General features: G+C 39.6%; 1 long non-coding RNA gene across 1 annotated transcript; it reads right to left on the bottom strand.

Annotated features, from left to right (window-relative positions):
• Positions 1-65147: 65147 nt before the first annotated feature.
• Positions 65148-110950, bottom strand: LOC122220225. Its single transcript, XR_006202739.1, has 6 exons — positions 110838-110950; positions 106229-106337; positions 104498-104688; positions 68447-68637; positions 66940-67118; positions 65148-66048 (listed from the first exon to the last, which is right to left on the bottom strand). It is a non-coding gene; the product is annotated as an uncharacterized LOC122220225 (long non-coding RNA).
• Positions 110951-129621: the final 18671 nt, after the last annotated feature.

The following is a 129621-nucleotide window of genomic DNA, read 5'->3' as shown; positions in this document are numbered from 1 at the left end:
ACCACCTATTTTAGGAAAATAGCTATCTGCCCAGTTAGATACCAGTTAGATCCACAGTTCACGTCCTCATAGCCAGGGGCGTGGTTCACTTGGACCAGTGCTTCCCTAAATTTTCTATTCAAGGGTATCCCACCAATTGACAGAAGTCAATGCTATGGGGAAAGGAGTAGTTCGATGGTGTAGGGGAGAGGTTACTTTGAAAAAATTATCTTTTCTCATAATATGAAAGTGAAGGAAAGAAAAGAGAGAGCTATAGAGCCCAGAACATATGGTAACTCACTGCTGTAGGAATTACAGCTTTCAAGATGAGTTAGTCTGTTTCCAGAAGATAGAAAGAAGGCATGGCAGAGAGGAGAGGGAGACAGACTTCCTGGCAAGGACCGCTCTGATGGCATCTCCCAGGGAGGAAGGGCAGAGTGAAATCAAGACCGTCAGAGCCCGTCAAGTTTTCTAGCACGCTGCATGGACACAATGGCTTCCGGTTTGTAGAGGGTGATAATAGCAATGCCCAATAACTGTCAAACCCTCTAGATTTTGTATGAGCTTTCACAGCATTATTTAGATGCCCAATACAAGATAAATTATAAATTAGGAGCTATTTGTTTCCATCTTATTGATGAAAATCCTGAGGCAGAAAAGGAATTAGTAACTTGCTGACAGTCACACGGCTAGTATGTGACAAAACTGTGTCTCAAACTCATCTCTTTGATTCCACATCCTCTGTACTTTTCATAGGACCACAGTTGCTGCAGCAATCCATTTTATGGTCTATTCTAGGGAGTAGCGTTGACTTATAAAGGATTCCAGTGGAATTGTGAATCTAGCATCTCAGACAAGGGGAGGAGGCTGACATTAGATAAAATTTCCAGTCTTCTAATGGTTTTAAAGTGCCATCCTCATTCTAGCCCCCTAAAAGACACACTCGTGGAGACAAGCTACTCACAGCCCTAAAACCATGTAGCTGCCAAACAAAAGCACTGAAGGATGGGATATTGAGGTAGTGTGCATCAAGATATGGAGACAAGATGTGTGTATGTTTGCGTGTGTGTGTGTGTGTGTGTGTGTGTGTGTGAGAGAGAGAGAGAGAGAGAGAGAGAGAGAGAGAGACAGGCTGAGGAGAAATGGTAGGGACAGTGCAATTTAGGTGTTTCCTGCTTCCCCGTTCCTCTGATGTGTTCAAAGAAGACACAGGAATAAAAAAAAAGAGACACAGGAATAGTTCATTTTGACATTTAAATTTTTCCTCATGACAAAGAAAACTTCTCTGAATTCATATGTTTGAGTTTTAGTAAAGCCTCGTCTCCTGTCCTTCCACAACTTTTCTCGTAATCAGAGACAAAGTGGAGTGGTGAATCCTAGCTGACCACATGCTGATTTCCTTATTTCAGTGTACTCATCTTTTCTGTGCTGGAGGCAGATGCCCAGAGAGCTTAGCTGAGGTCGTACACAGCAGCTCGCAGTCCGGGAAAGGAGGGTGACTGAGGCGCCGCGGCACGCGTCAGCTGACTTGTAAAATTTCCTGACAGCACACTTATTGCATGTTGTAAAACCCTCGGACATGTACTTGGGGAAAGCTCTTACGGCCACAGCAACACTCCATGTGCCCAAAAGTTCTTTCCAGCCAAGTCAGTGGCATCCGTGGTAAAGTGAATTTGCTTCTCAGGGAAACTTGAAGTAAATGCCCATAAAATCCAATGCACATTAAGGAACCACATTTCTTTTTTTATTATTACAAATTTTTTTTAAATGTTTTATTTGTTCTTGGGAGAGAGACAGAGTGCAAGCAGTGGAGAGCAAAGAGAGAGAGGGAGACACAGAATCTGAAGCAGGCTCTCGGCTCTGAGCTGTCAACACAGAGACTGATGCGGGGCTCGAACCCACAAACTATGAGATCATGACCTGAGCCAAAGTCGGATGCTTAACCAACTGAGCTACCCAGGCGCCCCTAAAGGACCACATTTCTTAAAAAATAGTTAATGTTGATACCAGTGGCATTGTTCACTGTTGTCAAAATTACCTCCCCAAGGGCTCCCTATAAGTGATTTTTCTAGCAACAGGAGTTGGTTTGGATTTTCTTTTATTATGATACTTAGAGGAATGATCTGTATATGCTGCTTCATTTACTTACTTTTCATTTGTGCTTCAAACCAGCACACTCCTATTTTTCACCTCTCCCCCCTCCCACTCCACTGAATTGGCTTCTCCAAGATCACCAGGAACCTTCCCTTGCTGATGACAGTGTCCTTTCCTTCCTTCACCTTTTAAGCTTTCTTCTCCCCCTTGGCATTGCAAGCCCTACATTCTTCTTCGATCTTCTCGGCGTGCTTCCCTGACTACTCCTCATTCTCCAAGTTTGTAATTCAATGATGCTTTACCTTCAGGTTCAGGTTCATGGACCCTTGAGAACCTGATGGAGTTATGGACCCTTTTCTCACATGAATGCACATGTTCCAACACGCACAAAAACTTGACTGCAATGAGATACCACCCACACCTAACAGATAGCAACAACAATACCAAGTGCTGGAGAGAATGCAGAGGAATAGAATTCTCATTCACTGCAGATGGGAAACAGTTTGACAGTTTCTCGTAAAGTTAAATATACATCTGCCATACTACCCAGTAATCGCACTCTTTACTATTTACCCAAGAGAAATGAAAATTTATGTTTTCCACAAAAATCTTCATGCAGATGTTTACAATGGCTTTTTTTTCATAATCAACAAAAACTGGAAATGACCCAAGTGTACATAACCCAACTGGTGAATGGATAAACAAACTGTAGAATATCCACACAATGGAATACTGCTTATCAATAAAAAATAACTATCGATACTCATAATTTGGATGAATCTCAAGTATGTTATGCATAATAGAAGTCGAACTCAAATGGCTACATGAATCTGTCTATAACTCATTCTGGAAAAGCAAACATATAGAATTAGAAAACTGGTTGTTGTCCAGGAGTGTGGGTGTGGGGAGACATTAACTACGTCAAAAGTCATAGGACTATATATACCAAGAAGGGTCAATTTTACTCCATAAATTGATACTTCAATAAACCTGATCTTGAAAAAAGACCAACCACTCTTCCTTAAACGGTTTAACTTTGTAATAGCTGTGTCTGCAACTGAACTCGTTATCTCTTCAATCCATACCTCATTAACATGGCACAAGTTTGGGTTACATATTTCCTTTGCTCAAAAACCTGCCAACTTTCTCACATCCTATGGAATAAAGGGTGGCCTTAGCCTGATGTGTAAGTCTCCTAGTGATTGAGTTCAAACACCTTTTCAAGTCACATCTCCCACCACATCTTCCCACACACACTACCTCCAGAAACATTATCGATATACTAGCAGAGCCCTGCAGTGACCACAGTGCTTATACTCTCCTGGCTTGTGTGGAGCCTCTTCCTAGAATATTCTTCCTTCAAAATTATTGGGCTAGTGACAAAATTTCTATTCTTTGAGAGGTGGTCCAAATATCACAATCTCCAGTGAACCCACCCCCAGCCGTGCCTCTCAGAACTAATTACTCTCTTCTTTGGTATGCCTTTGGCGCACATGGTGGGGGGGGGGGGGTGCGTACATGAGTATGTATGTGTATATGTGTGTGTGCACATATTTTAATAGACTCAGTTACCAGGTTGAAGTTATGTATGAAATTGCTTGACCTTACTAGAGAGTCCATCTCTTCAGGATAGGAATTGTGTCTTACTCATTTTTGTAGATCCCACAGCTTACTAGGAAGGGCTTCTTCCAGGGAAGATAGTAAATATTTGCTAAACTAAATTTAATATGGGCCATCTTCTAAAATTAAAAGAAATTAAATTCCACAAATTACAAGAAAGCTTAAATTAAGGTCCATATATCCTGTAAACAAGTCTTGTGTTCTGTGCCTGCTATGCAGACTGCTCCAAGTTTTAATCCAAAAGATAAAGAAAATCCTTGTCCCAAGATGTCTCCCCTAATAGCCTTCAACTGCACCACATATAATCAAAGGAGCAATATCTGACATAGAAGAAAGACCTCTGGGGGCGCCTGGGTGGCTCAGTTGGCTAAGCATCCGACTTCGGCTCAGGTCATGATCTCATAGTTTGTGGGTTTGAGCCCCACGTCTGGCTCTGTGCTGACAGCTCAGAGCCTGGAGCCTGCTTCATATTCTGTGTCTCCCTCTCTCTCTGCCCCTCCCCCACTCATGCTCTGTGTCTCTGTCTCTCAAGAATAAATAAATATTTAAAAAAAAATTTTTTTAAAGAAAAGAAAAGAAAAAGAAGAAAGACCTCCAGGAGCGCCTGGGTGGCTCAGTTGGTTAAGCAATCCAACTTCAGCTCAGGTCATGATCTCACAGTTTGTGGGTTCGAGACCAGAATTGGGCTCTGCACTGACAGCTGAGAGTCTAGAGCTTACTTCAGATTCTCTGTTTCCCTCTCTCTCTCTCTCTGCCCCTCCCCCACTCACATTCTATCTTAACATAAATAAATAAACATTAAAAAAAAAACAAGAAGAAAGCCTCTGGTACACATGACACTTGGGACTGGCCTTCTTCAATAACCAAAGTAAGGCTATTAGACCTCTTGGATTTAAATCACATTTAGGTTCCTGTATAAGGGTCACTTTGTTAAAGTATATTTGCTGTGATTCATTACTAAAGGTTTCTCTGTTCATTTCAAATAAGGACAAGAGATTAGTTCCCTGGTATAAGTTCTCTGAATGTTAAATAGAAAAAAATAAAACCTCACTAGCGGTTCAAGCCTGTAGTCAATCAACAGGAATCCATTGGAATTATCTATGAAATTAGCATTGTTCAAGACAGTCTAGAGGGTATGGACATTAAGATATGCTCTTCATTTCCAAGGGGAAATGAAAAGTCCGGACTCAAGAGAAGGGAGCAAAGCTAGTGTGTGAAAGATCAGACACTACCATCCTCATGGTTAGGGATGATGAAGTACAACTCCGTCAAGAGAAGAGAGAGCTCTCTACCGGCCACTGTCATGTGTGAGCTTTTCTAGAGCAAGGCCCACACATCTTGTTTGAGAAAAGGGGTTCAATGAAACAGAGCTGGGGTATTAGTTTCCTAGGGCTCTGTAATAAATTACCATAAACGGCCAGAGGCAGAGGCAGGGGGTGGCTTAAAGCAACAGAACTTTCTCTCACAGTTCTAGAGGCAAGAAGTCTGTAATCATAGTGTCTGCCAGGCTGCGTTCCATGCCAAGGCTCTAGAAGAGATTCTACCCCATGTGTCTTTAGCTTCTGATGGCCCAAGGCTTGTGGCCACATCATTCCAACCTCTGCCTCTAAGGTTATATTGCCTCTTCCTCTTCTCTGCGTATCTGTCTTCTAAGGATACATACGATTGCATTTAGGGCCTACCTAGATAATCCCACATAGCTCCTCCTCTCAAGATCCTTAACTTAATCACATCTCTTGCCATATGAAATAATATTCACCCTTTGGCCTTAGAAAGTAATATTCAAAGGTTCCAGAGATTAGGAATAGATGTGCCATTTGCAGGGCCACTGCTTAACCCACTACAGCCAGCTACATAATTTGCAGTGCCCAGAGCAAAATGCAAGTGCCAGGCCCATATTGGAAAACCATGCCTTTGAAAGTACTAACAAGCTTTTTTCTTTGGTGGTCTCCTTGTCTTGACTTGTCATGGCTTTCCGTTTGCTATTTAATATCATTTTAAGAAAATTTAAATTATTTGCATGAATTTTATCGATCATCTTTGTTCTGTGCAGTGATCTTTAAATGCAGATATAATGGTGTTTAGCTCATATGCAGAATACACAATTTGTATTTCGCAACTAATACATGCATATGTATTTCATTCTTACCAGAACATCGGAACTCTGCACAAAACTACATCAACCGTTTTTATTACACTTCTTGACACACACACTTTCTACCAACCCTGTCTCTGTCTCACTGATGATTAAGGAAGGACTGAAAGGAAAAGGAACTCTGGTTGGCCGCATCTTTCTCTTTCCTTCTGTATCATCCTTTTCAGCCTAAGTGGTTGGCTAATACAGGGAAGTAATATATGTGAGAAAGGATATGATTAGGCCACTTTGGAATTTGTGTTTCTTAGAGTGTCACTGCCTTGTTTCCCATTTGAAGCAAATTCAGGTTTAGATTGAAAGCATGGTTTCTCAAGGCTGTGAGAACCCTTATTTACTCAGTCATAGGCATAGCACAGTTACCTTGTACTCACTTTGAGTCTTGCTGAATGCCCAGGCATTGTGGGTCCACTGGAATTCTGTGCTCATAGGGCATCCTGAATGCTGGATGTGAGTGGGTGGCAAGATAGAGCAGACATGCAGAGTTCATGTATCTCTGCTCAAGTTCATATTCCATTGTCCCATTTGACTTCGGCTTCCAAAACACAAGTTCAGAGATAAAATCACAAAGAATTTCAAGATGACATCAGAGCATTAAATCAAGGGCCCCTCTGAGCATGGGACCCTGTGCCACTATAGAGATTGCATGAGACAGACCTTCAGTAAAGGGCCCTGTGACAGCTTTTCAAAGTATAATAAATGGTAAGGGCCATTTGTGAAGTGTGATCCATTGGTTGTGAAATCACTGTAGCCATGCGTCACAGCCAGCTTGAATATACACACCATTTAAAAATAATAGTGATTTATATATAATAAGGATAAGCATTATTTTATAAAACTTGTAACTCAGATATGAATGTCTAAATCTGTTTCTTTCTGTGGGTCACTGAAACCACAGTTCTAAGGGCTAGCCCATGGATTCTGGAGTCAGATACTGAGATTTTAATCCTATTTCCGTCTATTACTCTCAATGACCTTAAAGGGCAGCACTCAAATTTTTTGAGCTCAAGTTTCTTCCTATACAGGAGGTTCAAATAGGATAAGTGAAAGTGGTGATAAACAGTTATAATGAAGTTAAGCCTAAATTGATGCTTTACTCATAATTTCATACAAATGAATGAGTAAAATTGGTGCCTGAAGATTCCCAATCCTACCATCAAATATAGAACAAACTTTAAAAAAAATTTAAATGTATTATTTCCTGATTTGCTCAAGTGCTTTGAGAGATATAAAGTCTTTCTTTTCAAGTAAATACAGTTGTTTACCTTGCATAGGTGGTTCACATACAAACCTTACAAGGGTAGATTTTAACTTAATACCTATATGTGATAGCAAACCCCATTCACAAATATCTGCATATCCACACCATCCATCATGTTTTATTGGGAGAATGGATTTGCATAGTGTTATGCAGATCAGCTTCTCTAAGAACATATGTCTTTATCTAGAGTTCCCTACGTTTACATAGTAATCAATGTGAAGTTAATGGACCTAACTACTTTCTTCAAATTGCTGGAGGATCATTTCCTGAATATTCTATGTTAAAAAAAATGGAGTATACCATTTGAGATTGAAAAAAAAAGAAATACTGAGCCATTAGTAACCTCCCACAGCCTGGAATTAGAGAAAATGTTGCCACAAGGATTTATAAAACATTCCTTCGGGAACTTTCATCATTGTGGCTGCGATCTAGCCAATGATCCTCAACATGGAAAATGGTGTGATGGCGCCATGCCATTTTGAGAAGTCACCTCTATTTGGAGGAGGAAGGCCACTGATTGTGGTTTTATCTCATTCACATAACGTAACATATTTGGTTCCAGCTCCATAAAGGAAGATACTTGAGAGAGGCATATTTTAGGCTCTTTTTACTCTTCTTAAAATGATTGCTTTTTTTTTTTAGATGTTTTTATATAACAAAGCATCTAGGCTTGATGCCAACAATAGTGTAATAAATCTAATGTTATTTTTCAAACATGAGTCCTTTTGCTCTTAAAAATTGTATGAGTTTTCCTTTTTATGCCCACTTATTTTATATTCTTTTCACAAAAGAACAGAGATCTAATAGCTACCCCATTCATCAGGCAAGACATGGTTTCACTGATCACCACAAGGTTTGTGGTTTTAAGTACAGATCATTGACAAAAGGAAACCTCCGCCTCTGGGTAGGATGACGACTGAAATGTGGGTGGATGTGCAGCAAACAGCTCCATTATCGTCCCCCAAAATGTATGGACTCAGGAAACAGATTTCAAACATCCCTACACCAGGTTGCAGATTTTATGAGTGAAGAGAAAGTGGGATTCCCTGAAAACGCAAAGTAACTCAGACATGTCTTTGGCTGCCAGAACATACTTCAGACAAAAGGGTTAAAGGCAGCAAGAAAGCAGGCAATGGAGTTCCCAGAGAACCAGATGCCGTGATGAAAATGCGTCTTGTGTAGATTTTACTCCAGACATCAATGTGCTCACTGAACCTTTGGGAGGTGAGAGCAAAAATAAGAATTAATAATTTCCAGATTCAGGGCTTCAGGGCACACCCTGGTCCACTGGCAATTAGTCAGTCTTTATTTTCTCTTCCTGTTCTGTATCTGTGCTAAATTGTGTTTGTAAGATTTGTTTAAAGCAGCTGTTGTGCTTTCCCATCATTCTTCTGAGATCGGCAACCTCTCTGTGGTGGTAAATTGAGCATTCCTGCTGAGTTGGGGCTGAATCCGGGGATAATGATTTGAATAGTGCCGGTTGAATTGAGAGTCAACACTATAGAAAACAAACACCATGCCTAATGATTCCTAGTAAATACACAGAGCAAAAATTGGCCAAGAGCTCTCAATTAATTCATAATAATACTTTTAAAAGAGCAATACAACCCTAAGAGTTACTGGGAATTCAATGTGCAATGTGGTTCTGATAGATCAATCTAGAGATGAAAAATTTGTTTTCAGTTATTAGTATTTTTATTGTTTTAGTTAGCAGCACGCTCATCAGAAAACATTTTAAGGTGCTTCTGTTTATCATCTTCAGGAGTAAGCAACAGACCACAAATCTTTGTGCTTATGTTTTTAAAAAAATCTTTTTATGTTATTTATTTTGGAGAGAGAGGGAGGGAGAGAGAGAGAGAGACAGAGACAGAGACAGAGTATGAGCAGGAGAGGGGCAGACAGAGAGGAAGACACAGAATCCAAAGCAGTCTCCAGGCTCCGAGCTGTCAGCACAGAGCCTAGTGCAGGGCTTGAACTCATGGACCACGAGATCATGACCTGAGCCAAAGTCGGATGCTTAACCGTCAGAGCCCAGACACCCTTGTGTTTGTGTTTTAAAGGAGGGGAGGTCTGTGTTGTCTCACCATTGTTCAAAATGTTAAGAAAATAAAAAATCAGTAAACAAAAAAAATACTCAACAGCAATGTTCTGTTGGGCTAGCATCACGTTCTTAAATGAATTTGAATACTTTTAGGCAGACCACGTATCGCCCCTGTTTGCCAAAAGCCCACCAATCCTTACTATTTTTTTTATTTCATATTTTCTCTTACCCTTCTAGCCAATAAATGCATCTGAGTTTACCTCTCCCCAGACCATCCTGAGACTTCATAGTAAATACAGAATCTGTATCATTCCTATAAACTAGTGAGCATGCTGGTGATTCACTGAGTACAGGCTGCATAGTGTAACAGGCAGAAGATACATGCAATGAGACTGATGCATGGGAGATTTTTAGAATAGGGAAAAATCATAGATGCTACACAGGAGAAACAAACACCTGCATAAAAATGAAGCAGAAAATTATTCTAGATGTCTAGGAGCTGGGTCTGAAGTAAGATATGAATAAAAGTTACACACCAGAGATGAATAGGAATATCTTTTAAAAACCTTTCTTACCAGGGGGCACCTGGGTGGCTCAGTCGGTTGAGTGTCCAACTTCGGCTCGGGTCATGATCTCACAATTCATGAGTTCGAGCCCCGCGTCAGGCTCTTGTGCTGACAGCTGGGAGCCTGGAGCCCGCTTCAGATTCTGTGTCTCCCTCTCTCTGCTCCTTTCCCGCTCATGCTCTGTCCCTCTCTGTCTCTCAAAAAATGAATAAACATTAAAAAAAATTTTTTTAAAAAAACCTTTCTTATCAGGCATGCACCTGGCAAGATGGTGTATACCTGGTGAGTACTCAATAACATGCTTGTTAAATAAGCATTTTCTTTTTTTAAGTAAACATTTAAAATATGGTTCTTTTTTTAATGTTTATTTTTGGGAGAGATAGAGACAGAGTGCAAGTGGTACCCCTAAAATAGGATTCTTTAAGAAATTGTAGATTGGGGTGCCTGGGTGGCTCAGTCGGTTAAGCGTCCGGCTTCGGCTCAGGTCATGATCTCACGGTTTGTGAGTTTGAGACCCATGTGGGGCTCTGTGCTGACAGCCGGGAGCCTGGAGCCTGCTTCGGATTCTGTGTCTCCCTCTCTCTCTGCCCCTCCTCCACTCACACTCTGTCTCTATCTCTCAAAAATGAATAAATGTTAAAAAAATTTTTAAAGAAATTGTAGATCACTTAACTATTGTGTGTTTCTAATTTGAAAAAATTTCAGATGAATAATTTAGGATAAGTGGTGTTGGATGTGTTTAGTTTGAAGACATTCAAACGCACTTGTTCCACACTGAGAAGCAGATGCCTGAAATTTTTAAATATTCTATACCAAATTATTTTCATTTTCATTGAAAATTATAAACAAGGGTAGAAGAGAGCTATCAATGTAATAATGAAAAAGAACAATTAACACTGTACTGGTTTCTCTAAAGGGGTTACATTTTCATGTTGGGGAGGCAATGGTGTTTAGACCAGTTCTATTACTAACGAAGGAAGGAGATTCAGCGGTATTAGGGATTTTTCAGAAAGCCCTAAAACCATTTTTATTTTCCTTCAAGTTTTGTTTTTTGAAACTTCAAGTTTCCAAAACATTTTCCCCTTAACTTAAGCCTTTGTTTTTCAAAGGAAATTTAATTTAAAAAACATGGGGTTTTTTTCTAAGTTTAAACTTGTATAATTCAAATAAAGACAGATTTTTGCTTGAAATTAATTCTTGTTTGCTTCTGTAACTATGAAGGAACTCAAATTCAAAAGGCGAAGCTAATGCGTTTTCAGAGGTGACTATAACATAGGCTAAAACATTTCAAATTCTGTTCTCACTCCAGATGTTAAAGCATTTCATTTATTTTTTACAAATGTACACAGGTCTTCCTTGACCTATAATAGGGTTATAGCTCAATAAACCCAATGGAAGTTGAAATATTGTAAGTCAAAAATGCATTGAATACACCTAGCCTACCAGGCTTAGCCTGGCCTACCTTAAACATACTCAGAACACTTACATTAGCCTACAATCCGATAAAGTCATCTAACACAAAGCCTATTTTGTAATAAATGTTGACTATCTCCTGTAATTTATTGACTACTGGACGGAAAGTGAGAAACACAATGGCTGTATGGGTACAAATGGTTTGAAGTGTATCAATTGTTTACCCTCGGGACAGGATGGCTGACCGTAGGCTGCAGCTGCCTCTGCCCAATATCATGAGAGAGGATCATGTTGCATATCACTAGCCAAGGAAAAGATCAAATTCAACACTCAAAGTATAGTTTCTACTGAATGTGTATCGCTTTTGCACCACTGTAAAGTTGAAAAATCCCAGGTTGAATTATCATGAGTCAGGGACCTTCTGTATTTAATTTCCAGGAAATGAGTAAAAAAAAAAAAATTACCAATAAGTATCAATCTGGAACAGATGTAATGAAAACCTAGTTCAGGGTGACTTTATGAAAGTGTAAGTTGGCAAAAATCTCTGCTAGTTTCTGGGGTTTCTCATTGTGGAAGGAGCAGAATTAGTCTAATGCTCCTATGTTGCAAACCTCTGCTAAGGTAAAAACACAAGACCAAGCAAGCCCTACATTTCTAAGAGATTGAGTATACATCCTATTACCTCTGTGTTATCTCCTGTTGTTTAACTATATATCATGGCTGTGATACAAATCAGGCAAGGTCATAGATCATAGAACTACTCTGAGGAAGTTTCCTTCTCAAAATTTGAGCCTTTTAAAGTTGTTTAGTATCTTCTCCTGTCCCTGCCTCGCCCTCAAAATCACTGCACACACACAATGTTTTTATCCATCCATTCACTATCTCATCTGACATTTGCTGGGCATCAAAAGTGTGCCTGCCACAGGTGCCTGGGTGACTCAATTGGTTGAGCATCTGACTCTTGGTTTCAGCTCAGGTCATGATCCCAGGGTAATAGGATTGAGCCCCATGTTGGACTCCATGCTGGAGCCCCATGATGGAGCCTGCTTGAGATTCTCTTTCTCTCTCTCTCTCCTTCTGCCCCTCTCCCCACTTGCACGCTCTCTCTCTCAAATAAAATAAACAAACAAACAAACAAATGAAAATGTGCCTGCCACGTGCCATCCTGGGCCCTGAGAATACTATAGTAAATGAGATCCCCTCTAATCTCCAGAAGGCTACAACATGATATGTGTTACCACAAGGGAGTCAATCATAGCTTTATTAGAACACAAAACTTAGCCTATCATTGGGTAGGCTTATCTTGGGTACATAGGCATCTTAGTGTTATTTCAAAAGCAAATGGGTCAGCGTTGGACTGGGGCTAATCAAGATGTCCCATGAGTTTGTCAGTGTGCAGATAGCGGGACAACTGACTGCGGGCTCTGCTGCTCTTCTGCAGCCCCATGAACAGAGACCCTCATTCCTGAGTGTGGCTTAGCTGAGCTCTGCTCATGTGCCCTGTTCAGGAGAGCACAGCCACGGAACATAGCTTCTTTACATCCACAGGTACAGGAAGATAAACAGAGTCATCTCAAGGACAAAATGCAGAACAGAAGTTGTTTGCCTTTGGCTTTTCCATCCTGCCATTTCTGTTCCTTTCTACTTTTTATCAGCATCAGATCCCCTGGCCCCTTTCGGACTCAGCGCATACCTTTTCCCCAACCCTCTCCTTATACCAAAAGAGGAAAGAATCCGCCTTTGCTACATGGTAGTTTGTAGGTTGCCACCTGTAGTGGGTAGTTTTCATTTTTGGTTGCCTAGCAACAAAACACTGTCCCGTGCTGGGAGAATACCCAGTTTCGTGAATCTTGGGGGAGGAGAGGGGAAGGAGAAGGAGCCGGAAGTTCCCCCTCCGGGGGAAGCCAAGGAGCTAGCACAAGGCAGTAATGCTGTGAAGCCTAGATGGCTTCATGGGTCTCTAGGGCCAGCAGAAGCAATATCACACATCCAGTGGCTAAGGTGCCAACGCCATGCCTACCCATGTGGTTGTCATGGTCTGAGGTGATTCTTGCATCATTATGGGTTGGATTTTGTGCATCCCTCTAAAATGCTGAACTCCTAACCCACAGTACCTGTGAATGGGTCCTTATATACAAACAGCATCTTCACAGATGATCAAGTTAAGATCACTAGGGCAGACCCTAATTTAATATGACCATGTCCTTTTAAAAAGAGGACATTTGGACACAGACACACATACAGGAAGAACACCACATGAAGTTGAAAGAAGAAATCAGGAGTGATGCATCTACAAACGAAGCAATGCCAGCAAACCACCAGAAGCTAGGAAAGAGAAGCATGGAACAGATTTTCCCTCTTGCCTTTCTAACAGCTTGACCTCAGACTTCTAGGCTCATGAACTTTGAGAGAATTTTCTTTCTGTAAATCCCCCAGTCTGTGGTACTTCATTGCAGCAGCCCTAGGGAGATGATGTATCCACTTTTACCCAACTTGGTTTTCCAGCCTTTCTGTTGGTTCATTGTATTTAAGGTTCTCCTAACCAATTCCTTTTTTTGAACTAGAGTTCGTTTCTTATTTGTACCTTCAGACCCTAACTGGTAATTCTTTCAGTATCCATTCTTCCTTTTTGCTTTCCCAGCTGCTCCAGTTGCCACCTGAGGATTCATGAGGTTCTGGGGAAACATGCATCACCCAGTAGCCAGGGTGGAGCATGTGACCTCTGCTTAGCCAATCAACAAAGTGACTGGTTTCTGAGTGGGCACGGCCCAGAGAATGATCTAATCATGGTGGAGTGCCAGACATTTTCTAGGAATGCTGAGGCGAAGATACTCTGTTTCCTGCTGTGCATAAATAAATATGTCCGTAGCCTAGCAATTCTGGCAAGGTTACCTCAGAGAAAAGCCAACTGTGGGAGGCAAGAAAGAAGGAAAGAAAGAAACCCCATTCTCTGGTGGTATCCTTGAGTCACCGGACCAGGCCACCTGAAGTGAGTTCTCCCTGGGGAAAGCCAATTAGTTCCCTTGATTATTTAAGCCAGTTTGAGACCAATTTTCTGGTATCTCCATCCGAAAGCATCTGTGCTGATACACCCCATTTATAGTTTACATAACATTCACAGAATTTTCATGTGCCTCTAAGTTATATACTATTTAAAATATGGTGTGTCTAATTTTGTAATGAAAACACTTTAAAAACACTGTCAGTCAGTCATGAACATGATGTTTTAAGTGAGCACAGGGGCTCTCATTTAATTCCTGACATGCTGGCATTGACCCGGAGGGAAATAATAGTAGGGCTGAAGGTGGTGGCAGCTCTCACTTCTCAAGTGCCCACTTTGTGGAGGCAATTTGAGGAAAGCTTCTGTGAGACAGAAACGTCACATCTGGGACTTGAGCAGTACACTGGAGTTCTCCAGGCCCTTTGGCTCTTTGGGACAGTAGGAGTGTCCAAAACCTGGACCAAACTCCCATCATCCTAACTTGTGTCCATACCTGCCTGTTCCCTGAGTCATGCAACACAGATACCAAAGGTCCCGTGATCATAGCCTTGCCCATGAACAGGAACGAAAGAAACAAATTGGGAACTCCAACTCTGCCCTGAGGGGGTTGGGGCTGACAGCCATTCCCTCTTCCCAGTATGGTTTATGGCGTACCCTGGCTACTCGTGTGTGCATGGAGCCAAGCTTCCCGCCATCTTCCAGCCCGGTCCCTTGGTTTGTGTGGGTGGATTCATATTCTGGGTCCTAATTTACGCTCTAGTCCTCTATTGTATTAAAAGATCTCTGAGGGGTGCCTGGGTGGCTCAGTCGGTTGAGCGTCCGACTTCGGCTCAGGTCGTGATCTCGCGGTCTGTGAGTTCGAGCCCCACGTCGGGCTCTGTGCTGACAGCTCAGAGCCTGGAGCCTGCTTCCGATTCTGTCTCTCTCTCTCTCTCTGCTCCTCCCTCCACTCACACTCTGTCTCTCTCTCCTTCAAAAATAAATAAACATTAAAAGATCTCCAAACCTTCAGGCAGTTGCTGTTCAGGGGCTCCCTCTTAGCACAGAAAGATCTGTCCCTGATGGGAAAGAAGCACAAACCCCACCTAGAGATACCTGCAGCCTTGCCCTTCCTAATTACTAACCTTGACTTTACTCATGGGTTCTAGCCTGCCTCCTGTCTGAGTTTAACCCGTAGCTGCTGAAGTAGGGTTTTACCGGCTACCCTTCTTAGAGGCTGGCCCCACTGCTGGCAGCACTTTCTCCCAGGACCCGCTGCCATCGCTGCGTTTAAGCCCTTCTCCAGCAAGAACTGCAGCAAGTTTCATAGCTGAAGGCATATGGATTATGACACTTCTTCCAACAAGCCTCTCGTAATTTTAGCTCTTCTTACATCAGATCCTGGGGTTCCAGAGTTCATTCCCTTGAATCCTGTCTATTTCTCTTTCCTTGCAGTGCAGTGTCACCACAACCTGGGTCTCCTGTTTCAGAGTAGCGAACACTCATTATCCAAATATTTACCTCTGAATTAAGATACAGGAGTCCTTGAGTACTTGGAACCAGAGAATAAACCAAGTGAAAAATGTGGCTGTGAATGAAACATGTGAATGGAATGCCTAGGGGAGCAACAGCAGAGGGATTTGAAACAAAGAGAACCCCGGATGTGTGAGGAGGATACTAGACTTACATGAGAATCACTTAGTGACCATTACATGTCAACAGTGCACAGTAGCAGGAAAGATCATTAGCAGAAATGCTTATTGTGGAGCCTAGGAACCAAAAAAGTAAAAGGAGAAAAGAGGATAATGATGCCATTTGCATGTTAATTATCCTCATTTATGTAAATCACTTTAAGGACATCATCAAATGTTTCTATATTACATATGTTTCATTATAATAGTTTAATATGATTTATAGCAATGATAGTATCAAATGCTTACAGATTTAAAAAATTAAAGGGACAATTGCTCAAGGTTATATATGATTCCACCGGCAAGGAATTACACTGAGTATTGCAGAGATAAGCAAGGATGTCTGCCCAGAGCTCAAAAGGTAAATGCACACGTGATAGTCATATAAGGCAGAATAGGTGTGTGTGTCTGAGAGTCCAAGGTGCTGGAGGTGACATCTAATTGAGTTGGAGAGGAATTGGCTTTTGAGATTAGATAGAATTTAGACAACAGAATCAGAAAAGGGAGATGGCGTCATGTGAGATGCACAGCCAGTGTGCTAGTATTTATGCTATTTTAGTTTGCCCTCGCTTTTTTCTCTGTCAGCCTGCTGTTAATCCATTTGGGAACAGAAGAGAAAAAGTTTAGTTAGAGCCCTCTCAACACAAGATTCAAGAACTCTGCAGACTAATACTTACCATGTTTGGCCAACTTTAAATGTGCTCTTTTCCCACACTAAATAAAATAACAGACAGAATAAAATAGATGTTTGTTGTCAACAGCACCCCATTTTCAGTGGATTCATTTTTATAAACAGTTATCTAGCTTGTTTTCTTCTCCTTGCATTTGGAGAACTAGAAGTCCATGCTTTTCCTCATTGACAGCATCCTGGGTGGGAAGTCATTCCAGATTTATTACAAAACGTAGTGACATTTCCCAGAAAGATGGAATCTATTTTGACCGTTCCGAGCATTGCCACCTTAACAGGATATCTCATTGCGTTTTTGCAATACCCATGTCTGGATCAGGGCTTGGAGTCTAGGGTCCCACACCAAGGAAAACTCGGAACTTTGCAGATTCTGGCTTTCTTTGTGCTGAATCAGGAAACAAAAATGTCACTTTTTGTAACTCTGGGTTTATCCTATTCTCTCCTAACCAGATGCACATACTTTGAAAAGATTCCCTTCTTTTTTATCAACCATAAATGTGAAAACAAAGGCTCACTTAAATGATATTATATGGAGAATATTGAGTCTATTATGGGCATCCCTTGATGTGGTACAACTTCCTGATGAATGGTCACTAAGAAACTGCAGAAGGAAAACTTATTTTATGATACTGGGAGAGTTTATTGTTGAAAATCTATTTGAATTAATGGATACTTCTAAACACAATGTCTGTGTTGTTGTAGGTAGAGTAATTCTTGAAAAGTATGTCTTTGCCTCTCAGACAGAGATCTACTTGGTTGTTCTTTGTTTCCCACAGAGATATTTGCCAAGTTTAATCATTATTAAACTCATCCCAGATTCGTTTAGTGGACTGCCTATGACCAAAAGTTTACTTTGAATTATTAAACTTTCAACTAGTTGTGTGTAAGAATTAAGTTTAGAATGACAAGAAATGGGGCAAGGGTAAGAAACAAACCTCTTTTGCCATTTCATGATGAAAAGTTGGCCTAGTGCAATTTTTGTGACCTTGTGTAACATTTTCTGTCATCTTTGGCAGCTTAACGTTGACTTTTGTAAGACAGCACATAAAACAAAAACTAAATATTTCAACATTCATTTAAAAATGTTTATTATGAGCCAACTGTGGATAAGTCTTGGTGCTGGAGATACAGCATCTAAAAGATAGGCATGGTCCCTCCCTCACAGAACTTTCAGAGAAAGGAGAAGATAGGCTAACAACTGAGCAGAAGCAATCAAGGGTGATGAGTTTTGTTCATTATCCATAAAATAAATTGAGAAGCGGTGTTAGTTACCAAACAAGGCAGAGGAATTTTAAGTATCTAATTCTCCTGGAAGAAAATCTACCCATAGACTTTTTATGTGACAATTTATAATTTGCCTATTCCTTAGTTTAATAGCAAGTGGCTAAGTTTTTATACTATGATAAGAATAGAAAAGAAAAATGTACTGAACAATTCATGATTACTGGTTAGGATCTTGTAAAAGAATTTATAGATGGTCCTCGGAGGAGACGATTTGAGTATGTCTGTTAGGAACTTGACATGGGAATAAATGAAAATTTAGTTTTTATCAGAAAAGCAAAGCTGTAACTATGTAATTTAATAAAACTAAGAGCAGAAGAGGAAACAGAGCATGTTTTAATCAATTTTGAAATAATTTCTACAAGCCAGTTGAAATTTAAAAGCTAGATTTCAGCTCCTGTATCTAGTTTTGTTTTATTCAGAACTGCTTGGAGCACTGGATGGGAGAGGTAAGACCAAGGCCTCCTCCTGAGCAGTGAACAGTTCCTTGTCAGGCAGGTAAAAGTTATCAGATAATCCACCCACCACTCTGAGAAGAAAAGTCACTCTATAGTCAGTAAAGAACATTTGTAAAACACAGCCCTTGAAAGAGCATGGCTGCTTCGTGATTAATACAAGTTGGCTGAGCAGAGTTTATGCAGAAGACAAACTGAAGAGATAGACAGGAGGGAGGTAACAAAGTACTAGAAAGTCAGGACAAAAAGGTTAGATTTTAACGCGAGTGAAATAAAGCTTTCAAGCCATGGGAAGGAAGCAGTGGAATAACATTGTTAGACGATTGGTTTTAGAAGAATCTTTCTAGTTGCATGGTAGAGAATTGGTCACAGAAAAGACTGGAATCAGAGTTACAAATAGGAGACCTTCTCAGTAAGTGAGAAATGGCCAAGTCCTGAACCTTGACGATGCAGAGAGGAAGGGATGGACTGGGTAATTGAACAGCAGTGAGGGTTGAGAGGATGCTTCCAGATTAAGTTGGATGATGGGGGCATGGAACTAGACAGAAATTGCAGGAAGAGAAGTAAGTTTTGGTAAAAGAGAGCTGGAATTTGAACATTTGCATGTAAGATGCCTGTGGGTAGAGAATTCTGGAAGCTGGAAACATTGGCCTGGAGCTTCAGAGAAAAGATCTAGACTTGAGATTAAAAAACATTGTGTGAGGGAAATCCCCCAGCAAGAGCAAGTGAGGAAAAAAGAGAGTCAGGGAAACAGCCTTGGTAAACACAGACATTTAAGGGCTGGGCAGACAAAGAGGAATTCTAATAGATGACAAGAAGTAGAGAAAACAAAAAACAGGCAGGATTGGGGTCATGGGATCTTAGGATGGAGTGAATTTCAAAAAGGAAAACACGGTTGATAGTGTCAGTTGCTGTAGAGAGTGAGTGAGGTGGGTCATTGGGTCCTTTGGTATGGACAGTTTCAGGAATCGGGTGGGGGCAGAAGTCAGCTTGCAGGTAGGGTGAGGAGTTCATTGGAGGTGAGGAAATGGAAACAAGAAGTGTAGCCTTGCATGAGGCTCTGCCTTTAGAAAAGGAGAGAGTGGTTAGGAAATCTACACACCTGTGTGTTTCTGTTTGGGGGTAAAGTAACACCCTCCCACACACACACACCCCAAAAGAAACACTGTCATTTGTTTTATTGCTGTAGCATGATTGTGACAGAATGATAGAGACATGTAAAATTCTAACAATAGACATCCTAAAATTTTCCATAGTTCTTTCCTTCCTTCCTTCCTTTCTTCCTTCTGTAACTCAAGAAAGAGAAAAATTATCTTTCGTGAGCAGGAAGAAATATAGTAATGCAAAGGAATTAGATATAAATGCAAAATTTTGGAAACAAATAACAAAAGCATCAGATAACAGAAACAATGCCAATTTGTAATCCCAAATCCACATACTTCTATTTGCTTCATTTTCAGATCTTATCTTTAAAATGGAGGCCTGCTTTTTTGAAAAACAAATAGAAACCTTTTACAGTTATGTTCTGAAGGAAATGTATAGAAGTTAAAGTGAATCAGAAGAATGAGTAGACATTCATTCTTATGTGAACAAAGGTCAAAATTGCTCTTTTAAAGCAGTAATTTTAAAGCTCAGTCGGTTGAGCTTCTGACTCTGGCTCAGGTCATGATCTCAAGGTCTGTGAGTTCAAGCTCCGTGTCAGGCTCTGTGCTGACAGCTCAGAGCCTGAAGCCTGCTTTGGATTCTGTGTCTTCTCTCTCTGCTCCACCCTCCTTGTGCTCTCTCTCTCTCTCTCAAAAAACAAACATTTAAAAAATTTAAAATAGTAATTGTATGTTGATTACCTCAGTAATAGAAGGAACTTTAGAATTCATTAACCCATTTTACAGATGAGAAAAATGAGGCCCAGCAAATCAAATGACTTATCAAATGATACGACCAGGATAAAAACTTCTATATCTTTTTTTTTAAATTTTTTTTTAACGTTTATTTATTTTTGAGACAGAGAGAGACAGAGCATGAACGGGGGAGGGGCAGAGAGAGAGGGAGACACAGAATCGGAAGCAGGCTCCAGGCTCTGAGCCATCAGCCCAGAGCCCGACGCGGGGCTCGAACTCACGGACCACGAGATCGTGACCTGAGCCGAAGTCGGCCGCCCAACCGACTGAGCCACCCAGGCGCCCCAAAACTTTTATGTCTTAATATCCATTCAACCACCAGCACCCCTGAGAGATTTCCTCTTCCTAAACCAATACGAGTTGCTACTGGTGATAAAAAGGAATATAATAATTCTGTCCACTTAACTCCCAGGGTTTCTTGCAATAATGAAAAGGGCATACAAAGTGCTTTGAGCTCTAGAAAAATAAACTGTACTCATTGAAGGCATTTGTCCTCTACTAATTCTGCAACTTTGTGTTTACATTTACCTCTTCATATTTTCTTGGTTCCTCTCTGTATTGTTATTCTACATCTACCATCTAGCTTCCAACGCTTCTGGTCCCTAATTTTATACACACACATGCACACCTTTGTCTCATAAGCCTAGTCTCCTTTTCATAAAGCTGTCTTCATTTCTGCCAGTTCTGTGTTTGGGTTCTACCTGGTCACCATGTGTCATGTGTGTCCATGCACACAGATGGTCTGAGCTTCTTTACTTAAGGATAGTCCCTGTCCCTAAGCCTTGTTCCCACAATTCGTACCAAGGCCAACCTCAAAGGACCACCATTTAAGGGTCCTCTGTGGATTAGAAACAGGAGGTTGTACCACATGTTTTCTACTGGTTCTGAGAGCTCCTTGCACATGACATTAGAACTGAAGATACTTAAGGGGGAAAAAAGGAGAGCAAAAAAAAAAAAAAAAAAAAAAAGAACACCCTTAAAGTTAGTCCTGCTGTTGACAGAAAGCAGAATTCGACTTTGGAAAATGTCCATTCCTTAATATCTCATATTGCTCTCATTTGTAGTGTGAAATGATGCAACTCACATTGTGCTTTGTCCAATAGTGTAATTAATCCCCATGAAAGAAAGAAATGAATCACTGCAGCAAGACTCTTGCCTCCCAAATGACTCTTTCTCAAATTAGAAATGAGTAATTATTATAAGGATAAATAACTATGAGTTTCTCAGAATAGATAAATTTTCTCAAGTTGTGAGACAGTGCTCACAGGATTCCCCTATCCCAAATCCTGGAAACGCTAAGCTTCTGACACCCCCATTCTTGCGTTCAGGAACTGAGACATTTAAATGGGCATCAGTGGAAAAATCCACATCGGCTCACAGGATATGAATACGGTTTCCTTGCTTCAAGTGGTATCTTAATGGGAATTGTGTTTTGCACTCCAATTAAAGAGGCCAAGCCCTGGAGAAAGGCTTTAACTTTCAATAGCTGTATATAAATAGAGTGGGGGAGTGAACAATCGCCTTCCCGCTTTCCCAGGCCAGCCCTCAGGGCCATCAGACCACAGAACCAATCACATGAGAAATGTCACTCGTGCATTACCATGGTGGTTTCCATCTTAAAGGCTGGTATTTACCATTCAGTCAAGAGCATAATGTAACCAAAAAAAAAAAAAAAAAGATTATTCGTGGTGATAAAGTTAGTCCAAGGCAAATCCCAACTTCTTTGGGAAAACACACTCTAGAGCAATTCAGGTGTCTTCAGGAGAAAAGACGTTTATCTTACCTCTTTGTTCTTAGAGGAGTTCGTTGTCTCACTTCCAAGCTTCAGGTCCAAGTTAGGCTAACATCAGTTAATAAGCAGGCTAATGTAGGGGCATCTGGCTCAGTTGGTTGAGCATCTAACTTCAGCTCAGGTCATGGTCTTACAATTCGTGACTTTGAGCCCTGTGTCGGGCTCTGTGCTAACAAACAGCTCAGAGCCTAGAGGTTGCTTCAGATTCTCTCTCTCTCTCTCTCTCTCTCTCTCTCTCTCTCACCTGCTCATGCTCTGTCTCTCTCTGTCTCTCAAAAATAAAAAAATGTTAAATTTCTTTTTTAAAAATAAGCAGGCTAATGTCAAACAAATTGCTACCCCATGCTCTGGCGGTGGTAAATGAGCATGGGTAGCGAATGTTGTCTGTCATGCACTGTTCACTCTACTCCAAGCTTGCTGAGTAGAAGCTGAGTTATGGTTTCTTGGCTGAGATCAGCTGTCTCCAGGAACTTGAGTAACTTATCTCTAACCCAGCATGTGTATGGAGAGTAGAAGGGCCAGAACATAGTCAAACACACGACTGTCTTCCTGATAACCTGCTCATCTTAAGACAACAGCAAAACTTTACTTGAAAATGGGCCAAAACTCTCCTTCAAGTAAAAGCATTAAAATTTAAAAATAACAACGTTAATACCATGGTAGGCCAGAGATGTTCTGTGGGTGGTGCCTTCCCGCTATCATCCTGACCTCAAAAGACTCCAGATAAACCACAAGCATTCCAATTTCTCTCAGAAGAACATTATGGATCCATCCTCCATGAATTTAGCTAATTATTTATGAAGTGATTTATATTTCAGTCTAAACTATCTTTTGAGGATAACAAGTATCTGTAGACTATTCACAGGGAGTCTGTTCTTGTTGGAGCTCAGTTTCTGTCTCTGGAGTTTTACGGGTTATTTCCCCCTCCTATTAAATCAGATTTTGAAAACAAATCTATGTCCTTCCCCCCTGCCCCTACAGTTTGGATGATTTCACAAATCCCTCCTCAACCTCTGCTTTTTCAGACTGAGAGTACTTTCTCATTTTGTTTTGTTTTTCAGCCATTTCACCAGGAATATCAAGTAAACTATAAATGTCCAACTTAGAAGTAGGCCACAGATCTTTTCTCCTCGTGTCTTGATAGATAATCCTTATGGTGAACATGGGGATAATATTCTAGAAAGAGATAAAAATAGACTGCACTGTTTCTCAGAGCATTTCCAGGGATCATGGCTTATTTGACTCGACCATACAGGGCAGATTCCTCCGTTTTACAAAAAGTTTCTCAGGTTACCAGCCTCCCTCTCCCCTCCCCGTTTTTGATGCAGGTAAAGAGAATCGTTATTGGGTTATTAGACCATGTCAGAACATTTACTCTTTACATACAATGACCTTTCATCCTAACTTCACCTCTGGGAAATGGCCATGATTATCTACATCCTACAAACAAGCAATAGAGGCTGAGAAAAACCTTAAGAATCATGCCAAAGGTCACAAAACTAGTAAGTGGCAGGACCAAGATTCAGACCCAGGACCATCTGGGTATCCAGTTAAGTAGCTGAATCATTTTCAGCCCTGTCATTGGGGGAGGGGAGAGGGGGAGGTTCGTATCCCTTCAAGTTGGCTGTCGTCTTTTAGGATATGGGTGCAGCCTTATATTCACGGTTCCTTTACACCAGCTTTGCATTTTAATTATCTTAGGCTGAAACTATAATCACAGAAACATATCTATTGCATCTGTCTCTGTAGCCTTTTCTTTGTCTGGAAGTCCTGTTTGGAACGGGATTATAGCGCATTCACCAGCATTGATCCCATATGAGTAAATGTGAATGCGGCACCAATGTTATTCATTAAAAACGTGGGATGCTACCAGTTTTCAATTTGAACGCTTGAAACTGTATATATGGCTATTTTCCACTTGTAAATTCAGTCTTTTATCCCTACGAAGCATTTGAAATGAGAGAAATAAAAATACTGTTGCTAAATATTTGGGGGATTATTTTGTAAGCCAGTGAAAACAGCATCTTTCATTTGCTTCACCAATGGTGGGAAGCTTTTCTTTTTTATTTTCCTGAATAGGTCCCCTGGGAATGAGTGCACATAACACAAAATAATATTCCTTTAATTAATTTTCCAAAAACACTATTATTTCCACATGGTGACATCCATCTCCCTTTTCCAAAATGCCCCAAAAAGCTCCCCAAACAGATTCAATACAACTCAAAAACATAAGGGATGGCTTATTTCGACTTCTGTACTAAAGGCTAAAGCAAGACAACTTTTTAAATGATGCACATGGCCAAAACTGTAGATTATTTTCTCCAAATTATAATATTTTAAAATTAAAATAAATTTCACCACTTTCTCGGGTCTTTGTGCAAGTGTGAACTCATTAGGACTCTTCATTGTCAGGGGGATTTGGGGTGCAATATGGCAGCTAGCTGCTGAGCAGAGCCAGGGGCTAAATCAGAATTTGGAATTATTAAACATTGCTGAAACATCTATGCTCTTCACTAGGCACAGTGTAAGGCAGTTTCACTTATACGTATTCATCTTATCTGACTAATTGCAATTAATCCTGGTCAAATAAGTTTAGGAAATAAGGTACATTTTTCCTTCTTTCCTCTTGACAACACACACAGGGGAATGCAATGCAATAAAATGGTCTCTATCTTTGACAATGGAACTGCTTATCCTATAACATCACATAAAGCTAGTATTCAGTGGAATACGCTTTGGAAACTATCAGTCACCAGAGGGAAGGGCTCAACATCTAACTCAGAAGGGCTTCAGGCTAAATTTTTGTCCTTCAGTTTTATAGGTGTCACTTGGACAAATCGTAAGACCTCACCTAGAAAATATGGGGTGGGAATAATCCTTGTTCTGTCTCAGGGAAATGGGGAGAAAGAAATGAAATCATGAGTGCGAAAGCATCTCTTCAACAGAAAACTTGCATGTAAGTTAGTTATTATTTTCATTATTAAAAAAAGAAATTATAAGAGAGAAAAATTGGGTGACTTTTTTGTTGTGGCACAGTGGGTTCACAAGTCAGGAGACGGGCTTCTCTCACATCAAATTTTACAATCTCTCTAAAGATCTCAATGTGACATTTGGACATGCTCTCTCTGTTCCTCATAATGTGTCTGAGATAGAACCTAAAGTTTTTGTTTTATACCTTAGTACATTTTTGAGCCAAGGTTCAGAACCACCAGAAACACAGGAGATAAAATACCCCTGTCCATTGGCTGAAATAAGAAAGAAGAAAACAAATTTGGGGATCACTGGTTAAAGCAAACAGGCTGGATTCCCAACAAGACAGATAAGATAACTAGTTACTGAACAGAAACTTTGATGTCTAGGGGGTTTCTGATATATATTATTTTGGTTATGTGGCATGCAGACTGAAGTCTGTATTTTAACTTATTTTGAAATGCACTGTTAAATGTGGCTTTCCTTTAATTTGTAATAATAAGTTATCCATGTTCCCAAAAAAGGAATGTATAGTAAATAAACTCATAACAACTTGGTCCCTTCCCTGGACCTCTGTCATTGTCAGTTTTCATTCTCTATTCTTTGAGTTTAAAAAATATTTTCCAGGTTAATATTTAATAATCCTTTATACTTAAGGCTTCATACGGATATGGTACCCTAAAAAGTCTTAAAATCATCCTTCTAATCAGATGTTATCATTTTAACTATGCTTCTCACACTGAGATCCAAAAAAGAGTGTTTAAGATATGTGCCTGAATCCTTAGTTGGTAATTAACAGGACAAATGGGCTAAAGCAAAATGATAATAAGTAATATGTTTTGAAGATATACTATGTGCAAAGGCCTGTTTATATTTTTGTTTTGTTTGTTTTGCCCTGCAAAATTGGTACTATTTTTCCTACTCTACAGATGAAGAAACTTGGGAATTAAGAAAAACTTGAACACCTTTTTAAAAAGTTCAAGCAGTTAAGGGCACCTGAGTGGCTCAGTTGGTGAGGCATCCAATTTTGTGTCAGGTCATGATCTCACAGTTTCAGAGTTCAAGCCCTGCATCAGGCTCTGTGCTGACAACCTGGAGCCTGCTTCAGATTCTCTCTCTCTCTCTCTCTCTCTCTCTCTGCCCCTCCCTTGATCATACTCTGTCTCTCTCTCTAAAAAATAAACATTAAAAAAAAAAAAAGTTCAAGCAGTTGAAGTTTGGAGCTGGGATTTTGAACCCAGAATGGTTTGCCTCTAAGACTGACCATTTTTCAGTGAGTAATACTGCCTCTCCATATCACATCAGGTGTAATTCTACCTCACGTCATAGCATATTTGCCTTTTACAGTTATGTTCACAAGCTTTGGTTATCAGAAAGTAAAATAGCAGAGTTTTCAGTATTCAGATTTGAACCTATCCCCCAGGAAATATTTTGCCCAGATTAGTGTCATCTAATTGGACACTTATGCTTTTTGTGACAAAATTCTTCTCACTTCATGGATTTAAAACAGCTATTCAAAGCACACCTTCCTATTAGGCACCCATGGCAAATCTATTCTTTTTTAAGGACATGAGCTCACACGATGACATATACTTTGGTATCAAAATACCTTAAAAAGTTTGTGGATAAGCCCTTGTTTTCCTTGCTGATTTTCCAAGCTTTTAACAAACAAGATCAGGGGCACCTGGGTAGCTCAGTCGGTTAAGCATCTGACTTCAGCTCAGGTCATGATCTCACAGCTCATGAGTTCAAGCCCCGCGGAGGGCTCTGTGCTGACGGCTCAGAGCCTGGAGCCTGCTTTGGGTTTGGATTTTGTGTCTCCCTCTCTCTCTGCCCCTCTCCCTCTCCCACTCAGGCTCTGTCTCTCTCTCCTTCAAAAATAAATAAACATTAAAAAAAAATTTTTAAAAAACAAGATCAAATGATTTTTGTTCTGACTTTTTTAGTATTCAAAGTCATTTTTAATGTTGTTAATTTTATTTAATAACAATGTAATTAATTAATTAATTTAATAATTACAATTAATTAATTTAATAATTTAATTTTATTTGATAATGTTATTAATTTTTTGTTCTGACTTTTCCAGTATTCAAAGTCATTTTTAATGTTATTAATCTGGAAAAATAACCTTAATGCAAATGATAACACCCAACTTTATGGTTGTCAGAATTCTTATATCTGTATGTTTTGAGGACCTACCCTGTGGCAGTCTTCCTCCGGTGCTAGAAAGTGATTAATAGTGGGAATCACTGTCTTCAGTAAATTTGCAGTCTAGAACCAAGGCAAGCAAATAAAATGTAACCAAAATACAGACAGAACAAGAATGTTAAGGTAAATAGAAGGTACAGGTAACCAAATTGGAGTTATTAAGAAAAGAGTTACCCAAGGGGCTGATATCTAAGCTGAATCTTGAAAGATGGGTACCTGTGGCTTAACATGAATCAAACATTGATGTGATCTATGTATGGCACATGGGATGAATGGAAAAAACTGCATTACGTGAGATCTATTTCTATCAAATGTAAATAATTTTATCAGTTGCAGGTTTGCGGGCAAACCTTCAATATTCCAGTAAGCCCTACCAGTCTTCAAAGCCTTTTCTAGATTAAAAAGGGAGAAAATTATAGATTTAATGAGGGCAGGGTGGGTCGTGGAGGTAGCTGAGTAGCCGACGGATTAGGATATTTTCCTGGAATCATATGTGGATCATCATATCTGACACATCAGCACACATACAACTTTGACCATTAAAGTAGCAGCACCATTCATGGATTCTGTCTGCTAGCCTTTTTGGATTGCAAGATTTTAAACTTCCATAATATTCTCCTCTCTCATGTAATTGCATGATATTGAATTTACCCGCTCATTTTTTTTTTATTGAGAACATGCCCTTGCATCCCATGTTTTATTTTTTTAAGAAAAAGTTTTTTCTGCATTGCACTGACATTTTAATAGAGAAGTTGCAGCAATAAAGTGTTCAAATGTGACAATATATGAATTCAAAAATCTTCAACTTTGTGTAACTGTGTAATCTTCTTCTCTTTCCCCTTTACTGCCCCAGTCTGCCAAAATTCGTTCAGAATAACATCAAATCATTAATGAACAATAATGTAATGTTATTTCTGTCACCATTTAATATTACCAAATGCAGAGATATTCAATCTTTTTATAGTTTCTTAAGAGAAAATATAACTTGATGGGAACAAATGTTGAGAATTTTTTTTCCCAAAGTGTGTTGCTACTAATATAATTTTTTTATTGGAGAGTACTTTTTGAGAGAGAGAGAGTGAGAGAGAGCACGAACACACACACACACATACATGTGATTTGGGAACAGGCAGAGGGAGAGGGAGAGAAAATCTTAAGCAGGCTCCACACTCCGCTCAGAGCTGGATATGGGGCTTGATCTCACAACCCTGGGATCATGACCTGAGATGAAAGTAAGAGTCAGACTTTCAACCAGCTGAGCCACCCAGGCACTCTGCCACTAATATTTTTTAAGTATTGACAAGAGTGTGAGTGTGCAGCTATTCAGAGAAGCCATTCAGGTAGGCTGCTGAAAGTCTCAGTCTCACTCAGTTGTCTGGTAGCCAAGTATTTCTTACTTGGAAACTCTTATGACAGTACATTCAAGTTGTGACATGGTTTATTTCCTTTCGTTTTAACTCTAGGTGAGTTTCCCAGGAAGAACTGACTTATAACGTATCTATAGCACCACTCCCTGCCCTTTGTGCAGACTGAGCTCAGTCATTGCAGTTCTTCAGAACAGCTCTTTGGGGTTGAATATTTTGAAGGAATGGAAATGATCTTATCCCTACTTTACTGTAGTCTGAAACAATATCTGGGCAATCACCTATGTCATTCTGGAGAGAACATCTTGCTATAGATACCACCTCAAAAAGGAATCTAAAGGGCCTTTAGACAGCCGTATTTCATTAGATTTAAACTCCTTGGGAAACTCTTCAAACCATTTTCACTAAAAGTCATAGCCGATGCGTCCAAGAAGAAAATTTTCCAAGACACTAAGATCTATAGTTAATTCATTTCATAATATTCTGTCACTCATTTGCTGAGAAATTATGTAGCACAATCAATTAAAATAGAAAAGCAGTCTTAGAGATTCAGAAATTAAAAATGTGAAAAGACTTGAATGCATAGATGATTTTGTATTAAACCTAGTACAAATGAGTAGCAAATCTATTGTTATGTTTGAATCTGTTGTTGGAGACCAATGACCAATGAGAATGAAGGTCATAAAAGATCAAGAATTGTTTTTTTTTAAAAAAAGAATTGTTAATAATTAGTATCCTGCTATAGATACATTATACAGGATAATAACTTCTTAATTTTAAGAAGATGCTTTGCCATGATTGCAACAATTAAGTATGAACATATTGAGCACATTTCTGCCAGGAGCTGCCAAAGAATGAAATTCACTCATACTTGTGAAATGTAAGCACATTATTGAAGATGGTAATGAATTTAACATTTCAGTTAAAACCAACAGATGATTGTAATGAAACAAGAAGTATAAGCATTATCCTAATAAGTGACTTTGCACGTTTCTCATCTGTAAAAGGCAGTTGCTGAAAATCAGTCTTTAGATAAGAAAATATGATAATGATGAAAAAAATAATACTTGCTGCTATTTTTATGCTTAATATCTTATATCATTTAATTCTCAGAGTAATTTTATATAGCTATATGAAGAAAGTATATGGCCATATCTTTAGCTACACTTATATATATACTAGAAACATATATATAATATAGTATATACTCATATATATATAATATTAGAAACAGTTTTATAATCACACAATGGTTGAGTGTGAGTCCACGAAGACATTTAATGGCATTATTGGTTTGGGTTATATTTGGGGTTCTGTTTTCTCCTCCTAATCTAATGTAGAAAAACTCTCTAAACTGTGCAAATTAATTCAAAAACAAATATCTGTGTGTTAAAAAGAGAAAATGTCAAGCTTGTTGTGGTAAAAAGTAAGCATAACTAGTTTTGACTCTATGAACATTTAAAATTAATCTATTTATTTTTAGCGTTTATTCATCTTTGAGAGACAGAGAGAGAGACAGAGCATGAGCAGGGAAGGGATAGTGAGAGGGAGACACAGAATCCGAAGCAGGCTCCAGGCTCTGAGCTGTCAGCACAGAGCCTGACGTGGGGCTTGAACTCACAAACTGAGAGATCATGACCTGAGCCGAAGTCGCACACTCAACTGACTGAGCCACCCAGGTGCCCCTAAAATTAATCTTATTTGTAGTAGCAAAGCTAAATGCAAAACATACATTGTTTTCTAGATCATAAGTATTTGCAAAGTTCCTCTAGCAACTCAGGGAAAAGGCACTGGCTTCAAGAAAAGTTAGGCATCTTAATCATTGTAATGGATAATATTTCCCATAATATATTCCATCTAAACTGTTTTCTCTACTAAATAATGGACAAAGGAAACTCACTCTGTTGAATAGAAACATAGAAAATACTGAGAGTAAGTGCTTTCTATTTGACCAGAAATATTTTATCCAATACACTGCTGTAATACTATAATCCAGATAACCTATATGAGTGAGCATTATGGAAACCAGAGAGTAGTCGACTTACTACCCTGGGGAAACCACAGATAACCATCATGGGGTTTTTATTGTTTGTTTGTTTCTCTTAAAAGCTAGTGTTGTATTGGCATACAAATCCTGTGGAAGCCAGTCAACAATGATTCATACAGTGAAATGTGACATTATCATATATATCCTGAAATTCCACCACTTCCATGAAATCCTTTATACTAACTACTTAGAAGAATTGACAGTACCCTTAGCTAAGTCAGCCTCGTCATTTCCTCTGAATTCACTTTCCCCCTTAATTTGTATGTTAGGACATACTTTCTTCCTGTTGCACAATGTTCGACTTATTAACTACACAGAGACAAGTGGACAGTCTGAGTAATTTTTATATCCTCTTAGTCTATAAGTTTGTGAGAAACACAGCCATGTCTGTTTATCTCCTGTTTTTGATTCAGCCTTGCCTTGCCCATGACATTCATATTTTGGGAATGATGAGGATGATGGTGAGTAAGATGACAGAAATGTCTTTGTCAAGAGGTGAAAAAAATAAGGCACATATACAAAGTCCTTTTGCTGAAAACCATAAGGTGTGGGCAAAACAGGCAAGTGGTTTTAGATACACTTGTGAAGGACTTTCTTTGACCTGCCTACTGATGATTTCTGTCTCTGAGAAGACCTGGAATGGAACTGTATCATCATTTCTTTAGATTCCACTTATTAGCTATATGACTTTGAGCAAGTTATTTAACCTTTATGAGACTCTAGATCCTCGTGTTAAATAATAACAATCTTTTAAGCATGATATGAGGCCAAGAACCATCAATCACTAGGCAGATAAATGAAATAATGTTTATAACAGTCTTGATCCTGGATCTGGCATATGGTTAAGCCTTCAATAAGTGATATCTATTGTATTGGGAATCAAGAAATCTACATTGAATGCCATGTAAGATTACATATGATTCAGGTAGGTTCTAGCAATATCTATCTTCAGTTTCATGTTTACCTTGTACCAAATGATGTATTATTATAGGTATTATTTCACTCTATACTACCACCCTATTGGGTATTTACTAAGTGGATTACTTAGTAAATGAAAAAGCTAATGAAGAGTAAAGACAAGTTAATGAAGGGTAGAGAAAAAGCTCAAATGCCGGGTTCTACCTCACCAGCCTCTGCTAACTTGACCCCAAAAGGCTTTCACATCTAACTCAAATCTAAAATCTTTCTTTTCCTAATAATAAATAAATTGGCATTAATTTTCTAACATTTTCTTACTCTTCAAAATCCTGCCAATAATTTGGTAAACAGGTAAACACAAATTTCCACTTTGAATTCTGACCAGGTGCATTTTAAAATATTTAATTAAAAGAATATCTGGAGATTTTTCAGAAGTAGGTTTTTTTTTTTAATTAAGGAACTATTTGCTTCCATTCTAGGAAAATTTTCTAACACTTAGAATCATGTCTGGCACATAACAGACATTCAATAAGTATTTGTTTTTGTTATTCCTTAGCATTCTGACCTGTATGTTCTCGTCTCTTCTTTTTTTTAATTGAAATATAATTGACATATATATTGCATTAATCTTAGGCATGCAACATAATGATTTGATAATATGTGTATATTGTGAAATGCTTACCACAAAAATTCTAGTTAACATCCATCACCACACATAGTTTACAATTTTTTTTCTTGTGACAAGAACTTTAATGTCTACTTTCAGCAACTTCCAACTATACAGTGTGGTATTATTTTTTTAAAGTTCATATTTATTTCTTTTGAGAGAGAGAGTGAAAGCATACATGTACATGTGCATGAGCCAGGAGGGGCAGAGAGACTGGGGGTGAGGGGAGAGAGAGAAAATCCCAAGCAAACTCCATACTGTCAGAGCAGAGCCTGACACGGGGCTCGAAATCATGAACCATGAGATCATGACCCGAGTCAAAATCAAGAGTTGGATGCTTAACCCACTGAGCCACCCTGGTGCCCCTATGATACGGTATTCTTAACTATAGTCACTACACTATACATTACACCCCCCAGGACTTGTTTATTTTATGACTGGAAGTTTGTACCTCTGACCACCTTCACCCATTTTGCCCAATCCCTTTCCCCTGCCTCTGCCAACCACCAATCTGTTCTCTGTAGCTTCTTTTCTACATAATCTCCCCAATTCATCCATCCTCATGACTTCCATACTAATATCATAAACTCTTTGGACCTCAGTTTGCTCTCCCATAAAATGGGGAAAATAATGTCCTCCATAAAAAAATTTTTATGGTGATTAAATGAGACAACAAAATGTTCAGCATGCCCAGAAAAATTAATGCTTAACATATGGTCATCAACTAATATTTGGAACTATTATTGTTAAATACCAATTATGTATCACTGACCTCTGTTATCTGTTCATACTATTCTCTACCTCCAAATACATCTAACTTCCTATGAAAAAGCTCTACTTGGATTTTCAACAGCCATCTATCTCAACCACAGAATGTGCAGAACACATCTCAACGTTACCACATGACCCCTCCCCTTTATCATCACTGTATTTTCTACTTCCATTAAATTCTACAGTTGCCCACGTCACAAATTTGGAAACCATTCTAGACATCCTTCTCCTTCCCATACTCTTGCATCGAGGGTATCACAGACCTGAAAATTCTACCTCTCACTCACTCTTAAATCTGTCTCCCCTTCCATGTATCCTCTCCATCTCCGTGCAGCGTTTTCTCTCAGGACTGTTACATGGTGTCTGAGCCTCTAATTGTTGGTTTGCAAACTGGCCCCTGTAGCTGGAGGACAAGGAGAGACCAAAGAAAGATGCAGACCACTTTGGACTGGGAGGTGGGGGGTTTAAAAGTTAAGGGAAGTTAGGAGGGTTGTCCTGGGTGGTTACAAGACAAATAGATTTCTGCACCCACCTGCCAGAATCTTAAAAGTTCATCTTAATAATCTTAAGTGGTTACAGTCATGTATACAGTCCGGATGATTTCAACAACACCTGACTCTGTCAAGGCTGCATCCTTGAAAATGGATGCCACCATGGGAATGGTGGGGAGAACATATATTCCAAGGACAAGGGAAGGGGTGAGGAGCCTCTGACTGCCCAGGTCCAGTCTGCAGGGCAACCGCTAGTCACGTCCTCCCCATGACCTCCTCCAACCTCAATTCAGGCTCTAGATTGCTTCCAAAGTGAGGCTGTTAAAATGCACATCTGAGCACATGACTCTCCTACTAGATGGGCTGAAGACCCAGTTCCTTACCCTGGAGCAGAAGGTCCTGGATTTGGTCTTTAACCTCCTCCCTTTACCCTGTGCTCCCCCCACGTCAGGCTTCATGTACCTCCCTAGTGCCTTGTGTTCTAAGCCTCCAAATCTTTGCCCAAGCTTTCTGCTTTTTCCACCGCCACACACATGTTCTTCGCGATTCAACACCTGTCACTTCTGTAGTGAACCTTTTCCCCACTCCAAGCCAAGCAGCACCTTTCCTAGTACTCACCTACTATCTGTACTAACAGGATGAGAGCCCCAAATTCTGCATCTGTTTTTCTGTCTCCCCTCCAAGTGATGAGTACCTTAAGGGCAGAGATTACTTTTTCCTTTGTATTAGTATCCAGGATATTCTCAGAAATACAACTTGTACTTTGTAAATTATTAAGACATAAATAAACAGATGCCTCTTTTAAATTTTCTGCTCTTAATCAAACTTCTTTTGACTGATGAAAATGATACAGAATTTGGAGTCTGAAGATCTGCCTTTAAGTCCCAACAGTGCTACCTATTAGTTGGAGACCTTGAACAAATTCACTAACCCCTTCAAATGTATTTCTTCATGGTAACATTCAGAGATGATCATGGATGTTAAATTTTTAAATAGTAAAGGACTTTGAAAATTTAACAAATGATAAGATACGCAGATTGTAGATAATGTAGCTCAAAATGAAATGATGTCATTGAGATCAAACTTTAGTAATTGAGGCTGTGCACTCTGTGTGTGTCTTTCAGGGGAAACATGTATCACAGCTACCTTTGTACAAACCTGGCTCTACTATGAGTTCTTATTAAGTGTGTGTGTTGCATAAGTCTAAATGCCGTGGGCTGTAATTTTCTCACCTTCAAAATGGAAATAGTGATAGAATTTCTTCATAAGATTATTGTGGAGATTAAATGCATTAAAGAAAAACATGGTAACTAGGGGATATGCTTTCATAACAAAAAAAGCCCTTGTTTCTCCTATGAACCAAAGAATAACTATTCTATTTAAAAATTTTAAGTTGTGGGAAATGAATGATCAAACATTACTAAGAGTAGAATCACTAAATGTGAGAACACACTGAAATTTTAGTGGGTACAATATCCAAGACCCCAAAAATACAAAGGTAGCAGTAACTATTAGGAGGGTAAATGGATAGGTGTACTTACAGTGACTAATAGATATTAATCAGCCATTTTACTTATATTAATTTTCCCATGTTTTTTCAAAGAATTTGATAATTCACTGGTAAACCTGACTAGTTCTCCTACCTAATTTTATCCAAAAATTTGCCACATTATGAACACACTGCTATTATAAACACACACATTATATCATACTCTAAAAATAGTACTCTTATGTTGCCACTTCCTTTAAATTTTTTTGGTTGTTTCCCACAGTGCACAAGGTATAAGCCAAACTTTTGATTTGACATTCAAGGGCCATCCCCTCCTACATTTTGTCTCCCCCAATCCAAATCTAATGCTCCTGATATAACTTCATGAATATGCCCTGCTTCCTAATCTGTTCGTGCAATCCCTCCCCACTAAACCTTTCCAGAATTCCTTCCTCTCCTACCTTTCCAAATCCTATCCATCCTTCTCTCACCCCAGTAGCCATTGGTAAGTTCTTCTGCTAAGCTACTCTATTGATAATGATGATGATAGTAATTCACACTGATAGAGAGCTTACTATGTGCCAGGTACCAAACTAAAAGATTTATATATGTTATTCCATTTTAGTCTTAGGATAAGACTAGTCTATGTCATAGACACTATTATTTACATCTGAATGAATCTAAGGCACAGAGATGTTCAGTAACTTGCCATAGTCACAGGTACAGTAGTAGGTGGTAGGGCTTGGATTTGAAGGAATGCCTGCCAACCTCCAAATTCCATGTTCTTAACTACTAGGCTGTGCTCTGGCATATTGTTCACATTGCTTGTCCTCTCTAGATCTGATGTTTGCCATATATAGATTTGTGTAATTAGTTAACTCTTCTGTGTATGTTCTCTCTCCCATTGAGATGTTATTTGCCATTTACCTCCCCAAATCTGTTCTCTGCTTTGCTCTGGGTCTTAAAAGACTAGCTGTTTGGGCTGCATTATCTCATTTCTTGCTTTCCACTTCCTAGTGGGTTGGGCCAAAGGAAAGCACCAGCAGTAGATCTGATGTTTGGGAATGAAGACATGAAGACACCCTCCTACTCCCATCACTGCTCCTTCCCTGCCTCCCCAAGTTTCTCTTAAAGCACAGCTCCTTTGGGAGGACTCCCACATCTCCAGGGCTCCCATGTTCTGGTAACACTGTTCTCCTTGTGCATTCAGACACAATGATGATAATACTCTCCTTCTGTTTCCAGTCCCTTGGCATTTTGCTATTCCTTGTTGGTTTCCTTAATCTTGATCATGCCACTGTAAATAATCCTTTCTTTAAACTAGCTTCAGGTAAATATTTTTTAAATATGTCATTAGATTTCTTATTGAGACCCTAATGAATCTACCACCACCTCCAGTTGTGAAGGAAAGTTTTAAATATAGGAGCTCTTCCATAACTATTGATCACCCCTCCTATTAGTGAAAGAATATGCATATGTTTGTGTAGATAATGTGAATTATCTTGTGAATGTGAATCCATATTGATGACTATCTTTCTTCTTCTGAGTTTGTCTTATGAATCATTATCAACTATGCCCAGAAATCTTAATAATTTGTAAGCTGCAAGTCGTCATAAAGGAGGAATGTGTAGAAAATCCTTCAGAAGTTTTAATTTGGCATCTTACAAATGTTTCCTAAAAACTCCCCCTTTTCCTTCCAGGTTACTTAATGATATGAGATGCTTCCTGAATAGACGATATATATATATTTTTTATACATGGACTATGCTGGCACTGAACAAGACAATATTTGCCATGGATCTCCCCCAGAATCAATGTGTGTATGATTTGGGGGCTGTGTGTCTGTTGTCAGGGGTGCTTTCCCTTGAGGTTATGACCCACCCTTCTCTGAAAAGTTGTTCTCAGGGCTGGTTATTGTTGAGCCTAGTCTTCCTGTCAGGCACAATGCTTCTTATGATGATCTAAGAAGCCTCTCCCCTTCCAACCCCAATTCCAGTGACATTCATGAACAGTCTGCTCAAACTAAGCTCAAGGTTTTTTCCATCAAAAAGATAACCTGAATCTGGAAAAATCAACAATGGCAGTAAGTGAATGCAATGTTTAGCTTTGGAATTAAGGAAGGATTTCCACTTGGCTGGTTTTCTATCATAAAAGCATTGATTACATTCTTGTATCTAGACAGGACTATTGCCATACAAAGAAAGTGAATCTGAAATAAAAAAACGTTTTCTGATATTTGTGGCAGTAAAACCTTACTTAAAAAAATACTATCTAGGATAGTAACTGGGGAAATATGGGCATTCTTCTGCACGTCTTTTTTATCAGACTGTGAAGACTATTACCCTTTTTTTTCACATTTGTTAGTACACCATGTTCCTTCTTTATTTCAAAATAATTTCACAATTTGTTCTCTTTCTTAAGTTTGCAAGTCTTACTGTAATTACTTAGAGAGGAAATCACCTTATTCATTAAACTGTAAAGCATATTGTCAGATGCACATCCAATAAGGCTTTCTGCACCCAGATAATATTTTCAGGCTGACAAGTGCTTAAGGGCCTCAGTCTGAGAACATGGACCTTTCCTACACTGGATAGGTCATTGTTAGTCACCTCAAGTTGGAGAAACTGACACTCATTTTATTTTGGGAACTACAGCATTTTCTGTCCATTTGGGCAACTCTGAGAAAAGATTCTACCATAGCAGTGACCCCAGTGAATCTTTCCCCCTTACAAGTCAACCATGAGTTTCACCCACATTTTCTCCACTTTTTAAATGCATTCTCTTTATTTTAACTAGCCCCTATCTGATGATTTCTCTTAATGTAAATCCCTAACCCAGTCCTCTTTCCTGAAATCTAGCCACTTACTATCTTCTACCCAAAAGACTCCCTGAGATGGAATTAATCTTGTCCTCAGTTGTGCTGTCCCACCTGTATGTCCTACCTTGGCTGGTGGCAATGCCAAACACCCAATACCTTAAGGCAGAAACCTAAGGGGCATCATAGATTCCTCTCACCTCATCCTATTTCTTCCCCCTACTCATCCCACTCAAAAAATCACCAAGCACTTCTGAGTGCACTTTTTTTTAACATCTTTAATATCCATTCTGTCCTCTTTTCTACTGCAACTGCCCTAGACTAGGGTCTTGTTGACTCTTGTAGTACTATTGTATGGTCTCTCTAACTATAATTTTTTCTCCTTCAGTTCAGCCTCAACAGAGCCATAAAAAATATTTCTAAAACGAAGTTTGACTATGTTTCTCCCTTGCTCAAAAATCTTCCCTAGCTGCCATCACTTCCAGGATAAAGGCAGGAAACGAAGGGAACAACACAAAAGTAGGAAGTCATAAAACCACATGGAATGTACGGGGGAACCATAAGCAGTGTGATAGTGCCTGGGCCCATGAGAATGAGATACAGGTTGGAAAATGTAGTCAGGATCCAGATCATCCACAGCAGGCCAGGTATCTGCTGCTGTTCCTTCTTCCTGGAATGCCTTGTCCTACTGCCTTACCTGGCAGTTCAGAGTAAATTCTGGAAAGCATTCTCTAACACCCCTACACAGAAGTTAATCATTCCTTCCTCAATGCTAATGCTATGTCTCATATCGTTGCTTTAGTTGTCCTAATCATACTTCAATATAATTACTTGTTTGCATATCTGTCTACCATTTAGACTATGACTCCTTTAGGACAAGAACTGTGTCTTATTCCTTCCTATATCCTCCGTATGACAAGCTTTCCAGAACATAATTTACCTTCAATAACTGATCTCTTTCCCTTTGGTTTCTTTTAATTTCATAAGAATATAGGCAAGAGATGATAAAATCTTAATGAAGAATCATGGTAGGAATGAAGAGGTAGCAATACATTTTTAGAACTGTTTAAGAAGTTCAATAGACTTAGTCATTAACCAAAAAGAGGTAAGAAATGATTGTTAGACTTCCTCCTAAAGGAAAAAAAGAAGAAGGAGCTAATCTTCCTTGTCTTCAGTTAGATGTAAGTTTCACTTATTGGGGATTTTAATTATTTTGTTCATTTATTCCTTATAGTGTGTGGTAAATCTAACATTAAGTTTGCAATGAATTAGATCAAATTTGTTATACGTATTTTTGACACATTATCAATGTTTTAGTATCATTTAAATTTTTTTGTTTTTATTTAAATTCCAGTTAGTTAACATACAATGTAATATCAGTTTCAGGTGTACAATTTAGTGATTGAACACTTCCATACATCACCCTGTGCTCATCACAGCAAGTGCACTTTTTAATCACCATCCCCCGCCCCGACTCTGGTAACCATCAGTTTGCTCTCTATAGTTAAGATTCTGCTTCTTGGTTTCTCTCTCTCTCTCTCTTTTTTCTCCCCTTGCTCATTTGTTTTGTTTCTTAAATTCCACATATGAGTGATATCGTATGGTATTTGTCTTTCTCTAAATGCCTTATTTCACTTAGCATAATACTCTCTAGCTCCATCCATATTGTGGCAAATGGTAAGATTGCATTCTTTTTTGTGTCTGAATAATATTCCATTGTGTGTGTGTGTGTGTGTGTGTGTGTGTGTGTGTGTGTGTGTGTGTGTATATACATACCACATCTTCTTTATCCATTCCTCAGTTGGTGGACACTTGGCTTGTTTCCATAATTTGACTATCGTTGATAATTCTGCCCTAAACGTTGGGGTGCATGTATCCCTTTGAATTAGTATTTTTGCATTTTTTTGGTAAACACCTAGTAGTACAATTGCTGCTTAGTATAATTTTTAGAGATAAGTTTTTTTAAAGGTGGCATTTAATATAGACTTTAGCAGAGTAGAGATGAAATTCAAGCAACAAAATCACAAGTCAGGAAAGGTAATTCTAATAGAGTGTGAGCCATATTTGGACAGGTTATATTAAAAAGTCAACAGAGATAACAATTATACATAGAGGAGAGAATATAGGTAAAGACAAGAATGCTCTTTAGATGAGTTAAAAACTTGACTGCAGGTGATCCCAGTGGTCAAGCTGGACACAGGTCACATGAATCAAGCATCAGGTGCCCCTGTGTAATGATAGTCCTTGGTCCAGAAAAAAAACCCACATCCCTTCCTGAAAGAGTGTGCTCCAAGTCATGGTGGGGCTGGTGGAGAGAAAGTCCTATATGAGGCAGAAGGCATGGTGCCAGGAGTAAGTTCTTATTGCAGGAGAAAGGCTGGATTTGACAACATCCACCAGGCCCCTCAGTATGGGTCTAAAAGTCTGACCTGCCTGAGTTCTTCTGTAAGCTATTCTTTCTGACTCAAGAATGAGAGCAATATGGAATATATGAGCTAACTTGCTAACATTTGTGCCTGGTTTCTTCTCCCGACTCAGCATACAACCAGAGTCCATGCCAGAAGGAAAACCCTTTCCCTCCCATCATATCCCTCTGCTGCTGGAAGTAATTTTTTGTACTCTTTTCGATCAAGTCATATCTTAATCAGCCCTCAGCCCTTGAGCCAATCATGGCTGCAAAACTGGTAGCCTCAATGAGTCAGCAAAATGGATCATTCATCAGGTCACACTCATCGGATCATGACTTGACACCTCTACGTCAGCATCTGTCTTTACACATTGGCTAGCCTTCCACCGCCTATTATGGGTGCATATTTGGGGGGTAAAGACCCATCTTTTCACTATCCACTTGGTTGTCCTTTACTTCCATACAAAATCATTGCCCTGAAACAGAGGTTAAAATGACCACCAGGGTATTCTTTAGACTGCCCTACTGTCTTAACCTTTACCCCAGGCCCATTCCCAAAGGAGATCTGCTCTCTTGACATTTAGATGCCAGGAATTTTTCACATAAGCAGCAGAAATGAGAAACATTATTTAGTTCTGGCTCTCTCCTCCCCCTGATAAACTTGTAGAATTATGTAAAAGGTTTATTGAAGCCAAGTCTCTAGACAAGGCACAGGAATCAAACAACTTATTACTTAATAGATGATCTAAGTGCTGCGTAAACCTTGCGTTAGAGTCATGTGCACTGAAGCAACAAAATTTGTGACAAAACCATTTTTTCCCTATATCTTTAGTTTTATCTTCCAATCTGTACTATACATGGAGAAGAAATGAGACTGACTAGATTTCAATGGAATTAGATGGGATTTTAACCAGTTTAAATAAAAGATTATGCAAATGGAGTAATGTCATATATTTAGATGTATTAAGAAAATGTAGCTCTGTAGTTTTGTCCACAGCTAATATAGTTTTATTCACAACTCCCACCTACTTTGTGTATAAAAATTAACTACATTTTCAATGTAATTTCATATTAGTATAATTTGCTAATTATTTAAAAATTGGATAGGGGCACCTGGGTGACTCACTCGGTTGAGCATCCAACTTCGACTCAGGTCATGATCTCATGGTTCATGAGTTCGAGCCCCGCGTCGGGCTTTGTGCTGCCAGCTCAGAGCCTGGAGTGTGCTTCAGATTCTGTGTCTCCCTCTCTCTCTGCCCCTCCCCCACTCATGCTCTGTCTCTCTCTCAAAAATAAAAGAAAATGAATACAAAAACATTTTTAAAAATTGGATAATAGTATCTGATTTGGGTAAAAATCCTTGAATCCTCAGAGAGACCACTGTCCCTTAATAAGGGGCCCAAGTGTATAGAAGGAGAGATGTGGCTTATGGGTCCTTGTGGGATTAGGGAGAAAGGACATCCTGGTCCCATGCTGGTCCTTTAGTGACTCCTGATAGTATTGGCTGTTTTTCAGAGCTGCCTATTCTCATCTGGAAGTATTTGTCCTGATGGCTTCCATGCTGGGGCAACTTGAGATCTGATGTTTGCAGCTTCCCATAGCCTGCTAGAATGCCCTGGCTGATTGTCCTCTACTTCTCCAAGACTTCCTCTAATGAGCCTGATGGCTCAGCAGTGCACCCCATAACCTTCTGGACTAAAGTTCCATCTTTCAGCTCAGCAATTCTCTATTCAATTGTATTCAGTCTGCTGATGAAGTGATCAACCAAAATTTATTTTCAAGTATTACCTTTTTAAATTTTTAGACATTCTACTGGTTTTTAATTTTTTTTATGTTTGTTCTCTATTCACATTTTACTCTTCTCTTTTATTTCTTCAACCATATCTAGTATAGTTTATATTCAGCATAAGACAAATCAAAGTTAAATCTTTCAGAGTCTGTTGCCAATATCTGCTCTTTGAAAAATTTTTATGCCGTTGTTTTAGTGTGTTTTGTGAATGTGAGTTGCTAACTTTCCCATAAGAATCCTTTGAGGCCTGCACTGAACTTCTGGTTCTCTAGAGTAGATTTGTGTCTCCTTCTGCCAATTACCTGGAAGTGCTACCCACTGGAAAGTATTTAAATTAAATTCTCAGCTTGAAAGCATGAATTCCAAGTTAATCTTTCCATAATATGATTATGGATTCTTACTAAGGGTATTTTTCCTCCCTTCCAGAGCCAGAGATTATACAAGCTATTTTGTACATCTCCTGTATGGTACAGTTCATTTCTTATTCACCCTTTTATAAGGGATGCAGCTGTTTGAAATACTTCCCATTTCATGCAAGGATTTCCTACCTTGGTGGAGCTGATGTTTATCTTTCATTCCCTGAACCCCAAGCGGTAGTCAGAGCAGAAGTTCTAAGTTTCCAGGTATAGACCAAAATCATGTCTGGAACCTGTTTTTAGCATTTGTTCATCTCCCAGAGTTCCAGGTTTCTCTTCTTTTATGTGCTTGGTGAATTTCTTGCTTTTGTGCCAGCTCAATGAAATACTTTTATTCTATCCAAGAATTTGTATTAATCTAGAATGTCATCTAGGGTATCTATTCCAGGATACTTTTGAAATAGCACCAGCCCTTTCTCTGCCATGAATAAGAATAAACATTTATATAATTACAATTTGGTATCCTAGGACTTTGGAACCAGACAAATTTAGGTTTGAATTCCAGTGCTTTGTCCTACTAGTATATAAACTTAGGCAGACTTCTTAGACTTTTAAAACTCTATTTCTTCATCTCTGAAATGGATACTACAATACGCTTAGCTCTCAGGTTAATATAGGGATTAAAGAGATCATATTTGTAAAGCACTTAGCAAACTGCCTAGAATCTGATGAGCAATTAATATTTATTTTGATTATTAATCTTATTTTATACATTTTGCCATGCACTTAAATTTTCCATGAAGTAATTTTTACTCAATTACTTAAACTAATATTTATCTAATGACTACCATCCTCCTAGATTTTAGAGTTAAAATAGCAAATGAAGACAAACTCCCTACCCTTTGCTATTTATATTCTAGTAAGAAAGGCAGAAATAAACCATTAAGTAAATAAATACAAATATATATATACATATATTTTAATATATATCAGATTCTGGTAAATGCCACAAAGAAAAATAAAGCAGGTTAGGAGATAGAAAATGAGGGGCGCCTGGGTGGCGCAGTCGGTTAAGCGTCCGACTTCAGCCAGGTCACGATCTCACGGTCCGTGAGTTCGAGCCCCGCGTCAGGCTCTGGGCTGATGGCTCGGAGCCTGGAGCCTGTTTCCGATTCTGTGTCTCCCTCTCTCTCTGCCCCTCCCCCGTTCATGCTCTGTCTCTCTCTGTCCCAAAAATAAATAAAAAAAAAACGTTGAAAAAAATAATAATAAAATAAGAAAATGATTGAATAGGATATAGATGCAGTGCTATTTTAAATAATGTAATCAGATAAAACCTTTCTAAAGAGGAAATCATTTGAATTAAATCCTAAATGAAATGAGCGAGCAAGCCATGTAGATGAGAATAGATGAGAAAAGCCTCCCAGGCAGAGAAGTACAAGTATGACCTTGAGTTAGAAACACACATGTCCCGGTGGGGACCACTGGGAAGGTATGGATGGTTGGAACAGAACATTAAGAACTGAGGTTAGAGAGATGGGTAGGAACCAAATCATATAGGCCTTTGTGAGTCATGATATGGACTTTGGATTCTATTCTGAGTATAATGGAAAGTGACTGGAGCATTTTGTAGAAGGGAATGATGTGGTCTGGCTCATATATTAATGAAACCGTTCTGGGTAACGTATTGGGTATAAGCGATGGAAGTAAGCAAGTCAGACTGATAGCCACTGGAGAAGCTTATTGCCAGCCCAGAGAGAGACAGTGGAGGTTTAGGAGAGGCAGTTGTAGAGGAGCTGAAAGGAAGCCATGATCTGAAAGTAGTGTTCACAAGATTTGGTGCTAGACCTGGATATAGAAATACATAAAGGAGTTCAGGATAATGACTATCTAACATTTGGGGCTGGGCAACCAGGGGTCAATGAGATGGGAAAGAGTGGGAGAGCATTGAACTCGTTAGGCAAGGAAATCAAGTTTGGTTTTGTACACATTTAAATTTGATATGTCTATTAGTGGAAATGTTGAATAGGAAATTGGATACTCATGAGTCTGGAGCTCTGAGGCCCTGCAGATAAAATCTGCATGAGCAGCATATGGATGGTTTTTAAAGCAGTGAGACAGGATGAGGTTACCTAATGCATGTGTGTCGATACAGAGGCAAACAGCTCTGAGCACGAAACCCTGGGATGCTCCAATATTTAGACACTTAGAAATTGAGAATGAGAGTTTGGTGGGGGTAGAGGAGGGTATGGACTTTAGGTTATCTGAGCAGGTAATAGAAGAAAATGATTTTTAACAGAGGGTTTGTGACTGCTTCAGTTTTGCTAAGAAATCAAGTAAGGTGACGGCTAAAATTTTGACTTGGCACTTCACAAGATGGAAGTTATTGGTAGGAATGAAAACATAATGGGAGTGATTCATAAAGAGACAGCTAATATTGAAACTGGGAAAGGTTTTTTGCCTTGTTTTGTTTTTTGAGAGAGAGTATGGTGAGGGGGGAGGAGCCGAGAAAGGGGGAGAGAGAGAGAGAGAGAGAGAGAGAGAGAGAGAGAGAATCCCAAGCAGGCTCCGCACTGCCAGAGCAGAGACCATCACAGGGCTCAGACTCACAGACCATGAGATCATGACCTGAGCCAAAATCAAGAGTCCAGTGCTTAAACTGACTAAGCCATCCAGGTGCCACTGGAAGAGTTTTATAATAAAGGGGAGCATGGTAATGGGGATGTAGATTCCAGGGGCATTTTTTACAAGATGGCAGAAATTGTACCATGTTTGTATGTTGATGGGCATGATCCCATAAAGGAGATATTAGTAACACAGGAGGAATGTGGGTGGAAATTTTAAGACAAAGGTTCCAAGTAGGACAAGTCAGATGGGATCCAGAGCACAAAGTGTTATAAAGCCTTAGAAAGTAGCAGAGACAGCTCATCCCTCCTTCACTTTTTTCTGAACTCTGCTCAGACCTAGAGGGAGGTGTCTTCTCTGAACACCTCCCCTAAAATTGTACCCTACCTCCTGACCACAGCTCTGACTTCAGTCTCCGGTGCTTCCCATCATAACACACTTTGCACCTAATATTATATTGAACATGTGTTTATTGATTTACTGTTTGTATTTTACCCAAGAATGTAATCACCAAAGGGAAGGGACTTTGTTTGCTATCCTTCGAATTTATAACATTGCTTTGAATATAATACCCATTTAATAAGCACTTGTGTATTAAATGAATGGAAGAGGAAGAACAATAGACAAATATGTGTACAAATGTAGGTAGGTTAGTAGATTTGGTGGAAGGAAGAATAATTATTTCTCTTCTCATTACTTCCATTTTCTCAGTGTAATCAGCGGCAGAGTCACCAGAATGGAAGGTGGGAAAAAGTAAGAAGTATTTGCCCCAGGAAATAGAATAAATGTAAAATGTAGTTGAATAACTGGAAGATGTCAAGAGTCTATAAGACCTGTGGTCAAACTGTCAAGTGAAATCACTTAATAAATTTGTGTGTTTTCTTTCAACCCAAACCTTCCAGTTAGGTGCACGCACAGAAAAAGTGAAGAACTGGGTTTAATCAGTGTTGTTTTTTTGCCATATGGGTATAACAGAGGGACAGAGGGTTGCATTCACTCTCAAGGGCTGCTGAGAAAAGTTAGCACCAACTTGGTGGCTTAAAACAACAAAAATATATTCTCTCACGGTTCACGAGGCCAAAAGTCTGAAATCAGGTTTCAGCAGGATTGGGTCCTTCCAAAGGCTCTAAGAAAAAAACAATCCCATACTTCTCTTCTAGCTTCTGGTGGTTTCCAGCAGTCCTTGGCATTCCTTGCCTTGTGGCACAATGTAATTCCATTCTCTACCTCCATCTTCTCTGTGCCTATGTCTCTATATGTGTTTCTCTTCTTATTACGAGGTACCAGTCATTAGATTTAAGGCCCACCCTAAACTGGTATGTCCTTATTTTAACTAATTACATCTGTAATTAACTAATTGCCTATTTGCAAATAAGGTCCTATTCTAAGGTTCTGAGTGGACATGAATTTTTGGAAGACACTATTCAACTCACTACCAAGGTTGAGGGCATATGCAAAAAAGTGATGATAGCAATGAGCCATAGAGTCTGGTAAAGAAAGAGACATTGGGATATGTATTGGTGCAGATAACGGGAACTGAAAGCTGGTGAGGTTGATAGATTGGTGGACCCTATTTGGTCAAAGAAATGGAGTAAGGCTACTACAGTAAAAGCAGAGATGGTGAACAGCATGAAAAGCTTAAAATTTTGGTCAAATTCTAGAGCATAACCATGAAAGAGGTTGGTAGAGGTGTTATAAAGGAAAAGAACATCACAGCTTAGACTGAGGAACTGTGAGGACAGCAGATTAGCTAAATTGTCTATGGGGGTGATGAAGTCCCCAATGATGGTGCCAGATGGAAAGGTAACAATTCACGTGCTACACTCCTTAGTGACTGAGGAAGAATGACCGTACTGTCAGTTAATTACTTCAGTAAGGATGGCTAGCAGCTGGCTCCTAATGGCAGGTAAGCATGAAAAGAAGTGGAGATTTGGAGGGAGGGGCAAGAAGGATACCCACCCACGTCCAGATGCTGTGGGAACTGGGGCAGAGAACATGACAGTCTCCCCATAAGAGTGACCAATGGGCTGCACTGTCCTCAGGGAACATTCAGGTTTGGGGTAGACAGAGAATGTTCAGAGCATAATCCGAATAAGGTGTGCAGAGGATTTTGCTGATAACAGCATGGTAGAGAAGTTTGGGAAGTGATCAGAACAGCAGGAGACTGGATCAAACTACAAAATATACACCCATGGGAGACAAGAGGCCAGGGGAGTGGGGGTAGAGTTGGTCAGGGAGACTTCGAATAGTGATGGAAGTGAACAGGGCAGCACAGCCCTCCATTGTAGGGACAGACTTTAATTTAGTTAATCCTTCTCTTAATTTGAGGGATGTGATATTCCCTACATTCTCAGTATTATAAATAACTCTAAAATGAATGTTTGCACCCTTCTCAGGTATGACAACTGTACCTTCAGCTTGTTGGGGTTCACCGTGTTTATTAATATCTACTTCTCACTAAACTGGGAGCTTAAGGGCCTTGAGAGTTGGGCTCGTGAATTATTCAGCTTCTTTGTTTGCAGCACTTTGCACATAGTGGGAGTTTCAAAATGGCTGCGTTGGCTGTGGCTAATTAAAAATCTAAAAATACAACACTTTTCAGTTGTCTTTGCTTTCCTTTGTCTTTTTTGGAAGTGGGGTGAGGAAGCCCAATGTTATGTTCAAAGATTTTTCTACCCTTATAATAGTCTTCTTGCCTGTTTACTTGTTCAGGGCACATCATTACCATGTGACAGGACGTGTGTGCTCTAAAATGACAAAGTGTGTGGATCCTAGCCAGCAGGGTCAAGAAAATACTTCATAAACAAGGCTGTAAATAACATCTGCACTGTCCAAATACAGCAGGACCTGGTAGCTCTTCCTTTTGGTTGTTGTTTTGTTTGGTCGTGGCCACATCTCCCCGTAGACCCAAACAAGTCAGGGAGCCACTGTCTTGGCCCCAAAGTACTTCAGGCTAATTCTTATTGCTGAGAATATATGGCAGGCTGTCAATGGGAAAACCAGACACTGCTGAGTGAAGTGACAGGAAACCAATGAATCACAGCACTGAAAAAGAAAGCCAAAAGATCCGAATAATCAAGATAAAGGCTTTAAGCCATGAAGGGAAAATAAAGTTTATAAACATTTTTTATCTCAGAGCCCAGAAAATATTTGATAAGACTAATAATAGTTTAAATTGATAAAAGAGTTTTCATCTGAATACCTCAAACCACAACTTTCCATGTAGCCCTTAGTCAACGTAGCAATAGTCAATTTGTATTCTTTCTACTGCAGTTAATTTGCAGACTATTATAAAAATATACTTTGCCTAATGGATGTTACATGAAATTAAAGATAAAAGTGGCTGTTAATATCTCAAAAGATAACTACATCATAGATATGTACTGCAGAAAACTCAACCGTGGCTACAGGTGCAAACTTATCAGTTACCTTGATGACTGATAGGATGATTGTGCCTTTTCTGGATGGTTCTGATACGGTATGAGCCCTGCTCATGCAACCTTGACAAATAAAGGTAACTTTGAGGAAAAAGCAGTGGAACCTTGTAAGGTGGCTTTTCCTTTTCTCTGTCTGAAAAAGTAGGCCAGAAAAAGATCTCTTGCCAATAGCATGCTGTGTCGCCACTCAGCCATTGTTACGATTACCAAATTGAGAAGGGATAAGGTGTTCCGGCAGGGCTGGATGGGGCTCCATCACCCCCACCACTGGCTGCAGACCAAATGCGCTGAGTCTGGGTCACCTGTGCACCACATTGCCAAGGCCTGGGGGCCTGACACAGGGAAAGGTGCCAGAGTACAGCTCTCTTCACTGGTGCTCATGGCACAAACTCATAGAATTGCCAAAAGAAATACATGAAGCCGCTTTCATGGTTGAGTACTCTGGAAGCACTACTTTGTTTCTGAGTCAATTCCATTTGGCAGGTACTAACTACTATGTGCCCTAGGAGGCAACATGGACACAGCATTGGACTTAGAGGAGGGACATCTGAGTCCAGAGCCAGGTTCTACCACTCACCTCCTATGACCTCAGTTGCTCTTTTTCTCAGTCTGTCTTCACATCCATGAAATAGGTGTCACTGGAAATTAAATGCCATCAAAGTGACTGCTGTGAGACGTTCAGCTTTACTTTCCTTCATGTCTCCTTGTGGATTAGGGATTATTGGAAACAAAATCAGTTTAAATCAGGGTTTTGACTCTTAAAGAGTTGACTGTTTCAATGAGAAGTTATTGGCCTAATCCCCAGGAGAAATTTGCACATGCACCTGGAGATGGCATGAGGGAGTCAATCCAGGACAGTGAATCTGGACCTCTGTGGTGCAAGAAGGGATCTTCATTCTCAACAAGCTCCCAGGTGATCTGAGGTGTTCTACTGAAAAGCCAGCCTTGGTCCCCATCAACCTCATGGATGCTGACATTTTAACAGAGACTACTGACACACCAGAACTCAAAGCCATTTCAGGAGTTGTTTTACCACATCCCAAAGAGCTGGGGACTGGATATAGGGAGGGAAAGAAAGGAAACCTTCCCTAATAAACGTCTCTTCCATTATACGATAGATACATAAGCTGTAACCAAGAAATTCAGATGGCAATTTTTATGTTCTTCTTCCATGTTCACTTTCTACTTTGCATGAGAAATTATAATTTGTTCCCTCCACAGTTCACCTTATATCCCTTAAAGTGCTTGGCACATAGCAATGAGAGATAAACGTTGAGGTGAGTTGCTCAGTGGATAATGCACTCTTCCCACCTTCCGTAACTGCTAAGACCCATAAGGAAAGAAAGGATTGGAGTAAGAAGCAGAAAGTATGTGCCTTTAAAGCTGCCCTGGCCAGGAGCAAAGCATTTTTGACTCAGGGACCATTTCTCAGGGATGAGAACAAGTGTCCATGTCCCTGTCTCTCCGGGAAAGGAATGAAGTCTGAGATCTTGAAGACACCTTGTTCTATTTTGCCAACTTCACAAACACACCATATGAGATGCAAGTGGAAGCTGGTTTACCAAAATAATTTTCAAAAAAGGAAAATCAGTAATTGAAGTGGGCTGTCCTCCAATGAGACTTAGTGGCTTAAAAATTTAAGCAGCTGTGGTCTCAGGATTTTTAAGCTAGCAGTTTGATGCCCTAGTCCCTTGTGTGTGATTCTGTCCATTGATAGCTTTAATGCCTGATAAGCTGAATTTAGAGTGGGGAGAGTTCTAAAGCCAAAAGACTATAAAATGTAGAAAACTAAAAGAAGAACCAATGGAACTAAGAGCTTATTTATGATGTCTCGTGTGGCATTTGGGAGATTTTCCATTTGAATTGTTTCTTAGGAATCCATATCGGCATCTTGCTGAGGGCAGATATTAAGACATGGTCCCTAAATCTACTGGGGGGGGGCATCAGTCCTAACATCCAGGCAATTCCAAAGTCAGGTTGGCCAGGTTCTTTCAGGATTTCATGATGGAGCATGTTCTTTGATAGACAAGAATACAAAGCAGGGTCTCATTTGGCAGGATGGACAGGTCAATCCATTAAAGTTAAAGCCCTTGAGGTCTACCCAGATCTGCTGTTATTAAGGGAATAACTTAATAGGAACAACCACTTCACCTGAATGTCTATGGAGCTGTTTTCATGGGCAATTCACAAGATTTCCTGTCAACCTAAATTAAATGTAAGAGTACACCCAATTTGGTATCAGAATCATTTGTATAAATATATACACATATATGCCAGCTCTACCCTTGGAGAGCTTGGTTGAGTAGGGCTGTTAGGACTCAAGAATGTATACATTTAATGTTTATTTATTTTTGAGACAGAGAGAGAGTGTGAGTGGGGGAGGGGCAAAGAGAGAGGGAGACACAGAATCTGAAGCAGGCCCCAGGCTCTGAGCTGTCAGCACAGAGCCCGACACAAGGCCCGAACCCATGAACCATGAGATCGTGACCTGAGCCAAAGTTGGACGTTCAACCAACTGAGCCACCCAGGCGCCCCACAGAATGTATACATTTAAAGCTCCACATACGATTCTGAGGCCCAGCTAGGTTTGGGAACCACTGGTGCCCATAATTAAACTGTCTGAGAGCAGCCCAGAGGCAGCATCACCATTCTCCAGTGAATTTTAGACTTTGAGAAATACTTCGATAGTGAGTTAAAATTTGTAGAAATAGTCATGTGCTTCCCATACACACACGTACATGCACCCACACCAGTGACTGAAAGAAAATCTCTAGATTTGATTCACCCAGTTGCTGGCCAAATTCTTTCCATCCACTGAACTTCCTTGGAGCTCTTTGAAGTCAGCAATTACTTTGTTCTCAGAGGAGTCATTCTGTGGTGAGGAAAATGTTGAAAGTTTGGCAATGTATTAGGACTTTCCAAATCTGCGTTATTTCAAAATATTTATCTGTATGTTGTTTATCCTTTTTCAGTATTTAGACTTCATTCTTTCTAATAAGCAGAGGACAATCTATTGATATTAGTCACCTGGAATGCATAATAAAGATAGTAAATTTGCCGGTGGTGATAACAAAAGGCAGCTACCCGTGACTGATGTCCTTATTAATCCACCCTGTGCTTTTTTGGGAGCACAGATTTAGTAGCTAACTGAATAGAGTCCTGCTCACAGTGACTGAAACAGCATCATTCCTCAAGTAAATATGAGCTATGATTTTCATTATTCTTCTTTCATTAACTCATTAACCAGCCCCGCTCCTCCTGATAGGCTACCAAGGATGTTCTGAGAGAATATTTTACACACATCCTATTCCCATCTTCTAGAATTACTATTCTCCGACTTCCTGTTTTATCCCACATGTTTGTTCCTAACACTAACAGAGTGAGAAATCTTTGAGTAACATCTCCATTGATAATGGAAACATGTGGCTTTGTTATGTTCTCTTAGATTCCCCATTTGCAGGAAACCACAGATCCTAATGTCGATTTCCTGTATTGCTGTAGAATCTCACGGTGCAGGGATTTCACTTTTTAATGGTCTCTTCTCTCTTAGCGTAAGCCCGTCCATACAGCCAGGCTCACTGTTGTGTCTCAACATACACTGACTCATAACTCTGGGCACGGCTGCTCCCATACATCTCTACTCTCCAGCTCCACTCTGTGGTGCTGTCTCAGCCTGACCCTCCAACTCCAAAGGGTATTGAATCAGTAGGACATACCCAGTCCAGGTCCCAGTTAGTATCATCCATGTTTTTTACTATATAATGAATTAAGTGTTGATATTTATAGCAGCTTTATTGACAACCCTGATGATAAGATAACTTTGGTGTCTCCCAAACCATTTATGTTCCTTCAGTGAATGCTTCCACTGGATTCCCTCATCACAGCACATTATCAATCAGCCTCTGCCTATTGCAGGGAAATTCACAAACCCAGAGCATGTGTGTGTCTGTGCCTTTGGAAGAGATAGGCAAATTACAGAAAAAGGGACAGTTTTCATCTGTTTTGATTTTACCATCCTTCTACCTCCCCAAGACACACACACATGCACACACACACACACACACACACACACACACAGCTTCTGTTTTTCCAAGAGCTTTTGAAATTTTACTTGCTTTATACCCCCGAGGCCAATGGACAGGAAATGAGAATTGGATAGGAAAGGAGCTGAAAACATCTTCTGCAAATTTTTTGTCATGTGGGGTATGGTAATTTTCCGTCTAAAATGTTTTTAAAATAGATTTACCAGGAAATATTGCTTTATATAGAAGGATGGCCATTCTTTAATATTTGTATATGGTTATTCTTATCACTAGCAGTCAAAATCATCTTATTAATAGCTCTTCAATAATAGCTTTCATTTGACACCTGAAAAGTTTAGCGAAGATTGAGATAAATTTTCCTGTACTGTAATTCCAGGGATGATATTCTAAGAAAGATCCTATCCTGTTAAAGGAACATATCCCATAGAATTACAGTGCCTGAAGTGCGTGAGGGGAAGACCTTTCCTAACTCTTAAATCCTTCACTCTTTTAAATTCACTTGCTATAAAGGAACAGTTCCAAATGATTTAGTCTAAACACAGAAAATAACCCTTCTAAATCTATTTAAAGTTTTAAGATTTTCTAATTTTCTCCATCTTCTTTATCATTTATGCATTTGTTTCCCAATCTACATTAAAATGGGAAAGATGAAAACAATGTAGCGGGTCTTTTCAAAAAAGATCTGTTACTTCAGTTTGAGAGGACTTCCTTCTTAAAATTTTGGTGTTCCAATGTCCTTGCTTTTTTGAAGTTATAGATAGGCTAGATGGAAGAATTTTGTTTATTGTCCTCACTTGACAAAATAAAAAGTAAAGACTTCCAGATTGGTCCCCAAACTTAACTTTGTAATTTTACCTTATAAAGAAAGTCAAGGCTCCTACAGTCAGCACTCTGCCTTTAGAAATCCACTTTGGAACAGACTAACTGCCCGATAGTGGTTGCAATAAGCCAGACCACATAGGGATGCCTGCTGGAGACTTTGCTGCTATAACTTAAGAAATAGATTAGGTGACTGTTGCTGGTGTCCCAGAGGTCATAATTCTTCTTCAGATATTTCAAAAGGATAAGGTAATTAAGTTAATAATCCCTGTTGTTATAAATACTAGATGTGGCATTGTTCATTTATTGCCTTCTAACATCCATGATATCGATTTACACAAGAATAACTCGGGGGAAGTTCTGGTATTGAAGACTCTAGAAAGGAACTAGGATCAAAGACTCCTAGATTAAAGGGTTGATTTAGGATAAATGTTAAAAGGCATAATGTGAACAACACACTTATTACAAACAAGAAATCCCAGTCTTACCTACTGTTCTATCTGACAGGGATTTCACTTCCTGTAAAAACAAAACAAAAATGGAAACATAATTGAGTGAAGTAAATTGTTACTTGTGCAATTAACATAAAAGTGCTTGCATTTGGATACCTTTAATTTACATTTAAAATGCAGTTTAATAGTTAATGTAGAAAGGGCCACACAGGAAGAAAAGTTTGACTTCTGAATATGTACCTATTTGAATACTATGTGCAGTAAATGTACATACATATTTTTAGGATCCTAAAAAAAAATTCATTTATCTATCTGTTGTATTTTGAGATCATAATATTTACAGTGTGTATGTGACCTCTTTTGAGAAATTCAGAGACTACAATTTAAACTGTTAGATGGTCCCACTTCATAAACCAGGCATCCGAATTAGCATAGTGTCACAGGCTCCAAGATGGAGATAAATCAGTATGTGCTCACAGAAGAATTTTAATAAAACATAAAAACACAACTTGTACCCATTGTGTAGTATTTCCGTAGACAACTGTTTCTTGGTGCCATGTCATGTGTGACAACTGCTATGGCAAAGAACGGGTGGAAAACTTAAAAAAGTAAAAATTATGCAAAATAGTGGAGTTTCAAATCTATCTACCAAGTTGACCCAGAAAGATCATTTTATAGAACATTTGTCTCAACTAAGTCTTAATTTTCCCCCTTATATCTTACTCCTGGGCAATTTGCCGGGCACACTACCACTTTCTAGAAGCTATGGGAGGATATTTGTGTTCAGCATCTGGTGTCCAGAAGAGATCTGTCCTCATGCTTCTGTGATTCTCTACCTTACCCTGCAAGTAGATATGCACTGTTCTTTTCCATTTTCAACTTTTATTTTTGGCTACTTAATATATAAGGTTACATCTATAACAGGGGTCACAGACTGCAACCCACAGGCCAAATCCAGGCTGCCACTTGGTTTTCAAAATAAGGTTATATCGCACCACATTCATGCTCATTTGTTTATGTAGTGTTTATGGGTGCTACAACATTTGAATAGTTGCCACAGATATTGCATGGACCACAGAGCTTAAAATAGTTATTGTCTGGCCCTTTATAGAAAATGTGTGCTGACTCTGGTCTGCAAGGAAGAAAACGTATTGTAGGAGGGGGTTATCCTTTTATAGGGGTTTGGATGCTAATTATCATTGAAACATTTCAAAAGAATTTTTTATATAAAGTCATTGCCTTCTGGAGCACCTGGGTGGCCCAGTCGGTTAAGCGTCAGACTCTTGAATTCAACTCAGGTCATGATCCCGTGGTTTGTGAGTTCGAGTCCCATGTTGGGCTCTGTGCTGACAGTGTGGATGGAGCCTGCTTGAGAGTTTCTCTCTTCTCTCTCTTTCTCTCTCTCCCTCTCTCTCTTTCTCTCTTTCTCTCTCTCTCTCTCTCTCTCTCTCTCTCTCTCTTTCTCTCTCTCTCTCTCTCTCAAAATGAATAAACTTTAAAGTCACTGACTTTCAACTCACTGAGGGAAAAAAAATATATATTCTATGCAAAAGCAGATACCTGCCTGTGTTTCTTATCACTTTACTTTTTACTTTACTTTACTTTTTTCACTTGGTCTTCATGTAGACCCACAGTCCAGTCCATGCTGGGAGAAGGGGAAATATTTGGAGCAAGTAAGATTACTACTGAAACAGGCAAGCCTTTGGCAAAATTTGAAGAAGAGGAATTCACTTCTGATGTCTTTCTACCATCCCTTTTCTCCTGTCCTGCCCTATGCATCTCCTCTTTTCCCTTGGCATGGTTTAGGTCCTAACTAGGTCCTTTACTCGGGTTAGCTCTCAGTGAATCCCCACCGGACTCTTAGCCGATAGGGACTTTGCTATTACTCTTCCCCTTGGCATTTATATATTAAAGATGACTTTCTGAAGCTGAAGTGCTACAGCAAAAAAACAGCCAATCAGGCGGCTGAGTGTATGGGTTGCTGTCAGGCAACCAGTTTTGATCTCCATTGGGCAGCCCCTCCTGGGCCAGCTGCTTTCCAACGTCTACTAGCCACACCAGAGGCAAACGGCTTCCCTTGGGGTGACATACCAATTGTATTTCCCTATTATATGAAATTAAAAAGTTGAGATAACCTTTATCACCTCTCAGGATAAACCATTATGTGTTCCACTTACCCAAAAGGGGGGTGGGGGGGCGGTAAATCTTAGGGAATCAGAGTTAATGGTGACCACTTTATAGTTCCTGGAAAGTTAGAAGACTCCGCCTGTAAGTAAATCAATAATCTATAGATAAGTGTAGATGAAAGAGTCTAACTGTTGGTCACTTATAATTCTCAATCGAGAATAAACTCAGGTTTCATTAATTAACTGATTGGGATTGTATGCTGGTTATAAAAATATGAAGTGTCCTCTGTCCTCTTCTCCCGATGCCTGGTCTGTGGAAGGAGCTCAATATTCTACAGTCACGCTACCCCGAATGCAATACGCCATCACCTGAGAGCTTGTTAAAAATGCTGAATCTCAGGTCCACCCTAATCTCCTGATTCAGAACTTCTTGCTCTTTAACAAAAACCCCAAAATTCAGTTTGAGAAGCATTGGGTAAGAGGCCAAGTGACACTAGAAACCTGGCTGTGCTACCTTAAACTGGGAATATTTAGGAGATATTGTAGGAAAATATAGTAGGGAAAATGAAAAAAAAATCAATACAGTTAATGTAGAAGGACAAAGCGTATTTTTCCTTTAAATAAAAATCCGTGAGGAGAGAGAGAGCGTCGTTTTGTAAACTCAGTCAGTACTGGGACGGGCTTTGTGAACCACGTGGCCCAAGTCTGGCCTGCAGGGAGTTAAGTCGAAATCTTGACTTCGTCCCTAACATGTGCCATTTCCTTTAAAATGCTGTGAAAAGAGTGAAACCCTGACAGGTTGAGCTTGGTGAAGGCTCTGTTTTTCCTAGCAGGGAATTCTGTCAGCTTCGTGCTCATGTGGAGGGCTTGGGCTCATGGAAGGAAGAGTCAGCAGGACACAGAAATGATTTAATGGACTGTGCAAATCTCCAAACTAGAGCCCACTCCCAGAATAGAAAGAAGCACCTGGGATTCTTGGAGTGCATTGTCATGGGGCCAAAAGGAAGGATGATACTCTGCGTGGTTTACTGAATTTGAGATTCTTTCTGTCGGCCACTCCACTTCTAAAAGAAAGAATTTAAAAATCTGTTGTCTAGCCAGAATGCAAAGTGGAATTGCCTAATATTTGGGAGAAAAGAATCGCATTCGCAAGTCAATAGGATATGAGGTATAACCAACATGCTTGGCTTTGATCCTTTACCATCTTTAAAAATAAGTGCTTCTGCAGCCAGGGGCCAGAAATGAACACTAGGGTGGGGTGGTGTACCATATTCTGCTCTGTTCCTTCTATGCAGTAACTGTATGCAGTTATGAATTTTTCCAGACATCATAAGGAATGTGTGAAAAAAACAATTATTCTGACTCTGTGGGAAGGTCATGGACATCCTTCTTTTAGATTTCTCCATGAAAGCAAAGGCAGACTTCAACTACAGGGAAAGATTCTTAGAGATGGCCTGCAGTCACAGACCTTGTGGACAGCTGATGGGGACGGCAGTCCTACTTTGGATTCTGTCGGAGCTGGTCCTGGCATGTGAATGAATCTGGGCAGTAAGAGCCAAGCAGAAAGAGTACAGGTCTGGAAGCTAAGGTAGAAAGAAGAAGAAAAGTAGAGAGAAAATGCTCTAGAGTCCATGATCTAGAAGGATAGGCCAGGACAAAGTTCAGAAATCCCTCTTCAGCCACCTCAGCAAGATGATGGAGGTGCTTTTTTTTTAATGTTTATTTTATTTATTTATCTTTCTTTCTTGGAGGGGAGTGTAGAAAGGAATAGGGAGGGAGGGAGGGAGGGAGAGAGAGAGAGAGAGAGAGAGGGAAATCTTAAGCAGGCTTCACACTGAGCATGGAGCCCAACATGGAACTCAACCCCACAACCCTGGGATCATGACCTGAGCCTAAATCAAGAGTCAGACATTCAACCAACTGAGCCACCCAGGCACCCCTGATCACCTGTTCTTAACCTCTCTGTCCAACATCCATGCATGCCAAGTTCTTTCCCAGTAGAAGTCATCGCCACTCTGATATTCTCTCCCCAGCACAGTGAGCTAAAGGTCGTCTTTCAGACTCAGAGCCCACAATATTTCCTTACAGATGTCTTCCCATTTTTTTTGTCATAGCCAGAAAGGCAGGTTATAACATTCATTCATTGGGTTCCTATAGCACATGTTACAAATTCTTTCTTAGAGATTATTGCATTGTCTTTTAATTTCTAATTTATACCCTATACACACCAATGTGGTGCTCCAAAGGAGACACCATGCCTTTCTTGTCCATGTCATATGACTAATTCTTGGCAATAAAGGATGGCATGTAGTAGGCAATATTTGCCAAGGTAGAACAAAAGTATTACCATATATACGAACACTTTTAAAATAATCTCTCAACCCTTTTTTACTTTTTTTTTAATAAAATGAGGGTATTACATCTACTAAGGAACCATTTGAAAAACTCACTTGGAAAAATGTGAAATGCATTAGCAGCCCAAAGTCCATCTCAAGCCCCTCATCTTCTGTAAGTTTTTGCTGACAGCTTTGATCCCCAGGGCTATCTCCTTTATCCACAGGACAGTTGATACGATACAGAGACACCAAAGTGTGCTGTCTTTTATTGCTCTTAATTGTTTCATACCTATAAATCTTATCTCTCCAGATAGACTGTAGTTCAATGCAATGCAAACAAATTCAAATCAGGACATGGTTACTGGGCGACCAATATGTGTGAATCTGTGCTGGTACCAGTTCTTGTATTCACTTTACTTCATTTACTCAACAAATACTTGTTAAGCATTTAATTAGATGTATAATCACTTTTCCGAGAGAGATGACGTTTTCTTTTAGGTTTCTATATTTCTAAGAAAATTACTAAATTGACCAGACTATAGTGAGTGAACCTGGAAGTTGCAGCTCAGTGGTCCCAAGCCTAACGTAGATTGACGTACAGCAAATTCACATGAGATTCTGATAACCTTGATCTCAGGAGGTCCCATCCAGGAGGTGAAACATGGCAAAAAGGGATTCTGAACACCAGTCCAAGCCAAAAGTCATGTATTCCTTAGGTTATAGGACCCCTGCCCTGGGTGAGGGAATACTATGGCCCCAATCCTGGAGAACACCTAGAAAATATTAAGGAAGGTAACTTAGCCAAAAACTTGGGACTTTTAGTTGAACCCTTATAGACTTTATGAGCCTCCGAGGAAGATGCTAGCAACGAGACAGCTTGTACCTAGAACCCCAGAATCAATACCTCCCAGGCTGCAAAAGAGGGCTGGGGGGAGCTGTAGGAGCCTGGGAATTCTACCTGAATGTCAGATCTGGGGAACAGAACCCAAGTCTATGTTCCCCCAGATGGTGGCCCCGAGACCGCTGACTTTCCATCTGCCTACGTTCAGGGTGGGAGTGAGCCTGCTGGGAGGGGACTCAGAGAACCCAATGTCAGCTGAGTCAGGGAGAGAAAAAGAGGACCCCACGGGACCAGCAGCAGGGAAAACCAGAAGGGCTAAGGACCAGAAATTTAGCCACCAGTTGCTCTAAATAGCTCCTGGGTCACTAAATTTATTGCACCACATTAAAATTGTCTTTTTCCTTTTCTGTCTCCCCACCAGGCGCTAAGTTATAAGGGCAGAGCCTAGGTCTTATCTTGCTTATCATTTATTCTCAGCACAAAATACAGTGCCTGCCACAGAGTGGATATTCCAGATATATTGCCTAATAAATGAAAGAGTGAATCCACGTCAGGCATAAAGCAAATAAAGTCGGTCAAGTAAGGAAAAGTCAAAGTGTGGAAGGTAGAGATGTACCTGGGCCAGGCAAGCAAAAGGCCAAGTCTAGAAGACAAACTGAGGCAACACTGAATAGTGATTCTGTGTCTGGGCTTAGGCGTCAATCTTGGGTTTGAATGCTGCCTCCGCTTCTCTTAGCTTCTACCGTGTGAGCTCGGGCAAGTTGTTAAATTGCTCTGAACCTTGGTTTCTACTCTGTGAAATAGCAGTTTACACTACTGACCTCATGTGAGGATTTAATAAGGTAATTTATGAAAAAGGTCAGCTCCGTGCTAGATCCTGTACTCAACAAGTGGTTGCTGTTAAGGCAGGCAGGAAGCAGCAAATCCTGTAATTCCAATAGCTAATAAGCATCATCCAGAGTTGGTGCGATTGGAGTCCAGAGTTAAAGAATCCAGTCCCCGAGGCTAAAAAATAAATGAGGGACTCAAATGGAGACAAATAACCAAGGCCAAAGACTGAGGTGTCCCAGGCAAGGGATCTTGTATATCAAGCATGGAGGGAGAAGAGGGAGTGTAGCTTGAACTCGTTCCAATAGCTTTCTAAGGCCAGGGATCCTTCTGTGCCTCAGAACAGGGCGCTCATAGCAAGTGGGCAAGTATGAGCTCATCAGAGAAGCTAATAAGTACACTTGGCAAGAGCAGAGATGAGAAAGGGTGTGAAGTCAGGCAGTTCATGACAGCCGGGCAAGGAAGGTGGTCAATAAATAGTTGCTGATAATTTGCTTTCATCGTTAGCACAACTGTTCCAAAGTGGGGATGTGCATAAGCTCTCATTTGATCGTGAAACTCAAATGAGGCACAGTTGAGCATCTTATTTGCAAAAATTCTGGAGAAAATGCTTCCTAAACTACCCCACTGTTTCATTTGTAGAATCACTGGGATATTTTATGGAATGTCTGGCCATTTGTCATTAATCTACATCCAACGATGTAGGAAGCACCACCTGTGCCAGCATGGAAACAATATTTCTTGGCTGAAATAGGAATGAGCTAGTAGAATGGATCTGGCACTTTTACCACTCTGGAGATCTTCTCTTGCCAGCCACCCCCTCTTATTAAAGCTGTGTCATGATTCTGCTCACAAAGACAGTGGTGATTCTGAAATTCTCCAGCTTCTTCAAACCCTGACTCGAGCATGTCGTGTTTGGGGGTTGGTTTGGGCTGTTTTTTTGTGAGTAATGAGTCTGTTTCTGAGCGTAAGAGCAACAGGCATCACGCAGAATGCAAAGTTTCCTTGTAAAAATGTCAGTTGCAATAAAAGGAATCTGGAGCCAGCCTGGCAGCCTGGGAGCTGTTACAGGATGAAGCCAGAACCTCAGCTTGTGTCTACATGACACCAAACATCCAGTGAAAAAGTGAAAAACTCAAGCAGTCATCCAGATGTTTTGTCTGCCTGATGCCAAACATCCTGATGTTTTCAAACATCCAGATGTTTGGCATCAGTCAGACCAACATCCAAAATCTGGAAGCACCTAGGTATTTGTGTCTTGCAGAAACAGTCTTGGACCACTGGGCAGTGAAAACCAGGAACTTGGGCATCATTTTTCCTGTTTGTAGGAATTTCATAAGACCTTCATGAGAGTAAAGTGATTCAGTTTAAAAAGTGGAAAGAGCTTGGAGGTAAACACATAGTGTAATAGGGCTTTGCCAGAGTAACTGATACAAAGAAAAGAAACACATGACAAAGCCCACTGCAGCTCAAATGATTTCGCATTCTCTCTCCCAGCCGGTGAAACTTTTTATATGTTCATCCCTCAAATCTCTGGGAAGGGACAGCAGGGACCTCACCTCTGAAGCAAGTAAAAGTTTGAGTCTAATCTTGTATTGATAGCAGGCATCACTTACTAAACTGGATCCTCTGCTTCCCAAGAGTGAAGCTGACCTTCTAGACAGACTTCAGAAATTTTTTCATGTTCTCATGACCAGTCTGGTCATGCTGAAGCTATTTGACCTTCAAGCTGACCTATTTCTGGATATGCCCCCTTAGTATGAACATAAACAAAGACTGAGCCAGCCTCTAAGAAGACAGAGAGAGTCAACTGGGCTTTGCCAGGACATACTGCATTCTCATTTCTAGATAGGCCCTCTATCTCAGGTTGCTTCTCTTGATTCTGGCTCATGATCTATGCCTGCCTCTCTTCTCTCAATAATCCTGAGGCATCAGAAATGAGGAAGAGAAGAAAAAATGAAAGAAAGAAGGAGGGAGGAAAGGTAGGAATGAAGGAGAAAGACAGAAAGAGGGGGCAAAGAGAAAGGTCTTGAGAACAGCATGTGCAGCGGAGTTTAAAAACAACAACAAAAGGAACCATAAGAACAACCCAATAAAAGAATGAAACACAGTCATGGGACTGTGAAGAGAATCTGAACATCTGCACTTTTTCTTATTTATAACCATGTCAGGAAAACAGGAAAAACAGTGTACAAAACCTCAAGTGGAATTTTCTTTCAGTCCCAGTTTTGTTGGTATATTCCACTAGGAAGAAAGTAACCATTTTGATTGTCTTCTATAGGCTTGAAATATACAATTCATCATTGTCTCAAGCATCCTATGATTGTGAGTTAGTCGTTATTACTCATTGTTCTGTGGGGGAATTCCTCTCCTACCCACATCTGGACTTCTGCTGTTACGGCAAAGCGGAGAAGCAGAGACCGTCCGACCCTTTATCATTTCTGGAGTCGATGCATCCTTGTCTCTTTTGGGATGGCTCTTTGGCTCTCGCTTCATTGTTGTTGTTGTTTGTTACTGGTTGATTGAATCATTTTTAAACTTTATTGTGACAATGATAATGGCAATGATTGTGCTCAACCAAATTAGTTCATCGGTACCATCATTGTTAAGTCAATCAGGAGATTAGCAATGGCTACTATACACATAATTTGGGCTCCTTGAAGGAGACAGACATCTGTTTTCATTGGCAGCGTCTGTTTCCAGGCCCTTACTTGATACCATGTGCGTGCCGAACCCCTGTTCACAACAATAGCTTTTATCCTTGGGGGTTGGTAGTATACTTAATTGATGCCTTTATCTTTTCATGAGAGATGCCAGCTCACATCAAAAAAAAAAAAAAAAAAAAAAAAAAGAAGAGAAAAAAAACACAACAAAACACACTACAAAGGCTTGGCGTTTTATCTGCTAGAACTAGAGAACCTCAAAGCTGGACCAAGTATTAGAGAAAAAAATAAAGATTGCTTTCATCCACATTGCTGAAAAACTTTGGCCTATGTCCTCTCCTTTTTCCTGCCATCATTGAGAATTCAGTAAGTATTTATGTCTGAATATTAAAATCTGACTTTTGCCTTTGAGCAATACAAGTGTCAATCAAAATGGAACAGAGGTGGGCCAGGTGCATGTTTCCTGCGTGAGATTGAGTGATGCCGGAGACCGTGGCAGGGACCATTTCCTGTGCTCGGGGCCTGAGGGGAGGCCAGCAGCCTTCTCCAGAAAGAAGTGAAGTGTGCATTTTTATAAACTCTGGAATAAAAATCAGGTCAGTTGGTTGTTTTGTGGGGCTCTGCAGGCTGGGATACCTGCATGTTGGGAAAAGAATACTGTCATGTCCTACTTCCTAGAGACACATCAGATTCTTTAGTAGGTAAATGGTGCTGCTGTGCTCAGAGTGCCGAGGTTTCTTTTACAAGAGAGATTGGTGCATTAAAATTATGGTTATTTATTCGTCCCCTCAAAAAGCACTTATTGAGTAGGAGAGCAGCGTGCTTTTGCCAAGAAAAACTCAAGACTAAAACCTGGATGATCAGGGTTCTGGTTCAGTTCAGCTGGAAAGATAAGATAAACACATGAGATATTTAAATGAAAGTAAAAGACAGTCCAAACTAAGTACTTCACTGGGCATTTGGTAAGATGAAATCTGTCTAAAGGAAAATAATGTTAAACACTTCCAGGATGTAATAGTAAGAAATACTTTTCAAAATGTGTCATCTTAATTATTTTCATTATATTCACTGCAATTATTTAATGTTTATTTATTTTTGACAGAGACAGGGAGAGACAGAGCATGAGTTGGGGGAGGGGGGGTAGACAGAGAGAGAGGGAGACACAGAATCAGAAACAGGCTCCAGGCTCTGAGCGGTCAGCACAGAGCCCGATGTGGGGCTCAAACTCACGGACAGCGAGATCATGACCTGAGCTGAAGTCGGATGCTTAATCGACTGAGCCCCTCACGCACGCCCTATTTTTACTGTGATTATTGATACTTAGTCTCAAATCCAGGGATTTTTCCTAGGCGAACACAAAGACAAGCATTAAGACGCAGGGTTTAGACAGCCACTTCACTAGTTGCTTAAATTACCTGTTTTCTTTCAAATCCAGCTACTTCCAAGTATATTTTAATCATTATATTTTCTCTTCTATTAATTATTACATGTCTACAAAAGGAATATAGTAATAATAAGCACTGATGTATGCATCCAGCTTCGTCAAATCTTAATATTTTACCCTATTTCTTTCAACTATTTTTTAAGGAAAAAAACATATTCTTTACTCAGTTGGAGCCATTTACATACCCTTCTCCTAATGTTATTCCCCCTCTTTCTGTCCCTCCTGGAGTTCTGAATTTGGCATTTTCCCGTGCACGTTGCTATACTTTTACAGTATATGTTCATATCCATAACTGTATATTACATGTTTTTAGCTTGGTTGAAAAGGTATTATGATTATGCAATTTGATTTTTCACTGAGTGTTGTGGTTTTGGTATTTATCCGTGTTGACATTTGTGTATGTAACTCACTTATCTTAATGGTCCTATATAAATGCACCACCGTGTATTTATCCCTCCCGTTCACAGACACTTGGGGTGCTTCGAATTTTATTATGACAAGCAAAGCTCTCATGAATTGCGAAAATAAGCTTCTTGGTGAATGTGCTAGAGTTTCTCTAGGGGCAGAATTGCTGGATCATGTAATATATGCACCTTTTACTTTCCTAGCTATTTTCTAATCCTCCAAAGAGAGTGTACTAACATACAGACCCAACAGAAGTATGTGAGAATTTCTGTTTACCCACCTCTCTGACAATGCTCACTACTGCAGGTACACAGTTGAAAAAAAGTACTATCACTGTTTATACACTCAAAACATCTGAAATATGACTAAGAGCCAATACCCACTTGTCACATTGTTGAAAATAACCTATTGTGAATTACCGCCAATATTATAAAAGAACCTGCAATGCCCTTAAGCCTTCCCACTGGGGAAATGTTACCCACCAGCCAAAGATTGTCTTTTCCTGAGATTCTTCAGTTCGTGCTCAAGTTTTAGAACCAGAAAACATTTTAGAAATCATTCTTCTTTTTTTTAGTTTTTTTTTTAACGTTTATTTATTTTTGAGAGAGAGACAGAGCGTGAGCAAGGCAAGGGCAGAGAGAGACACACACACATAGAATAGAAAGCAGGCTCCAGGCTCTGAGCTGTCAGCACAGAGCCCGACGCGGGGCTCGAACTCACAGACCGTGAGATCGTGACCTGAGCCGAAGTTGGACGCTTAACCGACTAAGCCACCCAGGCACCCCCGAAATCATTCTTTCCAACAGCAGCATTTAAACATAAAGAGTTATGCCCAAGGTCACACAATTATGATAATGATCACAATATTATGATTTATTTAGAAACCACTGTGCTCTAGGTGCTTTACAGATATTCTTAATCCTCATGACAGTAGCCAGAAACCATCACAAAGAGTTTATTCTTCAAAACACAGTTATCGTCACATGGCTGCTGAGAGCAAGACACTATGCTGTTTAATCCAAGCAAAACAAAATCGTAGCCGACATGGTCCCTACTATCAAAAGCATACAATCTGCAAGGGAAGGTGACACCACAGTACAAACTAGCATGTGATGGCTCAGACCAAGGCAGGGTACTGGGAAAGGGTCTTTCTCTAGCTAGGATCATTTAGGAAAACATCCTGAAGAAACTGGTAGGGGAATTGGGCTTTGAAAGTTAAATAGAACTTGGTTGGGCACCATCCCTCCCTGGATGTGTGCTGACTGGGTATTGCCCATGTAATGACCATGAGATGGGCAGTGAGTGGAATCCAACAGTCCATAACCATATCCTGCCACCGAAATAGGTGCGTCTAGGGGTTGGGGGAGGACAAATCAGCCCAGAGGGGACTAAGGGGAAGGTCAGTGCGATGAACAGTGCAAAATATCTGGAGGGTCAGGCAACCAACAACTGGGGAAAATCCAACAAAACTACCTCTCAGGGACATGGCAACAAGACCTCCGTGCTTGGGCCCCTATGGCCACCTTTCTTTCCACTTTCCCCTCCTTTGCTCATCTGTTGGCCTCTCTTCTGTTTCTAGGGCATGCCAGGCTGGTGGACCCAGTAGGATCTTTCTCATCTGCAGTCTTCTCTGCTTGGAACAATTTCCCTGATTTTACACGTGGCTGGCTCTTTCTGAACATTCAAGTTCAACCTGAGATGCTTTCCCTTAGCATCTTATCTAAACCAGCCTCTGCCTTCCTCTTCCTCCATCTCAGCAGCCCATTTTGTTTGCTCCATGGTTTTTCTTGTTCTCCAAAATTATCTTCTTGAGGTAACCGCTTGCCCTAGTGAGAGAGTGAATGAACTCCAGGGGAAGAGGAAATTATCGTTCCTGTTATGTGTTGTGTAACTGGCCTCTGGCACATAGAGGGCCTTCAATAAACCTTTATTCATTGTTGAACCAATGAACCACAATATTTAGTTTCCAAAGAGGCAGGTAGAGTATCAGAAACTGCAGAGTCTTTGGGGAAGTTGGGTCTCACAGGGATGTAGTGTATGGACAGGGTTATAGTAAGGGGACACTGTGGAAAATGTATGAAATAGAAGGTTACCATGAGGAACTCAAAAAACAAACATGTAGCATAAATTCAAGTACTAAGACTAAGGTCTAAGGTGGGCATTAGAATCAAAGCAGAAACCGAGGAGGGTGAACAGGCTAAATCAGTACCAAGAGACTTTCTACCACAGTCAGGTGTCAGGCAAGAGCTCTTTAAATCTTTCTTGCCTCAGCTCAGGGAGGAAAGGATGTGTGCATACTGCGACTTCATCCATTGGCAAAGCAGAGAACTCTGTGGTGGCTGAAAGCAGAAATTTTGGCAAGAGGGAGAGTGAAGATGGATATTCCAAGTGGAAGGGACAGCAAGAAGCAAGGCAGAGAGGTGATATGTGTCCAGCTTAGAACAGTGCCTGGCACCTCACAGACCACGAAAAACTCTTAAAGAAGTCGGTTCACAACTTCAGTCTGGTAGTTAGATCAAGGACAGAGAGCCTGAACGGGGGCAAACCAGCTGGAAACTTATTCCAAAATCTGATTTTAGCAGTTTGGTTCCTCGCAACAGAGCCATGCAGGGAGAGATGCGGCACAGAGAATCCACAGGGCTTGATGACTAATCAATCATGTGTTTGTGGAGGGGATAGGTCAGGGACGGTATAGGAAAGAGGGAAATGAATCTTACCCTGCGCTTCCAAGTCTGGGTGACTGGGCGACACCTTAGGGAGGTAGAGAAATCCAAACGAAGAGTGAGTTTAGGGTGGAGCCAGAGGGGTCAGTGTAGATGGTGGAGGTACCTGAAGGCTTGGATTCAGCAGTGATGTTTAGGAAGTGGTTGAAATGAGACTGCAGCTCTGCAGAGGCCTGGAAGAAAAATATATCAGTGCATGTAAGCTACGTCAATCGTTGTCAGAAACAGGCAGGCTGGGACGAGAATGAAATTGAATCGGGATTATCAGCTGTGTAGTAAAACATAGCAGGACCCTGCCTATCCAGCCTCGTTAGTCAGTGGCAGAAAATATCAGGATTCATCTCAAAAACTATACATGTCAGGCTTCTCTGGACAACAAATCAATTCCTACTAAGCCTACTAACATCCTTGAATCGGGCAATTTACTTCTCTTAGGAGGCAATGCTGCCGAGTGGTTACGAGTGTAACAATGGAGTGGGACTAGCCAGCTTCAAATCCTGACTTTGCCACTCACAAGCCACGTGGCTTTAAGCACGTTGCTCAACCTCTCCGTTCCTTTATCTGTAAAATAGAAACAGTAATAGTACCTGTGCCCATAAGATTGTTGTGAAGTTCAAATGAACTAATGCATGCAAAATGTGTGGCTTAGACCCTGGCACACAGGATCGTTGAAGCTTTATATTGAGGACTGGAACACGGACTCTCATGTTCATTGCTTAGCTTAGGTGTGTTTAATGCCTGGAAAATTGTAGAATATTTTCAACACAATAGAGAATAAAAACCCTATCAATGTTCATTCCATCAATGGAGGCCACCTGCTTAGACAGAAATTCAAAAATACACCACTTGGGCTTGTGGCAAGTCTATGGAGTCCTCTGCCTCGACACAGTGTAGCAACTCCATTACACTACATTCTCACAATTGAAAAAGCCCTGGGAGAATTTCAATGCTATTGTTTTAGAGACTTCCTTTCATCCTGCTTTGAATTTGTCCCAGTTCCAATTTTAGACAATAAATCATAAGCCTTTAAAAAAGGAGTTCCATTCAATATTGAGAAAAGGGAAAATGAATCCCTGTACTAGATGTCGGTCCCTGACTTGGGCAAAGTCTGAACTCTTCAGGTTGGTAAATTCAACTGTGGGGTGTTTTTTTGGCTGGTTTGCTTAGTTTGCTATTGTATTTTAAACACGAAGGTTTATTTAAAATGAGTCCATATTTCTGTTTTGTTCATAGTCGTTAGACCATCCCTAGCAATGAGGCCGTGGAATTTATTTGAATTGTCATTCCTCATTACCTTTCAAAAATGAACCCTTGCGATAGTAGCTTTTACAAGGATAATCTACCAGCAAACATCAGTAGGCCAGACATACTGGCAGGCCCTAGTCAATCTGTAACTGAAAACTAAAAGTGTAGCAGGAAATCCTAATAATGAAACTTGCAGGGTTATATAGCTGATGAAGCAGAAAACAAAAAGTAGGTGATAACTGCTAAGAAGTGCAACCTTGACAGTTGTCTTGTCTTTGAGGATTTTCTTAACGTGTGGGCAGATCTTCGTCTATTTTTGAATTCACTTTAGCCATCCAAAACAACTCTTGGCTCTGTGTCATTTTCCATCCTCTTCCAAGATAACACCTGCTAGCTATAATCAGCAGGGCTATTCCAACAAGCATTTTTTTTGCTCTGTTGTCTTTCCTAAAGTAATAGAGAGTTCAGGTTATCATATCTTAGTGTCATGTGGAACTAAATCACACTCCAAGAAGAGATAACAAGATGGCCCAAGATGGGTGGGCGTGGTGGGTGTGGACTTCGTCCCAGCCAAGGTCCCTTGCTCTCCAGGGGATCTAAAAATGTTAAGCTTAAGTAGTAGGAAGAGGTATCAGAGCTGGGTGGGGTGGGGTAAAGGAAATAAGAGAGACAACTCTGCCATTGGCTCAAAAAATACCTAGGCCCATCTGGTCCCATAGTCACAAACTGGGTGGTTTCATCTTGTTTTACCAGTGGATCCCAAAGTAGTCTTGAGCGATCACACCCTCCCCATATGTCCCAGCTTTCCCTCCTCTGAAATAGAGGTCTTTACACTCTCCGCCAAGTGTGGAATAGGCCAAATCTGCACGTTGGTCAGAACCACATGGTTTTTCAGATCTGCTAACTTACTCTGTGCAGCCCCACCTCACCCCAAGCTGACGGCTGCCCATGTGCCCAGGCAGTCTGCTGGTCTCTCAGTGAACAAAACTACCCAGGAATCATGGCTTTGGGCAGTGATTCTTTCTAAGGCATCTTTGGGAACCTAGAAGGCAGCAGACATGTCTACAGCACTTCCCTAAAGACCAAGGAGAACCCAACTGTGAAGACTCAGAAGCTTGGTGGAGACATGACAGGTTCCAAATACAAAATACCTCTTTAAAAAGAAAATGAAGTCATTTATATATAACTGGAATCTGACCTCAGCTACTCACCCACCATGTATACATTTGAAGTCACGTAAGTGTGGCAGTTATTAAAAGAAAACGTTTCTAGGATTGGATACTACTGTATTTTTACATCTTGCTCAACATACAGTAGCTCTGTAGCTATTGAGCTAAGAACATGGTATATAAGAAGACAGAAATCAGGCCCTAGAAAATGTGTACCTTTGCAGCCTCTCAGCATCACCAGCTTGCAGAGAAAGCGGCAGGTGCACCTTTCACAGCAGAGGAAAAATCTTCCCCTCACAGGCTAGGGAGGTGATACAGTCTGCCAGGACTCAGACTACTCTTGAGTGCCTGGCACAGTAGCCCACTCAGGCTTCTGACAATCACAAGGCAAAACCAGTACGTTTACTTGCTACATGGAAATTAACTCATCTTCAGCACCTCCGGTGCCTGGCACGCTGGGGCCGTCTTGGAGCCTATCCGTGTTTTCTCTGTGCGGGAGTCTAGATTAGTACTGGAGACAATCCCAAAAGAATCATTGGGTCTGCCTACAGAGTACTCAAGCCGGAATTCCTAAGGGTCCAAGGGTCTCTTCAGATGAGCCCGTTGGTCTTGTATACTAACAATAGAGGAATCTGAAGGTCCTACAGATTATTGGATATATTCATACACATAGGGAAAGCTGTCTGAGGTAAGCTGCCTACCTCTGGTCTTCTCTTGAAATGAAGACCTGGAATTAAGAACATGCAACGTTGTATGAAACATACTGGAAAATACTGGTAGCTGCAGTACCTGTATACACAGTACAAAAACGTACCATATTCTCCCCCATACTCATGGAGCCACAGACATCAAATATGCAAAGCTTTCTCTATGTCAATCATAGCTCACTGAAGTAGTTGAAAGTAAAAAAATAAATGTATTCTGTTCTACAATCTAGTTTGCATATATGTTCATGTGATTTCAGAGATTTTTAGGTTTTCTATTAACATTGTTCTAAACCTGTTTTTTTCTCTTCCCATCACACATGTTTGTTGGGGTGGGGGGAGTTCCCCTTAGAAGATACATTTTATATTGGACCTCATGTCATTACTCATTTTCTATCTTTCTCTAAACTCTGATGAGGACATTCACTTACACTTGTTAGCTGATCATTTCCTAGGTGCTTGTTGTAGAATATAATCCAAAGCAAGATTTGAAGGAAATCATCAAACGGTTAAACCTTGCTTCTTTCTGTAACATGTACACCTACAGTACTATCTCTGAAACCAGTAGGAGAAAAAAGAAAAATTGTATTCTTTTGCTGTCCAGAGATATGCGGTGTCCATTTAAACTCTCTTTGTGCACATGAGTTCACTGGGTGTATCTTTTTTTATTTTTTTTTTAAGTATATTTATTTTGAGAGAGAAAGAGAGAGCATATGCATGTCCATGAGTGGGGAAGGAGCAGAGAGAGAGGCAGAGAGAGAATCCCAAGCAGGCTCCTCACTGTCAGCGCAGAGCCTGATGTGGGGCTCAAGCCCACAAACCATGAGATCATGACCTGACCCAAAATCAAGAGTCAGACACTTAACCGACTGAGCTCCCAGGTGCCCCCACAGGGTGCATCTTAATGTGTGTTTAGGTTATAGTGAAAACATAGCCATTTGGTGAGCCTTACTTTGTAGGAGAGCATAGAAGAGAGTCCATTTGGGCCTTCTAAAAGGTAGGCATCCCCACAGTTACCTGAGTGATTAAACAAACGCCATGAATGACATTTCAGAATAGCTAAATATTGTCTTGATGCATAGCTCCACTATTTTAGTAGATGGTTCAGAAAAGGCTCGTGGTCATTCATCAGTACGCACAGCGGCACCAGCAAGATCTTTGTGATAAGCTCTGTTTGTGTGTAGATCTACATACCTATATATAAGGATATAAATAAACACATGTGCCTGACTTGGCCCTACTTTAAACATAATCCACCTTCAATATGATGTGATTACAGGAGCACTTGGAAGACATATTGCTTTGAGGACCTCCACTGGTATCATAAATTCCACCACTAGAGACTCATTCCTTTACTTCAAATTTCTTCTTCTGTTATGATGCAAATAACACTGGGATGGTGCTAATTAATTAAAGAGCCATACACCAGTACAAACAAAGTGATCTGCTTCTCTACTGAGAATTAGGTTTGATTTCTAGGAAAGCAAAAAGGACAGATGACACTGGCTGCCCCAGGGAACCCAAAATGGGGAAGAAAGGTATCCAAGAAGGGAAGATAGGGTTGCTTCAAGACAATTGTCACAATTATCCCTAGGGCCAAAATGGCAGACCTGTTTCAAAACAGAGATGACCTTAACTAGTGAAATCAAAAGAGACCTTTAGCCCCAGAAACAAGAGAGAAGGAAAAAAGAAATGGAACTGCAAATAAACAAGAAAGTTACACCTCTCCTTCAATGAACCTGTCCTCTCTCCCTCCGACAGCTGGTGTGTTTCTGACTTATTCCTATTTGTGCCAACCACCACCCCCCTGCCCCTGCAAGATCTGCCTGCTTTTTGTACATGCACATAGGCCATTGAGCGCAGCCTACATTTTCCCTTGTTAGGAAATGGAACTAATCCCCGGATTGCCAAACATTTATAAACAGATGAACGTAGAGTACATTTTCAAAACAAGCTTTTGTAACAACTATAGACGGTCAAGAGGGTGAAAGTGGAGTAGAAAGGGTAACAGGGGGAAAGAGAAGCCCCTAGCCACAGGTCCCAGAAACTTGGCCCCTGAAAGGGAAACATTTGTGCCCCACGCTTAGATTCTGGATGAAATTGTGTTATCTGAAGGATAGGTCTCACCAGCAGAGTGCATGTGAATGGAAGTGATTTCAGTTTCTCCTTCTGGAGCCTCACGATTTAGCCAGGTCACTTGATGCCTATCACACCCCAGGCCTCCCAGACTGCTTTCCTAGGCTTCGTGAGAGACAGATCAGAAGACTTGAGATGCAGAGGTGGAGCAAAAGGCCAGGAAAGGTCCAGGAAAAGGTCCAGGAAAAGCGGGCTTCAGTGGGCGCATTGTTGTCGCGATGACCATGGTTCTTCCGCCAACATCTTTCACTGCCTCCCAGTGTTTCTGGGAGACAAAAGAACCCAGCTGAGACTTCGACAAAGAAGAATGCAGGGAAAGGGGAGAGAATACCTTGAGCAAGAATAGCCTGGAAGGAGCCAAAAGTGGAAAAGGAAGTCTAATTCTGTCCTGGTCCGGGGGGGAAAAGTTTTTTGAGAAATGTAAACAAATCAGGAAATCCTGGCACTTACTCCAGTTCCGATCTGGGGAAGCACACCAGTCCTTTCCCTAGGAGTGAGCTGCTGTTTGTGAATGAAATCCAGATTAAATTATTCATTGAGTCCTGCCAGCCCCAAAGTTTCCAGCTTTCCTCTTGCCTATGGGGTAGTTTAAACCTTAAAATAATAATAATAAAAAAACATATGCATGTTATTAACTCTCCGTATTCAAATGGAAATTCAATGCTATCATAAATCTCTCTTTTCTAATGTAAATTCCTTTCTCCAGCATGAAGCTGCAGGAAAGCATTGTATCTGAGCAATCTAAACTTGAAAGAGAATTTTTGTTAAACCAGTTATGATAGGGGAAACATGTTTTTCACTGAGTCGAAAGATTAAAGTTGGTTGTAAAAAGGGGTGGGGGACTGAGGGAGAATTATTGGTTGCTCAGCTAATGATTAGATACAGAGCTTCAAGGACAAATTAAGAGGCACAAAAGAGCCGTGCAGATAAGTGAAAACAGTTCCAATCGTATTCGATAAAAGATGCATTGTTTATCTTAGGTTGTAATCTCCATTTCCATATTCATCTCCATCTAAGGAACCCTCTGTGCCCCATTGGCCGCCCCCAAGTGGATTCCAAACTCTGGGCACAACACATCTGCAGGTCAGGGTATCTCTCCATAGTTTCTCACCTACCAGAGTCCCCCCTCTCTCTTCCCCTAATTGTGTTAGGTTTTGGTGCCTCTTCTAATGAGGCTTTGGCTGAGAAGAAGATGGGTGTGAATTGAAGTTGTCCCTTTTTTGGAAAATGTGTTGTGAACCCTTTGGTTTATTTCAAGGAATTTTCAGCAAACAACACATATCCTTGATACCATGTCAACCCCACTAGTTCTGATTTGTCACTCCTCTCCCACCCTACCCCCACTCTTGTCCTGCCATTCCCACAGACCCACCCCAGATTCTTCATCTCAAAGTATTCTCTTCATGCTAGACTTGGTCTGAGCATGCAGGAACAAAACTATATCCACGCGTTGCAGAGCTACAGGAAACACATCTAAAGGGCTTCTTTAAGCTGTCGTGTCAGTAGAGGCTCACTGACAAGAGACCAGGTTCTCTTGGATGAGGAGACGGTGGTGTTGAGAAGGCCCAGTAACATGCCTCTCCTCCAGGCCATGGCCCCCACACTCTCACTGGAGGCATTTGCATGCAGGCCTCCAGAGTGGAGTGGGGTCAGTTCCTTAATCCTCAAGGCAAAAGCTTTTGCAGTTGACTTTTAGGAACACTGTACAGGGATGCACAGAGAAAAATATATCCCTCTGTATGAACACAAGATATTAACTCTGTCCAGAAAGGCATTTGTGACAAAAAGTAACATTGAAATTGGAAATAAAAATATTAACAGCAGGAGAGAACTTAATTCATTCAGGTGTGCTGTTAAGGGTTCGAATACACATGCAGTCAATTTATTACTAATGTTTAGAACTGAAATAATATAACATAGAATCAGCTTAATAAAAATACCAGAACCAACATCTCTGGCAGCCAGTGCTTATAGCATAGTCACCTTCCAACAGGGACCAATTTCTCCCTGATCTCTTATTTAATGTTCAACATTCGAGATAGAAGATTTAATGTTCTTTCTGGATGGTTCAGCGATTTATGGCACCTATAGAAATGTTCATAAAATCTGAGGCTGTGCAAGGCTTTTGGCATCTGTGTCATTGTTATCAGAACCATAAAAATCATCACCCTCTTGTCCATGGCCGGTCTTGTCTTTCCAGATAATATAATCCAGAGAAAAATAAACTTGCCACTGAGAATCTGCTTCTAGTAGACTACATTGTCCAGCGCATGTGTGTTGAGAGGATGGCCGTGTCAGATCAGGAAAGGGAGGGAGAAAACCAATCAAACTGTATGTGTTTGAGAACTTCAAGGAGAACTTTGTGAAAATGTTTCTAGGACAACTCATTTTATCTGTCAGAAGGATGCTGTGGTGTGTACATTATTCTCTTCAACCTGGTCCTACTCAGGAGTGGTGGTCTCCGGAGTGTAGACAGAGAAGGGAAGCAGGAGCTGGCCTCCCAGCATCTGGTTTACAAGACCACAATGCAGAGAACACCTGCAGCCGGCATTTCAGCCAAGTCTGGCCTCCCATTGTATTCGATCGGACTTTCTGCCTTGAGCAAGAAAAAGGCATTGTTTATCAGATTTGCCAAAGGATCTCCGGGGAGGTGGAAAGAGACAGGATAAACAAACCAAAACAAAACACAAGGGTAAGCAAAGCACTGGGAGACCTTGATTATATATGACTACCCAAGGTAATCTTTCAACCTGACACAGAGTAAGGAAAGCCAAACGTTAGCATGGACCAAGACAGTTTTCCAATGGGTTTTTAAGAGAACCGATAGTGGACAATCTTGTCCAAACTCAGGTCCTTAAGTAGAGACAGAAATCAAACCATACTCATTAAGCGTCTAATTTATGCAGAACTTTGCCACTTGAGCTTTAAGAGAAGACTGGGGTCTACCCCGCCCTAGAAAAAAAACTTGCAGAAAAGACCTTCTTGCTGTTTATGTACTGAATGTTTTATCTGTGTACTTTATATTTTCCTGTTTTGTAATAACTGTGCACGGGGTGAACTGGATCCCTGCAAGTGATACCAGAAGCAATCAACTGGGTTGAGACTTCTCTGATGAAGGTAAACGAAGCAAACACAACTGATCCAGCTATATAATACCAACCTAGCGATTGGTACATTGGAACGAAAATTAGGGAGCCTACTTCAGAGACTGAGGAAATAGTTCAGAGACACTGTTTAAAACGTTGTTGTGTTAGTAATTCTGAAGCAGCGCCTCGGTGTTCTTTCCTTTGTATAGAGCCCCAACTAGTGGAAAACTGGAAACCTGCATTTAAAGAGAAACCATTTACATGGGAGATAACCACGAGTCTTCCCTCCCGCAGGTAAAAACCCACAGGATCTTACAGATGCTACTCTTCTTGGAATGTGGAGATAAGGGTAAGGTGCAAAAGGGGAGGGAGGTGTGAAACTGGTTAATATTTGGCTCATTAAGGTAGAAAGAGAAAACTGGTACCAATGAAAACGTGTATAATCTCTTAAATTTGAAATGAGTCAACGCACTGTATCCAGAGCTAATCTCAAATTCTAATTTGAGAAAGGAGAGCATTTCTTCAGTTCAGAACTTCTGCTTCCTGAAGAAGTCTTTTCAGAAGAAAGACTCTGTGACACAAAATTGCATACACTGGAAGGGAAGGGATCTGGTCACACAAATTAAACGAGTGTGTAGTTACAAAGGTGTCACTTGTTTGGAACAAAATGAGTAAGAATGTGTCCATGTTGGGGTCAGGTGAGGGGAAGGTAGAAGAGCACATGGAAGCAGCAATGGGAAAGAAAGGACTAGAACCTCAGTAAGCTGGAATGAGATAGCAACACCTGGAAAAGTAATGACACAGATTTTCCTAGAGGAATCGAATCTTGGGGGTTGTTGGGTTTTAAGTTTTGTTTGTCTGTTACTGCTCCTTTTCAAGGAATCTCATTTTTGTGTGTGTGGATTTTTAAAGGAATCTTGGCTCCCTGACCAAGAAGTACCAGTAAAATGCAGGCAGCCTAGAAAGGTTATAAAAATGTAAGATGAATTCATCAATCAGATCAAGTGTAGCTTGTGTGCAGCAGGGGCTCCAAGACATGCTGAGGGACTTCGTGTATATGCAACTTCTGTGCGTGTGTGCATTTTTTGTAAACTCTGTAATTTTTACCCATTCTCAAAGGGGGTTATAACCCAAAAGAAGAATAAGAAACATCATTATAGAGAAATCTGCACACAGACAGTCACATTTTAATGGATGCCCCTCAGAATGATCTCAGACTTCATAAAATTCTGTTCTTAGAGAAACCAAGTAGGAATACAAAACATTTCAGTGTACCACAAAGCAGATTGCAGCCTTCTTGTTTTCATGCAGTGAGTGACTCTTGGGCAGAAAATTACAAGAAGTTTCCTACTGTGCTTTGCACTGTTGTGATGGCATAGGGGTATCGTCCCATCCTCAAGCCTCAACATAATGTACAAGCTGTCTTTGAGCAATTTCTGAACTGATTGATGTCCATTAACCAGCTTTCTTTGGTATGCATTAGACAACATGGTTTGTGCTCAAAAAAACCAAGAGCAGTAGCAATCATTTTTTTCAATAGAAGAAGCAGTGGAAAATGTGGGGGGTGGGGGGAGGGGGGGAGGAGGGGGAGGAGTTTAACTTCAGGATTTGAAGGCTTACTCAGCACATTGAATTATCAAAATCAAGTCAAGAAAATGGAATTTTGTACCACTTACTTTATGTTTGTGGTGGTTATTAAATAAACTCTCTAGTCTTTCATTTCGTTTGTAAAGGGGTTTGTTTAAATACTACTTATTTGAAGATCATTTAGTCTCTAGAGTTCAAGGGTAACACCATGGTGATGCTATCTAACTTCTTTTATGGCATTAGCTTTCCCATAGATTTTATTTAACAAATGACTTAGTTGTGAAGGAAAGTTGTTACATTAATCTGCCTGTCCTAGCCTTCACCTCCCAATCAGTTAATTGTACCAGGGGAGTTTCAGGGATAACTAAAGAGCACACATCATCCATAAGTAATCTCCTTGTCAGTTGGCAGGTAGTCCTATGTCGCTAAGATTTTCCTTCTGAGCTATTAAGGTACCTCAGGTAGGCATAACCATGTCTTTAAAATTCATGAAAAACAAAATGAGTAGCTAATCTAAGACATAAAACATAACGTGACTGCATTTTTTTTTGGCTTTCTATTGCTTCTGAGACTATACTAAACTCACATAATTGATTCAAGTTTTTATATCTTTATTGGAACAATTAGGCAGAGGTCTTCAGGATAAAGGTTTCAAAAATTGAGGTTTGGTGGGTTTTTTTTTTTAACTCCCTTACCCCCTTAACGAGATCATTTTAAAAGTTTATTTTAAATATTATAACCACAAACTGTTCAACCAAACGAAAATGAAAGTAGGCCACTTAGAGGTTTTTGTCTAAACTAAAGCAAAACGTCTTAAGCTAATAATTTTAACCATTGGGAGTTCACTGCCTACTGAAAGCAATTACTTTGAAATTAAGAAGGAAGTATTTTAAATATTACATCTGAATCTGTAAGTTTTCTTTTGCAGGATATACAGAGTATAGTACTTTTTTTTCCTTCCCCTTAGGACTAAACTGACCTTCCTGCCTAAGCAGTAAAACCCCAGACTTGGACTTGAGCCAGCCGCCTTTCAGCACATCATTAAGAACTGTTGGAGGTGCTGTTTAAATGTAAATTTTCCAGCACTCCGCCAGACAGGCAATGCTAAAGCAGGCAGGGCATATTTAACACATCCAATTTTCTGAAGGAAGAAAGGGGGAAAACTTTCAAAAATATGTATATCAAAGTGAAAGTTATTGAAAAAGAGGCCATTCATCTGACTTAGGGTGTCAGGGAGGCAGACGCCCATACACCTTACAAGATGTCCTAGATAAAAGCAAATCTGCAAGTCAATTTAGAAAAGGATGAGCAATCCCTTGAATAAGGAGTTTTCTTATTCTTTCTCCAGAAGGCAAAAGCCCAGAAGTAAAAGAAGGCCACTTTTGTTCCCTATGTGTTAATGACAGGATTTCTTCAGGCATTGTCAAAGTTCAGTGTGGAGCCTGGACCAGTAAGAATTATAATGCATACGCATACAAAAAACAAACTAAAAGTAAAGGAGACAGAGGAGGCAGAGGGGGAGAAAGAACAGAAAGGGGGAAAGTCTCTATTTCCATTTAGTTGATACTCACATTTTAAGCCCAATATAGGTTGAGACATGCAGGTGAGAATAACAAGGTCAACTCATAAGAAAGGTTTTGGAGGTGAGCCATACCACCATCAGAGTGAACACAGAGCTGCACCCTACCTAGCAGGTCTAGACTTCATATTGTAACCTGTGATGTCAACTGAATGCCCAACCATAAAATAAGGCAGAAGCAGCCAAATCATTTAAGAGCTTCCCCTCATTTCACAGAATTATATCAGCCTGTACAAAAACACAAGCATATGAACACAATGTACACAGTCAATTCTCAATTGCCTGTAATTATGTTTCTACCTCCACTGATAACCCAGGTTAATTTCTAATTGATTTTAGAATGCATTTCAAATGACTATACCTTCTGGTATGCATTTAGCTTGATCTCATCTTACTATTTTAGCACAGTCTGATAGAATCAGAGCTAAATGATAATGAATGATAATGACTGAGGAAGTTGCCTGAGATATTGAAAGTAACCGTGAAAATTTGCAAAACAGATGATTGATACTAAGGCAGGAGACTATGCAAACATTTTCTTTTCATTGTTGTCTTTACCTTTGATTAATTGCTTCCTAATGACTATTGAACCTTATATGCATTTTCAAATAACTTCCCACTATGGTGGGGATTTTTAAATTGATTTCCACAAGACTCAAGGTGCCAAGTAAAATATTAATTCTTAATTTCTTTGTAGCAGAAGTAGATACCTTGGGAGTATTACTAGTTTTTTTAATAATTGATAACTTTTCCTACTGATAAACCAGGGTTGAGTTGGTGACGATTTTTAAAGAAATTGACTTTTCACGTATTACAAGTTTTCTTGGGACTTCTCTTCAAAGAGAAATAGAGTCAGGTCAAATAGTAAAAAAAAAGAATATACAGATTATATCAATACTACTTTTTGTCCATGTATTTAAAAAGTATATCCATATTTTAGTAGAATTAAGATAATTCGTGTCTCTTCTCTTGCAACTTGCACAAAATTTTGGAAGAAAATAAAAATGGACTCTGAACAAGTCTCATGACTTAAGGATTCTGAGTTTTAGCTTTTTGGTCAGTAAATAACTTTTAGGAAATCAATTCAGAGACCCAAAGAAAATACAAAATTGGTTGAAATATGTTATCAACAAAAGTACGATTATAGAAGGGCAAGTTGTATCTCCACAAATAAATTCATGTTGGGCTTGGTAAGTCTCAGTGTCCAGCCCACAAGAGATAGAAATATATAGTATGTTTGTTAAGGTCAAGATTTCAGTTCTAGAACTTTGCCCCCTCCCCCCCATTCTGTACTCCTTATACCTGTTTTTGAAAGAATATGTCTTTATTATCTGGACCTCAGGCTACCTATTTTTTAAATTAAAATTTTTATTGACATGTTTTCTCAATATACTTGGGAAAGGTACAAAAATGTGAACATTGGTACCAATAAAAAATAATGTGAACACTTGAGAGAAAAGAGTGACAGAAAGGAAGAGAAACTATTTCGTGTCTGTAGCCGTATTATTGTCATCGATACTTGTAGTTACAGTACAAGTAAGAAGAGAGGAAAGAATCCCACACATGTGCATCTCATTATGTTTACTTCAAAAACATGCCAAATCTCAATTTTAAATGTCATAGAACTTATTATTTTGAGCCCATCTACAGTTGTTTCTTACTGATGTTTTTGGACTAGGCATGTGTAATTTTGAGTAGTTACAGGTTTTTGTCTAATATGAAATTTTCAGTCATTAATATAGTTATAATGTAATTTCTCTTAATTTTCAGAAAACATAAAGTTTGATACTTTTCTGTACCCATAAAACTAGATTCTGTGTCTATTGTGATCTGAGGGGCTCCTTAAAATGATTTTTTATTACTAAAATCTTCCTTATACATTGAGAACATTTAAATACATAAATAAAAGTTGGTCTCGGGGCACCTGTGTGGCTTAGTCAGTTGAGTGGCAGACTCTTGTTCTCCGTTCGGGCCTGATCTCAGGGTCGTGAGTTCAAGCCCCACATTAGGGCTTAAAAAAAATTGGTCTCAAATAAGCAGTCTCATTTTCTTTTACAGGCCATATATTTTAACTGTGAATAGAGTCTTTAAAAAAGACTAGTCATTAGAACTGCATGCCATATTCCTTCAAATAATATTGAAAAGAAATTTTCTTATGGGGACTGAACAAGAGGGCCTTTTCTTATTTAGCTATTTCTCCTCCAATTTCTGGAGACAAAAAAAAAGTTGTTACTTAATATCAATCTTTCATTTGAGAGCTGATAAACCATTGCAAAGTCCAGGTGCCAAAAGTTTCCATAGTCCTTGCCTATGGATACCATAACAAAGTACCAAAAACTATGTGCCCTAAAACAACAGAAATGTATTCTCTTACAGTCCTGGAAGCTGAAATTGAGGTGTCATCTGCATCATGCCCTCTCTGACAGCTCTCTCTCATGGGGAGAATCTCTCCTTGCCTCTTCTAGCTTCTGGCATTTTCCAGCAATCAGTGGTATTTTTTGGTTTGTCGATGCATCACCCCAGTCACATGGCCATCTTCTCTCTAGGTGTCTTCACATAGTCTTTGGGCTTCTCTCTTGTCCAAATTTCCCCTTTTCATAAGGATATCAATCATATTAGATTAGGGCCTGCCCTAATGATCTCACTTTAATTTGATGTCCTCTGTAACGGCCCTATTTCCAAATTCACATTCTTTTTTTTTTTTTAATTTTTTTAAATGTTTGTTCATTTTTGAGAGAGAGAGAGAGACCAAGCGTGAGCAGGGGAGAGGCAGAGAGAGAGATGAAGACACAGAATCTGAAGGAGGCTCCAAGCTCTGAGCTGTCAGCACAGAGCCTGATGTGGGGCTCGAATCCATGAACCACGAGATCATGACCTGAGCTGAAGCCAGAGGCTTAACCAACTGAGCTTCCCAGGCTCCTCTCCACCACTTTTAAACCTATGAAAATGACAAGTTCTTATGTTACAAATTAAGAAATTAGCAGAATGAAAAGAGAATAAAGACGTATCAGAAAACAAAGAAGAGATAGGCCAGGGAGCTGGGTAGGAGCTAGACACAAAGAGGAAATAAAATTTTAAATAAAACAATTTTCTCATTAACATTATCTTAATTTTTAGAATTTGTTAGCAAAATATATCAATCAATATTTAAAAGAATTTGTTATCACCACACACTTATGCTGTTACTGGTTCTTATTCACTTGGTTTTTAAACCATCCTACCTACTAAAAATTTTTTTTATCTAAGAAACCACAGTTATTTTTTTAAACAGTATTGCAACAATATTGCACATTTGTTTGACAGAGTCATTGTTATCCACCTTTTGAAGGAAGGCAAAATAAACTGTCAACTAAAGATCCATTCAAAAGTTCAAAATTTCAGATCCTTAAAGGGAAACGCTAAAACTTACATCTCTGTTGCCAAAAGCTAATCTAATATTCAATAGGAAACAATAATTAAGAAAACAGATACAAAATCTGCATAACTGTATTCTAAAAACTCACCATTGGTCTAGTTATTATGTGTTAATCCTGAGGAGAATGCCCATAGATAGATATAAATATATTTTTACTTTTTCCCTGCTATTTTTACCTTTTCTATACTTGAATTTTGCAGCAGGAATGCATTAAATACTGGAGTATCCAATATACTTGCTGAAGAAATGAGACCGGCTTAATCAAACAGGATCAAACACTTAAATCATTTTCCCACAGGAGCTAATTATGTATTTACATACGAATTCCTTTTCAAGAATTTAAAGGTTTTGGACTAAATAGATGGCTTTTATATTTTTAGGTATGCTAACAATAGCAAAGTTCTCACTTCCCTGATTTCTGAGAGTCCTGGAAAGCACTTAAATCCAAGGACTTGGGACTTAGTTAATACAAGCACCACACTTTTATAGACACCACTAAGCCACTGGATTTAAACAATATCTGAACTTTCAGTATCATTCTAATGTTATTGTAATAATTATTATTCTTCTAGTTGAAAGTGACAGAAACCCAACTCAAAAGCGACAAAAGCAAAAAGGAAATTTAGTGGTTTATGAAACTAAACTGTCCAGAAAAGACTTGATTCAGGATTCAAAGAGTGTCACGAGGAATCAGTTTTTTGTTCAGTAGGGTTCCATGTGTCAGTTTTGACTCCATTCTTAGGTCACACATGGCTGCAGATGACTGAGAGCACATCCCAGGACCACATTCTTCTAGGTTTAAATCCATGTAAAGGAACAAACATCTTTGTCCCAGCATTCTCAACAAAAGCCCAACATTTACACTGGTTGGTCCATCTTAGATCAGACATTTGCCCCTGAACCAATCACTATGACCAAAGGAATAAAATTTAAATCTGGCTAATGTGCTGTACCCTTAGGACCCACCCTACCACAAAATTGGGGAAGGAGTAGGTTCTAAACCAAAAGATGCATTGCTGGAAGGAATGGAGTGTGGTGAGGCAAGCTGAGGTCGTTGATGTGTTTGAAACACTAACCAAATGGGTAGAAATTATAGGAATCCCCATCAGAATGAGAAATTATGTTCAAATCAGTTTGGTTTTTTCACCTAAATTGATATTTTTATTTTGCTTTTGATTGTGAAAATGGTAAATTCAGTCAACCCTGAAATGTGCTATTCAGCGAATCCTAGATAGTTCACTGTTGAGCTATTTTGGAGCTGTTGCATAAACACAGTTCCATCATATCTCAGATGTCATTTAGACGCATGATCTGCACAGCCTTCCAGCACCGTTAGACTACATGGAAAGGGGTTTCTAGCATAGCCAGGGCCTGAGAAAGACCCATCAATGAAGCTATTGATGCAAGGCTCTATGGATTAGGTTCAACACCTTGAGTTTCACGGGAAATGAACAGGAGTCGGGGGCAGCTGAGGGAACACAGGTGTGACATGTCCAGAGGAGCTCACATTCTTGAGCCTGCAGGCAGCCATATTCTATTCAAGCCCCATTCCCCGGGTGGTCCAGCTAACAAAGCTTCCTGTCATAAAGCTATCACTCAGGACAAGGCAAGTGTATTGTGAATGCCAGGTTCAAAACAGTTCATTGAAAACTTGTTGGTTAAGTCATTAAAGCAGGCCAAGCTTTGGGAAATCCTCCAGGAGGGAGCTCATTTTGAGAACAGCTTTCCAATTCACATGTTTCATAAGCCAAGGGTAAGCTTAGTTCAGATGAATAACACACACACACACACACACACACACACGCCATGAATTGTGGGATTAAGAAGTAGAGTTGAGGTCAGGGTGAGACCACAGCTGAAGTGAATTGGCTTAAAGAAAACTAGATATGTTGTCTCCAAAACCATCTGTTTATAGGATTGTTTTGCTTGATTGCTACTGCTTGTATCTCCAGATTCAATCTCTATCAGGAAGATTGCAGGTGAAGTTGCCTGCCTACCAGCCACACAGCTCAGCTTTTTTCTTCTTGGAGCAAAAACCAAAAAAATAAAATAAAAAATAAATTATATGTCTTTCAAATGAATGAAAGGCAAGCAGAATTTTATCTCTTGCAGGGCTGAAGAAACAAAACAAAATAAAATGTAGTCATTGTTCCTACATAATGCACAACCATCCACTATCTGTCCTACAGACTGCCTTTTGTCTTAGGTCAGGTATCAGAAAGAATAATTTTTCAAATTCCCTTCCAATTCTATTACTCAGTGTGTTTGTCAAGTATGTGTTACTTTGCAGAAACTGTCTTCATGGTACTTGTGTTGGTCTCCCATGATTCTGCTGTAACAAAGCACCACAAATTTAGTGGCTTAAAATAGCATGAATTTATTAGAATTCTGGTGTTGGGCTAAAGTCAAGGTGTTGGGAGGACTGGTACCTTCTGGAGGCTCTGAAAGAAAAATCTGTTTTCTTGTCTTTTTCACCTTCTTATGGCCACCTACATTGCTTGGTCTATGTCCCCTTTCTCCATCTTCAAACCACAGGAGAGTCTTCAAACCAGAGGAGAGTCTTCTCCTCTGGCTCTGACTCTTCCTGCATTCCTCTTATAAGGACCATTATGATTACAGTGGACCCACCTGGATAACCCACAATTCTCTCCCAAATTGAGATTTAAAATAATCACGTCTGCAAAGTTCTTTTTGCCATATAAGGCAACATTCACAGGTTCCAGGGATTAGGACATGGACATATTTGGGGTACCGTTATTCAGCCTACCACAGTTCTTCAGAAAGTTGGGTTGATGTCATTCTATGACACTCTTCAATGCTTTCAATTGTTAAAAAGGCCCACATGTGCTAAATACTACTAGGAACTATAATATCTTCAAAATAATAGGTTATAGTTTATGCCCTTGGAGAGCTTTAGTCAAGTTGGGGAGACATACTCATCAGCCAGTTAGAGATGTATGAATACTAAGTAGGAGTGAAACACAATGTTATTGAGCACCTACCACGTGTCAGGTACTATACAAGATGCTGGGCATGAAAAGATGGATGAGTTATGGTCTCTAATCTGAATCCAGAGAGTAGAGAGACATACAGGGGAGAAAAGTCCGTATTTGTAGAAAAAGACTTCCGTTTTAAACCCACAGATTATCTTATAGGTTGGCTTACGATGATGGAAAAAGCAGTGGACTGGCATAGTCCTGGAATCTGGGCTTTTCCAGTGACTTTGCAAAAATTAGCTGTGTATCCTCAGAAAGATCAATTTGCCTACTTGCTTTGCTCAGAGTTTTAGCAACTTGTTGGGTTTATTAGTCTGTGAATTTTCTGAATATCTTTCAGAATTTTAGTAAAAAACTGTTGTCAGTACTGGAATTGATGGAAAACACAACCCTAGGAATGGAGAAGATAGAGGAAAGGATTCAAGATTATTCAAAAACTAAAAATAAAAAATAAAGGAAGACAAGAGGGATTGTTACTGAGATACTGAGGTGGTAAAGAACAGGGTGGATTCATAACGATGGATCTGCTATCGAACGCTTTGCCTGCCCGCCCATGGTAGAGCTCTCTTTTCTGGAATGACCAGCGTATGTGCAGTTTGGCTTTGATTGGTTATGGCCATAATCCATAGTGTGAGACTTAACTCTATGAACTTAGCATAGCTAAAGAACCTGAGAGATCAGTTGTTCCCTGGAGATCAAAGTTAATTCCTGCCTGAAAGCTGGGACTTCCTAGCACAAGGCACAAAGTTTTCTGGCTACAGCCTGAATATTCCCAAACATTGATGAGAAAAATAATCTATTTTAACTTGTAGATTTAAATTTATTTTTATTATTTTTTTTAATGTTTATTTTTGAGAGAGAGACAGAGTGTGAACAGGGGAGGGGCAGAGAGAGAGGGAGACACAGAATTTGAAGCAGTTTCCAGGCTCTGGGCTGTCAGCAGAGAGCCCGACATGGGGCTCAAACCCACGAACTGTGAGATCATGACCTGAGCCAAAGTTGGACGCTTAACCGACTGAGCCACTCAGGCGCCCCTATTTAAATTTATTTTTTAAATAGTTTCCCAACCAGGAGAGGCTGTGGAAAAATATATTTTGATCTATTCTGATGTGAAACGTAACCCGCTGTATGCAACGCTCGTTCTATAGTTTAACGTGTTTAACTTTCCAATAGCCTAACTTTAAAGTGTCTCTGAGTCCTTTTTATTCTCTCTGAAATAGAGTTAGGGGTAATATCAGTGAATGAAAAAAGATGCCCTAAAAGAAAAAAGGAAAATCCTTTCTCACAAACAGTCTGAGGTGAAAAGGCACTTGTTTGTTTGTTTTTCCTGGAGAGTCATACTGGCTCCTTCTAGTCTTGCATTCTGAGTTTTGAAAAGCTCCTGTTGTTGGTTGGTAGCATTAATGTGCTTCTGGAGAAAAAGAAACAGCTTTCCACTGAACTGTTGATATTTATGGAAAAGGTAAAGTGGGATTCTTTTTAGCCCCTTCTGTGAAGGGAGACAAAAAAATCTGTGCATTTGAAGGAAATGATATCACGTATAAATGGTGTTTTCAGGAAGTCTCTGAGGTGGTCAACAGAAATGATGTGTCAGCTCACAGATTTTATTTTTACCACAGTTGTAGAAATTAAGAAAGTACAGATTTTACTGGGAAAATAAATAGCGATTAAACTGCAGTGGCTGACTGGGGAACACGTCTTGTCCCACTCATCTCCTGGGAACAGGCTAGTAGGCATTAGGTGAGATACAAACACAAAGCAGCACAGTTTCTAGGGTAAGGGGATGTGAAATGAACCCACGTCCAGTTTGTTGGTTTCTTACAATGCCAATTGCAAACCTGGAATTGACAAGCCTTCAACACAAGGGCATTTTTTGTTCTAGTACAGTTGAGGTCTGTTTAAAAGCACAGCCTTGGAGTACAATAAATTCCCCCACTTTCCCTAATGGATTTATTCTCCTTAAGTTCTTTATGTAAGAAACACTACACCATTTGAACCAATGACATGAAACTGTGAAAGAGAAGATTTGTTCACTTCACGGATTAGTTCATGAAAGTGCGGGTCTAACTGTTGGAATTGGCAAGAGGAAATACAACATTTGAACAGTGCTACTCATTGCCTTTCTTAACAGTGGGTGAAAATAGATTTATATTTCGCAGCCCCACTTTTCATTTCATGGGATTTACGCCCTGTTCCTAGAGCAATCAACAGCCTGTGATTAATGGGGATACCAATTAACTCAAGTGGTCTTTTCCCTCAAGCTTAGAGATTTTGTCATTACTGCTCACACAATTTACTCTTGTGCTCCAGAATTTTCTCCATCTTTTCTTCCTTTGACTTACCTTACGGTGTTTCTAGGACTAAGCACCTACATGGTAGGACACCTGGCTAACATTAGATGGTTAGTAGAATTGGCATTGCTTGCTTATGGATGCTAAAAAGATATTCCATTTCAATATTCCTGTATGTAACTATCTTAAAATTACCGGAGACACAGAAAGTTTTTAAATGGACACTTCTTACAAATTCTGTCCCAGATTACAGAGTTATGTCTGCATCAACAAATATTTACTGATATATAAGTGCAATGAGGCCTTTTACATGTTTATACTAATCTTTGACATTTGCAAAACACTTTTATATCCATTGTGTCATTTGATCCTAACAACAACCCCAGAAGTTGGAATGGGTAATATTATTATCCCAATTATTTCAGTGGAAAAAGATAGAGGTTAAATGCTTTGCTGAAGGTTGCACAACTAATTACCAGCAGAATCAGATCTTCTGGCTTCCTGTACGGGATTGTCCCATCCACCAGGGGATACCAACTCTATCCTGAGGAACCTCCTTTGAGACCACCTAAAAGAAGCATTGCAGGGGAGCAAACGGGCATGCCACACCCCGTTCTGAATTCCCTCAGAGAAAACAACAGTCTTGCTTTTATCTGCTTGACTTGTTGAGAAACTGGATGCATCTGTAGTTGAATAGGATTTATGCCAAGAAAAAGAAGGAAAAAAGTGGAAAACCACTGCAATTGCCCCACATACGATACTGGCTTAAGATGACTAGAAAATACTGGCATGGTGATAATATCAGTTCAGTCGTGTTTCTCCAGTACTAATAATCAACTTAATCCATTTGAGAGAAAAACGCCAATTATAACAAACAAAAGTATCATCAGCGTCATCCTTGAAGCATCATCAAGAACCTGGTTATCTGTTACCATCATATTAGATAATGTTTTAAACTCTATGTGGACCTTCTAGACATCTGTCAATTAATCATAACAAAATAGTTATTTGGATGAACACAGAGATCTGGCAAATAGACATGAGTCATATTGGATGAAGGCAAAGAGGATGTGGTCGATCTTCACTTTTGTCTTCTTTTGGGGTAGGATGCTAGCCGTTTACCACCCAGGCCAGCACTGTGCCTCCTTGACATATTGTACTCTAAAACCATCTAATAGTTTGCCTTTCTTTCTTCAAGAGAAATTTTCTGCAATGCACATTAAATCAGTGGGTAAATTAGATTTTCAGAGATAATACACACACATAAGCACCTGTCCAGTCATGAAAAAGGAAAGATATGAGGCTGGGATGGCTAGTGGTCATCATGCCTCTCTCCCCCAACACACAGGCAGAAAAAGTCTCTTCTCACAAGGAGAGAATGGAGCCTGAGTAAAGACAGCCTAGCTTGACAGTCTCTTCTTTCCAGTTCCTATTTCTGATGTTCCCAGAGCAACACTGGCTTCTGCAGACCTTCCCATTGTTTTGTGATTCTTCCAATAAAAGCCTTCTTTTATCCCAAGCTAGTTTAAGTTGGTTTTCCATCAGCTGTGCCAAAGAAAAAGCCTTGACTAACATGGCATTAGTTCATAGTGGTGGAAAGGGCTAAGGGCTTAGGAGCAAACAGCTCTGCACTTGAATCATGACTACCCCAACCATGCAAACTCAGTCATCATTTAATGTCTCAAAGCTTCAGTTTCTTCCTATTAGCACAGGAATATAAATATTAATAATACCTCTGTTGTAGAGTAATGGTGGTGACTAAAGCAAGCTCTGTGTGTAGAAGTGCCCAGCCATTCTTTCCTAGTGTGATCCTCAATGGTTAGGAATATTTCCAAGTCCCCAATATATCATTCATTCATTCATTCATTCAACACATTTATTAGTTCAGTGCTAACTATTGGCCTAGTATTATATCTAGCATCAAGGCAAGAATGTTAAAAAAAGAAGAAAAAGAAAAGAAAAATATAGGGTTTTTGACTCCCAAGAAGTTTGTGATTTGGTTGCAGAAACATACAAATTATGGGATGGACTGGTGTCACAAAATTTTTGGCATAAGGAGTGACATCACCAAGGTGATGACATAGGTTGTTCCTGTCTTCATTCCTCCTCATAAGAACAACTAACAAATATTCAAGAATAAGACACTACTGAGAGAATCCTAGAACATAAGGGCAAGGCTCAAGGACCCCCCGCCATGCACCTCAGAGACCAAGACAGACTGCATTAGAAGAGTAAGAGAAGCAGCTCTGACTCTGTGCCCCTTCCCCAGGTCAGTAGCAAAATGCAGAGAGGTCTCCCCTAAACTGCTGACTTCTCCAGTGGGAAAAGAGGACCCAGGAGAGACAACCAGCACTGCCAAAAAATTGTGGGTTACTTTGACAGAGCCCCTACTCTGATCTCATCCCATGGGAATTACATGGGATTCTGTGGGGCTCAGCCACTGGGAATCTGACTATGATGGGGAAGGGGGGAGGGGTGCAACAACCAGCATGTGGAATCATGGCAGACCATGGTCATACCTGCAGTGTCCAAGTAGTACCCCAACTGGTGGTTTTGTTCATCTGAAGAACCAATTCAGGGGCAAACTCCGACCAAGGAATTCAATGGAGTGCAGATCTGCCTGACGTGGATTCTTAAACGAGGAGATTTGGCAGTGTGAGAGTCTGGTTTGCTGACACCCAGGCAAGGAGCTAAATCATGGCCTTACCCTCTGTGGAGAGTTCCTTCCAACCCCATTTGAACAGAAGGGCTGGTGACAACTCCAGGAACCTGTTTGGCCCAGCAGCACTAAGCTGAGAGGCAGGCAGGCAGAGCCAATAGTTTGCAGAGCAAAGCTAGTGGCCCTGCTTGGTCAGAGAAATTGGGGTGCAGGTTGGCTTTAGTTAAGACAGTAGACAATGACCTTTACCAGTTTTAGAGTTTCTTCTCTTGCTTCCCTGGGGCAGGGAATCTAATTCATAGCTCTTCCCATCACTGAATACAGTCTTTAGCCTATCCAACTCAGGAACCCAACCAGAGTACACAGGAAGTTGCATACCTATTCAACAACCCCACACAAAGTGGCACTTGAACAGGGAACATGGCCTGTGATTTCCCCTGCCTGCAGAGCAAAACCACAAGGGAAAATCCTGTAGTAACTACACAATAGAATACGATAAATAAGTCAAAGCACACTAATACCAAAAGACATCAAAACACCAAAAAACAGTCAGCGTGATAAGAAACAAGGAAAATGGGTCTACCAAATAACCAGAAAACAATTAACAAAATAGCAATGGTAAGTCCTTACTTATCAATAATTACCTTAAATGTAAATGGATTAAGTTCTCAAACTAAAAGACACAGAGTAGCTACATAGATTTAAAAACAAAAAACAAGATCCAACAGTATGCTGCCTACAAGAAATTCACTTTGGCATTAAAGACCTATATAAACTGAGAGTGAGATGGTAAAAAAAGACATTTCAAGTGTACAGTAACCAAAAAAAAGCAAGGGTAGCTAAACTTCTACCAGACAAAATAGATTTTGAACTAAAAATGGTAAAAAGGGACTAAGAAGGTCCTTATATAATGATACATGATGGATAGATAGTCCATACGGAGAATCAAGAAGGAAACAGTAGATTTGAACAACACTGACCAAATTGACCTAACAGATATATTACATAGAACATTCTATCCAACAGCTACAGAGTACACATTCTTCTCAAGTGCACATGGAACATTTTCTAGGATAGACCATATGTTAGGCCACAAAACAAATCTTAGCAAATTCAAGAAGATTGAAATCCTGCCAAGCATATTCTTTAACCACAATGGCATGAAACTAGAAATCAATAATAAGAGGAAAACTGGAAAACTCACGAACACATGGAAATTAAACACCACTCTCCTGAATAACCAATGGATCAAAGAATAAATTAAAGGAGAAATTAAGAAGTTTCTTGAGACAAACAAAAATGGAAACACAAAGTACCAGAACTTGTGGGGTCCAACAAAATTGTTCTAAGAGGGAAGTTCAGAGCAATAAATGCCTACATTAAGAAGAAAGAAAAATCCCAAATAAACAAGCTAACTCCATGCCTTAAGGAAATAGCAAAAGAAGAACAAACTAAGCCCAAAGTAAGCAAAAGAATGGAAATAATAAAGATTAGAGCAGAAATAAGTGCAACAGAGAACAGAAAAACAATAGAAAAAAAACAACCAAACGAAGAGTCAGTTCTTTGAAAAGATAAACAAAATTGACAAACCCTTAGCTAAACCAAGGAAAAAAAGAGAGACATAAAATTGACAGAATTATAAATGGAAAAGGAGACATTACAACTGATACCACAGAAATTGAAAAGGATCATAAGAGGCTACTCTGAACAACTTAATGCCAACAAACTAGACAACCTAGAAGAAACGGAAAAGTTATTAGAAACATAAATTTGTCAAGACTGAATCAGAAGGAAATAGAAAATCTGAAAAGGTCAATTACTAGTAAGGAGATTAAATCAGTAATCAAAAATCTCTGAACATGAAAGCCCAGGACCAGATAGTTTTACTAGCGAATTTTACCAAACATTTAAAGAATTAACACCAATCCTTCTCAAACCATTACAAAAAATTGAAGAGAAGAGGACACCCCCAAATACATTTTGTGAAACTATTTTTCTGATACCAAAACTAGAAAAGGAAACTACTCGAAAAGAAAACTACAGGCCAATATCCCTGATGAATATGGATGCAAATATCCACAACAAAATACTAGCAAACCAAACTCAGTAGCACATTAAAAGCATCATTCACCATGATAGAGTGGGATTTATCTCTGATATGCAAGGATGGTTCAACATTTGCAAATCAATCAATACAATACATCACATTAATAGAATAAAAGAAAAGAATCATGATCATTTCAATAGTACAGAAAAAGCATTTGACAAAATGCAACATTTACTTATGACAAATATTCTTGATAAATTAAAAATCATAGAAAAATTATCTCTCAACATAATAAAGGCCATATATAATAAGACAACAGCTAACATACTCAATGGTGAAAAGTTGAGCACTTTTTCTTTAAGATCAGGAACAAGACAAGGGTGTCCACTCCTATTCAACATAGTCTAGAAGTCCTAAAAAAAATAAATAAAAGGTATCAGAATTGGAAATAAAGAAGTAAAATTGTCTCTATTTTCAGATGACATGATTTTATATAGAGAAAATCTTCAAGACTCAACAAAAAATCTCTTAGATCTAATCAATGAATTCAGTAAAGTTGTAGGATACAAAATTACCATAAAAAATCAGCAGCATTTCTATACACTAACAATGAATTTTCTGAAAAAGCAATAAAGAATTCTATCTCATTCCCAATAGCATTGAAGACAATACAGTACTTAGGAATAGGGGCGCCTGGGTGGCTCAGTCAGTTGAGTATTTAACTGTTGATTTCAGCTCAGGTCATGATCACAGGGTCATGGGATCAAGCCCTACATCGGGCTTTGTGCTGAGTGTGGAACCTGCCTAACATTCTCTCTCTCTTTCTCTCTCTCTCTCACTCTCTGTCTCTCCCTCTGCCCCTCTACCCCATTCATGCTCTCTCCCTCTTTCTCTCAAAAAAAAAACAAAACAAAACAAAACTTAGGAATAAATTTAACTGAAGAGGTGAAAAATCTCTGTTCTGAAAGCATCAAGACATTGATAAAGGGAATTAAAGTCACAAATCAATGGAAAGGTATCCTGTGTTCATGGATTGAAAGAATTAATATTGTTAAAATGTCAATACTACCAAAACCAATGCAATCCCTATCAAGATTCCATTACCATTTTTGGGGAAAGTGGGGGAAAAACACTCCTAAAATTTATATGGAACCACAAAAGACCCCAAATAGCCAAAGAAATCCTGAGAAAGAAGAACAAAGCAGGAGGCATCACAGTTCCTGATTTAAGCTATACTCTAAAGCTACAGTAATCAAAACAGTATGGTACTGGCATAAAAACAGAAAAATAGACCAATGGAAACAGAACTAATACCACAAAAATAAACCCCAGCATATACAGTCAGCTAATATTTGACAAGGGGACAAGAATATTCAATGTAGAAAAGAGTCTCTTCAATGATGCTGGGATATTGGATAGTCCCATGTAAAAGATTGAAAATGGACACATATCTTGCATGCCTCACAAAAATTAACTCAATATGGATTAAAGATTTGAATGTAAGACCTGAACCCATGAAACTGCTAGAAGAAAACATAGGAATAAAGTTCCTTGACATGATTTTTTGAATATCACAGCTAAGTACAAGCAAAAAAATAAAAAGCAAGTGGGACTACATCAACTTAAAAGCTTCTGCACAGCCAAACAAATCATCAATAGAGTGAAAAGACAACCTATGAAATGGGAAAAATATTTGCAAACCATATATCTGATAAGGGGTCAATATCCAAAAAATGTAAAGAACTCATACAACTCAATAGCAAAAAAGGAAGAAATCTAAATTAAAAAATGAGCAAATCACTTAAATAGACATTTTTACAAAGAAGATATACAAAAAGTCAATAGGTACATGAAAAGATACACAACATCACTGGTCATTAGGAAAATGCAATTTAAAACCATAATTAGATATCATCTCACACCCGCTAGAAAAGCCATCTTGTCAAAAGACAAGAGATAACAAGTGCTAGCATGGATATAGAGAAAAGGTAACTCTTGTAGACTCTTAATGATATTGTAAATTAAAACAGCCACTATGGAAAACATTATGCAGGATCCTCAAAAAATTAAATAGAACTATCATATAAGCCAGCAATCTCACTTCTGGGAATATATCCAAAGGGAAAAAAACTAACTCAAAAAGATATTTGTACCCCCATATTCATAGCAGCATATTATTTACAATAGCCAAGACATGGAAACAACCTCAGTGTACATCAGTGGGTGAATGGGTAAAGAAAATATGGTAGAAAAAAAAAAAAAAGGAAGAAAGTATGGTAGATATATACAATGGAATTTATTCAACCATAAAAAATGGGGAAAATCTACCATTTGTGACAACATGGATAGAACTTGAAGACATTATGCTAAGTGAAATAAGACAGAAAACAGAATACTGTATGATCTCACTTATCTAACTTTTTTAGATTTGTGGAATCTAAAAAACAAAAAGAAACTCAGAGAAAAAGGGATCAGACTTGTAGTTTCCAGAGGTGGAGGACATGGGAAGGAAAAATTGGAGGAAGGTGGTCAAAAGGTGCAAAATTCTAGTTATAAGATAAGTAAGTACAAGGGATACTGTACAACATGCTATAGTTAACACTGGTGTATGACACAAAGGAAAATTGTTAAGATAGTGGTTCCCAAGAGTTCTCATAAAAAGGAGAAATCTTTTTCCTTTTTTTTTAATTTCCTTTATTTTATTGTACCCACATGAGAAGCTGAATGTGTGCTGAACCTATTGTGGTAATCATTTCACAATATATGTAAATCAACCCATCATGCTGTATGCCTTAAACTTAATGATATATGACAATTATTTCTCAATGAAACTGGAAAAAAAGTCTTGGCATAAATATGAATCAACACAACATAAGAGAATGGCCCTTTTGGGATACCTTATATCAACAGAGATTTTTAGGGAAAGTAGAATTTGAGCCAAGGTTTAATAGGAAACACAGCACTACAATAGATTGCCAAGAGAGACTCTTCTTTTTAAGTCATCTCTACACCCAACGTGGGGCTTGAACCAAAGACTCTGAGATCAAGAGTCACATGCTCCAACCACTGAGCCAGCCAGGCACCCCCAGAGAGAATCTTTTTAAATGAAATGCCCTTTCTTATCTCTCAAAAAGTTAGTTTTAGTTGTTGGTCCTTTTGAATGAAAATTTCAGTGTCAAATGTTAGTCTTGAGTTGCGATTTAACCCAAAATAACTATAGTACATAAGGAGTCAGCTGTTTGTGCAGGTCAAATTTAATTCATACCTAAGCACTTACATGGTTTTTATTTCCTGTTCTAAGTTTTTCTCCAGCTCCTTACTTTCTAAAAATGCCTTGCATTAAAAATACTTGTTAGAGGGAAATCCAAACAGAAGAGTGTTATTTAAAAGAATACAAGGAGAAGTTGTATTTTCATTTTATCTCTGTGATGAGTAATTCTTTTAAAAGGTAGATGTGTGCTAAAGACAAAATATTTTTTTTAGATTTTCTCTAACAGCACTTGGGCACAACTTTAATGTGTGTGTATGGGATAGGGGTGCTTGGTGTGAATGTTCCTGGGATCCCTTCTGTCTAATTGAGTTCAAATTTCATGAGGTTTGAATTAAGAAGAAGTGATGTCATCTGGTCATAAAGCAATTTTATCTAAAGAAATAATATATGTTCAATCTGCATAAATAGTTGCTTAAGAAGCATAAATTAAAAATATTTCTAAGAGCTTTTTTAGTAGCTTTTATTCTACCCCAGACCCACACATTTGTTGGAGAAAATAAATTAGGAGGTTAAGAACATGGCTTTGGTGTCAGGCAGGTCTGGTTAACCTCTGAGCCTCTGCTTCCTCATCTGTGAAATAGGAATAATAATACATACCTCCTAGAATTCAGTGAATACTATGTGAGGAAGTGTGAGTAAAGATTTAGGATTATGCTTGGTACATACTGTGACAGGGACTTGTTTAAGTGCCTTACTTACAATAAATGGTCCATAGTCTTAAGTGGATACTAGAATCACCTGGAGATCTTTTAAAAAGGAGATGGGAGAGATGGTTCAGATTTCCTGAAGAGATCATGATTTGCTGGTTTGGAAAGAGGCCCAGGCATTAGTGACTTTTTAAAGATCTTGAAGTGATGGCAATGTATAGCCAGGGATGAGAACCACTACCTTAGTCTTTGGTATCTACTTCCCTATAATCATTCCAGAATCCAGTTTTCAGCTTCTCGTTCTCCATACAATACCTCCGAACTTTCCAGCTCTCTGTCTCTCGTATTTCAGTAAAAGACTTCTTCAACTCTGTGAGGACCCAGTGGTTCTGTCACCTTTACACCGATCCTCCCCATCCCACCAACCCTTCATTCTCTCCCTATTTAGCTTAGATTCCATGTTTCATCATTAAAATTATTCACTTACGTGTTTTCTCCGCTTCCTTGGCTCCTCCACTTCACTCACCCCATCTGGTATGGTGTCTGGATCTTCAAAGACAGCTCCCGGTGAAACATACCTTCCAGGGTCCTGTTATATCCTCCCATACTGAACCTGGCTGCTGTGTGACTCACGTTTAACAACAGAATACAGTGGAGGTAATACTGTGCCAGTCCAGGGCTATGATTTAAGAAGGTCTGGCAGCCTCCTGCTTGCATTTTGGGGAGCCCTAAGCTACTGTTTGAAATTCAGCTACCCTGCTCAAGTGATTCTGTGGAGACTCCACACAAAGGGGTCATATGGAGAAGAGACGTCTCACAGAGCCAAGACACCAGCTCATTTGAGCCCCAGATGATAGCAGCCTCAGCTAACACCAGGTGATGAATGGTCAATACACATAAATATGAGAAATAACACACTGCTGTTGCTTTCAGGCATTATGTTTTAGGGCTATTCACAATGCAGCAGTAGACAAATAGAAATTTGCTCCTACCAGTTCTGTGCTGACCTAACAGAAACCTAAAATTGGTGGCATTGTCTGTGGCATTATCTGTGGGACCAGAAGGTAGAAGAGCCTTAGCAACACCATTAGTGAAGATTGGAAGGACAGCAAAAAAATTGCTACTGGGAACTGGAAAACAGGGGACCTGGGTTATGTACTAGCCAATCAACTGAAAACACTGTCACCTGTTTTATCATAGTTAGAAAGGGTAGTTAATGAAGAGTGAAACTTGCTAAGGAGATTTCCAAACAGAACAAGGCTTTTGTTCAGTGAAGTGGGTTATAAGTGATAATTTAAAAACCAACCAAGTTTTTAAAGGAATTATATAAGCTTGGACCTAAAAGGACAAATGTTTCCTGTTTTCAAAAGGAAAACAGACATTTAGGCCCCAACTTATAAAACAGGCAACAATCAGGCTGAGATGCAAACATGGCCATGTCTTATGGAAAAGGAAGGATGGTCTATGTGTAGCCAAGAGCTCAAAGAAGAGAGCAAGGACACAAGGAGAACTATTCCCAGCGAGCAAATCTCTTCCTCAGTAAATGTGTATTTTTTACTCCTGGGATGGAGAAAATTGGTTTACGTGCCCTGTTGGATTTTAGAATTGCTATGGACCAGTGACTCTTTTGCTCCCTGCCCCACTCACCTTTAAATTGTCTCTTTACACATCTTCGGATCCAGAAGAGATACACCCAAGGAGCATCAAACACACCCACTGACAGCATGCTACACTTAAAAACCCAAGCATGACACTATCATAAGGTAAAGTTTTAAAGCCTTGGGAAGGGAATAAATATGTTTTACGTATGGGAGAGATGTGAATCAGTGAAAGTCACAGGATAGATTCTGATAGCTAGTCTCCAACAATAGCCCCAAAGGTAACACAGCTTCAGGGTAGCCAACAGAATGTGGTAGAAGTGATGCTGTGCCAGTTCCAGGCATCAGACTTAAAAACTACTAGAAGCTTCTGCTCCTTTACTTTTGGTACCCTGAGCTGCCATGCAATAAGTCTGACTCCTTGCTGGAGATGCCAGGTGGAAGAGAAAAGTCCTGAGACTACACAGAGACAGAGAAGTCCAGCCATCCCAGCCCAGTCTGCCAGCCATCTTGCCAAGATACAGACTTGTGAGGGAGCTATTGTGGACATTCCAGCCCAGTCAAATCCACCATGTTAATATAGCCCTGCCTGATCCCTTGTGAAACAGAAGAAACAACAGGTCAAACCACAGACTTATGAGAAATAACAAATTGTTGCTTTAAAATTGCTATGGCTGAGGATTTTTATGCAGCAAAAGGTAACTGAAACACCTAAATTCTAAATGAACACAACTCTTCCATTTTGCATATATGGCACAGGTACATTCTCATGGATGACTGAGGCTTAAGATAAGCACAGGACCCTGTTGACTGATCCTCCCTTAAAGCATAACCAAAATTTCAAGTGGGCAGGCACTTAGTGCTATTGAATAATAATGCTATGTGTCCCTAGTCTATGCACTCACTTGGCTATACCTTTCACTTTCTTAAGTTTTTACCTTGTCTCTTTCAAATAGCCAAGGTCTCATCCTCCACCCTCTCTCTCTGCTTTACCACCTTTGCTCCTTCCTTAACTCTTAAAATAGAAGTTACAAAAAGACAACTTCCACTAAGCTCTCCATTTTTCACCTGCCTACATCTGGGACCATATACTCTGCCTTTCCTTCTGGATCAATGGTCTATGCTTCTATTTAGTGCCAAACCCTCCCCTTTTGTGCTGGATTCCATTCTCTATCACTTTAGCACCTCTTTTTCTCTGCTTCGTCAATTTTTCCCTGTCTACTGGATCATTCCCATTAGCAAAAAAATTCTCCCATCTCAAAGACTCCTTCCCTTGATTCCACTTTCCCATCCAATCATACTAACATATTGATGCTCCCTTTATAGCGAAATCCCTAAAAAAAAAAAAAAAAAAAAAAAAAAAAAAAAGGTCTCATTTCCTCTCACCTATTCTTTTTAAAATTCACTCTGATAAGGAATTCACCCAACCACTTCGCTAAATGATTTGTAGAGTCACCAATGACCTCCCTTCCAGTTGATAAATCAAAAGGCCGATTCTCATTTATTTTATTTGAACTATCAGCATCATTTGACATGGTTGATACTCCTTTTCTTGGAATCACTATCTTTACTTGATTTCCAAGATGCATGCTCTTTTGGATTACCTCCATTACCCTAGCTCCTCCTTTAAGTCTCCTTTACTGGTTCATCCTCATTTCACAATATCTAAAAGTTGGACTGTCTCACAACTTGATCCATAGACTCCTCCTCCTCTGCACACACTTGTTTATATCATCCACTCTCGTGACTTCAAAAACCATCTACATGCTGCTGTTGACCTCAAATGCATGTTTCTAATCCTAATCTCTCCTTTAAAGTCCAGGCTCCTATCTGCTCATTCAACAATGGGCTTTTCAAATTTAACATGTCTAAAGTGAACTCGTGTCTTTCTTCCTCATACCACAACTAATTTCTCTCTTTTCTTTCCTAGTCTTAACTCTGTACTTCCCTTTACTCAGGCCAAAAACCCTAGAGTCATCCTTAACTCTTTTCTTTCTCCCACACTACACATTCAGTCAATTGGCAAATACTGTTGACTCTAGCTTTAAAATATGCTGAAAATGGGGCCACTCCTCACTCCTGCACCACTGTCACTCCGTCCAAGCTATCATCGTCTCCTGCATGGATTGTTGCAACTGCTTCCTAACCAGTCTCCCTACTTTCCTACAGTCTTTTCTCAGTACAGCAACCAAAGTGATCCTTTGAGAATGTGAGTCAGACCATGTCACTTTACCACTCAAAGCCTCCAATGTCTCCCATGTCACTCAAAGTTAGAACCCTTACACTGCTTATAGGGTCCTAAAAAAAACCTGTAATGCTCACCCCCATGTCTCTGACCTCGTGTCTCACTTCTCTTCCCTTCCTTTTTCTACTTCAGCCCATCTGGGTTTCTTAGACTCTCCAGGCAGGTGTCAAGATTTTTGTACTTGCTTTCTGCCTGTAACGTTCTTCTCCTAAATATCTTTGTGCTTGCTCCTTCATCTCCTTCTATATTCAAAAATACACTTCCAGTGATGTTTTCCCAGATAATATTTTCTAGAAGCTCCAAGCATTCCCTAATATTCATTTCCTGCTTTGTCTTTCACTATAGCAATCATTCCAGTTGTGTGTACATATAGGAAATTTTTGCTTCGAATCTCTGCTAAAATGCAAGCTCCACAAGCAGGAATTTGTCTTCTTTTTATTCACAATTGTTTCATCGTCAAGAACCGTGCCTAGCACATAGCAGATGTTTCTTGAATGAATGCATGAGTAGCCCTAATAAAAATACAAATTCTAGAACTGACACACTCAATAACATGGGTGAACATCAAAAACATTATGCTGAGCTACAGAAACCAGATGCAAAAGAGTGCATACTGTATGAATCCATCTATATAAAGCACTAGAAAAGACAAAGCTAATCTATAATGACAGAAAACAAATTAGTGGATTCCAGAGGCTGGGGGTGGGTGAGAAAATTGACTGGGAAGGAATACAAGAGAACTTTTGGGGCTGATGAAAATGTTTTTTATTTTGGCTGTGCTGGTGGTGATACAGATATATACATTTGTCAAAACTTCTTGAATTTTGTACTTAAAATGGGCACATTTTGTTGTGTGTTAAGTTATACTTCAGTAAACTTGATTTTATATATTTGTATTTATAAAAACACAAATTCTGGGGGCGCCTGGATGGCTCAGTGAGTTAAGTGTCTGACCGGCTCAGGTCATGATCTCACAGTCTCTGAGTTCGAGCCCCACATCCGGCTCTGTGCTGACAGCTCAGAGCCTGGAGCCTGCTTCAGATTCTGTGTCTCCCTCTCTCTCTGCCCCTCCCCCAACTCACACTCTGTCTCTCTCCCTCGCTCAAAAATAAATAAACATTTTTAAAAATTTAAAAAAAAACACAAATTCTGGAGTTAGGACCATATGTCATCAGGGTTAGTAAGAGAATGCCAGAAATACGGAGTTTATTTATGTCTTTGGGGTCATAAGATTCACACAGTGATTTCAAGTGCAAAATAAATAAATCTCACAAACAGTTAACTATAACAAACACAGTATTTAGAGAGCACCACATAAATTATCCTTCCCTCCTTGCCAATGTAAGCAATGTGTTATATCTTTAGGACATATCAGCCAAATGTGTCATGCCACAGGTATAATTCTTCAATGTTTTTTTTCTGTCAGCAAGATTCATTCATTTGTCTCTCTTACCAAATAGGATGTGTAATTAAATCTCTATTAAATAAAGCCAGCACGGGAGGGGATGCATCTATAGGGACAAGGAGGCAATACAATGCCCCATATATCCCTTCATGTCCTAACAGGCAATTTAAAATGAGAATTTAATACAGAAAAATTTAAAAACCTTTAAGAACAGTAAACTTAACTATTTTAGAGAATTTGAGAAATTGGCACTTTTTAAAATCAAGAATTTTTGCAGACCATGCTCAAAAAATATATTTCCAATAAATTTTAAGTTAGGGAGTTCCAAAATATGTATTATGTATATATTACACAAAAATAAATATAACAAATAATACACAGTAAAATGACAAAACACTTCCGTGAACTTGAAAAGAGACTAATTGATGGAGACATTGTGACTCCTAAACGGGCCTATTCTCCCTAAAGTAAGCAATAAAGGAAATAATTGTTACAACAAAACAGCTAACAGTCTGAGTAAAAACTTCTTGAATTTTGCACTTAAAATGGTCACATTCTAGAGAATTCTGCTAAGTGAAGAAAGCTGATCCAAAAAAGTTACATACTGTATGAGTACGTTTCTATAACACTCTTGAAATGGCAACATTATAGAAACAGAGCATAGATTGATGGTTGAAGGGGGTTAAGGAAGTGGATGGGAGCAGGAGGGAAGTGAGCGGGAAGTGAGTGTGCCCATGAAAAGCCAACAGGAGGGGTCTTCCTGGTGGTAGAAATAAATGTTCTGTATATCGATTGTATCAATGTCAGTATCCTGGTTGGTATTGTACTGCAGTACACTGGGGGAAACTGAGAAAAGGGGTGCAGAAGATCTCTCGTTTTATTTATCACAACTACATGCACATCTACAATTACCTCAAAATCGAAAGTTTAATTTTAAAAAATTGAATCAATTTCTTTCTTTTTTTTTTCAATATTTATTTATTTTGAGAGACAGAGAGGACAGAGAGTGCAGGCAGGAGGGGCAGAGAAGGAGAGGGAGACAGAGAATCCCAAGCAGGGTCCACACCACAGAGCTTGGTCTCACCACCCATGAGATCACGACCTGAAATTAAGAGTTGGATGCTTAACCTACTGAGCCACCCAGGCACCCCAAATCAATTTCTTAACCATTTGGGAAAAAAATGAAGTTATTCCCCTATTTCATTTTTGAAATCAAAACTAATTCCACGGGTGCCCAGATGTCTCAGTCAGTTGAGCATCCCACTCTTGATTTCGGCTCAGGTCACATTCTGGTGGTTCATGGAATCGAGCCCTTGCCAGGCTCAGCATTGATAGTGCGGAGCCAGCTTGGGATTCTCTCTCACTCTCTCTGCCCCTCCCCTCCCCCCAATCTCTCAAAATAAATAAATAAACTTAACAAAAAAACCTAATTCCAGATTGGAGAGTTAAATATAAAAACAGCTCATAGCCACCGTTTATTGAGCAAATACTATACATCAGGTATATTTATATATATTCTCAGTTCATCCATCCAACAAACTTGTGAAAGAGGTTTACTATCCACAGTTTGCCAGAGAGGAAAATTAGGATTTCCCAAATTTTTATATTAAGAAAAGAAAAATTTACAAATAAGAGAAAAATGCACAACAATGTGTTAGCTCTGATTTGGATGAATATGATTCTAAGTATTTTAATTTCTTCTGTAATTATTTATATGCAATGGGTTGTCTGTAACGAACATATTTTATGTCTAAATTTTTTTAAGGTTGGGCAAAAGTAATAAAATATGTAATTTTTGTCAAGGACAAGGAACAAGTTAGTAAGGATGTGTGGCTCACGCAGCACAACACCAAAGCTCTAGCTTAGCATAAACTGTGTTTTAATAATTGCTGCAATGAGCATTAATAATGTTTAAAGATGTTTTAAAAAATAACAATTACAATTACAAAGGAGAAACTGGGCAACACTTAGGAAATGACTGAATGGTTGAGACACACATTTTTTTGAAAGGTGGAGCTTGTAATTACTAATTACTTTTGTTTTCATAGCTGCCCAGCTGAAGTAAGAGAGACAGGCAGTCCTGAGGCTGGTCAATCATAATCTTCTAGGGGAGGGTAACCAGTGCCTGGATTTGGTGACAGCAGTGGGGAGAGGAAGGGGGAGACAGAGATCGGAAAAGCTAGGAAGGAAGCAGGTAAGACTTGGTGATTCATTAGCAATAAAGAACAATGGGCAGAGAAAAGCCAAAGTGTGATGTAATAGAAAAAACAACACTGCTGATGGTCTTGGTGTTGCCATGACCCGGATATGGAGCCTCAGGACAGTCATCTTAACATTCTCTTGTCTTCATTGTCCTCAACCCTAGAATGAATGGGTAGCTCTAAAACTTCTCCAATCTCTCCCAGATCCAACGCTTTGAAGCTGGGTTATCAGAACAAGCACAGTAGTAACCTTAACAGAAATTTAGGAAGAAACCTGATCCCAAAGGCTGAGATGCAGCTTCTGATGATACCACTGTTGCGTGACCTTGAACAAATTACTGAACCGCTTTGTGCACCAGTTTCCGTTGTAAAATGGGAATTAGAAAAATAGTGCCTATCTCATAGGGTTGTCCCACATAAACCTGTAAGCCTGGGACATTGTAAGTCCCAATAGATACGCTCAATTAATACCAGTGCCATCCATGCTTAGAATTGACCACAACTACACCTCGTAGTCCCAGCACAGGGATTCTTGAGATGCCAAAACTTTTGTTATAGCATTCGACTGTTTCACCTTTCTAACACAACGATACGTTATAGGGGGAAATGTCCGATGTTTATAGGAATATGGCACGTAGGTATCTGGAATTTGGGTGGCTGAGTCATCAGACAAGAGTTATGGTCTTCAGATACTACTTCCTAAAAGTAAGTGCTGGTTGTCACGTCCACTCTTTCTAGCCCTGCACCATCACATCCTAATATTTGTCATAGGTATTACCCTAAAGCAACAGAACATAAAGATCTGAGTCATTTTGAAAAAAATAAGTGTTGATCCAGCAGCTGTAACCGTCAGAAACAAACCACTCTGACAACAGCAGATACCCATGTACCAGATGGAGAGAGTGTGTGACCAATCTCCCATTGCCATTACTTGCTGTGAAATGCATGAAGCAAGAACAGGAAGGGATGCAAATTTATACATGCACATGGATTTCCTCCCTGCCCGGCCCCAGGCTGTTCCTTACCTGACTCTCATCATAGGGACTCTCATCATAGGGGTGGCAGTTCAAATAATGTTTGTCAACTAAGAAAAACAGTAACTGTTTGCCTAGGATTGCAGGAGGAACACTAAGCACAAGTGGGTCAAGCCTTGGAGGAGAAGGTACCAGCAAGGAAACAGTATTTAGTACAAACATCTTGATAGTAAAATCATAGAATACATCTATATAAAAAATGTAGAGAATTTTTTTATCCTTTAAGATTCAACCTACCGAATTTTATAAAATCCGTTATTTCAGAGCCAACTTTCAATTTCAGCTTCAGTGAGGCTGCATGCGCCCGGCACTCTAAGCTCCATCCAGAACAGTGCTAAGGGTACTTTCCAGTCTCAAGTCAGGGTAATCATCTTGAAGTTCCCTCAACTTCGCTTTAAAGGCCACCAAAATTGCCCATCTGGAAATTTCTATATTAAAAAGGAGAGATGGCAGTTAAATAATTCTTTTTGTGTGTTTGTTTCTCTCTCTAGTGGCAAAGAATATTTTTGTTTCACCTCTGCTTTTTAAAACGTTTTCATCGCTCTTAAAATTATACACTGAATAGCCAGAGTGGTGGCATCAGACCTTAGTGTCGCTCATTAAAAAGGTTCATAAGTGAAAAAAGCAATCCAGTGTTTGTGTCTTCCTGACTCCCTACAACACAAAGTACCACCATCAGCTCAGGAGTTCAGATCCAACCATCATGAGCATTCCCCCTGGGACCTTGAACACTTGCTCTTAGTAACACATTGAAATTCCTGATTTTTTTCTCCCTGCTGACAAGCAAAGCTATCAAGAGGAGGGTGAGTGTTGGAACCACTGCATAAGTACCCATTTCCCTATATTAAAACTCTTGTATCCTTAAAATATTTGGAGGTATTTCTATTTCCAACTCTTAACTTGAACTGATAATAATGTAACTTGTCTAGGACAGAGGAGCCCAGGGGATGGTCCCACCATAGCATCACACAATGAATTACTTTTTCTGAGGTGTGAAAATACATATTAGAATTGGTTATCGGGCCACCCTACTTCTTCTTTTTCTTTTCTTCTTAAATTTTTTAATGTTTTGTTTATTTTTGAGAGAGAGACAGAGCGTGAGTGGGGGGAGGGGCAAAGAGAGAGGGAGAATCTGAAGTAGGCTCCAGGCTCTGAGCTGTCAGCACAGAGTCCAGTTGCGGAGTTTGAACCCTCGAACAGTGAGATCATGACCTGAGCCAAAGTCAGACAATTAACCACCTGAGCCACCCAGGAGCCCTGCCACTGTACTTTTTCTGAGTTATTTTTGTTGATGTTTCCATTATTCCTGTTCTCCTAAGTATTGAAAAATCAGTGAAATCAACACAAACAGCACAGTCAGGAATTCTTCAAAAAATGGAATTTTTCTTTATGCTCATTTTTCTAATAAATAATTGAAAGGAGATGACATTCATGGATCTTGGTAGGATTGTGGAAGTATTTGGCTGGGAGCCATAAAGTCAATGGTCAGGTGTTTCCTAATAATGAATAACTTGCCTAGACTTTACAGAACACAACATGTTGTCACTTCTCTGTTATTGTGTCAGTTTCAAATATGAGAAAATTGAGACTCAGGAAATTTTAGTCAAGGTAAACAGCAAGTGGTCAAGTAAGGACTCAAATTGGGATATTCTGTCCCAGGATATGCCCTATCCTAGAACAGTGCTCTATCCACACTGCTCTTCTGTACATTAGAGATCAGGCCAAAAAATTGTAGGTGGTATTTTGTATACATAAATATATATAAAATAAATATGTGTATAAAACATTATGAATATGTGTATATGTGTTGTTTGCATGTGTGTTTCTTAATTAACCTCTGTCAAATACTGACCTTCACCTTTGGAAATTGCAAGGAGAGAATGGCACATTAGGGCTTCATGTTCCTATTCTGTTTTCTATTTTTAGATTAGCTGTATGCAAATTGAGTCACTTTAAGCCTGAGCTCACCTGGTAGTCCTCTTTACAGCTCCCCTCTCTCTTCCTTTTTCTCTTTCTCTTCTTGTCTATCCTGTACTTGGACATTGTTCTTCTGTATCACATGGTATCAAAAGCCTTCCTGAAATAGGGCAAATAAATTCTCTCTTCGTTTGGGTTATCTCAAACCTCTTGAAGGGCTTCATTTTCTGTATGGGGTTGACATTCTTAATCATTTGGGAGATCTTCTGATAGAGCCTTCTGTGATTTTTTTTTTTTTTTTGTAGTTTCTTCCTTTAGTACAGGTGTGACTATAACCAAAGCAGTTGGAAGCAGAGCCAGATGTGGAGGTGTGGTGAAATAGATTATTTTAGAGAGAGAGAGAGAATGTGTGTGTGTGAGAGAGAGAGCGCATGTGCATGTTCATGTGCAAGGGAGAGAGACAGACAGACAGACAGAGAATCTTAAGCAGACTCAACGTTCAGCCCGGAGCCCGACTCAGGGCTTGATCCCATGACCCTGGGATCATGACCTGAGCTGAAATCAAGAGTCAGACACTCAACCAACTGAGCCACCCAGCCCTACAATGAAGCAGATTCTTAAACTCAGTCTATCTCAAACTTGAGAGAAAGTGGATGAACCACAACAAAATAGTAACTCTTGTTCCTTTATTTCTCTTCCGCTACTTGAGAGTCTTTACTAACAAGATCAGCCATAGGATGGTGTTCTATTGTTTCAACTTGCTACATGTGTTAAAAAATGATGAAAGAAGATAATTTAGGTGATACAGATGAACTTTATTTACACTTCATGAAGCAGACAGTCTCCTTTCCAAGAACGGCTAAATGAAGCCGAAGACAGGAAACTTTTATAAGATAAAGAATCAAGAACAAACAAGAGAAAAATAAGAAAGATCTAGTTTTCTGGTGTCACACAGCCAACCTTGTTTGGGGTGAGAGGACCCAGAGTTGGCTTGGCGTTTGGGAATTGGCAGCCTGGATATACTTTGTTTCTGGTCAAACTGAACATTTACAGGGACAGAAAAGTTATCGAAGTCTCAGTTTGTTGACACAGAGCCCTGGGCAGGAGCATCTGCATCTTGAGCCTAGAAAGTTATTTCAACACGTGTGATTTTTTTAAAAAATCATTAAATGACGTGTTATAATGTTTTTAACCACATGGCACTCTCAAACAGCGTGAGAGAAGTGTGTAACTACCAGTATTGCACATTGCTCCAGGTGGGTGCTACCTTTCCATCTCCCACCCAGTTTGAACATGTGAAAAGGTAAGAAAATGCTGTCAAGAAGTCAGTTGGCAAGTGAGAAGCATGCAAACCAGGGAGGAAGAGCAAACAGATTAGATGGTGGGACCTGGACCAGAAAGACCGGGACAGCCTTGAACCATGGACCAGAAACAATAACAAAAAATACTAGTGATTCGAGCAAAGACGTTCACCTACGTGTCACGAAGCAGCTGCTGAGAGTGGAAGAGGCTAACATTTGCTGAGTATTTTCCTGATACTGTGCCCCCTTCAGTGTGCTTTTCCTCGAGTTATCTTGTAAGTTATAGTAAAAGCACACCCTTGGAGTATGATTTTTACCTAGTGGGGTAAGATAATGCAAGGTTAATGAGAACAGAAGCTGGCCTGATGCACTGTATTTGCATTCATGTTATGAGGAGGCACATTATTTTGGGTTTTATTGCAGTAAATGTGAAGAGTGGCAGGACTTCTGGTGTTCAGTGAGCCCCATACTGCTGAGATGCTGCATATGTAAAATTAGAACTGATGAGGTGAGAACTACATTGTCTTCTCTGTAAAGACCACATTGGAAGTCCTGCTTCAAATTCCCAAGACTATTCTCTAGGTGAAAGAAAAGCAAGTAGGACCACCTTCAGAAGAGAAGACAGTGGGGTACAAGTTCTAAAGTCACCACACTACAAATCACATATGGTCAACTTTATCTTTGGAATTCCTTGAATTGACTTTACATTGCCAGCACCTGGGTCATGTAAAGAACAACAGCCAAAAATTAACTCCTTTTGTTGCTCTGTGTATGCTGTCTATGGATTCCCTTTTTCTTGTTCGAGTGTAAATAGGGAGGGAGAATAAAGGAATTTCCCCCGACCCCTTTTTTTTTTAATTTTTGATGTTTATCTATTTTTGAGAGTGAGAGAGACAGAGCACGAGTGGGGGAGGGGCAGAGAGAGGGAGACACAGAATCTGAAGCTGTCAGCACAGAGCCTGATGCGGGACTCAAACCCATGAACTGTGAGATCATGACCTGAGCCCAAGTTGGATGCTCAACGTACTAAGCCACTCAGTCCCTGCCCCCTACCATCAACACTTAATTGTTGTTTGGTGCAACACAGATATCACTGAATTTCTGTAAGTTAAATGAGGTTTGGTACAACTCCACTGTTACTAAGAGGCTCAAAACCATGTCATATAACTCAAAGAATTATAGATACTGAGTGTTAGAGCAACATAATCACTGAAGACCCTTTAACTACCTTAAAGTATTTAGAGGACTATCCTATGAAAGAGGAATTAGAACACAGATGGTCATTCTCAAACATTTATTACCAGTTGTTGCCATGGCTGTCTGGAGCTCTATATTTAAAAGAATGTGAGACAGGATGCCTGGGTGGCTCAGTGGGTTAAGCGTCTGACTTCGGGTCATGATCTCACATTTCGTGAGTTTGAGCCCCGCATTAGGCTTTGTACTGACAGCTCAGAGCCTGGAGCCTGCTTCGGATTCTGTGTCTCCCTCTCTCTCTGCCCCTCCCCCACTCACACTCTGTCTTTCTCGCTCTCAAAAATAAATTAATTAAAAAAAAGAAGAAGAAGAAGAATGTGAGACAACATCCAAGGTCAGTGAGAAAGAATTCTGCTTGACAATGATGTCTGTCCGACACTTGAAAGAAAGCCAGTGCCCAGGTGTTGCATGTGATGGAAACACAGTAACTATAGTTGACATATACTGAGCACTTGCAAGAATTCACATGAGGTTGGGAATGCTGTTTTCTGTCATTACATTGAGAAGTCAGAAAAGTCAGTCTGGAAAGAGAAAGAACAATAGAGCTAATTTTCAGAAATGAGCAAACTTAGCACCTTTAAAAGCATTCTCCCTCATTCCTGGTAAGTTTCCACTTGTCTTTCATTTCCCTCCTAAAGAAATCCATGTATCCTTGCAGTAAATTTCCCTTTTTGGCCTTAGCTCGTCATGTAGGTTTCTGGCTTTTGCAATCAAGCAATCCCTAGAGGTCTATGTCTTGGTGGTATATTTCAATCTCATTTAATTCAGTTTAACCAATATGTATTTAATGCTTACTATGCTTCTTATGTTCAATAATTTGGGTTGAGTTATGAGTCTGGCCTATGACTAGAATCTATGGAAGATTCAAAGGGAATAGTAGTCATAGATTATGAAAAAACATAAATTAAACAAGACAGAACGTAATGAGAGTTCTTAGATCTTCCCACCCCAGGTATGTATTCTGAGTCATCTTTAACATTCTGTCCAACTTGTGCTAGTTGGCAAGAGGTATGAGCAGCCATGGCTGAGAAAGAGCCCTTTTCTAGTGCAAAGCTGAGGGACGAGAAGAAGTTTGACCTAGGCAATAACAGCCAGAGGTGAGGCTCTCTGACAATGACGAACACAATCTAGTGAAGCCCTTTAATTAAGCAAGATCTTAAAAAAAAAAAAAAAAAATTCAGAAACTCCTGCCTTAATCTCTGAAGATAAAAAACCTCACTCCAAGTCCTAAATTGATTCATTGTCCATGATGACTGAGATGCCAGTAGAGCTTTCATCCCACAAAAGCATTACCAGGACCCAGCTGATTAAAAAGTTAACCAAAACCCCCATCCCAAGTTAGAACCCTTACCTCTAGGAAGAGCCCGAGGGGAATAATAAACATACACTTTCTGTTTGTGTTCTGACTACACAGAAAAGCAGAGCAAATCCAAACCAAGTCCAAAGTTGGGAAGGAAACTCTTTTAATTGGCCATGAGCAACCAAACTTCCTCTTCTTAGTTAACTGTGCTCAAGTAACTGACACCAGAAACAGTGCCACTGCTGTCCCCAAATCAAATGCCTCAGCTTCCATCCCCACCTGAAAATGGATTCCACAAAGCTCCTCATGCTGCTTGCTCTGAACTGAAGTCTTTGCACAGTGTCAGGTGAGCAGAGCCTGGGTTACATGCTCAGGCCCTACCTACAAGAGATGAGGGAAAAACAAGCTACCGCCTTTACTCATGGGGTGGCAGGGGCCGTAAAGTGGGAAGTTCTCCACACTCAGGAAAGCTGTTCAAAAGGTTCTAGGCAGGCAAAAATGTGCAAATGTCCATCACATCACCCAGAGGACTTATTCCTTGGGCCTAAAATTCAACCAGTTAATAACCTAGTTTGGTAAAAGTCTGCCAACCATCCTCCAGGAACGATTCTCCCCTTCTTCTTCTTAGTAGGATGACTGCCTCCAAATTCAACTGGATACATGCTTCTCAGCTAGACTCTATATTTCCCAGCCTGCTTTTCAAGCGTGGCCATGTGACTCAATTCTCACCAATGAGATGATAGAAAAGGTGGCAGGTGTGACTCCTCAATCTTTTCTTAAAGATGACAACACTTAGCCTTTTTACCTTCTCTTTTCTTCTTCCTTCTTCAGTTGGACCAGCCGCCTTGGATCTAACTATGTTGACATTGTTAGAACACACCCACAGCCCTGGTTCCTAGATGACCTCACAGAGCAGTGGTTCCTGGGTGACCTTGCAGGGCAGTGCTGCCTGTCCAGCCCTTTGAGAACGCTATTCTTTGGGCTGTTACATGAAAAAGAAATAACTTTTCTCTAATTTAACAGGTGCATTTCATGGGCTCTTGGTTACAGCAGTTGTGGACATCCCACTAATATGTTAAGTCGTTTCAAGAGATAGCACGTATGTTTCTGGATCTCTTGAGATGCCTAAAGTGCTAGACGTAGACTCGTAGGCTACTGGTATTGATTGCTTTCTCAAGAAATGCATAATAAGAATCCTGCAGTAGACCTAAGTGAAGTTCTAAATCTCCAGGTCAGTGCATGGAATACAGAGGGCACTTAATAAACGCTAGCTAGTTCTCTGATCCTTCTTTCTCAGGAATCATGGTAGCTAAGTGTCCTGAAGGCATATTATTTGCCTTACTCAAGCCTTGGAGATGTTTCAAAAATTCTCACAGAGAAGATCATCAAATCGTTGTCACAGTTGGGTTCCAGCTTAAACCTACTCAGATAAGAACTTAGCAAAAAGGAGGGAACTAAAAGTTTGAGTCTCATTGCATGTATTCCCAACATATATAACTTGTTTAGGTTGAATGCTTGTGCAGATGGAGTGCCTGGCTTATATTTGAATCTTCCAAGAAAACTGCTGAGTTTTCCAGCTTCCAGTAGTGATTGTATGAGGCTTCTAGTAGTGATTGTATGTGGTTATCTGTGGATCTGTCCAATCACCCTATTAGGTTGAACACCCATCCGTCCGTTCACTTATTAGTGAATTTTACTGAGCACCAAGTGAGTGCCAGATACTGTGCAAGGCACTGAGGACATAGCTGTGAATAAAATAAAATCTATAAGGTGTGTAAGGTGTGTAAGATTAAAGCAAGGATAGGAAATGGTGAGTGACAGGGACACTCTCAGGATGGTGGAAGAGGCTCACTGAGGAGGAGAAATCTGAACAGAGACCTGAATGAAGTGAGGCAGGAGCCCACGAGTATGGCAATGGAACTGCCAGGCTGACACATTGTCAAGGACAAAGGCCCTGAGGAGGGCCTTACTCTTTGCAAGTTTAAGGAACAGAAAGGAGACCTGTGTGGCTAGAGTGCAGCAAAGCCGGAGGAATATCAGTGAAGATGCAGGCAGAGAGGGGTTTGGGGACTAGATGACTCAGGTCTCATACATTAGAGTAAAGAACTCTGCTTCATTTTTCTCAGGGCATTTCCTGGCCACTGAGCACAGGGGCTGGGTCTCACTCACCCCAAGTCCAGTGTGGTGCTTTACCACTGCAGACATGCTGCGAAGAGACTGCTTAATAAAACTGCAAATAAATGACTCTGGAATAAACTCTAAATAGTTTCCTTAGGTATATCCAGCCATGAAAAATACCTATATAAAGTTTCCTTAAAGAGTATGGCAATACTCTGCAAAGATAAGTTTGTCTCTGACGATCAGCTGGTTACATTTGCTACGATAAAAGGCTGATCATTTTTATTTGCATGTGACCTTGGAACTTAGAATGTGATTGCTCAAGGTTAAGAAGTGCCTGAAATGTCATAAAACCTGGAACAATGATGGCACCAGTCCATTTTGGTAATCCTTTTGGCAGAGTTCGATAGAAGCATTTGTTGTATAATCTACTTCTATCTTTTAGGAAAATTGAGTCCTGAGTCAATTACCCAGAAACTGCAAAGGAGCACTGCCTTGCATGACAGATTCCACATACTCACAGAAACACGTGTCACTCTCAGAATCCCTAAGTCAATTATGAAGTGACATTGCTCAGTCTAGCAATTTTCCTCAACATATATTAATTTAACATGTATTTTAAAACTATACCTTATTTACATGTATTTAACATGTATTTTTAAACTATATTTTGGGGGAAACATTTAAATTAGAACTTTTTTTTTTTTTTTCCTGAGGCAAGAATGGCCTTTGACTCTAGGTTAGATGAAGATACTCCATAAAGGACACTGAGGGCTTTGTGATGGCAACAGGAAAAGCCCAAGAAAAGAGAGAACCTTGCTGAAGGATCCATGCCTGAGAGGGAAGGGTGGGCTTTGGTGGGGGAGGAGGGAGGAAAGTAAAGAGTGAAGAAGATGAAGGAGACCTGGAAGTGACTATTATTTCAAGAGATGGCCCCGATAAGCTTATTGTAGAGCATGGAGCACGGTCAGTGACCTCTAACTGGACTCAGGTTACATTTGCTGTCAGTATTCAGTCGCCACAGAAAGGCCCCAACCTTTTGAAAGATTCATACAAAGTATAGCTCAACAGAAACTATGCCTATGAGGGCATTAGGGCTTTGACCTGTTCTGCATAACATCCATATCGGTATTTAGGGCCACTCTGCCTTCCATTCGCTATGACAAGAAGGGTGTTGGGGCCCCCAGCTTCAGCAGAGTAGACGTGGATGCTCAAATACAGACAGTGATTGTCGAAGCGGGGGAGGCAAGCTGAGGGGGAGTGAGAACGGGTATATATGGGATGGCTTTAATTTCACTGGGGCCATTTCCTCTTTACACGAGTCGTTAGAGTAGTCCACAAATACATTTTCTTGAATAGTTCTAGTTTTAATAGCCTCTTCATTGTGTTTTGTTCCCCCAGAAGAGATGCCATGTCTTGTATTTTAAACCTCCTCTAAAGAATTTAATTTTATAGTGCCATCAAGACCAAAAATATGTCAATTTAGTGAGGGAAGATATTTAATTGCTTCAGAACCTCCACATTTTGAAAAATAAACATGTTTCTTTTTCTCCTTGGTCAATTTGGCAGCATGAAGTAACTTATTTGTGGCTGTTATTTGTCTCCACAATTTCCCTTAATAGTAGGTTTCGCAGTCTTTATGTTCATGAAGCATTTCCTTATGTCTGGACCAAATCCCTTTTTGCTCTAATTTGAGGCCAGGGACTCCGTGGAGTTGCTCACAATTGTCTATTGAATAGACAAACACTTGGAGTTTGTTTTGAAAACTCACTTCAGCCTTCTCTTTACCAGGGCAAACGATTCTGATCTTGCAGCCTTCCTCAATAGCGCTATAATGCATTCATGATAATGTGTTCATGTACGAAATTGGACGCAGTTCAACAATCTCAGGACTAGTTCAAGAAATGCAATACAAAATTGATTTGACTTAATCCTATTATCCCTCATATCTGAATGGTACTTTAATTTACAAAGTACTTTTATATACAATAGCTCATTTTATCTCCATAACAAATCTGTGAGATGAATATTACTTATTTTTCTTTTTACTTTTTCTTTACAGATGAGGTCACTGAATCTCAGACCACATTGCCAGTAAGTGGGAAAGCAGAGATTCAATCTCTCTCTTCCAAGATGAGGAACGGGGGGATCTCCACTACCCAGCAGCTGTCTACTATGTGCAAAGGCCAGTTCTGGGTGTTGCAAAGGATCTAACGATGAGTACTGGATTCTCATAGATCCACTTGCAGAGGTAAGGAAAGAGATCTTGGGAAGGAAATGGAACGGGTTCAGCAGGGTGTGGGTAGGTGGAGAAGAAAGTTGGGAAGATTCCTGGTTAAGAGGACCTGCCCATGTGAAGATATCTTGCGCAAGATCACTGTGTCTTAAGCTTATCTCATCTCAAGTACAGGGCATCCTTTGAGATGTGATAAAGTTCCCTGGTTAGGAACTAGGGCTGTGAAGTCCCACAGGCCTGGGTTTAAATCTTGGTTTCACCAAGTGGTAACTTCATGGTCAGAGCAAGTTTCTTCATCTCTTTTTGCTTCATTTTCTCATCTGTAACATGGGATGGTTGAATGGAATAATTCATGTAGGTACACAATAAACATTAGCTATGAGTGAATCAAAAATGCTAGAGAGAGTAATAATATGTAACAAGTAGTAGGAATAAAGGGTAGATGGAGGTATTCCGAATTTGTATCTTGGAGTATCTTATTTCCCAAGGACATGACATGACTCAAAAGCATTGCTATCCTTGCCAACAGTTCCTTGTGCTAAAGCACACAATTTTTCACTCTTATTTTATAGGAAAGGAAACTGGGGAATAATTTGGTGGATGAGCTCCTTATCCCTTCCACAAAGATAATTTTTCATTCTCACTGGTACATATTAGTGAATTCAGTGAACCAACACTGCACCCACAAAAAATCTAAAAGATAAGAAAATAAATCAACTGCTTAAATGTCCTAAATGATTATTCACTTTCTGATTAGAATGCAAGGTTGTAGGTATCTGTTGTACATGATCTGTGTTTTGTTTAAGTTAGTATGGCCTTTTCTATAAATTTCACCTCTCACTGTGTTCCCAATCCTGAATCAGGAATAAAGGAATACATGGAACGCCTGGGTGGCTCAGTCTGTTAAATGTCTGACTGGTTTCATTTGGCTCAGGCCACGTTCTCACAGTTCGTGAGTCCGAGCCCCGCATCAGGTTCTGAGTTGACAGCTACAGAGCATGCTTGGGATTCTCTCTCTCCCTCTCTCTCTGCCCCTCCCCCACTCGCTCTCTATGACTCACTCTCAAAATAAATGAACATTTAAAAAAAAAAAGAAATAAAGGAATCCAGTTGGAGTCACAGCCCACTTATAAGGATTTGAGCCTGACCCTGAGAGCTCCCAACAAAATGTGTCATGCATGTGAAAACCTTCTATCATGCGTGCTCTGGACCAAAAGGAACATGAAAACACCAATTAAGGGGCCAATGAGGATGGCTTTTGTTGTAATTGGGAGAGGCAAGTATATCTTGCTGTAAGGGTGATTAGTGTCTCTATTTGGAAATGGAAGAATGGAGTCTTGCAAACACTCTTCATTTCCATGGGTGAATGGCACATGTGTACAGGCTACTAAACAACCATGGGTCTGGTATTCTTCCTCCAATGGACTTCTTAGTGTGGTGAGAGGAATGTTGTGTGGAATTTCAGGTAGGTATAGTGGTTCTCTAGGGTTGCAGTAACAAATTGCCACAAACTTAGTGGCTTGAGAGTGAAAATTTCATTGCTTTGCAGTTCTGCAGAGGTCTAACATGGGTCTCACTGGGCTAAAGTCAAGATGTTGACAGGGCAGAATTCCCTTCTGAAGGTTATAGAAGAAAAATCTGTTTCCTTGCCTTTTCCAACTTCTACAAGCCACCTACATTCTTTGGATCCAGATCCTCTGCCTTTCTCCCCAAAGCCAGCAAAAGTGGGTCCATTCATTCTCATACTACATCACTCTAACCTATTCTACTGCCTCCCTCTCCCACTTATAAGGTGCCTTGTGATATATTGGGCTCACCTGAATAATCCAGAAAAATCTCTCTATTTTAAGGTCAGCAGATTAGCAACCTTAATTCCACCTGCAGCCTTCATTTCCCTTTACATGTAGGGTAACATATTCACAGGTTGCAGGAATTAGGATGTGTACATCTTTGTGGGACCCTAATTCTACCTACCAGAGTAGACATTGGTACCAAAAGGCATTATTAAAATCATTTGTTCGACAGATCCACTGATTAGTTGGGTTACAAGTCCCTCTTTTGTCCAAATTTTCTACTAAAATTGTTGAGACGTGGTGTCGGCACTTACCTGGAACAGTAGTTCTGCCTACTAACTTGGAGAGAGGCAAGGAAAGAAGACAAAGAGAGTCCCGGCAATATGTTTTAGTTTCAGCTTCTGCACCCAACTATTTGTTCTTTGTCTTTACCATGTACATTAAAGGTTTTCCATGCTCAAAAGGACCAACAGGTCATGCTCCAAGGAATACCAAGAGCTTCTGCACAAAGTTCTGCAGAGCTCTACCATGCCCGTTTGCCATCTCCATACTGCAGCTAAAGTGGCTTGTAATAATCCCAGGTGCATTTCTTTCTTGTTGGCTTTCCCTCCTGTCTAAGTATTGAACTTTCATCTCCAAAATGCCTCAAGACAACAGAACTCCAAGTCTGATCTCATTACCAGAGAAGAGATACGTTCAAGTACTATCAAAATTCAGGTCATGATTCAGTCTATCCAGTTGAGTTAGGACCATCAGAAAGTAACAACAACAACAACAACAACAACAACAACAACAAAAAGCAGACATATTTAGGGAAAGGTAAATTTCATTTTTAAGTTGCACTTTATAAAGTTCTGAGAGACTTTGAATGATTTTTTTTCATTCATTCCTCTTTCGTGTCAGAGTAATGTTCAAACGACTTACATCAGAGAAAATGATCTTGTTTTGTTTATAAATCCTCATTCCACCAGAGGATACAACTCCACAAATTGCCTTGATAATATATTCTGAAGTTTAACAGTTCTTCTGTCTGGAATGTACTCCTGGTCCAACCTAGTTTAAATCCATTTATTCTTTTATATTCTTAGAAGTATTTTTTAAAATCTGTTTTTCAGCTTTATACAGAAGATGTTTAGATACTTAAAGACTCTTGTCAATGTTCATCCTTGCTATGTTTGCCAGATTGAAATCCAGAGAATATGATATGTATTTTGACAAGACTTATGCTGATAATGATGCCCTGTGGTATCTAATCTGGACTCAGACATTTTGTCTGTAAGTGCATGTAAGTGACTGAGTGTGTGTGTGTGTGTGTGTGTGTGTGTTCTTTTAAAAACAGAATTGCTGGCAAACTCCATCCATATGGAACATCTGGAAACCCTGCCAAATTCCCCTTCTCTCTAGATCAAATAATCCCAGTCCCATTTAATTTTGCTTCAGAAATTCAAATTCATAAACATCAAAATGAACCACACTGGCATGCATATGTAGCTAAGCATCCAGGGTGACTTAGAGTCAAGCTTTCCTAGAAACAGGAGAACAAATAAATGACCTTCTTGTTTACTTCCTTCTATCATTAGAAATATTTGAAACAGCACCAAATATACCAACAGATATTTGAGTGTACAGTAGATTTTTAGCACTGCCAGACAAGTAATTTGAGTTTTGTGACCTGCTTCAAATATGCACATATAGGACCTACTCTGAGTTTGCCAGCAGAGTCATTGAATTATAATTCACTCACACTTCCTATTTCCCCAGGAGTGTGGATTCTTGCTTTTTTCCTTAAAGGAAGTCTTTGATTGACAGAAGATGTTGATCATTCAATTTTAAGCTTCCGTCCCATTATAGGCACCCCGCCTATAGTGCACTTTAAATATTTTTTATAAATCCCATAATTATCTTATGAAAAGCCCAATTACATTGCATTGCATTTGTATTAAGAGCCTTAATTTATTAACCATACACACTTAAAATGTACCACAATTATTTATAACCATGTTATAAAATTGGGAGGAGGCTGTGTATGTATAAAATCCTGTCTTGGCGTCTGAGCCTTTCAGTAAGAACCCACAGGCTTCCATGTGTGGCACTATGCCAGTATCCAAAAAAAGCAGGGTCTGCCTTTATTGGCTTGATGCTTTGATGGCCTTTGATCAGGCCATTGTACCAGAGCAGCCAAGATGTAGGGCAAGATGTGGCCTTTTGGTAACCTTCCTTCTTTGTGTGAGAATAAGACAAGTTAATTGGGCTTGACAGTACAGATGACCCTTTCAAGTCGGGAAAAATGAGACTGTTGTGCTTATCCCAGGTAGATAACCATTAATATTGCTTGTACTCTCTATGGGAAGAGAAAAAGGCTTGTTTGTTTTCAATGTTTTTCAAGGAAGGCAACAAAGATTCCCGGGAGGGATTGCCCGGCCAGCTCCATCTAAGGAAACAATGGTGCCATTTGAAGGGTTCAAGACACATTGAAAGGTAGAGAACACACTCCCGCTGATAAATTATTATTATTGATAACCCTTTCTTTGTCCTTGATTTCACATAATTGTCCAAGTTCAGAGTGTGAGCCCTACTGGACTCACTTTAGAGCTCTGTTTAGAAAACTGCCTCTGGAAAGGGAGACCTGTTGTACTTTAGTAGCGGTGGAATATTCTAGGCAGTCTGAGCTCATATTGTTTATACTTTATGAAACCATTTGTTTTAATCACAGTGGATCCTGGAACCCTTTTCCCTTTGTGTTAGTTTGCTTCTTTTTCCAAGCAACACCAATGACCATACGCGTGTTCACTGAGGGAGATGAAGGTCATGTGGGAGATCTCCACCACAAGAGGGTCATTGACTCTTCTCATGAGGCAAAGCTACCAGGGCTAGGAAGATGGCACCATCCTCTCCCTGTCCCTGTAGAAAACCAAAAAAATTACAGGTACTTTCAGGAAGTCCAAGATTCTTTGAGGTAGTATGACTTTGGTGCTCACTATTCTATTTTCACCTGTGTTGGTCCTATTCCAGTTTCAGCAATTCAGAACCTAATTTATTTTTTTTCTCTCAGTTTTATGGAGATCTAATTGGCATACAGGACTGTGTAAGTTTAAGGTCTACAGCATAATTATTTGATTTACGTGTTTTGCAATTTCCACAATAAGTTGAGTTAACATCTGCAATCTCATATAAATACAAAAATGAAAATTTATAGTAAAAATTTTAAAAATGTTTTCTTTGTGATGAGAATTTTTAGGATCTATTCTTTTAGCAACTTTCAAATATACCATATTTGAAACTATAGTTTATAGTTTTGAAACTCTATGCCATATTTGATAACTATAGTCATCATGTACGTTATATTCCTAGTACTTATTTATCTTATAATTATAAATCTGTACCTTTCAATCACCTTCTTCCAATGCCTACCCCCACCCTGTCCAACCTCTGGTAACTATGGGTCTGATCTCCTTTTCTACAAGTTTGGTTTAGGTTTTTTGTTTTGTTTTTTTTTTAGACTCCACTTATTAGATCATATATTTGTCTTTCTCTACACACACACACACACACACACACACATATATATATATATATATATATATATATATATATTACATTTTCTTTATCCATTCATCCATCATTGCACTCTTAGGTTGTTTCCATGTCTTGGCTATTGTAAATAATGCTGCAATAAACATGGGGATGCAGATAGTGATTTGTTTCCTTTAGATATATACACAGAGAATCAAATTTGAAAGAAAGAGAGACAGAGACAGAGAGAGGGAAAGAGTAATGGAGGGAAGTGGGACAAAGGAAGAAAGAGAAAGAAAGAGAGAAGAAATAAAGAGGGAAAGAAAGAAAGAAAGAAAGAAAGAAAGAAAGAAAGAAAGAAAAAAAGAGAGAAAGAGAAAAAGAGAGAGAGAGAAAGGGAGAAAGAAAGGGAAAAAGAAAGAGTCAGAGGCAGGCAGGGAGGGAAGAGGATAAGGAAGGTAAGAGGTCTAGTCTCAGTGGGGGTTCTTAGGTCGCCTGCATTGAGTTTTTACTCTTTGTGAACATAGTCCTAGCATTAGGGGCATGATCTATGGATTGATGCCATGTGTCTTAAGTTAGTAAAGAGAGATTTCCAAGTAAGTCCAAGATTTAACAGTAAAATGTGAAATAAATCTGAGTTTTATTGCCTGGCACTGATGGAATTTTATCAGTATAGTACTTGCAGGGCTTCAGAAAGAGTTTTATCCATTTACTGTTCTAAGCTTTGTGATTAGGTAACATTTCTTTTGGAGAACCACCTGATAATGCATATCAAATACTAGACAATACAATATCCTGTTTTCAGAAGCATGTCTTAAGGAAATAATTTAAGAGGAGAAAATCATATTTTGGAAAGTATCTCTAAATAGAGAGATATAATTAGAGCAACATACGATATGATACCCAAACCTGGAAAGAATCTATAAATTTCCAACTATAGAGACTACCTGGGGAGGCCTGGGTTGCTCAGTCAGGGAAACAACTGACTTCAGCTCACGTGAGTTCGAGCCCCACATCGAGCTCTTTGCCGTCAGCACAGAGCCTGTTTCAGATCCTGTCTCCCTTTCTCCCTGCCCCTCCCGCATTTGCACACACGATCTCTTTCTCTCTCTCTCAATAATAACTAAACAATAGAAGCTAATTAAATAATAAAATATCAATGCTATACATATTATGCAACCATGAAAATAGTATGATGGGTAGGCAGAGTAATATTTATGAAACATAAAGTAAAAGCTAGTATTAACATTCTATAAATATATAAAAGACTACAATAATAAGATAATTTTTATGCATATTATAAATTAATGGAAATGAATTCTATGGATTTTCTGTGTATGTTTCAGAAGTTTCTGATATAATATTTTGAACCTGATTTAATCACAGATAAATTACAATAAAATTAATTCATATTTAGTGAGTGAGTGATTGTTGGCAAGGGTACGTTTTCTTATTTCATTCTAGACAAGGGGGTATTAGGTGAGTTTAGGCACCAAATTCATTCCATAGAAATTCTCTTATCATCAAAGGTTTCAAGTGTAGTATACCCGATATGCTTGAAAAGATTAGGATGTTAGAGTCAGTATCCTTCCTTCATGGCATGATCAGTGGAAAAAATCTTTTTCATCATTTAAAAAAAACAAAAACAGAATTCCTACCATAAGCACTTTCAGAAAAATACTGGTAGTGTCTCATGTAAATAAACAGAATCCATTCCCACTCTTTTTTTTTTTTTTTTTTTTAGTTTATTCATTTTGAGAGAGAGAGGGTACACGAGGGAGTAGGGGAGGGGCAGAGAGAGAGGGAGAAAGAGAGAATCCCAATCTGGCCCCACACTGTCAATGCAGAGCCCAATGCAGGGCTTGAATCCAAGAACTGTGAGATCATGACCTGAGCCAAAATCAAGAGTCGGATGCTTAAACGACTGAGCCTCCCAGGTGCCCCATGTTAATTTTTATTTTTGAGGGAGAGAGAGAGCAATCACTAGTGGGAGAGGGGCAGAGGCGGGGGGCAGGGAGGTGGGTGGGGAGAGACAGAGGATCCAAAGCAGGCTCTGCACTGACAGCAGAAAGCCTGATGTGGAGCTGAAACTCACAAACCATGAGATCACACCACCCTTAGTCTGATCCTTAACCGACTGAGCCACCCAGGCGCCTTAGTTCTCACTCCTTTTTAAAATCAGCTGAAGAGGGGCGCCGGGGTGGCTCAGTCGGTTGAGTGACCGACTTCAGCCCAGGTCATGATCTCGCGGTCTGTGGGTTCAAGCCCCGCGTCGGGCTCTGTGCTGACAGCTTGGAGCCCGGAGCCTGTTTCGGATTCTGTGTCTCCCTCTCTCTCTGACCCTCCCCTGTTCATGCTCTCTCTCTGTCTCAAAAATAAATGAATATTAAAATCAGCTGAAGAGCTTTTAATATTGTTCCAAATCAACAAACAAAGAAAACTAATAAATACATTGTGAGTAGGGCAAAATCTTACTAACAAAGCAAAAATTAATATTTTGAAGTTCTGTATGTGACAAATGTGCCTGCATAGAGACATTTATTTCTTTGTTTATGGAAGCCTGCCCTTCTCTCTTGACTGTAAGTTCCTTTAAGGACAAATAATTTGCTTTTGCCTCATTTATACCCCCACATATATGCTAGCACCTAACACGTGATTGGCATTTAATCATTATTTGTTTAAATAAGTAACAAGGGGCGCCTGGGTGGCTCAGTCGGTTAAGCGTCCGACTTCAGCTCAGGTCACAATCTCACAGTTTGTGAGTTTGAGCCCCGCATCGGGCTCTGGGCTGATGGCTCAGAGCCTGGACCCTGCTTCCAATTCTGTGTCTCCCTCTCTCTCTGCCCCTCCCCCGTTCATGCTCTGTCTCTCTCTGTCCCAAAAATAAATAAATGTTAAAAAAAAAAAAATTTAAATAAGTAACAAATGAACAGACCAAGCCAAAGATTTTTAACAAATTCTTTTCCTCTCCTAATTTCTATATACTATGTTATAGTAGAGTTTGTTCAATAAAACAACACCAGGATTTTAATTAAAAGCCAAAAAGAATTCAACATGTATTAATAGAGTAAATTCTATCATATGTAGGGCTTCTACTTTTATATTTTAGATACTTCTGGATTGTTTTAATTTTTTTATCATAAAACACATTACTTCTGTAATTTAAAAAAGGAAATAAGATATTGGGCTGAAAATGTTTTGTTGGGGCATGAACATTCTATTTTAGGAATCTGTTGCTCCTAAAGAGGCAGAGATAGAAGGGGGTTTCAGGGGTGCACAGAAACTGTTTAATATAAATATTAAGATTCACATAGCTAGAATTGAGAAAAATGCTGTTGACCTAGATCTCCCCAATACTTTGAAAAAGCAATTAATAAGAAGCTTGTTTTCCTCCACCTTTAAAGTAATAGATTTTTTAACCCCCAACCTTGGGGGACAGAGAGGCAAGGGATCATGTTGTTTTGCACCTTTTGTGAGTTATCACAACTCTCCTCTAGAGAAGAGAGAACAAATATTAGAAGGACAAGTCATGGGCCTTCTCTTCCTCCTCACCAGCTGTTTTGTTCCAGGTTAGCAAGAACTTTCAAGACTGTTTGCTGCCAAACATACCTAATAGTCTCAGAAATTTGGCTAAACGTTGAGGAGATTTCACTCAAAAGTCAATTTATGGTGACTTGAAAATAAATTAAAACTTCCTATTCCTGTGTGTGGGCTTTGCAAAGTGATTTTCTTCCAAAGAATAAATAATGGAAAGGGGAAAAAGACTGACTTTACGGTGGGACATCCAACAAACCCAACCTCACCCAGATGATCAAGGTCAACAGCAACTTTGCTAAGTCTTGCCAAGAGCATGTACACCTGAGACAACATGCCAGGGCAGGTACTTTACGTATCTCTATGGTCTTTCTCTTCAAAACCCCTAATTCCAGTCTAATTATGAGAAAAACACTAGACAGATTCCAGTTGAGGGACATTCTACAAAATACCAATACTCCACAAAATTGTCAAGGTCATCAAAAACAAGGAAAGTCTGAGAAACAATGACAACCAAGAGTTGCCTAAGGAGACGTGCCAACTAAATATAATATATTCTGAACAGGATCCTTCCTGGAACAGAAAAGATATTAGGTAAAAATGAAGGAAATCTCAGGGCACCTAGGTGGCTCAGTTGGGTAAGAATCCAACTTTGGCTCAGGTCATGATCTCACAGTCTGTGGGTTCAAGCCCCGCATCGGGCTCTGTGCTGACAGCTCAGAGCCTGGAGCCTCCTTCGGATTCTATGTCTCCCTCCCTCTCTGCCCCTCCTTGCTCATGCTCTGTCTCTGTCTCTCTCTGTCTCTCTCTGTCTCTCTCTCTCTCAAAAATAAAAACATTAAAAAAAATTTTTTAAATGAAGAAATATGAATAAAGTATGGATATGGACTTTAATTAATGTCAATATGTTAAAACTGGCTCCTTTGTTATGACAAAAGTAGCATAGTAATGTAAGACGTTAACAATAGAAACTAGGGGCAAGGTGGATGGGAACTCTCCCTACTGTCTTTGCAACTTTTCTGTAAATCTAAAACTATTCCAAAATTAAAAATTTAATTAAAAGAAAATTAGGGATAAGGGAGGAGCAATTTAAAATGCTAATGTTTGGGGCACCTGGGTGGCTCGGTCGGTTAAGCATCCGACTTCAGTTCAGGTCACGATCTCGCGGTCCGTGAGTTCGAGCCCCGCGTCGGGCTCTGGGCTGATGGCGCAGAACCTGGAGCCTGCTTCAGATCCTGTGTCTCCCTCTCTCTCTGCCCCTCCCCCATTCATGCTCTGTCTCTCTCTGTCTCAAAAAGAAATAAAACGTTAAAAAAAATTAAAATAAAATAAAATAAAACGCTAATATTTGAGGTTAAAGATCTCTTCAAGCATGAAAATTCTGATTGAGAAATATATTCCAGTCTTTATGGATTAGTATTCATCTAAAAATATTCTTTTATGACATATTCTTTCAATAAATTTGAATAAAACAAGTTTCAATAAATTTGAATCTATATCTCAAGATTAGAAGAGACCTTGGAAATATTCTCACCCAAACCCTTTATTTTATGAAAGAGCTAAAAAGGAACTGAGAGGCAGAGCCAAAAGACAAACCCAGGTGTCCTGTCTCTGTGCCCTCAAACTACGAAGACCCCCTACAACAAAATGTCAATTGAATACAAGTAATCTATTTCTCAGATAACCTACCAGTCTTCTCTCAGCCTGCCCTTACTTTTGATCACTTAATTCCTAAGGAAGGACCAGCCTCACAGCCAGAAATTTGGTATATGTGCACACTATTTCCCAATAACTTAATAACTTAAAATTTAAAGTGATACAGATGTCAGCATAGCTGAATATACAGTAGTCCCCCCATCCACAAGGGATACATTCCAAGACCCCCGGTGGATGCCTGAAACCCTGGATGGTACCAGACCCTATACATACTATGTTCTTTCCTGTAATACATACCTATGATAAAGTATAATTCATAAAGTAAGTGCAGTAAGAAATTAACAAAAATAACTAATGATAAACTAGAACAATCCTAACAATATAGAGTAATAAAAATTATGAGAATGTGGTCTTTCTCTCAGAATATCTTATTGTACTGTACTCACCCTTGTGATGATGTGAGATGAGAGAGTGTGTACATGATGAAATGAAATGAAGTAAATGATGCAGGCATTGTGACAACATAGCATTAGGCTGCTATTGAACTTCTGAGGATAGGTCAAAAGGAGTATCATCTGCTAGTTGATGGTGGGAAACTGACAGCACAGAAAGAGAAACCCTGGAGAAGAGGGGACTACTGTAGTACTTTAAAAGTCATGGATATTTCCTGATTTCTTAACTATAAAGCTGCTCTATATCCCTGGTGCATTGAAGCTAGTCTAGATCCCTGGAGTGTCAGAGCAGGTATATCCAGACTTCTACTGGTTTAAAATCTCAGCAAGTATGTTTCCAGCATATATCCAGGAACATCCTAGAGAAAGTGGTTACCCCACCTTTCAGCCACATATGCCCCTCCTCAGTGACCTCAAAGAAATGCAGACACTGTCTTCAAGGAAAGAACATTATTCTTTACTCTCCCATTACTTCTTGGGGTGACTGGGGCTCTCTGTGTAATTCAAATTCCTTAATCAAGGCCTTTTATGGTTGTTATAATCTTTTACAGTTGTGCATGTTGGCCATTGTACAACAAGCACAGCCATAAATGACTATCCCATTTAGGACTGACAATGAGCCAGGCATGAATCAGAAGTGACTGTTAAAGTGACAAAGGGTCTAAGTGTTTATATTTCCTTCTGCTTTTGTGACAGATGGCTAAAGCTCTTTGCTGCCTACCTTTTCCACACGGAGAAAGCACTCTGTTAGGTAGTAATTGACTTCACGAGTTTATGATCATTAAAAAAATACACACAGGAGGTATGCTTTGATATTCCTTCATAATTCTGTATGCCCAACAAGGTTTCTAAACTCCTCCTGCTTTCCCAAACAAATAAGTATGGACATCATGGTGCTTAGGCAAGATCACTAGATTTTATAACACTCCAGCTCAACAGCAGAGTGAATCTGTGCTAGAGACGAGTCAGGTTTTTTGACTCCTAATCCAGTACTCTGGGTAATTGTTGGAATTATTTTTTTACTCTTCAACATTTCAAACAAATTATAAATAAATCCAGCCACTGTTACTTATCAGGGGGAAAATGCACAATATTGAGTACGGGATACAAAGATTCTGAGCATGCTCGCACATGCACTATGTCTGAAATATTAGAACTATTTTGCTATGCAGCAAAGATGTATTTATCCTTACAGAGAGCTTCTCGCTGAGTTATTTTTGTCTATAAAAGGGGACAATGGTGTCCTTACGTATTCTAGAATGTCATACTAACACAAAATAATGTAGTATATTTTATAATGTAGCATGTAATATTTTATTTATAATTTTATAATGTGGCATATAATACTTTGAGTGGAAAAAAACACTTCAGTTTAACATGTTTCCACAACCCAAGTCCCTAAAGGAGAATAAATAGCTAATTTGAGTTGACTTACTCACTATAACTATTTTAAAGTTTAATAGTCACATTGTCAAGTTTCACTCGTGGATCAGGAACCAGATACCACAGGGTCTACTATGATATCACAGGGTCGACTATGATTAAATGTCTTGTGCCTGTATTTCTTATATACAGGCAGCCAAGACAGTTCAAGATGAATTAGATCAAAGGGTAACCTATTACTGCCTATAGGCACCATAACTGCCTAACTTTTCTATTTGGTGGCACAACTGTCCAGTAATAGCTAGAAGAGAAAATAACAAACCTCTTTTAGATAGAAGAAAAAGAATTCTCCCGTATTAGGTAATGCAAAGTTACCTTAGAAAAGGATTTCATCAAGAGACATTTTCTTTCGAAGATATCATGGTATTTTATTTCTTGTGACATACCCCAGCCAAATGATAGCTAACACTAAACTTTGCTATACAAAGAAGAATTATCAGGTAAGAAGAGCAGTTTCAAAGCCACTTGTAAAAGTTGGGAATTATACACAGGACAAATGAATACATCGAGGGCCATAGTATTCCACATCCTAGACCAGTGCCATTCAGCAAAATTTTTTGTCACAATGGAAGTTTACCGTATCTGTGCTGACCAATCTAGTAACCACTAGCCACCTGTGGCTGGCTACTAAGCACTCAATATGTGACCAGTGTGACTGAGGAACTAAATTTTAATTGTATTCAATTTACATTTAAGTAGCCACATGTAGCTAGTGGGTAAGTCACTGGGGAGTACAGCTAAAGATACTGGGTTGTATCCTCTCTAGAAAAAATAAGAGTATGGTAAGTGCTAGTTTAAGTCCCCCCCAAAATAAATGTGAAGACGTTTTACCATTAAATCTCCTCAACTGTAAAATAGGAATTTGTGATTCACATAAGAAGGATGTACTTCAGTAAAAGTTCAGGAGTACTTTTCAGAATATTATATGAATCACATATTCCAAATCAACCAACAGGAGTCTGTACCTCATATTTTCTTTAGTCTTTCTCTGTCTATTGGTTGCACTATAATGACTTGATGATGGTTGGTTTAAAGAATTTTAGAAAAGATTCAAACACTGCTAATAAATAATGTAACTAAATATCCAGACCAGGAGGCCTAACTATCTAAGTCACTTAAGTCACTTAAAGTTACATGTTTACACAAAGTTCTCCTCCTGTCCATAGTAAGCCTATTTTGTCCATACAAAGCCTAAGTAGAGATGTCAAGTAGGCAGTTAAATGTACAAGTCTGTAATTCAGGAGGAGCTCAAGATTATAATTTGCATACTCTCTCTTTAACTTTCAAAGAGTAACATATATCTAAATATTCACATTATTAAAATTGTAAAGTCCTTTAAGAGACTTCCTGCAACATAGCTATCTTTAAGTCTTTTCCAGAGCATTTTATCCAGTTCCATATGTCATTGTTTTATTAAGAATGTTAAATGAGGGGCGCCTGGGTGGCTCAGTCGGTTAAGTGTCTGACTTCGGGTCAGGTCATGATCTCACAGTTCATGAGTTCGAGCCCGCGTCAGGCTCTGTGCTGACAGCTCGGAACCTGGAGCCTGCTTTGGATTCTGTGTGTGTGTCTCTCTCTGCCCCTCCCGAGCTCATGCTCACACTCTGTCTCTGTCAAAAATAAAGAAACTTAAAAAAAAATTTTTTTAAACAAAAAAAAAATATTAAATGAGATAAATCTAGTGACATTAATACATTTGCATTGACATTTTTATAGATGATTCATATGCATTTTTAAATTGGTTGGTTTGCAATTATACTGATTTATACTAAAAAGGTCAAAGTTCCACAAACGGAAGGATGGACTAAGAGCTTCAGTAATTTCTTTTGCATGTTGTATACGAGTTTGGTCCATTAACCATTGAAATCAGCCAAATTCAACAAATAAATAAGGTTTTACTTTTTTTTTTTTAAGTTTATTTATTTTTGAGACAGAGAGAGACAGAGCATGAACGGGGGAGGGGCAGAGAGAGAGGGAGACACAGAATCGGAAGCAGGCTCCAGGCTCTGAGCCATCAGCGCAGAGCCCGACGCGGGGCTGGAACTCACGGACCGCGAGATCATGACCTGAGCTGAAGTCGGACACTTAACCGACTGAGCCACCCAGGCGCCCCAAGGTTTTACTTTTTAATAGCTCTTTGGAATTTATTTTAATGAGTTGAGCTGATACAATGTAAAATGCGATGACATCGTATGTTGCCATATATATTCACTTTTTTCCAGCACACTTAATACAAAAATGCCAAACTTGTGTACAACATGCAAAAGAAACTCCTGAAGCTCTCAGGCCATCCTTCCATATCTAAGTTACAGATAAGGATATAAAGGCCCATTCTGAATATCGCTTTATGCGGTAGTTTAGTATCCTCACACCGTTAGTCACAGCCACGTTCAAAATGGAAGATTGGGGTGCCTGGCTGGCTCAGTCAGTTGAGCGTCTGACTTCAGCTCCAGTAGTTTGAGCCCCGCGTCAGGCTTTGTGCTGACAACCAGCTCAGAACCTGAAACCTGCTTTGGATTCTGTAGATCTCCTCCCTCTCTTTCCCCCTCCCCTGCTCACGCTCTGCCTCTCTGTCTCTCAAAAATAAATACATGTTAGAAAAATAATTTTTAAAAAAATGGAAGAAAAGTACCAAATTCAATTGTTTACAAAATATTTTCATTTTAAAAGCCCTGCTTTTCAGTTCATTTTACAGCATATGTTAGACATAACTTTCTTTCTTCCATCGCATCTTTGAGGTTTCCTTTGCTCATCATGTTTGAAATGAACGTAATTAACTAAATGTTCTCTGAAATTCTGAGAATAAACCAAAGGCCGCCAGTCTTTCTTAGCTCACTAAAGATT

The sequence above is a fragment of the Panthera leo genome, chromosome B2, assembly GCF_018350215.1.
Source record: "Panthera leo isolate Ple1 chromosome B2, P.leo_Ple1_pat1.1, whole genome shotgun sequence".
Lineage (NCBI taxonomy): Eukaryota > Metazoa > Chordata > Mammalia > Carnivora > Felidae > Panthera > Panthera leo.
Note: the sequence above shows the minus strand (reverse complement) of the source record. Positions and strands in the feature narration are given on the sequence as shown.